Here is a 144,179-nt window from a genome sequence, read left to right on the forward strand (position 1 = left end):
TATAAAATTGTATAACTATTGTTGAAATTTTGAGATGATTTAAAACTGCTGCTATATATCATATACGATTAGTTGCATTGTATTCGGAAAATGATGTGATAAAGGATCATCGTGACAATCTTCAGAATAAAATGTCCAGAAAAAAGTGACGGGAAGGAAATAATGAAAAGAAAACCCCCACTTCTTTCTATATTTAGAAACCAGTGAAGAACAAGATATATATGCTGCAATGTCAGATTATCATCAAAAGACATGCATTCGCTTTGTACCGAGAACAAATGAAGATGACTTCATTCGACTGACGAAGATCGACGGGTGAATACACAAACCATGTATTTGTAAAGAGGGAAACTGTATGATTAATATATCTATAATTTTGCTTGTAATGCATGTAGAAGCAAAAGTATGCTCAACGACGTTATCATTGTAATTTTGCCTCATATGTTTCCATTACATTTTACAATTAAGAGGATAATATGCACATCAATCTAAATACATCTGCTAACTGTTTCAGGAAATATACGATACTGTAGTCGGCGAATTCGATTTTCAAATTTTTTATTTCAAAAAAGGAAGATAAAAACATCTCTGTATTCTGTGTAAATGTTCTGTATATTTTTGAAAAAAAACCACAATCAAACAAAAACAAACAAACAGCCATGCATTTATTGATTCGAGCAATTTATTTTGATTTGCTTGTTACATTAAAACAATATATCACTGAACACGAGATAAGTACATCATACATGGAATCCATTGTTGAATGAACGTAACTTAAGTATAATTTGTCTGCTGGATTTTAAGTGAACACTGCAGTTGGTACAATAATGAACATTGGGTTTGTAATAGTATTTACATAAAAAAAATACAGCAATTAACACAAACATTGAGATTTGTACTAAAACAATCGTCTGTTCCAGGTGCTACTCCAAGATTGGCCGTGTCGGTGGTGAACAGATTGTGTCTATAGTTTCATCCTGCCTAAAGAAAGGAACTGTCATACACGAACTCATGCACGTGCTCGGCTTCTTCCACGAACAGACTAGACCGGACAGAGATGCTTGGGTGCAGATAATCACTGAAAACATTAGAGCCGGTACGATGTTCTACATTGCTGGCTGAAACATAAACCGAACAGATTAATTTATCATTCTATCTTAAAACCCATTAATGGGATAATGATTTGTATTCCCATGTTGAGCGTTACCGGGGTGATTTTCATACAGAAATGAACGCATAATCGACAAAGCCTTTTTAAATATCATTTTCCTTAACGAATGGATTATCAATCATCTGATTGAGAAGATACTCCGATAATTGCTATGCAGCATTTATTTGCATGCTTCGTTCAAAGTTATCTTTAAAGGAAAAGGGTTTAATCGATGTGTTTAGCTGCTTTATGGTGTCGTATTTACGTAGGAAAATTTTGATTTTTCACAAAGTGATTGCGTTGTATGCTGCAAATTGTAAACACGTATTAATATCTACAAAAATATTGTTATTGAATTCATACCGCTTTACAGAAGTGATTGAAGGTATATTGTATGCTATTTACATTTATTGTGGGGTCAAACGTTGGCATTTTCTTGTGTTTTAACCTACCTATACATTATAACTATAAGGAGAAAGAAACACTATGTAAAGTGAGTGTTCTAACACTCTTGAAAAAACTCTGGGTAATTTACTGCAGAAGTAACAATATCTGATCCTTTAGCACACTGGTGGCACCTTTTTATTAATCAACATAAAACATTCCTTGATTATTAAAATCATTAATTTAAGACATATTTTGTCTGTCAGCATCATAAAGAATACAAAACATTTCGCGGAGGAGGAAACTATCACAGAAGCTTGCGAAGAGGGAAAAGAAGACTGTTTGTATTTTTTGCTGGTTAGAATATCATAACCTGTGAAACATTGGGCCTATTGTATAACATGTTGGTTTGCTAATGTGATTCCCGATGTGCTTTGATTATAGGTTCTGAACATAACTTTGACAAGCTGGATAGCCGACTTGTAGACACACTGGGCGTGAGGTATGACTATGGCAGTGTCCTTCATTACAGCAAGTACGCCTTCACTTCGAATGGTAATCCCACTATCCTCCCGACACGTATGACGCTGGCTACACTCGGGCAGAGGGATGGCTTTAGCTACCTTGACCTCGAGCGGATAAATCTCTTATACAGATGTGGTATGTAACTATTTCCATGATTTGATGAGGTAATCCACGGTATTCATATTTACATATTTGTCAAACTAAGTAATGTTTCAACATTGAAAGAACTAAACGTTACCTGTCACCTCAGCAGATGATTTTATCTCGCCGAAAAATGGATTTAACAACCAAATAATGTTCTTTAATGGATCAGTCAATGGATGACAAAAATAGCATCTTTTGAAACAAATTTATATTATGAAATATAATGAGTTAGGTTGCATCATACAACAAGGTTTGTCAAGGCCAGTGATGCTGGTGGTCTGAAGAGTGAAGCGTTAAAACGGAAATCAAAGTAAGCCGAAACAAATACCATATGTCGTCTAGGAAGTCGATAGCCTCCTCAGGCAATAAATGTCGTTAAGTTGCATTATTTTATCATTGAAACTTTTTTTGATAGTAGCATTCATACCGGTTACTATATAAAACTTAACATTTATGGTGTTATACAAGAGATACACAAGTGAAATGCACACACCCTATATTGCAATAACTTTCATGATTTCTTTGACAATTTAAAGGAACGACATGTATATGATATGTGTATATTGTGAATCTTGCAATTAGTCGAATGAATAAATAAAACGTAGCATGCAAGCTGCAGCAAACTTCGGGGACTTAAAGTATGCAAAAGTGGATTCTGATATCTGCAATCTCAAAGAATGTACAAAATACACACAGGTGAGCACCATTCACAGCAAACCACCAGCAGAGTTAACGCCTTGAAGCCGTCATTGATTTAACAAGTAAAATATAACACTTCTCCTTACAGCAGTGTATCTTGCATAAACTCAACACTTGCCTCATTTAGAATGATACTGGACTCCCTTTGTGTATTTATGTCCGTTTCGTCCCTTTCTTTCTGTAGATATCACTGGACCACTTCCGGTATCTTATAATTCGACATCTGCTACACCGACTTCAACGATACACCCTACTCCAGCTCTCACACCTGCTTACCCTAACACTCCACCGACAATGTATCCGGTTCCAACCACCATGATCCATCCGACACTGCCACCGAAGACTGATAAGCCTTCAACGTCTTCTACGGGACTTACTGTGTATCCGACACCATCTTTACTGGCTACCACACAGGATAGTCATAGTGGCGCTCAGGCAATGATGACGTCATCTGGTTGGTCCCAGTGGTCAGTGTGGTCATTTTGTAACCTGCAGTGCCAGAGAACTAGGTACCGGTTTTGCTTTAGTAATCATCGTTCACAGTGTCCTGGAGCATTTGAAGAGAAGCGGCAGTGCAGTACGGGATGCAGAGGTAAGCTGCACCTATTACCACAGCACGGTTCATTTGGTCTTTCCGCAATGCCCTGAATTATCTATGCATTGACATGCTCTTTGTTTGCAAAGATAATTGATCAATGCTTTGTTAGAAGGTGTCGCCTGATTGTGATTTTTTTATTAGCATGCGACTAAGGAATTGAAAGTCCATTTTTCAATCAATGACTCACACTTGTCATAACTAGAAATCTTGTATGAATTTTCATTCCTTATGAGCTTTTTTGAAACATATTGTTGAAGTTGTTTATCATTTTATAAGATTATATTGGTGAATTAACTGGACAACTCACCGATTTGTGATGATTGATATTATTCAACGATGGTGTGTATATTTTATTACAATATAGTGGCCTGGACGTTAGGGTGTTGGCAAAATAATCTGACCAGTTCCGTTTTGCCGTCTATGGAAGGTCAGTATCCGACCCTGACTGACCAATACGATTCCCGCAGAGGGTCGGTGAGAAAATGTGCGGACGTCGCGTCGGATTCAGGCCATATGGTGTTCGCCGTTTTTAACAGCGGCATGTGCTTGTCCGGACCAGACGCCCAGAAAACATTTTACAAATATGGCCCATCCACAGACTGTAGTTTCACCGGGGATGGAAGCAAAACCTCAATGAATGTTTATACATTCCAACAAGGTACTTTAAGAATGGTGATTTGTATATGACAGTACAAGAGGTGTAAATTTTAAAAATTGACGCGTGTGTGTTACTTTCCAAAGTTTCATCCATTGGACTAGGTCATTATGATAATGATGCGATGTAGAAAATCGTTCAATGATATAGGGTGTCAGTACCTGATATCTCACCTTTAGATTTACATGAATGTTATCGATGGTCTCCATTTGATACTTTAGATATCGATGGTGCATGGGGACCGTGGACAGAGTGGACACAGTGTACGCAGATGTGTAATAGAGGGAAAAAATACCGCTATCGGCACTGTAACAGCCCGCCACCTGTAGGTAATGGTGGCGCGTGTCTGGGACCAAGTCACGAAATGCAGGAGTGTAACACGCAGCCCTGTCCAGGTTGGTTTAAACATTGTTTAAAAATTACTTCAGAACCGACAAATATGTTGCTTTGCTTTCCATTCAGAATTGATATCCATCCACAGGTTAATCATCAACTGAAACATTAAACCGACACAGTCTAGTAATCACTCGGTCTAGGTCAGTATTTCTGTATTTTGCAGCGGATACAAAATGTGGTGTGAAGTACCATACCGGACTTCCGGGTACATCTGGGATTATCAACGTCGGAGACTATGACAATTTTATGAAGTGTGAATACGAAATCGTAACGGCCGCAACGGATCTTACAATATCCGTCTCCATTACTAGGATAGACCTGGAATACACAATCAGCTGTATGAGCGACGCGCTTTTGGTAAGCATTGATTCCTTTTTACAGTGTCGTGCTCGGTAAAGAATATACAGACATGTACTTACATACTCTAACCCCCCTCCCCCAATTCCTTGGCTTTTATCATATCTAACTTAAATTTGATTAAGAAGGTGTTATTCACTTATGTGTCTTTTGTACGCTTATTAAGCTTCCATAACGGACCAAACCTACGTGATCCACATTTGTTCATAAAATAAATCTTATACAAACCATTTTATATATTTCAGATTTTTGATGGTCCAAACGACAACGCGACGTTCCTAGGTGCACACTGTGGTACTGTGCCGCCAGCATCAGTTCTATCCTCATCCAACAAGATGTACCTCAAGTTTCTAACAGACGAAACCACAACCGGGACTGGTTTCACAGTCATTTATACCATCAACCAAAATATCCGTACGTTTATTTTGACATACAATTATTTCTGGCCGTCAGATTTTTTATTGTCCTACTAATCTAAATTTTCTTTTTTTTTTCGAACTCGATCGTTGAATGATGCTATGTATTATGTACTAACCAGAACATACACATTGCTGATGAAATACTGTAATATTACAGGTAAGAGTTGCATCCAGCCGAGAAGACCTGGACACGGTCGAATGATTGGCAATTCACATTTCGCGGGTGATTCGATATCCTTCGAGTGTGACCAGAGCTATAATTTAATTGGTTCTTCTTCTGTGGTGTGTGTTGACCAGCCGACGTTTGCAGTGTGGTCCGATGATTTCCCAAGCTGTGTTCAATCCATCAGACGGAAAGCCAGTAAGCATACACTATTAACTAACTGGAATTATATTTCTAAACATTTAGGATGATATCAAAATGCAGCTTCATTGCTGCCAGACGAAAGATAGCGATACGATGCAAAAGCAGTTGCCATCTTAACTCTAACCGATACCGAATTTGCATTTTGCGATTATTTCCCTTTAGCGTGCTCTTTTGTAAGTTAGGCCTTGACTCTCATTTGGTTTTATCTTGGAGTCTGTCGTTATTTTGAATCAAACATAAAACAAATGTTTCAATACCTGATTCTTAGTTATATTTTGATTTTCCAACGTCGCCATCTATGCTACGTCACTGAAGGCCCCTAGCATCGTGAAGAACGAAACAGCCGTTACACGTATTTTAGTGTAACATTTAACTATATTGTTAATTGTTATATCTGTTAATACAACACACGTATTGAAAGATTTCATTGGTGTCCAATTGTCTTCAACTGATTATACTTCCATAGCGAATGCTACATTGTTAATAATGTGCAGTTGGAATTCTTACTTATATGAATCGATATCAATTAAAGTAAATAAAACTAAATTAAAATCTTCTTGTACCAGATGACAATTACAGTCTAGATAATCAATGATACCAAAGAATTGGGGAAAAACACTCATTATCACAAGTTGAATTATGTATTGATTTCTTCTGCTTTTCAGTCGAACAGCACCGTACACTGTGTTCATTTGAGGGGCATCTATGTGGGTTTAAGCAACAAAAAGATAAGAGTAACATCTGGACTTTGGCGAAAGGCGATGTAGGTCGATTTCCACAATGGCCTCTGAGCGATCATTCGTATGGTAAAACGGGTAAGTTTGGATACAACTTCTACTTTCTCCCTTAGCTGAACATGATTATATATTAAACTATATTAGACAACAGCAATCAAGAAAGAATTACAAAACCTTCCCGTCAAAATAAATATGTATTACATATATGACATATAAATATAAACTTTAAGTCTTTCAGCTACGGCACAAATAAATACTCTTCTCCTTATATATATATATATTAATGTGTAAGAAATATTTAAAGATGAATCGCCTTGTTCTTGTTTTATTCAGGAAAAGGACATTTCCTGATAGCAGAGACGACACGATTGAACCAGCCTGGTGACAGAGCGATAATTAAGTCTAAACCATTATACCCCGCTACAGGCAACCAGTGTCTTATATTCTGGGTAAGAGTTATCGGTCGTGATAATTCATATCTTGACGTCATCCTCCAATCTCGGGGTCACTCTAAAAACCTCTTCACAGTTCCCGTGGATACCGGCTATAGCGAGGGCATGGGCTGGTTGCAGTACAGTGCCACATTCCAGACATTCGAGCCTTACCAGGTAGACACAACCATACCGTTAATTTAGCACATCGTATATATGTTTCTGCAGTAATAATAGTTGTTCTTATGATTGTAACTATTTGAACTCTTCAACAGAACGAGTCATACATCTTTCCACAGTGTAACCATACAATCTATAAAGTGTTTACAATATTATCAAATACACTGTATTGCATAAACATCTAAATATTTTATCATTAATACCAAAAATCTCTTAAAGATTCAGATAACTCATTGTTTTTGATTTAATGTTTTGTACACCAAGCATCTGTCTTATTTGTAGATTGTATTTGAATATGTGGTCGGCGAGGGATTCGGAAGCTCTGTTTCCTTGGATGACGTGCTTGTTCAGCCCGGACCTTGTCCTGTGTAATTGTTATCATCTGCTTTGGAAGAATCTCATATTCGCAATAGACGCAGCAATATATTTATACCCATTTTAAGAAATTAGGTTTTAGACTTTTTCAGTCATAGAATACGCCTGTGCCACACTTTTGATGTGTTCGTCGCTTTTCCCAAACTCTATACAAGCTCTAGTTGAAGAATGTGTTGCCAACGTTGATTAAAATTTTCATAAATGAGCTCAAACTGTATGAAACTACTGACCTTCCATTCTGGTGTTGATACACAACATTTGTTTATGATGGAAACATATTTATGCATTGACTATATGTAGCATCCGAATGAATGATATGTACAATTAGATTTCTATTTTATTACAAAGTCTATAAAAATTCTATAATATTTGTGTAATCTTTCTGATATATATATGTAGGAAAATAACAAATCTGTGTCGCATTTTTAACCAATCCCTGTTCTTTGTATTCGAATTCGAAAATATATTTGTGTTTACTTCTGTTTATAACAAATTTGTGTATTTTTTAAATCATAGGTCTGTTAGCTGTGCGCCCTTTACGATATATCATATATAGCCAGTTGTTTTCAGGGGGAGAATATTTTCTTTTGTTCGCTTGGAATTGACGTGATTGCGAAAAGTAGCTGCGTGAAATAAATTAGGAAAGTGTAAATTTTGCATGAGGTAAAAAGTGCCTTTAAAGAAGCCGGCGTAGTCATCTTCAATATTCGTAGGGTATTTGGACAGTTATAATAGTTTGAAGCTGATGAAGTAGTAAGTTGACAAGAGTTTTTGTAACATGATACAGAATACTTAAATTTATAAGCATATATCGTCATCAGTTCTCGCTCAGTCATTCTAGCGTTTGACAGACAAATCAAGGATCCTGAAAATGAAGCCTGCTATCGAAGAAGTATTCGCAAACAATATATATCCTTTCATATTCAGAATTCTAATTCGTTGAAATTTTATTTTCCTATTGTAAAAGATTTTTACGATGCTTTTGACTCACGGCAATAATCTGTTATACAGTATTTCTATAATTTCTTAAAATTTCTCTCTTCATTTTCTAATATTTCAGCCAATATTAGACCCATGAGGTATATATACTGTTTACAGAAAGTCCTAACACAGCACTATACTTAACAAATCTCTGCAATACTGATGATAACTCCGGGTATTATCCATAACCAATATTCCCTACTATTGACACCAGACCTGGTTGTTAGTGAAAGCAGATGAGTTTGATATGTCTAAAATGTTTGGTAAATGAAAACAACAGAACACAAACGTAAACAATATTATGCATGATTTATTGAAATTATATAACTTTTTCGATGTATCATAGTGAACGAAATGATACGAAATAACTAACCATACAAATTTTAGTTTAATAAGTTAGTCCTATCGTGGTTTAACCCATAATTACAACTAATATTTCTTATTGATTTTTAATAGGAACTACAAGATAAATATAACTTGTGGGAACAACCATCTTCGTTCCCATAGAATAAATCATAAATAACTTCTAAAATCGTTGAAATACTACGTCATTAAAAAAAAAATTAAAAATGACAATTTTATTGTCAACGAAATCCATTTCTTCAGAACGTTAAAAACTTGCTGAATCATTAAAAAAAATAAAATAAACAAACATCAAAGATGACAAATTAATACAATAACAATATATAAACTTATAATCGGCGATCTATATCTTTCATCTGTTTTACAAGAGGTCATGTTATACTGTTCAAAGAGTTATGATATAAAGGGAAATATATCTAAAGTGTGTATGGTTGGGACACAAAAGGTAGAGTATAATATACAGGGGACTGTCTTTGTGAAAATGGCTAGCATTCTACTTCTTTTGTTTTCAGGCGTTGAACTGACCAACACACTAACACACCACAAAATAATTTTCATTAAAATATAACATTATGAGAAAGGTAAACAACATCGAGGTAATATAATTAAAAAGCGAACTTTACTGTAATTTTAATGATATATAAATATTTAATTTCACCTTGAAACATCTCGAATTTTCTTTCGACTTTCTGAAATATTTTAATTTTCACACAAAAATCTTGTTTTGTGTGTGAGTGTGCTGGTTAGTTTAACTTTCGAAAACGGAATTATTTGTATATTACTCATTTTCAATGTGTAAACCTCCCCATGGTACAATGTACCCAATAAATAATTCATGTATGACGTCAGATGTCTCTCAATAATAAATGCCCTGATAGAAATTTATTGCAGGTATATGTCGCAACCTTTGAGTAGTACGAGTTCAACAGATCTAGCAGTTATCTCTCTTTACCTTTTGAAGCGCTTACAGAGTAATCAACGTGTCAACCACACCAAAACGCTGACTAAATCTTTCACTACGTAAAATACTATCGAGGTTAATGAAATGGAAACTGCTTGGATTTTACCATAACCTGCTGTATAGTCATATAGTTTGTGTTAAATAAAAAATGATGAGTTACAAACTGCATTTTTAAATAAGAAGTATCATTCTCCTTCCATTAATGTTGATTGTAATTATCAAGAAGTACAATTCTTCCAGGCTATGGACGAATAAATGCTTACACTGTCGTAGTGATAATTTGCAAATGACGACATATCAAAGATGGGTTGTCTCGAATTTCTCCGAGAGTGACTGCCAATCACCCTTTTCGATGAGAGCATTGATTTCCGATTTGATGAGTGAATCATCAGGGGCGATAACCTCCGCCATAAAGTTGACCCGCTTTCCCTTTGTCCAGCTGAAGCTATTGTCAAAGCACAGCGAGTCTGGATCATAAGAAATACATAAATACGATTTAATAAGAGCTGATGGCTATCAGTTATATGGTAAAGAGCTATGACTTCCTCAGAAAGAACATACGTCAATCGCAATTAAAGGAAAAACACCACAATGTCAACAGCCCTACACGTGACGTGAGTTCCTTTAATGACGTTAGAACCAATTAATTCTTTCGACATACGTATTGGACAAAAATATGTTGCAATGAGATCAATAAGCGTCTGTCATATAGATTACTACTATGTATATATAGACATTTAATTTGATAAACAGATTTTCAAGGCATTTTGAAAACCTAATTGGACGGATTCGCTTTTTTCACATTTTTACTAGACGTTCAGAGATAACATACACATGCCTTGTTAATGACTGTATTTTTTCACAGTAACTGTTTGCGATCTTAAACAGTAATTTATTATGGTATTTATTAGTGTTGCTCTTTTTGCACTTAAAAATGAATTCAATTATCAAATAACTAAAGAGATTTAAAGGGTACAAAAACATATTTACAGTTATGGCTGTCATTTTGCTTACAGCAATACAATACTATTTGTTTATAGTGAAATGTGACATGGATACACTGTAAAATTGCTGAAGTTTGCAATTGTTTCATAGCAATATATTATATACGATATATATATACCGCACGTCCGTTAATTTTCGGGGGTTAAAATTTTCGAATTATCTTTTAACAAATTAAAATTCGGCGAAGCTTAGGTGAAAGGGCATTTAATACACAAGCATTTCATTGTTTCAGGGATTAAATTTTCGTGATCACATTAATCTACAGACACAGCGAAAATAGCATTCCCTCAAAAATGACCGGCCATACGGTATATGATATTTATATACCAACGAGATAAAAGATCACAAAAAATTGACAAACACAGTAAAAACATATGAAATTGTATCCGAATTCACATAACTTAACGGATATAAGGGATGTTACTTTTAAACATTATTTACCAGCGCAAATAATTTATTTACAAACAAGTCGCAACAGACACCGAAACAAGATACAATTATCAAAACTAAAGAGGTCTAGAGGTTACGTCTGAGACATGCACTATTACAACAGTTAAATGGTAAAGCTGATTATATCAATATCGCACAAGTTTTCAAAAACAAGTACAGTACTGAGAATAAAGAATATATCAATGAATGTAAAGAAATGTGGTAAAAACAAAGCAGGAAGCACATTAGTTCATTACAGAGTAAGGACTTATCTCTCACTGATGATTAAAAAACTAAGACCATATAAAATTAAATGATGAGACAGAAGTATTGGTGCCAAGCGTTCTTACGTATGAAACAACCAAACGTGTTATTTGATAACTTTTGTACTGGACAGCTAACATACATTTGAGTCCATTATGATATCTAGACTGATTAGATATTGATCACTACGTTTGAGGATGTGTATTCTCTAATTTGGCTAGGATATCACGATTACAATACTACAATGTAAACTTCATTAACGGGATTAAGGCAATATCTATATATCAGAAATTGATGTTTATTTCATAACATATACTATGAACCAGACCCTGTTACATACCTGTGTCTATTTGTGGTGTGACAGACTATACATATCGTACAACATTACATGCACTTCGATACTATACTGTACCAACATTTACGTTTCTGCACCATTAATACTTGTACTTGTTGACAGAAAGAAGACTTCGGCAGAATAGTGAATTTTCTTTGACTTAAACCAACTGAATTTATTGTTGAATATTACTACATCTGAAATTAGAAATGCACATTTGCCGAGGAAAAAATATCTTTAATAAGTATGATGTTCTTGTTCTGTTCCTTTTGTACTCCTACGAGGTAGAAATATCTGATATTATCCCGGCAAAGTGAATAATAATGATTGATTGCAATATTTAATAGTTATATTGCTGAAAGGTTAGTTACAGATGATATACAAAATTTTGTTAAAATATAGTCGTGTTATAGAATTGTTAGTTTATTGTTAAACAAGCGATAGAAAGATAAAGAAATGTAGCTATACACTATTATTGAGATTCAGAGTTAAAAGCTATACACAGATCTAGCACAAAGTTCTGGTGACTTACGCCACATTGTATGAAGTACTTACAAATCCCCGGTTTATCACATGTGATGCTGCCGTCCTCTGTAACCACGTGACTGTTTACACGTGTCACAGGCACAATAGGTGTAAGATGACCATTTTCCTTAAAGCTAACGCCAAACCCAATATCGTAATCGTCTGTTTGGAACTCCCATCTGCACAGAAGAAAGATATTGTTCCTTGATAACTTAATTAGATTACTTTTTGCCTAGCTTATAATATTTGATAACATTTTAACCCCCCCCACTCCAAAAAGAAAACAAAAAAAACAAAAAACAAAAAAAACCCGCAAAATTTAACCATATCGTGAAATATTAACACTCCCACGAACTTGAAGCGGTATTGAGTTGTCGTTCTTGACTACAACGCTAAGCATGATAGGAGCCCGCTCAAGCCGAATTCGTCGCCCGGACGGTTTCATGTTATTCGTAAGTTCTTTCTCGTTTATTGTGAAGTAAGTGTACTGTTTATATAGCAAGAAATTATTCAAAACTCATATGCGCTCATATTTTAGCATGCGAAGCTCTGGATTTGTCGTGACAAATACCGGGGTAAGAAATTCCTTGTTGGAATTTTCCGACTCTAAATTAGACCGAAATGACGACATTTGCTTTATTCAAGCGATTTCATTGGTTGGTATAATAAGATGATGGATAATCGTCCTACGTCATTTTAAAAGTAATATGCGACTGGCTGTGAAAAAGAAAAAATTATAAACGCGAAACCAGGAGAACCCCTGCAAGGCGTACTCTCGGTATACAGTCACGGACTATCTCCTGACTTCACGATAACCTTTTTTGACGGTGAAATTCCGTTTGCTTTTAAATTAGAAATTAATTGTACATTTTCACGAATACTTCAACTATAATTCGCCGAAAGTAATAGAGTTAATTTTTCATCGATAGCGAACAACGGACGGAAAACTCAACAAACTCGGGCTTTCATGCACAAGAAACTGTTCACTCGCCAAGAACAGTAACTCTGTATATATCTCAAAGGACAAGTATTTCCCGCTATGCCCACCCCACCGCACTCTATCCCGCCTACAAAATAAAATAAAACCCGTCCAATTCTATGATAATCGTCATACTACCTGTTGATTTCAATTTCAAACGTAATGATTTACAAATAATAGGCATTGAGCCCAATGTGTCCTACAGTAATGTAGAATTATCGATATTTGTAAAAACGCTATGAATTCTCATACACACTTCACATACTCTTATTTCAGTTTTACGGATGAACTCGCAATTGTCTAATATATTGTCGAAGTCAATAAATCTAGATCAGATATGACAGGGAAAATATTGACTTATTTCATGCCACCACCTCCAGTAAACATCTTTCATAAATTTACCTGAGGATCGACCCCTTTTTTTCAACGGTATATTCCAGGTGCAGTTTGTCTCCCTTTGGTATGGTGACCGATTTCATGTGTTCAAGCAGTTGAGTGTTTTGTAAGTAATACGACTCGGGTACGTCCCCACCTTGACATATCTGTAATAAATATAAATTGGAATATGTTTAAAGCTTTGAATCAGTTTATATCAAATGTGCAAAAATCAAAATTCTTATTGACCTACGTTTTTGCCCTACTCAGTCTCATTTCGTCCCAGCATCGATTATACACTTATACTTACACACTTGTAGTGAACTTTGGATGTATAAAGCGATATCACAATAAAAACATTAGACGGAACCTTCCAGATTCAGATATCGTCATTTTGTTTTGCTCCAATCTGGATTAGGATTTTAAAAGATGTCCCGGTCACCTTATCCGGATTTATGTACAAACTAATGACAAAACAAACCAAAATCTGGAATGGAGTAATTTCCTCTTATGCTGTAAAATATGATATATCTGGTAATTACATATCTCACAGACCAGTATAACATACACATAACACATATGTTAGATCTTTTGTTGTCATCAAACAATCAGATCACTTTGTATTAATTTTTGTATCCAGTAATTATATCAGTTAACCGTACAAATTACAATCAATATTTACATTTTCGACACATCTAGGATTGCCATCCGGATCTGTGAGTTTCCCACCGTAGCAAGCAGGCATGTTACTGGGATCGATGTACTTAAACAGCAACTCTCTATAGTCTCCTGTAACAAAACACAATATGATATTCTGGAAGAAAGGCATATTCGGCTGCAGAGTGGCGTTGTTTTCACATCAAATTTGAACTTAACTGGACTTCTCAAAATATTGGTTTAATTTTAGTTGCTACACATGCAAAACAAGGTTGAAACTTATAGTTAAAATAGATTATACAATCTGAATATATTGAAAATAAACATTTAAACTAAAACAATATCCAATGTTTATATCTTTTTTGTTTTCATTGATCTCGCAATAAATACGAATATTTAGTAGTGCAGTAAATTTGCACTCGCCTTTCACCTAGACGTTCGGGGTTCGATTCTTCGAGCGGAGGTGTTAATGTATGGGGTCACCTGATCGATCACATGCATTTTCCTTAGGTAATCCACTTTCTTCCCACATTTAGCTGATAGCATATTTTCACAATGAATATAAATATAACATATTCTTTATTCCCTAGCGTTACTGACAGGTTCTCTAGAACAGCATAACAACTGAATGCTGTAGTGAAATTTATAGTATGGCTCTACTGTGTCTAACTCTCAATTTATTTGCATTAAAAGGTGCTATTCATTTTTGTGTTTTTCGTACAATCTTCAAACTCAGAGTTCTTGACAAGAGGTATCTCATTTGAATAATCTGACCAAAGGGCAGATAACCATTCTTACAAATGTATCAAATAAGTAGCTTTTTATGCCAAATTTCTATTTCTCTTCGAAAATCCGACATACTAGTTAGCAATCTCGGTTGGTTAACATATGACAATTCCGAAAATAATTGTACGCAAAATTCCATTAAAAGAGACCTTTCATTTTTATTGACCTTCATTGAAAACAATTCTTGAATTGAATTTTTAATCAAAATGTTTACCAGAAGGATTCTAGTTACGTTGATTAAGATAGATAGATATACCTGCAATATCCTGTAATATGATTAGTTTCAAGTTTGGATTGGTGCACAGAAAAAATCCCACATATATTCAGTTACGTTATTGACTCATTTTGGATTAAACAGGCAATGACTTAATTGTCCGTGAAAGAATTCAAGATTACAATTGTAAGCCCAAAACTCTCTCCTATCAGTAGTTGCCATGTAACTGACAAATACAAGAAAACCAAGATGCAGACGGAACCGCAGACTTTAAATCACTTAAGTTTTGACATTTGCGGAAAGGATATTAATATTATGGCATTACTTGTCGATTATTTTGAGAAAATGAAACGTATATTCTCTTTGGTTGAATGAAAAGTCGAACTATACAAAATTGAAAAATTAGCCAATTTCAGTTTTTTTCCAGATATCTTTGTTTAGACAAGGACCTCAGTCTAAATGACTTTACATGTACTAGATTGCAAGTTGTATATGAAACAGTGACAAGTAGAGGTTCCGCTTACTTTCGTTTTTATGGAAAGTTCCTTTTGTAGTTAGGTTATATTAGTTATCGTTTACCTGTAATCTAACTCCATGCTTCCCTCCTTTGTGTGAAATTGAGATGGAAATGTTTGATATTCAGAAGTACCTCATGTTGTTTTGTTGTTATTTACCTTGCTCTAATTTGGGAACGGACATAACTGACCTGAGTGGTCAAAATTGACATGGCAGGTGTCGTGAAAACAACAGAGGACGCTTACCCTTCTGACCTTACAGATCTTTTAATTGTTGTTTCCATTGTTACACTTACCTCCTGCAACGTGGATCTTATCCTTCATATCATCACTGATCAAAGGTCTGGCCAATTTGTACAACAGAGGAAATATCTTAGGCGCTGTAAATATAAAACAGTCGGAAAGGTGAGCCTTTACTAAGAATGTGATATATATGTATGAATGTGTGTATGTATGAATATATATGGATGCATGTAATATAAACGCTCACGAGTTATTTATACGTGTCATATATGTATGTTGCGCAACTAGAAGGGACAATTATATAATCATTGACATCAAATGAAGTCAAATAAGGTCAGAAGAGCTAGTTTTAGAAATAGACATGACAAGACAGCATATAAAAGGAAGGTTACTGCAAGTCTACATAATTTTATGGTGGGTATGCACCAGAATTACGCCAAAATGTAAAAAACAAAAAAAATGAACATCCAACATTTCGACATGCTTTTCTTCCGCATTGTCATAAATAGGATAGAATATACTGAGAATGGATTATCTTGTATCATCATCAGGTCCTTTCTGCCACCTGTACTGCTTCTCCTGCTCATCAGCAGATCAAAGATACCAGCTTCAAACTTTATCTCGGTGAGAGAATATGTATTACTTTCATTACTATAGAGAACAGAGGCATTGAGATCGGAAAAGAAGAGTGCATGATTTAGAATGTCCGGAGAAGAATCATAATCCAAATGTTCAACAAATGCAGAAAATGTGGTAGATTGTTTTATACATACAAGAAAATGTGTTTGCTTTTTCCTCTCTAAAACACCATATTTAATAAAGATTAGAAATGCATATTTTTTCAAGAATAGAATGGATTTGCCGAAAAAAAAAAAAAAAAAAATACACTGTCATTATTTTGAAATGCGTGTGTCTACTTACTGTACTTGTTATCATGCAAAATGTATAACTCACCATTGATAACCAATAATCTCCTCATCATTTCCGGGTAGTTGTCTTCAAGCAGCTTTACCAGGTACAAGTACATCTGCATACCTGTAAATATAGTTATTGGATATAAAAGAAGTTAAACATTGACAGCAGCCTAAATCCAAAAGTCTGTTTATGGTTTGAAACAAAAACGACATTTTACTTTTTTTTTTTTAACTGCAAACAGATAAATAATTGTTGACCGCGGTTTTTGCAATGTTATAGGGAATAACGACGTGTCCGCCAAATTATAATTCAAACTCAGACTTGCTTAAACATGTGATAGTATGAACAAAAGTATGCTTTACATAAACTCCCTGGGGACTTTTATACGACCAGTTCTTCCGAAACATATACTTCATTTTACATACTGCCTGTCCGGCCATAGAGAAAGGGTGTGTCAGATTGACTAGGATTTACATGGCTGTGTCTTCGATGAAGCAGAAAACGCTTACTCCTTCGTAACATCTGGTCTCATTTTCCTTATTCTCTTTCAAGGGTCACCATGTAAATCTAACCTTTTATTTATATTTGCTCTCGTTTCATTAATTTTGAAATTGAATCAAGATTCCGTGGACATGTTGGCATTTCTTCAATTTTAAGGAGGTCATTTTATCAAATTTATTAAGCATTTACTCATGTCGAGGAAACCACCGATTCAGTTTACCTGGCCTCCACAGCATCTTAGTACTGACACCCTCCATGTCAAATATGACCGTCAGTCCATCAACTCTTGTCCCTGTCTATAAACAATTCAATTATCGGTGACTGGTAGTTTAATAATCGATGATTTTTCTGATACAAAAATCATTATTACAAACATTAGATTCACTGTATTTTGATTAATGTTGCTTTACAAAAAATACATAAACTAAACAATGGTGAAAAACGAGTGAAGATGTTATTTTTCAAATTGCATTAACTTGAATTATGAAACTTCTAAACAGCAGGTTTAAGTGATGTAAGATCATATAAAGATATAAATATTAATGTTTTAAGTTCGCACAAACTAAATGTGTTTTCTGCGTAATAAGTATCCGGTTTTAAAAACGAAATTGAACACAATTGTCAAAAGCTGATAAGTAGGTCACGGTCGCATTATTTTACGACAGATCTAATTTCATAAGAATGATTGCCACCACAAAGGAATCATAAACTAAACGTATATCAAAATCAATATAAAGGAATATCTATCTACCAGGATTGATCTCTCCTTCAGGTCCTTCACTGTCATCTCACATTGCAAAATTTTCGTCTTTTCCAGATCTGATTTACGAACGGAACACATGATCCCTTTTATGTCCAATTTTCCGAACAGTTCCACTCGGACCTGTGAACCATCCAGCGCGTGCCCAATGAATCCTCCGGTTAGGTATTTCTTCAGCACCTAAATAAGGTAAAATAAAAGTCACATTAAGTTTAATTAATGTGATACATTTGTTAAACTGTGATATTTAAACTAGTAACTTTCTACCTCAGACAACACGTTCTTAAATTGTGATAACTTCTACCTCAAATATCACGTCGTTAACCTGTGACTTTTTACCTCAGACAGCACATGGTTAAGCTTTGTATAAAGGAAAACCTACTTGGGGATGTACACCTCGTAGAAAAGAGATCCCAAACGTGTTTTGACGTCACCATTGATAGTGTGATGACGTCATCACTTCATGAATAGTGGTCATGTAAAATATCATCATTACTTACACACTGATGATTCCCTGTACACTCAATTTGTGATATATCCGTCCACAACACACAGCTGGGAAAGACCTACATGACGTACGTGAATGAGTTGTATGCGAACCAGTGACGTTCATAACGCAAGTGAATGAAGTGTACATGAATCAGTGACGTTTATGATGTATGTGAATGCGTTGTGCACGAATCAGTGACGTTCATAACATATGTGAATGCGTTGTGCACGAATCAGTGACGTTCATGATGTATGTGAATGAGTTGTACGCGAATCAGTGACGTTCATAACGCATATGAATGAGTTGTACGCGAATCAGTGACGCTCATAACTTAAGTGAACTAGTTGTACATGAATCAGTGATGTTCAAAACGTATGTAAATTAGTTGTACACAAATCAGAGACGTTCATAACGTATGTGAATGAGTTGTACATGAATTACTGACGTTAATGACGTGTGTTAAGATGACACAATGATATCGTGACATTAAGGGTGTGGATACAAGTGAATTAAGTATTAGATCATGCCTACAGTACTTGCCAAGACGGAATTATGATTCAATCATGTTTCACTTTATTTCTTGCAATTTCGTTCTAGACGACTCTGGTCTGCCACAGCCACGAGGATATATGTAACTGTAACACCTGCGTATTCTTGAGACTGGCTGAGAAATCGGAAACCTTCCTGGTGTTTACGAACCATCACCCAGTGTTTGTCAAGGTACCAACACATCAAAATGTCAAGTCGGCCAAAGGGAATACGGATTAATGAGGCTAAAACACTTAAAGATGGTCCCTCGATATGAAGCCGAGGTTGTGTAGGAATTCAATCTATACAGAACCTGTAAAATGCTCTCATCCCCATGAGAAATAGCCTGTATCGTCTTACATGCAATGTTGAAAAATTATATTTGACAGGTGTGGAAATACAAAACATATAAACATAGTCATGATTGCCTGATACGGAAAACGTAATAATGAAGACTTGAGCTTTAATTAAATCGTTTCCAATCGTTTGTTGATAAGATATGATTTATTTGTCATTTTGAACGGTCCGTTTCAATGCATTACCAAAGTAAATAATAATGATATAAAAAAAATCACAAACAATCGTTTTATCTTACATGCATACAATATGTTTTTTGACAATTCTGGATCCTTCGGCACTTAACAAAAGTCGGTACATTTTCTCGTTTACGGAACGTGACGGAGATTCACGAACCTTAAACCGTTTAAATGAAAAAGAAATCACATGTGTTATAATCTTGATTGCTTAATTGGTTTGCCTTTCAAACAATTAACATATATATTTCTTCAGTTCATCTACATTATTATATAAAATTAAGTATGCTTTGTCACCACGTGTAAGTTTGAAAGTGTATTTTGTCAGTCAAAAAACAAATAAATAACTTGGTACGTTCTGTGATAACACCAACAACCCAGCTGCTTAAAGCAATTACGTAAAAAAGGTTTGTTGTTTTTTCAACCACTTTGAATTTCCATATCATAAAGCGCTCGTTTTCACTAAAAGATTATGTCGTTAATCATCAATGCAGCAGTTCAAATAGAATCATCAGGATTATACTAGCTATTTCAATAGTTATTTTTATTTTCTGTTTACAGATCCGTAGAGAAAAACGTGACACCTGTACAAAGAAGACAACTTGTCTTGGCTTGTCATATCTCACTATCTTCTATAGCGAGGTTGACGACCTATCATAGTATAGCTTATCTCTGTTATTTATAATGAAGGAAGAATCACGCACAACAATCTTCCGATAAAAAAAATTATAAGAATATCCTAAGCCGAAGTCGTGTTTTATAGTCATGTAACAAGACCTTTGGAAGGATTGATGAACAATCTCATTCGTCGGCAGTCATTTTGATTTGACGAGTGAGTTAAATAGCTGAATACAAAATTGTATGAGGTTTAATTATGATAATGGAGGGTTAAACATACCGGAGGCGGGTCGTAGTCCTGGAGGATACGATCAACATTCAGCTTTTCACGGAACGCCATGCTCTGAAACCGTAAAAGTCATTACATAGCATATACTTCAGTTTAAACAAATTGTGAAATAATTAGTATTACGTTTAATTATCTTCATCTAAAACATACGGAACTGATGTTACAAAATAAAAATAACTAATGAAACCGAAGTCAATGACAACAAAATACACAGACAAAAAGTTAAGCAACGTTTTTCGGACGAAAAAATGTATTGCCTTCAATATGTAGGTCAAATTAATTAATTACTTTTTTCAATCACGTTTAGAAATGATTTACGATTACAGTTAAGAATAGGTTCCATAGACTGGCTATGTGTTTATTTCAGTTTGAATTGAACAGCATAGCAAAATCGTGAGAATTGATAAGCTAAACATTATCAAGAAGGATTGTTCTTGCTGTGTTGAACAAATAGCTGTCAATAATGAAACAGCACAAAACTGATAACAGGTTGTCGGGCGGTGTTTTGTATAAAGAATATCATCTGAATATATGGATCTTTTGTTTGTTTGTTGTCGTTGATGTTGATGCTGTTGTTTTTGTTGTTGCTGTTGATGTTGTTGTTGATGTTGTTGTTTTTGTTGCTGCTGTTGATGTTGTTGTTGTTGTTTTTGTTAATGCTGTTGTTTTTGTTGTTGCTGTTGATGTTGTTGCTGTTTTTGTCGATGCTGTTGTTGTTGTTTTTTGTTGTTGTTGTTAGCTGTTAGCGGTGGTGGTGAAGGTGTGAGGGGGGTTACTTGCGTTTAATTTGTTTTGCTTTTTGTTTGAGGCTTTTTTTACTGACACAAAAGAAGAAGTCAGAAATGGTACAGAAATAGAAGACAGTTGTAATATGACGGGGTAAGGAAGTTGACTGATAGGGCTGGAGATGAAAATTCAAATGCTTACTATGTCTTCCTTGTGTTATGAAAAAGACCGTATAATATTCGTTAATCAACCTTCATTAGATAAATATTGTAAACTTATTTATTTTGGTGGGAATATTGTTCGTATTTTTTTTCATGGATGCTTATTTTCATGGATGAATATATCCCAATAAATCTACTTATACTAATTCAACAATTCGTGGACTATGAAATCGTATATAAAGAGTATTCACAAAATCAATAAAAAAAAATCCGACACGAAAAATATTTTACAGTTGTTCAACGCTGATGTACGATATTTTTTTAAGCAAGTAAAGGGCTTTGTCCCTAAGAAGGCATCATATCATCAGTAGATAAAAATAAGCAACGATAAAAAATATATATTCAAGTCTAATCATGATTTAATTGACTAGGCGTCCGGACAGGTAATGTAATTAATGAATGAATGGCTATGCCAGATACATGATTGATTGGACAGGTGTTTTATCCACCAGAAATTGTCAGAGATGATGTCCATTAGCAATTGATAAAACACAACCCAAAGTCAAAAATCGATCAAAGCTTCTTCTCGAAGACGATTAGAATTTACATGGCGTATTGTTTATGGGTGGTTTCATAGTCAGTATCAGTGTATATATCAGAATGACAATAATTTTCATCAATGGATAATTTTATAATTGTATTTTTTTTTAAAATAACAATATTTAACATTAAAACCATGTGATACTGTGAGTTGGTACACGTGTACCGAGACTTGTGATCAGAGGATTTTCCATCACGCTATACCATCCCTCAGAAAGGTGATTAGTGTAAGTCACGTGCTAATTAATATCACACCTTTCCGTGACTATGAGTAGAGGGAGTTGTAGCACTGCTGAATATAAGATCTGTTAACGGAAAGCCGGCATCAAAATTATCTAGCACATAATACCATTCCGATTTCATATGCAACGTGTCGTTTCTTGTAAAATCGCAATGATAAACGCTGAAATGTCAGTTACGAAACGAGTATAAAACGAGACAAAAGTTGGAAAAAGTCATAACATACCGTTCGGTACATCGCTTCTGCCTTGTCGATGTCGTAACAGCGAGCTGCCAATATCAAATTATTTTAACCAGTGACACAATAGAACAAACAATAGCATAGGTACGTCCAACAGTTTAAATATTCAATGAAATATGTATTGATAAAGCACAAATCAAAATGCTGTCATCAACATGCTTCAATGACCAAGTCTTGGTACAATCACAATACAGATTTAAACATTATCTATTATGTTCTAGTAATATGAATAACACAATTCTTATGAGCATGAAAGAACGGATGGAACGACAGACTAAGTAGAGACGGACTAGAAAAATATGTTACTGAGCAAGATCGGGGTATCTCAGTCGAGGGCTAAGATCCTCAACATAATCCCAAACGAGGCGTTAGCCAAGGTTAGGATATTACAGGATCTTAGCCCGAGACATGTCGGCCCAAGGACATAGAAACATTCAAATAAGCAACAATACTGACGCATTATGAAACAGAATGTTTTTAAGTGCAAATCATATTCAGGTAACCAATCAGCTGCGTTGGGTTTATGATTTGCGTGTGATATTATTCAAAGAAGTGGCTCTATTGAGCAATGAAATGTTATCAATCTGCCTGTTATAGTTAATACTTTGCGTGCTGCACAACGTTATACTAAGTATAGCAGATTTACCATAAATACATGTTACGCAAACATAGAACACGTGGTTAAAATGAAAACAAAATCATGAAATTGATAATCGAAACGAAATAACGATTATATAAGTACTATTAGGAGGACATGAATCAAAGGTGGCATCGTATCTTACAGATAGTATAAATCTCTTCGGAATTGTAACTGATAGGAACGTTTTTCCTTCATCACGTGCGGATGCACGTTTTCTCTTACGTGCAGTAACTGATACAGCTATAAGTAATAATGTAATAGATATAGAATCCAAACATTAAATCCGTTCCTAATGACGTCAGTTGTTAGTGGAACAATTTTTTGCCTAGTCTTTTCAATATCTTGAATATATAACCAGGTGATATTGTCGTGTGCTGTTACCTTTAAGCCATTTCCGGAGGTAGAAATCATCATGGTCTGGTTTTGCAATGTCTGTTATTCTGGATTTCAACTAGAATTTTAAAAAAAGAAACATTAAAACTATGAAACATACTTAAATAGAAGCAGTCTCCAATGCGGGATAATATTGTAAAATGTCAAATGAGATTCTGTTGAATATATTCGGTTTTGCCTCGTGATCAAAAACAGCACTACTTAGTTGATCTCCTCGTATTAAAGGCAGTAATTTCAAGAATTTTTGTTCCCACAAAATAAAATAAAAATCAGATTGTTGTTGTCAACAGGCTGAAATGCTTTACAAGGAAACTTTGAGCACTTGTTATCTTAATTCATCATTTTCAGTGTACTTGATGGTTGAAATGGTGAGTACCTGTGGTTCTTGAATGCACTTTTAACTTGATACGTACTTTTAAACGGTGTGAGATAAATTACTTGATAGATGTATATACAGGGCGTAAAATACCCATTGTGACCAAAACCTCAAAGGCATAATCAAATCAAATCCAATGAGTGTAACTTTTTTAACACGCGTATGACTATACACAAGACACTAGCTTTGTTCAGTACGCCGTGAAACATTATTGAAAGTATCCTTTTTGACCGGTACAGAAATAAAAGGATATGTTATTAGCACATCACAAAAATTTCTGTCTTGTTGTCAATTTCATAAATCAGAACATAACAGCAATGTAGTAATTATCTTCATATCAAAGATGTGTACACTAAGTGATTCTATTGCAGATTTTTTCAATTAGTTTTTTTCAAACTGATTTCAAAGTCGTTTCTTGTATAACAGCCTCTGAGAACCTGTTCCATATCGCAATAACCCTGAATCCGAAAGAATGTGAACGGATATTCAAGCGGCAATATTCTTTTCCAGGTTCACTAAATAACGTCTCGTTCTCGTATATTAATGTTCATAAAAATCTCATTTCTTACAGAATTCAATTGAAAACTGTTAATCATTTTCTGGACAAACCATTACGTCTTTTTCTTAATGGTCTATATGTGAGTGCTGGAATATTAAGTGCCTTCAAGGTTAACTGTAAATTACGACCTTTATTGATTGGAGGACTACAAGCACCAATCCATCTAGTTCTTGACATTTCATTCAATAAATTTGATTATCCTTAGTCGCCTCTTATGTCCTTAGCTACAATGATTATTCTGTACGATGCAGTCTTAATAATTATTTGTCTCTGCTGCATTTACATTGAAATCCGCTTGTGTGTCTTTCGTACATTATTTAAGGAAGGAATTGCTTTCTCCATGGTCTTCGTATCTTTTACATTATATGAGATTTTAAAATAAAAAGAGGTAAGACGATTTCCGAAATACGTATGCAAGCATGATATTTTCCATGGTTAAGTTACCCAACAGAAGGATGCTGATAAAATCATTTTTATTGTTTTGTCTGTTGGACTTCCTCTCTTGTTCGCAATACGGAAACATCAATTTTCTTGTATTTAATGACTGACTTGAAAAACTTAAAACATATTCGCTTGTTAACTTAACCTTTGTTCATTAAAGTAGTCATTCGGGTATCTCTTAACATACAAAATACATTTATTTGTTAGGGACAAATTCTCGTCCAATTCAGTGATCATAAATATATCACTATTCTCCTGACATTTAAGGGCAAACATTCATGGCTAAAATGCAACGTAACTTCATTTTCGATATTCAAAATGCACATATTTTCTAACAACCATTTCACTGTACAATTGCATCTACCTGTGGGTGTGACACTATTTCTTTCAAAAGCATAAACTCCAGCTACGTAACATATTCATTGTAATGTATTGAATATCACTTAAAGATTTTTGTTACAAAATCTGCGACTACATGATAACTCGTAGATTTGATATCTAAGTACAGTACTAGATGAACTGTAGTATACTCACCACTTGTATGGCAATATCCTCCTTACTTTCGGACACACCTGGTATACCGGATGTGCCATTCGATACACTCTTATTGGTGCTGTTGTCTGCCATAGCGGCGAGGTTGTACTGTGAACAAATGAAGAGAAATATCATGCGCACGTGTGTACTACATGCTGTTTATACTATGTAAGCTGCCATTCACAACGCGCATGCCTAACCCTTGTAATCCCCTGACATGCAACAGAGTTCGTTGACTGTCGCTGGAGATCTTATTTTCCGACGTCACACGGATAGACGCATGACTGAGAAACTGATAACTGCTTCAATTACACCATTATTGACATATCTCTAGCCTTTCTGAATTTCATTGTTTATAGCTCTAACATCTACTACGAATTCATTCATTTTTTTTCTTTATTTCTATTCTTCAAGACAAATCTTAGAATTAATAAAAAAAAAAGCTATTTACATCAATCAATATATTTCTATAGTTGCCAAGACCTTCAACGTATATTACATTAAAAATATGCCGTTCTTTAACACATAGAAACTTGTTTGTTGTGTGTAAATCTGTTAGATATAAGTTTATAATTATGTTTTACAGAACTTTTCATATTTCATCATTTCGTTGGCATCGACTGCCATGGTTTCCAATTCGAACACTTAACGCTATCATCGTCGACGTTATTAAATTTTAAGGAAGAAATAATTGAAGACCCAGATATTTCATACCAATTTATTTTTTGTCGCCGGTATATGTACTTGTAACGATCGCATTTTCTTTAGGCTACAGAAGTACCAAGGTTCTTTAATGTCCTTGCTAGAATTGCTACATGAACATTAATGATTCTGCGGCTTTCTAAACTATCATCAACACTTATTTGATGATATCAGATACTTCAACATGACCATGAACAATCAAGAATTATTACAGATTTTTGGTAGATAAGCACTGATGTGAAGCAGAACGATCCTGCAAGTTTCACATGCTTCTATGCTTACAATCGGAGTTTTTCATTACAATGTGATACAGTATGGTATATTCCATTCCGCATCAGGAGATATTTCTGTGCGCCCAAGACCAATTATCTGAACTTCAATATCGTCAGTGTTACCATACAATCGTGGGACATACCATTTTTGTTTTGATATATGCATAATATATATTACATGCAATGGGAAACCATTCAAAATTCTCCGTATGTGTTAACTGTACAAATTGATATATAGTGTTACTAATTGCCAATGATAAAAAAATTGCTAGACCTATGTTTTACTTTGTGAATTCTTCATTGGCCAAAATGTTTTCATACCTAAAAATACAATTCCAATTCTGGTATTCAAATAAATGAAAAATATGATCATTGCGTTTTAGAATAGTTTAATGAATCCCATATCTGTGATGCAATCAGTTGACGTGAATGGTTACTGCAATTAAATACCTCTTCATCCGCTTATACGCGTGTATGCTTGCGTTTTCTTACCTTCTTTTTGCTCATGGTTGATTTGTGATATAAAACTGTCACTTGTGTTTGAACATGTCGTCTTTCTTGTCACATCCTCGTTAATCGCCCTACGTAGTTTCTGTGAAAATAGAACATAACTACCTCTTATTGATTGCATTACGTTCATAATCACGTTTATAATATTTGAGACGAAGACGGAGTCGTAGATCCATTTATTCGCTGTCAATTCCGGTACCTTAAGATATGTAATTGTCAGGTTACTACAAAACACATCTGTAAGTCGTAACGACACTAGAAAAGACATCGAGAGTTCATGATGCAGTTCTATTGTTTTCCGAGCACACAAATAACTAGGCGAGGCTATTGCTATAATGACATAATTTGATTTCAGCTGAGTGAAGATATTGGCATTCTGATGCTATTTTTAGCATCTTTTAACAATCATTTTCATCAGAGCTAGGATCGAATACCGTCATTGGAATCTATGAAATCCCCACACCAATACTTAAATCAAGGTGTGGTAAAAAAGACAGATGTCCTCATTTTTAAAATGATAATAAACTCCAGTCATAAACCAGCAGAACTCTTATTCTAGTTTGTGTTTTACAGCTCCCCTGGGCATGGTTTTCACAAACCATTTCCAAATATACGGCAATCCCTTTTACCGTTGATGGCCATTAGAAAAAAATATATATGCTACATCTGGTTTTTTTAAAATTAGATATGTGTTATATTACCGAAATATTATTTCACACAAAAGAAACAAATATTGCGAAAATACGTTGCAGTTTTTCAATCTCAAAGCATTTTGTGTCATAAACATGTACTTCACACCAGTTACTTCAACAGTTGCCTAAAAACCGTTTTCTTAATTTAGGATAATCCGTCTATCGATATGGCTCCTGGGTTCGGGAGTTGTGGGTGGCATTTTCCCTATAAATGGTTTACATCGCTAAATTATTTACACCGATAAGTTCTGAGCATCGTCACATAGTCTTCTGCAATAGATAATGAGCATCGTCACATGATCTCCGATAGATATTGAGCATCAACACATGATCTCCGATAAATGGTGAACATCGTCACATGATCTCCGATAGATGGTGAACATCGTCACATGATCTCCGATAGATAATGAGCATCGTCACATGATCTACGCTGAATGGTGAACATCGTCACATAGTCTTCTGCAATAGATAATGAGCATCGTCACATGATCTACGATAAATGGTGAACATCGTCACATGATCTCCAATAGATATTGAGCATCAACACATGATCTCCGATAAATGGTGAACATCGTCACATGATCTCCAATAGATATTGAGCATCAACACATGATCTCCGATAAATGGTGAACATCGTCACATGATCTCCAATAGATATTGAGCATCGTCACATGATCTACGCTGAATGGTGAACATCGTCACATAGTCTTCTGCAATAGATAATGAGCATCGTCACATGATCTCCGATAAATGGTGAACATCGTCACATGATCTCCAATAGATATTGAGCATCAACACATGATCTCCGATAAATGGTGAACATCGTCACATGATCTCCGATAGATGGTGAACATCGTCACATGATCTCCGATAGATGGTGAACATCGTCACATGATCTCCAATAGATAATGAGCATCGTCACATGATCTACGCTGAATGGTGAACATCGTCACATAGTCTTCTCCAGTGAAGAGTGAGCATCGTCACATGATCTCCGATAAATGGTGAACATCGTCACATGATCTCCGATAAATGGTGAGCATCGTCACATGATCTCCAATAGATAATGAGCATCGTCACATGATCTACGCTGAATGGTGAACATCGTCACATAGTCTTCTCCAGTGAAGAGTGAGCATCGTCACATGATCTCCGATAAATGGTGAACATCGTCACATAGTCTTCTCCAGTGAAGAGTGAGCATCGTCACATGATCTCCGATAGATGGTGAACATCGTCACATAGTTTTCTCAAATAAATAATGAGCATTGTCACATGATCTCCGATAAAGTTTGAGTATCGTCACATGATCTCCAATAGATATTGAGCATCAACACATGATCTCCGATAAATGGTGAACATCGTCACATGAACTCCAATAAAGTTTGAGTATCGTCACATGATCTCCAATAGATATTGAGCATCAACACATGATCTCCGATAAATGGTGAACATCGTCACATGAACTCCAATAAAGTTTGAGTATCGTCACATGATCTCCAATAGATATTGAGCATCAACACATGATCTCCGATAAATGGTGAACATCGTCACATGAACTCCAATAAAGTTTGAGTATCGTCACACGATCTCCGATAAATGGTGAACATCGTCACATAGTTTTCTCAAATAAATAATGAGCATCGTCACATGATCTCTAATAAAGAGTGAGCATTGTCATATGATCTTTTCAATGAAGAGTGAGCATCGTCACATGATCTCCGATAAATGGTGAGCATCGTCATATCATCTTGTCCAATGGAGAGTGAGCATCGTCACATGATCTTCGATAAAAAGCGAACATTGCCACATAGTGTTCTGCGATAAATATTGAGCATCGTCACATGATCTCCGATAAATGGTGAGCATCGTAACATGATCTCCGATAAATGGTGAGCATCGTCACATAATCTCCGATAAATGGTGAACATGTCACATAGTATTCTATGACAATTAGAGAATATCGTCATGTCGTCTTTTCATTTCTTTTTGCGTTTATTTCTATTTTCCCAACATGCTAACTATACTTACAGTGAGTACATTTAAGTATTCACTCTTCTCTCCAGCATAACTATAGTGTTTCTGGCTCTTTTCATTATCTTCTTCGGTGGAGGTTGTTTTAATCAATAAAGTTACAATTAAACTTAACATTAATTGTTTCACAATAGGAAAATAAAAAATATTAATTTCTCTATAATTGAAGATATAAATCAATTATAATTGAATTTTTACCTTGTGAATATTTCGTTTTTTTCAGTACCTAATCATGTATGTCTCAGAATTCATGTATATTCTATGACGTCACAACTCTTCACGGGGTATTCATTGTCTTCCTTTATCAAAACAGTCTTTAACATGTTTATACAATGGAACATCTTTACATGGTGTAGGCCGTTTTGGTGTTCAATCATGCATATATTTGTATTTTCTGTTTCTTTGTTAATTAAAAAGTAGCCATTTTTCGTCAGATTCGCTGGCGATGTGGTTGGTTGATGAAGGAAAGGTTCTTCCGTATACTGGTTTCCGTCTTGCGTTTGGTTAGATTCTTCGCATGCTGTGTCAACTTGTTGGTCAGTAAACAATTCAAATGATTCTTTTTCTAAATCAGCCGCGGAATGCGGCGAAGAATACGAGGTTAAAGAACTCTATAATTGGGGACTGAAATAGGAAAGTTGTAAAAAATATTTTGTTTTTGAATTAGGTTCCTTGGCAAATACTTGAGCTACAAACAAAATGATCCAGTATAGGTAAATAAATCCTCAATTTGATTTATCTTATTGTCAACGTGTATTAATAAAACAAGTTTAGTTGTGAGAAAATGTCTTCCTACATATTTATCACGTGGTACACATGAGTGTAACGATAGTGCGAGAATAAATAAACACGAGAATCAACGATGTCAGTGTGTTGATAAACGAGGACAAAATGAGGCCAATAGCCACATAAATGAAAGCAAATAAAGACAGCTTTGGGAAAATGAGGACAAAATGGGGGACATTGGAACAAATATAAGGACAGAATAAGGGGACAAACAGGGACAAAATCTGGACAATATTGACACCAATGAGAGCAAATAATGACAGTATAAAGGCAATAATGAGGACAAAATGGAGACAAACGTGGCAACAAATGGCGACAAATGGCGACATAAGGCGACAGAATGCAAATCAGAACCAGCTTTGTCAGATGTAATAAACGAAATTTAGTTTCGAAATATACCTTCTTTAAAAATTGGTTTAATTGCAATGAGGCAAGATTACGGAAATGCATGGAAATACGAGATATTTTGTTAATTAATAGTTTTAATTATTCAGGCCCCACTTGTACAAAACATCTCAACTTGAGATTTCCTCAAGTCGAGATTTTCCTCAGCTGATATCTCCTCAAAAACGACTTGTATAAAATTTTCTAAAGGAATAGGAGGAAGGCATCGGCTAGGATGTCCTGAAATTCCTTGAGGAATTTTCATACAAGATATTTTCAAGGAGATATTATCTGAGGAAAATCTCGACTTGAGGAAATCTCAAGTTGAGATGTTTTATACAAGTGGGGCCTGGTGTACACAAAAAATCATATTGTGGGATTATTCGGTCTACACAATTACACCATTGCTACAAGGTTGCTCTTTTCAAAGTTCGATGTCGACGTAATATTACACAATATGAATGGAACTCTTATGTGGTCGTCTACGACAACGACCGTAGCAACACTTACGTACAAAAGACACACAAGTGTATAACACATTTTAATAAAAACTTCGTTAAGATAGAGTGGCGCCAAATAATAAATCAAAGTACATCATACAGCTGTTTCGTCCTTTTAGGACTTATAGTGATAATAGGGACCGAAATTGTGAACCTAGGAGGCGACTGAAAGAAATCAAAGAAATATCAAAATCCATAGGGGGAGGTCACTAGCTCCATAATTAAGTATATTTCGTAAAAAAATTCATGTTTGATGATTTTAGAAGAACACCAAGTGAACGTTTATGAAGTAAAACGTGGCATACGGCAACTTTCGGGACTATTATTCCACAAGCAGTGTCTACTACTTGCAATCTTTAAGATATTTTTGCCATAATTCAATTACATGACAACTAACTGATACACAACATCGATCACGAGAACCACCCATTAACATAACGTACACTGAATGAACTAAACAGAGACGTACACTACATGAACTAAACACAGATGTACACTGCATGAACTAAACACAGATGTACACTGCATGAACTAAACACAGATGTACACTGCATGAACTGTACACTGCATGAACTAAACGGAGATGAACAAAGCATGAACTAAACACAGATGTACACTGCATAAACTAAACAGGGATGTACACTGCATGAACTAAACACAGATGTACACTGCATGAACTAAACACAGATGTACACTGCATGAACTAAACACAGATGTACACTGCATGAACTAAACACAGATGTACACTGCATGAACTAAACACAGATGTACACTGCATGAACTAAACACAGATGTACACTGCATCAACTAAACACAGATGTACACTGCATGAACTAAACACAGATGTACACTGCATGAACTAAGCAGGGATGTACACTGTATGAACTAAACACAGATGTACACTGCATGAACTAAACACAGATGTACACTGCATGAACTAAACACAGATGTACACTGCATGAACTAAACACAGATGAGTCGTTGGTCTGATAGGGTATCGTATAAATTAAGTTGTCACCAGTACATATATATACGTAACAGTAGTATACACTTCCAACTCTAAAAAGAAGAGTTCTGGTATGGATGTCATCCATTTGTGTAAGTTAAGTTTCACAAAGCAACATTAGCATACTATACACGAAGATTTAGTCGATCGTTTGAGCCCACCGAGGCGTTTTCCGATGCACTACATGTCGCCATATTGACTGATCACGCAACCATCACGCTTAATGACGTCACCGACGGAAAGAGGTAATCTAAATTTAGACACTAATTCACACTATATATCCCCCTCCCAAATCCACTTCGTTACTTTTAAAACCCTATATTTACGCAACAGAAAATAGAGCTAATCTATGTGTATAGAGATCTATACATGTCAAAAACCCTAACCAATACGCCACCAAATTACAGCTGAATTCGACTGGTCCTATTTCTAAAGTCCCATTAAAAGTTCGGCAGACCCGAGTTCGGCAATTCCGAGTTAGATTTCCTATATATATATATATATCATTTATCGGATACATACTGCGGATAAAGCGTTCATCGTATTAATATATAGATCAGATAATTTGTCAAACAAACCAAACAAATTATTTACATATGTTAGAGTGCAGCATGGAGTGCACAGTTCAAAACAAGTGCTTCCTATCTAAGTACACATGCACTAGATATTGTAAATTCTATTATATTACGTAATATGGCATAGATTACTGAAAATCTACCTGATCCGTAGACATTTGTAAGTATAATAATTGTCGGTATACAAAAGGTAAAAAACATCAAAGGTAATTCTTAACAGCATTAAACGTGATATCAAGGACTTGTTTCAACTAGTCCTGTCAAAAATTGTCAGATTATACTGAACGTAACCGAAGAGACTGTGAGTTACAATGTAAAGTTTACGTAATTAAATGTATGTAAATCTAGGTACCAGCTTACATATAAATATATATCAGTCTTAATGTACCTACCTCTGTTTGAATTTAAAATATTTCTGTATATCATCCATCCACGGTGAAAAATATCCCACGCGACACAGGATAATATTCCTTATACTTGAGATTCGTGTAAATAAATCGTGTACAACGAAACACAGAGACACGTTCAATAAAAATATTGTGTTTGAGTTATGTAAATCTGACCGCTATCGCTACCAATCATCACACACTTTGTATATAACTTGTACTGAAATTCCTTGATTTGGACGTCTAGCCCATGTACCGGACAATACCTGTACAAGGTCAGTGACAAATAGGAATTGTCCATCGACCGCCGTTACGCTCCAGTTACATAAATAACAGCCGGTGTCAACAGTAAGCTGTCTGGGCCCTGTCGCTAGATAGCCAGCGTGACGTCATCAATTGTCCTGTTCTATTGCGTCCATAATAGCACAATAGACGTATGACAAATGTTTCTTTAAATATCGAAATCCGCGATCACGTGCATAGCAAAGATACAGACTATCTAAAATAATCGTGATAAAATATCAAAAAGGAAAGAAAACAAACAAACAAAACATGGATATCACGTGTTTATCAAGAAATGTAGTAGTTTGTTTTCTGGTATATAGTTATTACAAAGTTTTTGTAAGCTACAATTGAAAGTCTCTTTCTTATGTGTTAATTACAACAGAATTTGTGGGTACTGATTCCTAGTCGTGAGCTTTGTTAAGTCACTCTGAGGTACATATATGTGTGCTACTGTCTGTACTTACGACACCGATCGGTGACAATCGCCTACATGTAGATAGACGGTTTAATAACTTCTTTACAGCTACTACTAGACCGATACAACCTCGACGACATGACCTACTTTTGCTGTCAGTCGTCTCAGAAAAGTCTCTCGAAGAACTCGTGCATTGACCACATATGAAATTAAAGTTCTTCATTGTCTTGTGCATAACAACAAAATCAACTAGGTTTTTTCAAAGATAACTTTGTTCAACGACTAACCTGGAGTCTGACCCCGGCATATAGGCCCCGGGGCCTTTTTCTTTTCTTTCCATGATACGTACCACAATACAATTTATGTGACGAAATACGATAGAATGAATAGTCTCTTAAACTAGTCTCAATCCACGAGAAATAAAAAGTGTCATTACCATTAGTCGTGATAGCCCAGTCTGCTGAAAGCATTAAAATTCATTGGACCCCGCATGCTCGGGGGAAGATCCGAGATATGTATGGTCTGATCCTTACTCGGGGCAGACTGCGTTTCACAAGTAGCCGCTTTCATTGTTGTGACTTTACACTAATTGATCTATTGATAGCACGCGCATGGCCTTCCGCGTGTTGTTCGATGAGGTATTAACCAGCAACTACACACGGATAATCCGCCTCAGAATGTCCTTGTCTGTTCATGTAGCGATAAGCCCAGTAAACAAACAAAGAAACGAAACCGAGCATTAGTACATAACGTTTCTGTTATCTAACACACTACTTTAATAACCTAGTAATACATGAAATATACCCAACCTATAAATGTCAATATCATAACTCGGACTTTTAAAAAGCTTTAGACTTTAGTTTATCTGTCATCATAATGGCCATCATGTATCCGAATAAAGAAAAACAAAGACCCCTTCATATAGGGATGCTTCATACCAAATTAAAAAAAAAACATCCCGTAATTTTTATCGAAGATAAAGGATTTCAACGATTTTGCTTTATATATTTCACAAATTCCCTTCCCCCAAAAGAGATACCAAAATACATTCATCCTTACAGAAGAATAACAATTTAAACCAATTCCTTTATTTCACGTATAGGTTCAATTTTCCTGACTCCCAAATGCCTGACATTTTCCATTTATATAAACTGAGTCCTCTTCACCCATGGATGTGCCGGACCAAATTTGTCCTTATCATAAAAACGTGTTGGCGGATGGACGACCATGACATAAGCTCACCGATCCTTCGGACCAGGTGAGGTAAATAAAAGTTGTTGATGTAAATGTATATTATTTTCTGACCCAGAAATAAACAAATAAATAAATAAATAAATAAATAAATAAATAAATACACCAATAAATCCGTAAGAGTATATAACTCATTAACACTAGTAATACGAGGATGCTGCGAAACAATGGATTGATTAAGATTTGGGCGTCAATACAATTTAGCATGATGTGAAGGAAGGATATTTGGTTTTCACATGAACAGTTTGGGTATAAGTGTCTGTCACTTACCTATTAATCCATACACATGCAAGTCATCGTAACGAAATTTTCATTACAACAACATGTCCATTTACCGGAGAGACAGACATTTGAACTTCTCAACTTTCGTTTATAACATTTCATATTTCTCTGTTCGACATTGTGGAGTGTAAATAGTTGTTTCTGGCATAAACCCATGACCTTTCACGACCTTTGGATAACACAACTTTTAACAGGTTAATATTCCCGCAATAAAAATTCGCTTGGTTTTTAAACATCCGGAAAACACACAGTAAATAAGATCAAATTCATGTAAAGATCAGCCAGGTGCTTAATGTTACTTTCATACAATTGGCCAGTGTTCGAATCATGACAGCATACATTACTGACAACATCCACACTGTTGTAAGCCAAGCCTTCAGGATGCGTTATTTGTATGTTTGACACACAATATGTAGAAAAGAAGTGGAACAAAACATATGTAAACGTTATGAGTTGAAATGTATGATGATCAGAACATTTGGGAATAGACAATGATACTAATTATTCTTTGTGTATTACAAATAGAAATGAAATTATATTCAAGATATCACCTAATATGAGTTTCATGGTAAATGTTATTTCTTCATATCTGCGGGACAATACATTTGTACGAGTCCTGTTCGTAGTAGATTTTCCTGTTATGACTGGATACTCCGTTAGAGCTAAATTGTTATATAATGTATTTAAATCTAGAATCTATTTATAAGTCTGTGTCATTATCAAAATATGTATCGATGTTAATAAAATCCTCAAACAAATCATTCATGTTATATGATCATTATACGCCTCCGTAGAAATGCACAGCGTTTGTGACAGTGAACCTGTGTGTGCTGGGAAGTGATCTGTTTACTGGTGTAATAGAATTACATAATTAATGCAGGCGCTTTAACTGAAAACATTATGACTTGATTGTCAACACGTAAAAGGTTTTATTAGTTACATAATGAGTAGTGTACTGAAATGGTAGCTTTTCTGGTCACTCATATTTCAGATTTGCACCAAATATAATAGTCACGAAGTTTCTGTCCATATAAAACATTTTGCGGTCAACTTTATCACATAATTATAACTGCCACCTAATATTCAATTGCACTATCAACAGACTGTACGATTTAAATATTCTCCAATAGAAAATAATATAGTCATTACAAATAATGATTACTTCCTGAATGAAGTAGTAATGATGATCACTCCGTAACCGGATATATATTTCGTGATGTAGTGACGTTACCAAGAGTCATCCTAACACATTGTCAGATCTTAAATTTACTTTTTCTTATCTAGGTCTCAAGGTCAGATTTATATTCTGCCTCTTTATTACAAATTCTAACCACGCTTAATGACTAAGATGTAAACTGAAATAGCATGTCAGTCTGATGTAGACAGAGGAAATTGACTTTGTAGGGAAATGAATATAGATATAGCAGTCTTAATAATAGAACGTCAATTTCCTTGTTGAAAAGAAGAGAGCGACAGATGTCTACTTGGAGCTTTAACCAAAAGATCTTGTGGAGAGTAATATCTCTTGTAGCAATTCCAAGATTTTTCTTTAGTACGTGAACACGTTCCATAATCACGAAATTTCTTCATAAATTAATCCTTTAAAAAACTATTGAAAATACAAACGAATCTATATCGATTTTACATCGTAGACGGAGATACTGCATTCGACCCTTGGAACCAGTAAGAATTGATGTTGCCAGATCGGATACATTTGTCCATGATAAGGATGCCGGATGTCTGGTGTGGAAGAATAAAAAGAAATTCATGGTAGAGAAAACAGATTATTATGGTTATATCATCATTTAATCTTTCCAAAGAAAATATTGTCTAATCACACTCCAGAATTACATTGATTGCCAGTTAATGATACTGGATTCCTCAGCTATTGTGAAAGCTATGTCAAATTCAAAGAAGAGACATACCGACAAAGGAATTGTTGAAAAGATTGAATTTCTGGTTGACAATGTTTTCTCGGAGGTAAGAGCACCACACAGACTATTGATCTACCTTTGAGAAAAAAACTGTGTCCCTCTGTTGGCTGACTTGTTTTTGTTTCATACCAGGCTGAATTTATTGTAGAGGTCACGAAGACTTTGCGAAACCCTCTTATTTCACTTTCAAATATATTGATGATGTCTTGAAGTAAATAACACGATATCTATGACCACTTTTATCGTACATACCCACCAGAATTGGAAAGTAAGGGCCCAACAGACTCATCTGCATCAGTGGATTGCCTCGAATTTTTTCCTGTGACGAAATCAACAAGAACAGCCTTCTCTTACCAAGCGGCATAAGCCTGATGATTTCAATTTCCCTATTGTAAATTTCCCCTTTTTGGAGAGTAACATCCCTGCATCTCAAACCTATGCTGTTAACTGGTCTCTGTTGATTCCATATTCAAGGACTCTATATCTATGTCGATTTTCGTGCAAGATGCAAGAAGTCAACTGACAGAAAACTCATCACACAAGGTATCGAGAGATGCAAGTTGATATAAATGATAGGGAAGTTTAACGTTAATTATAATTATCTCATAGAGAAATATTACCCAGGTCCCAATGCGATATGAAGTTTGATGTGTTTGATGCTCGTTCGTATACCTGTTTGTTCCATTTTATAGTTGTTTACCGTATTCTCATTTGGGAGCAGGATAATGTTTACTTAAATTGATCAAAATTTATATGACAGGTGCCGTCGACGAAGCAGAAGACGCTCATTCTTTCGGAACGTTTTTCTCTTTGTGATTTTTTTTCAGAAGTCTTCGTATTCAATAATATTTGCTCCCTAATTCGTCACAATAATAATATACATTTAGCACTGTGTTTTTACTTTACTTTTCTCTATTGTTTTGTTTCATTGTATAAAAATATCACATAGTTTTGATGTTATATATGATCAGAAAGGGTGATATTTGTCCAAGATATGTAGCTCAATATTTGTCTCCATTCATAGATATGTTGAATTTTTAACATATGCCGGGTTCAAATGGCCACCAGGTATAAATATTTCCTTGAATGAATAGTAACATTTGAACCACTTAAATCAATTTAATCAGACCACAAAGCAACACTTTCTGAAACATTCAGTCGGTCGTAAGCTATAAACCGTAAAATGTTTATGAGAAGTAAGACTTTAAAGGTCGTTGCCAAGTAAGTTCGTCGACAGGGCAAGTTATCAAAAGAGGAAGCTTTATAATGAACTTTCCCATCCATTTCCATAAAAACAACGGGCAACTTACTGTTGAACAGCTGAAATGAAAACACTTTATGTTATTAATTATAAGAGCTCCTGTTAGATTGAAATCTATAAAAACTACTGGTATTTCTTTACATTAGTAGTAAATTAATGTATAAGGATCCTACAGCGATAACGAGAAACGCCAGTCGGTCGGCGAGCTGTCTCTAAATTCGTGCTGATATGGGATTACTTAGGGCTAAACGTATCTATCACGTACTAAGCATATCATATTGGTTTACACCAAAAACATTGTATGGTGCTTACTAACCTAATCACATTGTGTCTGTGACGCGTCTAAAGAATTTAACCCGTGCATGTACCTAAAATTTATCTTCCAGGGAAACGCTGACGTCTATTTGATCGAGTAACTGGTGGTTAACGGGGTTAGTATAGTGAAACTAATGTTAACGTAGTTTATATGATGGAACAATAATTGTAGTGTATGTTTGAACGAGTCTTAACCTGGTTTGTATGACAGAAAGAGACTTGCCTGGTTTGTATGGCAGAGGAGTAACCTGCGTCTTCGTGACTGACAAAGAGTTAACTTGATTTGTATAACTGCCAGAGGATTAATCCGAATTTTATTACTAATAGAGGGTTGACCTGGTTTTAATGACAGAGAGAATGTTAACTTGATTTTTATGACTGACAGGGTTAACCTGGTTTATATGCCTGACAGAGGATTAACCTGGTTTGTATGATTGATTGGGGGTTAACCTGGTTTGCATTACTGATAGAGGGTTACCCTGGTTTGAATGACTGAGAAAATATTAACTTGCTTTGTATGACTGACAGGGTTAACCTGGTTTGTATTACTGATAGAGGGTTAACCTGGTTTGGATGACTGACAGGGTTAACCTGGTTTATATGCCTGACAGAGAGTTAACTCTATTTGTATAACTGACAGAGGATTAACCTGGTTGGTATGACTAACTTGGTTAGTATGAATTGGGGCCCTTTGCTGATGTCTGTAAATCAACCAGTTAATTTTAGTGCATGTTTGCTTATTTTTTGTAACCAGTACACAACCCTAATCGCCCACCAAGTCCTATTTTGACACCAACTTTTATTATGATTGAGGTTTCATACTGGCCCTAAGGTATATAGTCCGTCTGAAATAGCCGTACGTTCACATTCAGGTTTTTTTATTGTATTTTAATTTGATCTTCATTAAACAATTGTAAGTTGTATCTAGCGACTACTTATAATAACAGTGGGCTTAGTACCGGCAAAGCAACAACAATGAAGCAGTATGAATTCATCGATGATGTTTGAATTTCATTCAATCAATAGATGTATAAAGACCAATATTGACCATAAGGCTAAAAACTCTATTTCAAGAAAGTTCATTCAGTTAAAACCGAAGGGTTACACGAGACTTGAGAGTGTACAATAACATTGATTTTTTTGTTGTCGTAACAGTCACCTCATTTGAATATCGGACCTAAGCACCTCATGGTTTCCAGAGATGTTTCCTGGACATCGTATCATCTGTAATCTAGTGCCTTTTTATGTTTCCTGTGTTCAGCAGATTACATGGTTGCTATATTGTTATTAATTTAATTCTTTCTTTCGAGAACGTGCTGTTTTCAACTTTTAAATGTTTTAGGTAACGAAAATTGTGACGTTTACCTTTTGGAACCCATGGTCTTATCAACCGCGATACTCCAGGGGTTTTGAATACTTCCGCTATCTGCACCCATGGAACATGTCGTAGCAAAATTGAAGACACAAATGAAGTAATTTGATTGGTTCCATGAGAAAATAACTGATCACTCATAGGATGATACACTCCTTTTGAAGATTACAAAGTAGCGAACCCAACTTCAAAGTCATTACAATATACCGTAAACTCGAGATTCGTTTGATGTACATCAAATGATCAAACCAATGTTTTCGACTGGACCACATGGTGTCGCACATTGAAACTTCAAATTTAACATGACGTGTCCTAGGAGTGCAGAGAGAGAAAGTGATCGTAACCGCTGGGGTACCGAGGATTTGGTCTTACTCTCCTTGTACATTTTCAACCGTCTCTGTGTTAATATTCCTTGCCCTAGTTGTACGGAGTTTGAATAATGATTTTCAAACAGATATTTAATATATATGTCAGTATTCTCATTTTTCTGTTAATATTGGTTTCTTAATGAGGCCTTTTTCAGATAGCATGTAAAGCACAAATTAACCGTAGTTGTTTTCTTTAGTTATTTCTCGGGGGATATTAAGATTTAATTAGGGAACACATAAGATATACTACTTAGGTGATGTGTTTCGGCGTGTGACCTTGAAGTGTCAATTTTACAAAAGTAATGAGAAAACCAATTTATAGTGAGAATGTTTTTTTCATTACCATTGTCATATATCTTATTGTATGTAGTTTTTTTACTATGTATAGTACCAATATATATGTATACATATATAGATTTACCAGTATATATTCGTAACTTCATTAAACTTTTTTTTTATCGGAAACGTTTTTTTTTTCGTGTCACACAGTCAATAACACTTCCGAATGTGTCATTGTTTTCTCCTGTATTTAAATATATATACGTGTATGACACTACATCTATGTGATTCATATATACAGTACACGGAGAATGAAATAAAGGCTCTCTGAATTCTTTAACTCACGGAAAGAATATTCCATTCCCGAATCTCTTCAATTAAGGAATTCTGAAATACCAATTCTCTTCAAACACAGATGCTTCTTGTATAGCTTCAGCATTTGAGAGCGCACACATACCCCACTCCTTCAAAAAGGAGCGTTAATGTGTAATTTTAGCACAACGTGCTGGATCTGTGTTCTATATTAACATACAATTATACATGAAGTCATGTCATTTCAATAAAAAAACTGTTTAACATTGACAGTATCCGAACAGAGTCACGTGTAAAAGCGCCAGTTATTTTACAATGAATTTAAGAAAAAGAGACCTACCTATATATGTAGCACAGCATCTGTAACAGGTAAAATCCATCACGTGAGTAAACATACTCTTAAGAGGTCAAATAAAGAACAGGAATGTGAACGACCATACACCAAGTACTTAAAGTCCGCATCTGAATTGTAGAAGTGATCGCTCTATAAAGAACCAAAAACTTTTAATGTGGGGGATCTAGGCGAACAAAGCAATAACTGGGGATAGCAGGGACCACTTAGTAGTAGAGGGGCACCTGAGGTCAGGTCGGTCCGAGAGGGTCAATTTTGGGGTCGAATGGGGGTCAGGTTAGGATAGTGATGGCATGTCACGGGTGAAGTAGAGTAATAACGTACACAAGTTATAGCTGACTTTGACCATTTATCATAAACAAATAAAAACATCATTCGGTCTGGCACGCCTTCAGTAAGTGACAACAGCCTTTGAAATTCGTTGACATTCTGTTTGTCCGTGTCTGACATTCTTTGAATTGATCAAACTCGTGCATTGTACTCTCTTGAAATAGTTGAATTATATGTGAATATCCCCACGGCTAGTTACGACCAACAAGTGGTGTTGGTCAGTGTCCGGTATGGTATTGGACACCCCGGTGGATCACGCACCGTCCTCTCTCCTGACTGGCGCTAATGATATGTATACTGGGCTATCTTAACAAAATACGCATTATTTTAGGTTCTGTAATTCCGCCATTGTCCTTGATACAATTGTGCTGGATTAATTGTAGTGGACATTTAAAACAGGATCCACTGACCAATATTCGAAGGGCCTCCCTTCACGTGATCTTATATTCAAAACGTAGTTTATGTAAGCTATCAACTACACATGATCGCTTATGTCAGCAACTGTACAAACCAAATATGATTTTCGAAAATTCGGAAAATTTTCACAATGCATTTTATCCCTTTGATACACAATTATCTTAGATCCGTGTGATTTATGAGACAAATGTTTGACTGATGAGAAAAACATGTCTTTCCAAATGCAGGCGATTACTCTTGGCTTTAGGGTTCATTAGCAGAAATCATTTTGAGGATGTTACAGGTGCAACACATTGGGCTCCTATCATCCAGGGAAGTACAAAAGGCTACTGAATTTCTGAGGATATGTTTTAACAATTTTTGTCCGGGTGATCTGAATAAACTTGATACCGTTGTTTACTGTTTTCTTTTGTATTACCAGTAATTTACGAGTTATGTAACACTTATTTTGGCATCACGATAAATTCAAATACTTCCGAGAAATGACAAAAACAGCAAACTAAATCTTGATTATATTAATTCATTTGAACAGATCTTTTAATGGGTTTTAATAACACAGCAAGGTGAAGCTGGATTCAAAATATATTTCGTGACAATTTGTCATAAACAACGTGACTTCATGTTGTGAATACGTTAAAAGTATGACAATATAGATGTATTACTTGGCTTCTTTCAAAACGAAGTTGCCGTTTAATCTTTATGCCTTTGGCAGTTTCTTGCTTAATGAGATAGTGTGATCATAAATGCCACGTGATATTGAGAATTATTGTAACCCAAACATCTTTGTACAAATAACAATCGGACGGTTGCAAACCTTTCCAGCAACTGTGAAAAAAAAAATAGAAACGTTATCACCGATGTGTAAACAACAAATACGAAACACTCATTTTTTAGCAAATCGTTTTTCAGATTCAAAATAGTTTAAGCAAGAGGACATTCTCGGAGTAACAATGCGATCAAAGGTTTCAGAAGGGCCTGCGTCCTACACATCACTGGCACCTAGAATGGGGAGACAGCTGTATGTTGCGGTTTAATTCATTATTTGGCTCCACTTGCATATCAATCTAAATCAACATTGAAAGGTTTTGTTATCTTGTGTTTCTTTTGTTCAATAAAAATTAAAACCATCATGGTTATGATACATCAAAGTGAGAACCTGACCTCATTGGTTGTTGTAAGATCGAGTGAAGTGGCTGATGCAGAGGCGTTATGTCACAATGCTGGAGAGTTAATTTAAAATTTCAAATGTAACTAGTTACGAAAAAGAATAGTAGAAAATTGAAAGATATCAGTGTATTGATAGGTTAATGCATTGAAGTTGATAAAATCCTTTTAGTCAGAAACAACTTTCTTCATCACCTTTCTGGCTCGGATATTGTAAAGTTGGTGTGATAACGTGATGTTGGCGCTGTCATAGCATTGCTCGGAAGATAAAAATACTTTTCGCCAACCCGTGCCAAAAGCTAGCTTTCAGGTCTGACTAATATCATTTCATCCGGGTTTCGGTCCGCAACTTTAATAGACACTTAGCTGTTTTTCAGTACAGTGCACAATATATCTGGCCCATCGACTGCTTACGAATGGAAAGTTAAGACATGAATACAATGACAAATCACCTTTTCATGTTTCATATTGAAAAAAGTAGGTCATAAAAATTATGATTTTGATTTTAACACCATAATATTTATTGAAATATGCATTATATTTAAATATACCAACACTTCATCAACCCTTGACAAGATTTTAGGCCCTTTATGTCACAGGTGTGATATCTAGAATTGTCATATGCTAGCCCATAGAGATACACTATCGGGAAAGATAAGCTTATGATATACCGCTGTTAATAGAACAGACAATGGTGTGTTCCATTTTGTTTAGAATCATACAATGCAGACTTTTTCAAAATTTGTACAATACCATAACCTTAGTCAGCTGATGTGAATAAAATTCAATAATATATAATGGAGTAGACCTAGATGCGTATGTGCTTATCAGGTAAACACACCTTAAAGTTAAATATGGAGACAATCTGACCTTGTAATACATAAGTGTTTGGGTATGTCGTAAACACTCACGAGTAAATATTAAATATTCTACTGATAACTTTGTAGACATGTGTACTTACCGTTTCCTCGTTCTTTGTATTCTCCTATTTCTTCCCTATATCTGTGAACTGGTTACATACCCTACACCTTCCTCTCCCCATATTAACTGTGTATGTGCACTCCCCTAGCGTACGGTTAAAATTCAAACAAGTCCTTACTATCTTAAACACAGTATGCTTGGCTACACTTCGTAAACTGCACGTAGTTACGTATCATACACAAACGCAAACAGCTATAGACGTGTTAGCTTTAAAATGTTTTATTATGTGATATGAAGCTACACTTTTAGATTGTTTTGCAAATTTTGTAAATTGTTTAATGTTTTCCCTACATTCATGTATTCGTACTCATAAAATTTAATACTACTTTGACTTAAATCAAAGTACACATCTTGATATGAAATTCTTTAGTGGCGTTCAGGAACAGGAACCGTCACCGATATTCTGACTGTTATATACAACCATACAATATGGGTTGTTTATTTCTGTTGTTTATCAGTCCCCATGCTCTAGTGGCTTCATTCCTTGATGGATTTTTATAAAACTCCACTAACTTATGAAACATCAAATAACTTGAAGAAGTCAAATGTTTGTGCAGTTGCGTCAAAATCAATATTACTGATACTATTTCTTTTAAAACCAAGAGTCAGCGCCCTCAAGCTACTTCATCTCTCGAAAAACACTGTTTAAAACTCCAGTTTCGGGGGTTTTAGGCAAGGTCAAGGTCACAATTGTTTGGGTCAAACCTCACACATTTACAAATGACCATAACACATGATTACACTGATGAAAATATACTTAATCCATTGTATTGTCCTTTCAAAATCAATAACAAACGAATTGTATACATTTCTTTCCAAGTCAACACCAAACAATATCTTGTTTATAAACTACGACCTTGTATTAGTTTTCAGGGGTCAGTAGAGGACATTACTTTTCAGCAAAGGTCAGTATTCTACATGTAGTTTTACAGCTAATTGTTCAATAAGGGACACTCGATAACGGCATTTTGGGGCCTTGTCTCACTTGATAGTATTTTGTAAATATCTAATTCCTTAATCATCATAACAGGTAATATCAACGACAACAGTCCTGTTATATCTTTTACAGAAACTTGGTTTACCGAAACCTGTCTTTTTTGCCATTCAACTTCGCACTTAAAAACTACGATGGCCATTTATACAGATATCAAACAGTTGTTGCACACATGTTTAAACGTGAAGCTCGACTCTTCATTATCATTTATTAACCTAGTATATAGATTAAGCGTTTAGTTATCGCTAATACAATGCCATTCAACATTATTTATCAAAACAGAAATGAAAATAAAACAAGGTAAACTGACAAATAAAAAAGCTAAATACAAAACATTAAAAAGCTGCGTCTCAATACACAGCTAATGATAATCCTATTTGGTGTGACGTTCTCCAAACACTAATACATCTGAAAAAGCATACCGTTTCAACATGCACGAAGGAACGGCTTTATAATGTATTCAAAGCTTTCTTTTCGCTAAAGAGCCTCCTTTCCTGCAATTTGATGTCGGTAACAATCAATTGTTGCTGGTGTACCTCTTCAGCAGCTGAAGTGATCGATGAAACATGGCTGTTATAAACTCTTAGAAAGAAATATTCATAATCTGTTGTGTTGTCACCGACATCACTTTAACAGTAATCACATATAACAAAGTGACAGGGTGATGGCGTACCAGCCGAGTTGTCATGGTTTCATTAAAGTTTGTACATCCTAATATGTGACATTTTTAATACTGAATCACTCCGGCGACAATTATTTATATGATGCAGTTCTGAACGTCTGAAGAGTCTCCCTATTGCTTCCAACACAGCAGTATGGAGTAGATTTATTTCTGTTTCCGTACAGAAAGGCTGCGCTTTCACTAAGTTCCAGTACGTAAAACCCTTGTTTATCTGATCTGTAATGTCGTGCAGAAATGACTATAAATTGTCTAAATCGCAAGCGGATGTAAGTGCACTTTGCAATCAGTAGTAATTATCAGTTATGTTATATACTGTTTACTGTTAACAAGGTCATATACGTACGCTATGTACAGTCTGCCACTGAGTACATAACTCCAGTGACTTCATATGTGCAGCAGGGATCTAATACACGGGGCGTTTCTACAATTATAAACTTTCCCGGGAACACTGTACTGGTCGCAATAATCAAGGATAAGTTTGCATCTAGTTATTGTAAAGTTGGTTTGGTTTTTCGATGGTAGAAAAAGGTGTGTTTTTACGGAAATGATGAATTGATTATTGTTTTACCTATCTATTTTACTTTCAAAGTATACACTTCTACGGTATTTTTAATGGAAAATAACATTTTTTAATGTGTTGTGGTATTACTGGTATTCTGTCAGTCACTAGGACTGTACAAGTTATCTCCCTTATCTCATAGACCGGACTTTTTAACAGGGCCGGCAAATTGGCCCTCTACACCGCTTTGACGTACCTAATGTGTGAAGGAGTTTTGAAGGATGATAACTCATGTGATTATCGAGATAAAACCTTCCTGACTTGGAGATGACGTCTGTCGGGCTTTGGAAGGTCATATGACAGGTAGGTTTTCACAATATCTCCTAAATAGAGGTTACATATCACAGTATAATCAGTGTCCGGGCTCGTTTCCGTTTTTATAAGTTCACTTGCACGCAGGCTAAGAGAACACATAGTCGTTATTTATGAACGTAGATGTACCTCAACAAGAATTTTAAGAAAATTGTATATGTACAATATCAAAGTTTTTGTTTAGGTTGGTGTTGATAAGATACTACAAATTTTGTTACGTAGTCGGTGTCACATGAAAAACGTTACCACATAATTATCCAGAGTACATGTATGTATATTGTATACAATATATTAATGTGGTGTTTACATACTAGGTTTTTTTGCCATGGTATGCTTCATGTTGTACTCATATCATCATTATATGAGTCGAAATTATGCAATAGATATAAAGCTGTTTCTACACCCGGATGCATTTTTCAGAACAGCAGGCTCGTTGTTCGTTCATGCGTGTAATTACTGATTCTCAGCTTCGTTCACCGATTTAAAACGCCCGTATATAGTTCTATCATCTGTTGCTTAATCTATGGTATGTTTCATAACGTGATTTTCTTCAGGTGATAAGTTTAAATGCGAGTCCTGAGACATGTTCTCCTTAAATATTGAGCCTACTCATAGAATTATTAAAACTCTTAATTTTTAACTGGAGGTAACCATTGTTTTCAGTATCAAAGTTGAAAGGAGCTCGTGAAAATAAATTTAAGATTGATCACTACTTCTCAAATATTTTCATGATGATACACTACATTCGACCTGAGAACATTCATTTGGCGGTAAATATTTCTGCCATTGAACGATCAAGATTCTGAAATCTGTTATCTAAACACATACCCTTCACATTCATATAGTTTAACAAGTTTAAAAGTTCACGTATATTTACAGACAATTATGTAGGAGTCAGTTTATAACAAGATCTGAAGGAAATCAAATAAAGTGTTAAGACTCCGTGTTCCTGGATGGAACTTTAGAATTATGTTCTTGTAGCTTCATTATAGAGAACGTGTCACCTGTCTGGGACCCCCAACATCAGTAGGACATTAAAAAAATTGTAAGGGCTGTGCGTCATCAGTCATTGATTACCAAGCCATTTCTTATCAGCTGAAGTGTTGCAGAAATGATAAAAAAGAACCTTGACTGGTGCAACCTTTGGTCTCCAAACTGAGATTGCTAATGTGACATTTCATTCCAAAACTACTTTTAGACAATAATACACCTTAAATTATCACTTACAGGTATAAACTGGCCCCTTGTAAAATTGTAAAACGATGGACTTGCTCACAGCTTAAAAAAATAAAAGATTAGAACCGCACTTGTACCTATTACCACCCCATTTCTCGTGTAAATATCTGACATAATCCAAAATTAGATGGAGTAGATTGGTAGACTGTAGTAGAAAAGGGACGGGGCATATGTATTATCAATGCGTTCCGAAATGCCTATAGATATCAAATTTTTAGTCAGGCATTTCACCATATATTTAGGTTATCTCCCCTTACGTAGAGTTGATCGCAGCGGTGCAACTCTTTACGACAACTTTGATTGCATACAAATAGGTTGTACTTCATTAGCCATTATAGTGTTGTTATATAGAACTATTCACGGTATAATAGTATATTTGATAATAACGGTTTCCAAGACATTTATAGAACATCTAAATGATTCTGGTAACGGTTCCATTGTCAGTCCTGACAAACTTACAGGTGACTATTCAGTGTATTCATGTAATGATTTCCAGTTTCTCAAAACAGACATGAATCGAGGGAATTCGTAAAGGTTAAATATGCTGGATGTACATGTTAAAGTTATGTGTACGAACAGAGTACAACGCAAAGTATTCAGAATTTAATAACTACCTGCCTAAGGTGGACACGATTAGAATTGGAAAATTTCCGATAAACCAGGAAATTGGTGAATGTTGGTATTACAACACTAGCCTAACCTGTAACATACCTTTTCGTATGCAATCATACATGTATCCTACCTTATTGTACACAGTAACCATACTTACATGTATCATACCTTAATGTACACAGTAACCATACTTACATGTATCATACCTTAAAGTACACAGTAACCATACTTACATGTATCCTACCTTATTGTACACAGTAACCATACTTACATGTATCCTACCTTATTGTACACAGTAACCATACTTACATGTATCCTACCTTATTGTACACAGTAACCATACTTACATGTATCCTACCTTATTGTACAGTGACCATACTTACATGTATCACACCTTATTGTACAGTGACCATACTTACATGTATCATACCCTATTGTACACAGTGACCATACTTACATGTATCATACCTTATTGTACAGTGACCATACCTACATGTATCATACCCTATTGTACACAGTGACCATACTTACATGTATCATACCTTATTGTGTACAGTGACCATATTTACATGTATCATACCTTATTGTACAGTGACCATACCTACATGTATCTCACCTTATTGTACAGTGACCATACTTACATGTATCCTATCTTATTGTACACAGTGACCATACTTACATGTATCATACCTTATTGTACACAGTGACCATACTTACATGTATCATACCTTATTGTACAGTGACCATACTTACATGTATCATACCTTATTGTACACAGTGACCATACTTACATGTATCATACCTTATTGTGTACAGTGACCATACTTACATGTATCATCCATTATTGTGTACAGCGGCCATACTTTCATGTACCATCCATTATTGTGTACAGCGGCCATACTTTCATGTACACAGTGACCATACTTACATGTATCATACCTTATTGTGTACAGCGGCCATACTTTCATGTATCATCCATCATTGTGTACAGCGGCCATACTTTCATGCACACAGTGACCATACTCTATATTTCGTACTCTGTTACCCAATTTATCAACTCTATAGATATCGCGCGCTGTGACACTACATATTCACGCCATAATACTGCATATTGTATGCTGTAACCACGTAACACGCTTTAACCCTATTTATACAATCTAGTCTTTAGTGCGACAGCTTTTCGCTTACGGTTGTTTTACATGTACATCGGAGAATAGTCCTCGCTGCAGGCTGATGTATAGCGGAGTACCAGTTCTAGAAAAGGGATCCAAGTTAAAGGAGTTTGTCGAGACTTCAGGACACATTGATACGGCTGTTTTCCTAATCTTTTCCAACACTTCGCTCTGTTTCAATATCTAGCCGCAGGCTTGTAACACTTTTCGTTAATTGCATAACAGTTTTGATAAAGATGACATGTGTTGTTGGATCTTCTGGCCTGATGTAAGATTTAACGTGTGATACACTAACGTACCTTTTTTAATGTTCACATTTGAAGTCGAGCGACTTTTTTTTTTGCTGATTCCAGAGATCACACAATTAGCTGTGCACTGTAAGAAGACAACCTTTTATAATCTTCATCTGGACATGACATGAGATTTTTCCTTGGCTTCGTCAAAACTAGGAACATCACTAAGGCTGTATGCCGGTATACTGCATTTCCCGTCGTATTTCGGCCATTATATGCACGCGGAATGAGTATCCGTTTGTTTGAAGGAGCAAACCACGCCCAACTCTATGCCAAATACCGGCCAACATACACGAGTGAGGTTTATGACGAAATCAAGACATATTGTCAACTTCCGGAAGCAAGTGGGTGTGACACAGCCGTAGACATCGGCTGTGGAAATGGTCAAAGTACTGTTCCTCTTACAAACATTTTCAAAGCTGTTATCGGTAGAGACATTAGCGAAAAGCAAATAACAGAAGCCAAAAAGCATGCGCCCAGCATTGATTTCAGTGTTGGTCCAGCGGAAGACTTAAGTTTCTTAGACAACGAAACGGTAGACCTCGTGACCACTGCTCAAGCTCTTCATTGGATGGATAGGCCGCGGTTTTTCAAGGAGGTTGAACGAGTTCTTCGACCTGGAGGTGCTTTAGTGGTTTACGGATACGGAAACTGTACGATAGATAGGACGGAAGCACAACGAATCGTGTGGCAGGTATGGGTTCATATATGTTGACCACCTGTTTAGTTTCTGTTGATATAATAATTGCTTTTCCGTATTATAGCGTCCGCCTTCCACCAGACGTTTTTTAAATGGACCTCTTGCTAGTTATGTTAACTACATGGTTGCATGAAGTTTGTTGTATTTGCAGTCCTTCAAGTTTACAAGGTCAAGTACGTAAACATTTTTCAAAACACTTTTACCCAATAACCAAAGGCCCTAGATTCTCGATATCTTGTATATGCGTAGACGACCGACTTTCAAGTTTGTTCAAGGCATTTAGTTTTTGTCTTCTTTAACTCCTGCAATATAGTAATCTAATTATTATCTTCAGAACAGATGAACGATGTTTTTAGTTCTGTTATCATTACTAGTATATAACGGTGAGCACATTCTGTGACTTTATGTAAGTGTAAAAATACCGACATGTCAACATAATCATGAATCAAAAATCAAAGTCAGTAAACTAGGGCAAAAACCGAACAAAAGAAACTTTTTACATACATTTTTACTCATAACAAAGTCCAAGGGGAATAAGAACAGGTATTCCGGAAGAGTAAGCGTTCTCCGCTTCATCGACGACACTCGTCATGTTAATATTGGTCAATCCAAGTAAGTAGTGTAAGGTTATCCAATGAGAAAAGGTATACAACAACGGAACCAACAGGCAAACTGACGTGCATCAAACACGTCAGGTTCATATCGCACAGAGAAATAATTCTTAATAAAATTTTTATGACGATCGTAAAATGTTCCCATTATTTTCATCAATATGCATCCATTAGAAACGAGTCTGTCTGTCAGTTGACGACGTCTTGCACGAAAATAGTAATAATGGTAAGAGGTCTTTGAATATCGAATCAACTTTTGAATGAACTTGTCACCACTGGACAAAGCTATTCTCAAACAGGGACTCGATCTTTTTCTCAATATATTTAGTCTCTGATTTTGACGTATTTTTTTTTTAGTGAAATACGCCTTAGTATATTTCACAACCAGATGTACTGCCGTTCACATTACTGGAAACTATAACTCAAGTAACAAGAGAACGAAGTGCTGTTAGTGTCTGTCAGAGTTTTTTGGGTAACTTGTGTATGTATATTATGACTTTCCCTTGTATGTTTAACAAGTGAAATCTCAATCACGTTACCATATAAAAATATCTGTAGTATTTGTTTTATCAGACGTGCGTTTAAAAGCCATTGCTAACCTGCGATGTTAATACTTGCTTTATAAAGTTATTTCATTGCTTTTTCTCCTCAGTTTTACAAGGAAACGTTGGACGGCTATTGGGATAAACAACGCGGCCATATTGACAATCACCTAGCAACAATCGAACTGCCATTCAAAGGATGGTCGAGGTAAGCAGGGTAAACTTATGTACCTTTTATCTAGTGCTCATCATCAGTGTTCAGTAGGCGTCTATATGATTCAAGATGTTCGGGAAAAAGTTTCATAACCAACAACAAAAAACACCCTGTAGACAGACAATAAGCGGTATTATTCCTGCTGCCTAAATGTCAAACTGATGAAGTAAGACAGCTTATTTGGTCCTAATTCAGGTTATTTAATTATCCCTACCGTAAAAATGATACATTAAAGAATAAAATTGTAAATGAGGTTTGGATGTTGATTGATAACGAGTATGTGGTAAGTGCCAATGACTTGGCATTTTGTGTAGTATGGCGTCATAACCTATTTCTGTACCTGTTTATTTGTGGTGTTGTACGAGTAAGCACACGCTGTGATATGTGAGCTAATTGGTGACATGCTCTTGTAGCTACCAGGTACAAAAATGAAAACCGGATGTAGAACAAACACAGGCTACAGTGTTACAATACGTTATTAAATATTGTCCTCGTCCTTTACGCCAACGTGTACTGCAGAACTACAAATGTTTCTTTGGTTGAACAACAAGATGTCGGTGTCTGTTAGTGGTTTTGAGATTTAGTTTCTCCTAAGACATTTTTGTGGTAAAAAACACACGAAGATTATTATTTATATCATGTAAAATAAAACCTCTAACATAACATAAAAAAATAAAATGAAATAAAATCCAAAATAAAAGGAAAAAACTCACGTATAAAGAGAATAGAAGCAGACATTGTGGGAGATAAAGCATTTACGGTGTCAGGAAAGCATAAACTAGTCATCCTGATGAGTAACGTCATGTGCCAATATGAGATCAAGATTTACGACAACAAAATATCAAGCATACTAACAAGCATCGAACACACATATGTAACATACAAAGCCTTTCTGATATGATAAACATATTGCGATCACTTTGTAGAGCTCTGTTAATTCCTTACAGGTCTAACATGGCATTTGCTTAATCAATGAAAATCATTTCTGTCAGTGTTACCACAATATCCTCCTCCCAGCAACCCCGCAACCCCTCCAACCCCCGCCTCAAAAATAAATAAATAAATAAATAAATAGATAAATAAAAATAAAAAATAAAATAAAATAAGAGACATTTGGGTATAAGAAAATCAAACAAAACCTCGATTTTTCATGATAATACCATTGACCTTTTAAAATTCATTCATTGCATCCTGAAGAACCCAAAATATTACCAGATAGTTAACGGCTTATATATGGTGTACAGCGATTGGTTGGTAATGTTCCCCAGTATTGACAACACTTGCTATATTCCATGTCATTCTGTTTGGTATAAAAGGGGATTGAGTATGCTAATAGTATTTGAAACTAAATGTAGTAAACATGTTTTTATTTTCCCTTTGGTTTCCGCATTGTTTGTTAAAACTATTGTCACGTTTGTATCCCTACTGAATTCATCTACCGTTGAATGGGTGGGTAGGTTGTAACTTTGCCAAATTATTGTGTATTAACAAGGGGTAAATTGCCAACGTCATTAAAATATTGTATAAAATGAGATTGTCTTCCGTGTTAAAAAGATGAAACTTGCAAATGACAAACATAATACTGAAATAATTTTAGTTAGCATTCTTGGAAATTTCTGAATGTCATCCTGATAGAGGCGAAGTCAACAAGAAACGCCTATACTGACTTATCCTGGCAGTAATATATATCAGGAATGACAACTGAAAGCAATTCAATAATTAAATAAGATATTTTAATTTTATTTGGCTACATACAGAAACAAACTTAACTGCATTGTACAGAACTTGCCTTACTTAGTTTTTAACAATTTCAAAGCACCGCGAGTTATGATGAAATGATCTTGTAATATGCGCCTTCGTGGTTCGCGATTATAGATCAAAGATTGATATGTGATTACATGTTACTAATATGAGTTTGGCTATGAGATGAACTGTTGATTAACTGAAGAATTAATCTTGCGGTGAAATGTTATAAAATGAGGACTTTGCCTTCCCTACCCTTGTTCGAGACCTCTTACACATCGAACCGTTTCAATCGTGACTTTTTATGAGTTTATGAAATTGTTCTGTAAAACCGTGTGTTTTGTTCATGCACTCAAAATTCACTTCCGTCATTCATAAATTGACAAATAGGTGATCAGAAGGCGACATTAACAACACAATGATGTACACTGTCCTTTAAAATAGACGAATTTTTTTTTTATATTTATAATGATTAATCTTCAGAGGATATCCTACAAGACGCTCCCAGTATCTAGTGAGTGTAGTTGACGAGTTTCGGAGTTTCCTGATGTCAGATCGATGCACATTTTTTAACAGATACCGTCTCCGCGGATGGTAATATGACATGTTAAATACTGTATATTAATTACATATTACATGCCAATTTTCAAAGTTTAAACTACCACGTGACACTATCATATATGCATTACACGAGGGTCGCGATGATCGATTGGTCAAGACGTCTTACCATTTTATCCCTTGCTCTCCACCTTTGGGTCTCGGGTTCGCGGTCTACGTGCGACAGTCGCCAGGTACAGGCCACAGGTCGGTGATTTTTTCTCCGGAAACTCCGGCTTCCCTCTACCACCCAAACCTGGCACGTCCTTAAATGATCCTGGCTGGTAACAGGACGTAAAGCAATCAATAATCTCAACAAAAACAAACACATCAATTCATCACATATTATTGCTATCAGAAATAATCTAATCTTAACTTTTCTATGTTATTCCAAAGCGTGATTTGCTACATATCCATAACAGATAAGCAATGTGGCTTTGCGATTGCTTTCAATAGTATAAGCGATAGACTTGTGCTATTGACATCTGAAAAGAGTGCATCTAGAGAACACCACGAATAAGGTTATCGAGAATACCAACGACACAAATGATATATGCATATAATTTGAGGGCGGGATATATTGTGATTATACTGTTGTAAATATCACTTTTACTGACACCATTACGTTTCGACATTTCGTGATGTCATTAGTACAGATAATATAATTGTTGACTATGAAGCATGTATCGCCTCAATTAAATTAGCCGTTGACAACAAACCTGTCAGCTGACTTCAATAACGTTAATAATTCAATATTTTAGTTGGATTGGGGAAATACGTTTGCAACCTGTGCTACTGTAGATAAAGCTTGTGATTTTTGTACTTTGATCTTTTTAAGAATTCACCGAACAGTGTATGCCTTCAAAAGGAGATACAATTCTGCCAAATGTTAAACCCTGGATGTCATCTGAATTTAGAAAGAATGTGAGACATAATTTATAAAGATCCAATGGTAAACTTTGTGATATTGACAAATTCAAGTCACAACGCAATGAAGTTAATGATATGAAGAAACATGCTCGTCTAAAGTTTTATGAAAATGTCATATGCTACGTCATATCCCAAGTTTTACAGTAGACTTATCAAAAGACATTTTAAATCCAATATCTTATGAAATTGTTAGAGACGAATTGGTAAAGGAAAATTTGTTAAACGACTTCTTGTGTTCCATATCTAACATTGATGATGCTTCTGTTTAGTTACCTGTAATTCAGAACTGGATTAAACAATATAAATTCCTTAAGCGTTAGCTCCTAAGTAATTACTGACAACCTTCAAGTTTTGAAATTAGGTAAATCATCTGGTGTCGATGGTACTAGCAATCAATTGTTAAAAGCCAGTGATGTTTGCTATCCTTTAATGATTATTAAGGCTTTTCACCAAAAGCTGAAAAGACCCTATTGTTTTTGTTATGGTTCTTTCCCCGAATTTGTGAGTTCGTAATCTTTTAAACGGCAATGGATATGCACGCAACCTATATACTAAACAAAAAAAGAAAGGTAACACTACATTATTCTGTGATTAATTAATTAACCCCTTCATAAATCCTTACCAATCATGTGCGAATAAAGTAATTGATCAATTCTGATAAAACTTCAGTCATGGTGCATTATAAAACTTTGCGTTCAGTTGATTTTATTCGACTGTAAAGGACGTTGGGGTCAATTTCAAAGGTAACACCATTAGTAACGGGCATGGCTACCGTTTGCGAAGTAAACAGCATTGCAGCGTCGTCGCATTGAACTCGTAAACCGGCGGATAATTCGAGGAGAGATGTTGTTCCATTCAACGATCAAAGCATGGGCCAGCTCCTGCAAGTTTGACGGCTGATTTTGACGTTCTCTCACGCGTCGCCCAAGAACGTCCCAGAGATGCTCAATCGGTGACAAACCAGGTGATTTAGATGGCCAATCTAACACCTGTACGTTATTCTGCTGCAAGAAAGTTCTGCTGCCGCGACTGGTGTGCGCTGGTGCGTTATCCTGTTGAAAAATGGCGCAAACGCCATGGCGTCTTAAGAATGGCAGAACCACTGGTCTTAAAATTTCGTCCCGATATCGAATGCCGGTTAAATTGCCATTTAACACAACAAGCCTGGTACGAGTCCCCCCACAAATACCACCCCAAACCATTACACTTCCGCCGCCAAAGCGGTCCCGCTCCCCTCGTCGCCTCCACACACTGCGCCTTCCGTCACCGTGTTGCAGACAAAACCTGGACTCATCTGAAAACAGAACATTGTTCCATTGTCGTAAGGCCCAACGACGGTGAACACGTGTCCAGTTACGCCGATTATTACGGTGACGTCGCAACAAATTGGGTCCAGTGTAGGGACGCCGCGCTTTCAATTGGTAGGCTCTCAACCTGTTGCGGACTGTTTGGGGAGACACACGACGCCCAAACAATGTTCTTGTAGTCTCTACTGCAGTTACGAATCGATTGCGCAAGTGTATCAATCATATACGACGGTCATCCCTGGCGGTCGTTTTACGGGGTCGGCCGCTTCGGGGACGATCGGATGTTGAACCAGTTTGGTTTAAACGACTTACCAACTGGCAAATTGTCTCAACACTGCAACCAAAATGCCGCGCAACTCGACGGCGAGACTCCCCAGCCTGGATCATGCCTACAGCCGTTACTCTCTGTACTTGTGACAGCCGGAGCATAATGATAAAGTTGATAGATAGCAAGATTCGGTGTTTTCTAAGTCCTAAGGATCTAAGGAACAGTTTGAATGTTTATGAAATTCAAGCGAAGATACAAGTTAGTCGCAGAAAACCTCGTGCAGCTCTTTCGCTAATACAGACTTTCACGCTTGAATGATTTTGGTAACCCCCTTGGATTTTGTAATGTAAAACATTACCATTTTCTAATATTGCACAAACGTCATTTTGTTTTCACTCATTTTCAGGTATTCGCCAAGGAAACATGTTAACCTTTCTTTTTTTGTTGAGTATATGCCCCTTTCACAGATATGTATCCAGCGTGTATGCAATGGCTGTCTCAAATTTGTTACCTGCGAACATGTCTCAAGTGGTTTCTTAAGCCTACGCTACCGATTGCAGGCTTCGGTTTGTCTTATCAGTCTAAATATGTGACGGTGAATATATGTGTTGAGTGCGTGGGTTACTGGAAGACGTAAGAATGTTGGTCTCCTTGTGATAGTGCGGAAATGAATCCCACGATGAATGATATTACGATGAAGTATATCAACCGAAGGTTGTCTCTCATTCTCAACTCCGTTTAATTTTTTTCACGCACACGACTTTAGATCCACTCTTGATAACATGATGATTCTCTATGTGCTTTCACAGCGTGTATAGAACCATTTAGAGGAATAAGATTACATGATTGTTCCTCTAACTTTGTATAGAGAAACGGAAAAGGAAGTATGCCATCAAAACAGCATACGAAACAGAAGTAGTCTTGTCGATTTTATCTATTGTCAATGTTGAGTTGATGTAGAGATGGTAAATTTAGAAGAGACATACTTATTTATCTAACATCAACACTGCATTCATATTGACAATTTCTCTTAGAAATCTTGATTTGAACCGGGCAATAGTCTCATTTCCGGACAGTAACATCATAAACAAAACAAAAATAGATTCGAGTTGATAACCTGTTCGGCCTAGACATACAATTAGATACAAATAATACAAATAAAAATAGCACCACTGAAGTTCTCATCAGGTCAGAAATTATACAAAGTGAAGATTTTATAAAGTGTTCAATACTTACTGTTGGCGATTGTTGTGTAACCGGCATTTCTCTCGTACTCTTTCACACAGTCACAGTACGAAAGTCTCGTAAGCATTCCACTCTCTCAATTAGGCAAAACTTTCTACAGACTTAGTGATCTTCCATAACTGTCTTTTTTATTTGAAGAATCTGTTATCATTCCTATGATTAATTATTCCGATATATACCTCGCATGATCAGCGTCTCGAAATGCATGCAGATTATAACGATTGGTAGCATGTCACATTTATCGTAGGATTCAAACTATGGACATGTCGACACAAAGATTGTACAATTGATGCGAATTTAGAATTAGATACAATTGAGCAAAAAATGAATTTAAGTAATTACGATCACGATCGCACAAGAAATTCTCCGCAAATGTCACGTCTATTACAATATATCATACTGTTATCGTTTCTTTTAAATATTTATAATCTGGCAAAAAGGAAGATCACCTGCCATATTTTTTATGGAACAAACGAGAACAACAAATACGTGAACTATAATGTAGTTTGTATGCATGTACATATTAATTAATGGATAAAAACGAAAGTATTACACACGATGAAAGACAATTAGGGAAGAAATAGCGGAACGCCAAAAAGATTGACTTTAAACTTCTTCCTTATTTGATCACAACAAATTTGGTCGGTGTAGATTGACTTAACAATCATATTTTAGCGATAATTACACAAACAAGATGTTCTTCAAGCTAATTTGGAAATATAAATCATAAAAACCAGACAGTAAGTCCATACCTGATTTCAGTGAGAGACATTCCTTTTTTTGTAGACTTGACACGTTGAGTATCAACCGTACATGGGACATGGACTCTTTCATCGGTTATATGTCTTCTTGGTCTGCCTGGCAAACATACCTGGAGAGTCATCCGAGTTCTTCTGTGTTAGAGGATATCCGACAAAGGTAAGGCATCAAACTGCAAGAGGAAGGGAAATCGAGGTGGAAACGCTGAAAAATCTGAGCAGAAATAAGTAGGGTATCGGTATCGGTAAGGAATCAGAACAGAAAGAAGAAGGCAGTTCGAGGTGGAAAAAAGTAGAAAATCCGAGCAGAAAAAGTAGGCAATCCGAGCAGGAAAAAAATAGGATATTGGTTTAAAAGATATCTGAAAAAAGGTAAGAAATCAGAACAGAAAGAGGAATGGAATGCGAGGTGGAAAAGCTAGAAAATCGGAGCCAAAAAATAGGGAATCCGAGCAGACAAATGTAGGGTATCAGCGTTAAAGGATATCTGAAAAAGGTAAGGAATGAAAACATAACAAGGCAGTGAATTCGAATAAGGAGAGGTATAAAATCTGCACTGATAGAGGTCGGGTAACCGAAGTTAAGAAATCCAAATAGGAAGAGGTATGGAATACGAACCGAAAGAAGTAGGTAATCCCATAGGAATTTGTAACATTGTTTGGAATTCTTTGGGGAGTTCAGAAAAGGGCAGAACAATGACAGGAAAAGAAAAAAAACAAAATCTGATAAAGGATTAAATGACCACAGAATCCGGGGCATAAAGAATATTCTGCGAGGCTGGTTAACGTGTAGGAAATCTAATATATTATTTCATTTCGGTGAGATCTAAAGGAAATGAGTGGATGAATCAGATATTTAAGAAGTTAATATTATGTGTAACGTTAGGTAATTGAAGTCAGAGAAATGAGGGAACGTTCTACAGATCTCGAGGTAGGCAAAGATTTGTGTTTAAATGCAATCTGCAATCGTACACCAAGGAATTCGATATCGCTGATAATTAAACTCACAAAAGCAGAACTCGTGTATTATGGGTGTTTCTGCATATATTTAAGTAAATGTTTTAAAACCTACAGTCACATGTTGTTACGATGATAATTAAACAACTGGGTGCTTTCGAATGCGTGGTACGGTACTAAAGTAAGAAAACGATTGAGTGCTTTCGGAGACGTAAGTATGAGAAAGTGAAGGAAAAAAGGAATGGAGTATGCGAAATATACTTGCTTACCTATCTCGCACATAATTGCACAACATCTAAGTTAATTTCTCTAGGATGATTTTTTGCGCCATGCGTAAGCGTTTCGTATTTTGTAAATGTTTTCGTTTGGCAATTTGATAACTATATTTTTATAACTTAAGGTAGCACAAAGGTGTTGTTAGTGTCGTCATATCTTGTTGTATATTTAGAAATTATATAAACAGAGATTTCACCGCCGATGTTCATACAAATAAAATATTTTCTCTGCATTGACTGAATAGATATAATTAATGAAGAATTTCTGTGGTATTTACATCATGGACAACCTAGACATATCTCACATAGTGTTACAGCGGATTTCAATTCGTCTCGAGTGTGATGATACATAATCATGAAGGTTGTACAAAAAGTACAAATTTATTAAAGTGTATGCAGTGATTGCCAACGAATGAACTGAACTGTATCGTATAGATGTTTTTCCCGATTAGGATTTGTCAGAGGTTTACTTTAATATCCTAATGTTCAATCATCAATATTTGATTATTATAACAGAATGTTAAACACATGTGTAGATTCTAAACTCTGCCACTATTAAACGTCATTTAGACGTAGCTTATGCATTTCGGTAGTGTCTTCCACTGAACAATCTCGGAGTGCTGTACAAATACACTCTACTGAGTGAATGTTATAGCACCTATCAACAGATATTTACTAATATATACATATATGGTATATAATTGTATTAACCTTGTTTATTTGCAGATTGAACATGATATATACAGATGAGGATACACAGGAAGTAACGAAAGTGGAAGTCACGTGGCCTATTTACATGTTGATGGGTAGAAAACCAAACGATTGAGCTCTAGAAACGGATAAATCATTTATCTTAACGGAACGGAAAGGAAGCCCAAAGTTAAGGGATAAATCTATGAATACAGTTAGACTATTGAATCGATGTAGAACCAACGGTCATGGGAGGCCTTCTTTCCTCTAATTGATGGAAAAGGAAATAAACAAATTCTGTTTCCTTGCATGTGCGCAAGAGGTTAGAATTGCTTGTAAGTCCCAATGAGAGCGGAAGTCAGTTATATAAAATGGGATATTCTCTTGTTTCTTTCTAATTAAGTTTTTGGATAGCGAGAACAACAGGTTAGGGGAACAGATTGCGCCATGTGATATAAATGCTTGTCACCTAGCCTTGAGCTAAGTCTCTACGAAAGCTACCCAGCTATACTTCATGTGCACAGATACATGTTATGTTGTGATGTTTAAAAGTCTTTGTTGGTGTGTAAATAAAAGATAATAATGAGATCGTTATGAATAATTGGTACGGTTTTCTGTTATATAAAAGTTAACTCCACCATTTTCAGATTGTGTGTGTGTTTTTTTTCTAAATCACCACTTTGTCCATGGTCCGTTGTCCGTCCGTCTGTTTTTAAACTTTAAACGGTTCTTGGTATTACTATTTCTTAAGAAGTACTGTGTGGATCACATTCATATTTCATATGTAGGTTTGTCTTGATACCAAGTTATGCATTACAAAAAAATGCCGATTTGCAGTCATCTTAATTTTTGACAGTTATACAATGTAGATTGGTATTGCTATTTCATGAGAATTACACGATGGATGATTCTCAAATTTCATATGTAGGTTCCTTTTTGTCCCGAGAGTCAAATTTGATCAGAAATACGAACTTGTCGAAAGGCCGCCGTCTTGGTCTATGAGATTTTTTTTTTTTTTTTGTAAATTTAAGATCATTATAGCTTTATCATAAAGAATTTTCAAAGTCCATATTATTAAGAACAAGAACGGAGAAAATAATAGAAAGGAAAGAAAAGTAAAAGATTAATTTTGTAAAGAACAAATGAATACCATACAATGGTATGCGCCAAGATCCCTTTGGTCTTTTGGTCATATATAGAACCGTGATATTCAAACATTATATTTTGTTCTATTGTACATATATATGTTCCTACAGTATTCTGTTATTAATCATGACCATACTTGAAAGGGAAAATGATAACACATGTCAATTTCTTATATGCATGCATTATACACGTGTCTGTCATGGACGTTGATAGTATATATATTTAGGATTTTCTACAATTTAATCCGCCGTGTCTACAATAATGACATTGTAATGGTCCAGAAAATCATTCTTTTTAGCTGGTATGTTAGTGCATGTATCGTAGCATTGTCACGAGAAATGTAAATACATTGTTATGATATGTTAAACAATACACAGTGCCTGACCCAGATTTCAACAGAAAAGGGGATTTCAATGGGAAAACCCAAAGGAATCTTTATTCTGATAAAAAAAACCTGAGATGTTTCCGTGCATAACCACAATAAAGAAAATCTAATATGTGCGATAAAGCACTACACAACCTGCGCATTTTATTGCAATTAGGTTTTTTCGCCCGAGGACATTCTATGACGTGTACTCTGTATAAGCGCCTAGGGAACGGTATATCTTACCTGCGGGCAGGATTACAATGTAACATACCTTTTGACCCAAGTAAACATACCGGAAGTAATTATTATATATGTAGCTATTTATTTCATCTTTTTGGCTTCTTTTTCTTTAGAGATACGTTTTTAGAAGTGACAAACTTCTCTATCCTATTCTGACGGAGATTCGTACCGAGATTATTCCATTAACTTTATCTTTAACGTAACCTAGTATTGACTAATTTGAACCTTTGTCATAACTTCGGCAAAAATCTTATTGAAACAACAAGATGTCGAAAGTTTGGAAAAGTATAAGCCATCGACTGTTAAAATTATTTTAATTAGTTTGCTGAAAGAGAATGGGATGGCAACAGCTTTTTCTCTTAGAGCGAGGACCAACGTAGCATTAGACGCCTACCCATTGCGGTTTGTATATCTCAGGAAGCTACGAAACGACCCTGTTTGTTCTGAAATGATTGAATCCTCGCTCGGGGAAAACATTACACCCTAATCGATCGGGCCTCATTATGCTGTTCGATGTGGTAGTTATAAGTTACTATAAGGGGACCCTACCTTAAAATGACGCTTGGTATCCAAGAGGCGATAAACTTACCAAACTGAACAAACCCTGAAATTTCAGCATTATACGGTATGTCTCAAACTGAAAATATCCAGGTGAAAGAAATATGCACTTTGTCTGCTACTATCAAATACTTGTTGTTCTCTTACTTAAGATGTCTCGTGTTCTTGGTAAGCGAAGGCAGTCGTACACCCGATAAAAAATAGTTGTTGATCGGCCTAAATAAGAACTGTGCATATGGAATGATGTGTCATATAGATAAGAGGGATGTTGTGAAATAACAGTGGCAGATTTAGTCGGGTGATAAGCGGAACCTTGACAGCAGGTGAACATACCTGTAAAACGTAAGTATGGCCAGTCTATTATGTACAGTGTAATATTGGGCATGTAAAAATCGACACAGCTTAATTCTATATACAAGGATTAGGCCTCGTTTCACAGTATTAATCAAAGAGTTTAATGTACTTTATAAATATGTAAAATGTGAAAAATGGAGATAAGGAATTTCTTATGTGTTGTTGAAAACAATGTTACAGCATTACGGATAACAGCACGCGACCCTATGTTCATATCCCGTCTCTCTGGCCATTAAGTAAACTATCGTGAGGTTAAACTTCGGCACTTAAGTCTCATTTGTATTGCTGATTACTTTTCAGGAAAGGTTCTAAATTACCTCGACATCTACAGACAATTTTTTTTTTTAATTTATAATTTTATTCAGGTTTTTTCACAAGACACAAGCACATGACAAAGATACAATATAAATATCTAGTGAGACATCTCGCAGAAAACACTCGTGATCATTCTATTGTTCAAAAATGCCAAATGTATACTCTCTGACAGAAACATACATACATACATACATACATACATACATACACACACACACACACACACACACCCACACACACACCCTCACACACACACACACACACACACACACACACACACACACACACACACACACACACACACACACACACACACACACACACACACACACACACACACACACACACACACACACACACACACACACACACACACACATGCGCGCACAAACCCTATCACCCATACATGTACACATTCACACACACACACACACACATACATTACATACCGGTACATACAAAAAATAAGTTAGACTCATGTGATGTGCTTCAAAAAAAGCCGAAAGAAAGAAGAAGTATGGACAGACAGGCAATACATAAGCAGACAGACGGACACAGACAGACAGACAGACAGACACAGAGAGACAGACACAGACAGACAGACAGACAGACACAGACAGACAGACACTAAGACACTAAGACAGACAGACAATAAGACAGACAGACAATAAGACAGACGGACAGACAATAAGACTACAGACAAATTTCTTATTGATTCAAAACAAACACAAATGCATCAAGTTTTCTGTGTAAAAACGTTTTAATTTTACATCATTATATATCCTGTAGAAGTACTTTTGTAATCAATATTTACAGTTGGCAAGTTTTAAATTCACGTCTCAGTTTGGCTGGTAATGACGCGGCTAGTTTGATGTATAAAGACGAGACAATCTGAACCTCTGAACAGCTTGCAAACCTGGAGTAATCAGGAAAATCTGTTGACACTGTACAAAGTGTACACAGGTATTGTAAATATTGAATCATTTAAACGAACCACAAAGGAGACTTCGTGATATAAATGCCTCAGTTGCCGGTAAACTGACTGAAACTTCAATGGACTTTATTACCACATCCAACACTTCGTTACGTGAATTTTGGTATGTTTAAATTTGTACGACCATTTCATTGTGTAAGTACTGCTATCAGACCTTGCTTTTATTGGTTCAAGTCGCTTTTACTCGTCTGTTTATTACAATTTACTACGAACTGTAATGGACGCTAGCATTAAGCTTTGTATCCATATCAGTCCCAATAGTATTACACAGCACAACTTACATCATCATTAAGATATTCAACATTATGAATGGCTTCCTGAAATATGGTTATTATAAATTAAATGTATTGTTTAAACGAAAGAAATATTTTTTCTAAAAACGTTCTTATTAATTACTGTTGTCAACTTTAACCGACTTGTATATATCTATAATGATTTATATACAGTATTTATATCCTCATTCTTTTGTGCAGTAATGTTGTGATATTCCTGTGTCACGTACAGTATAATCAAGACCTTTCTATCCAGTAGAAGCTTTGTTTCTCTATCATGGAATTATCGAAAATCTCTCTAATCTTTATTCTCTGTTGATATATTTTCCAATGCTATCTTTTCTCTACAAATTTTTGAAACATATTTTCTTTTTTTACAATTTTTGAACCATTTCTCTGACCACATTTAAAGTCGTTTTTAATCAAAATCATTAATTACCATTGATACTTTGTAAGTGGCGGTTTACCTTCGTGTCATCCGTAGATAAAAGGTCTGGGATACTGTTACAATTAATTCTCGTTATTGTATAAATGACTATGTGCCACTCAAGGGCACTTTTTAGTGGGATACTACTCACCAACGGATATGTTTTAAATGAATGATCGTTGACTAGAACACACTAGCATCTAATTTTGAGTCTGTCCATTTCATTGTTTGCTGATCCAATAACCCTTTATTTTGTAAGTTTCTTCGCCTAGTTCGACCTCAAAAAAAGCAAAGATCTTCTTCAGACAATCACATTTATGTAATATCACAGGCATGGTGATTATCTAGCGATACAGAAACTTTTAAACCATTAAGAGATATTTTCAGATAGAATAACTGACAAGAAATAATCTATATTTATGATATTAGGAATCAATCAGTTTTTTATTAATAATGTCTTTGGTTTAAGCTTTTTATCGAACACATAGTCTTCGATAAATCCATATATTACGGCTGTAATCATTTGCTCACACCGACTTAAAACAATGAGTAAAAACTTGGATTTCCATTGTAATAAAAATACTTGAGCAAGAAAAACGCCTTTTTGAATCCTTGCATTTTCGGGGAAAATAATTTCTTAGATAACTAATACTGCACCGTTTGAACTTGCTAGAACGGATTTTAATTTTGTTGTTTGAATACACGAAATCGCACCAGAGAAAACGATACTACAAGTTTCTCCTGGGTACTCTGAACCACTAGAGGTGCATTGACTACCTGGATAACAAACGTGTTACTGTAATGTCTATGAAATATATTGAAACGTGGGTGTAGAGAGGTTTTAATGGTCCACTTACTGGCGTATTTACAAAGGGAAAACACTAAAACGTCTATCTAAAAGCTGTAAGCTTATAAATGCGGCGATATGAGCGAGCAATTCATGGAAGTAGACTAAGTCGGATGTACTGACTCGTAGGGAATATCTGTGGTACAGGATTGTCCTAAAACCGGTGTACACTAGGCGTACCCGACTTTGTGACTCTGGGACAACTCGGTGACGTCAGACCAATGACAACAACCTATCAAGGCAGTACTTATGTCGATATCCGGTATAGAAATGGCGGATATATTTTCTTTGTGGTTGATCAAAATTATAATAAAGCAAGTAAACAAACAAACAAACGTACTAAATTTCGGTCGTTATTTATTTGATCGGAATTGTGTCTTAAATATCTCTTCGAATGACTTACTTTGGCTTTCTTAATTTCATAATATTCATGAAATATACACATACTTTTGCACCCCATTTAAGCTCGAAAAATGACAATGAAACGGAACATGGTAACTTGCATTGCATTCCACAATCAAAATTATTCGTATAACGTTAACTGGGCCAAACAAACACATTCATTTTAATGTAAATGTGGCCTTAGTGTGAACTGATGGAACATCACAAGTGTGTAACATCTGTCTTAATGATGACAATAAAAACTGGAACTCAACAAAATTGGATGTTAATTGTATGTAAATTATAGTCCAATGATGTTATCATTAATAGAATGTGAAACGTGACTTCATATTTGATATGAATAATAAGCATATAAATTGAGATATTTCATGTTGAGTTCCTCATTCTCTGTATACTTCAAGGCTCTACAGAGAATAAAATAATTTAATAGTTTTGACGTGTCCGATGCTGCCAAATTCATGCATTGTGTTTCGGAGGTTATACTTCGTTTCATTGTCAGAAGTCATACCTTACGAATCAAAAGTCATACCATATATAGGTCAGAGGTCATACCTTACAAGTCAAAAGTCATACCATAAATATGTCATAAGTCATACCTTACAAGTCAAAAGTCATACCATATATAGGTCATAGGTCATACCTTACAAGTCAAAAGTCAAACCATATATAGGTCATAGGTCATACCTTACAAGTCAAAAGTCAAACCATATATAGGTCAGAGGTCATACCTCACGAATCAGTCATACCATAAATATGTCAGAGGTCATACCTTACAAATCAAAAGTCATACCATATAAATGTCAGGTGATACCTTACAAGTCAAAAGTCATACCATATATAGGTCAGCGGTCATACCTTACGAGTCAAAAGTCATACCACATATATGTCAGAGGTCATACCTTGCGAGTCAAAAGTCATTCCACATATATGTCAGAGGTCATACCTTACAAGTCAAAAGTCATACCAAATATAGGTCAGAGGTCATACCTTACAAGTCTAAAGCCATACCATATATAGGTCAGAGATCATACCTTGTTCTATGTATAGAACGTTTTCCTTTGTTAATCATTTCACTTTTTGTATCGAGTATGTTATCTTATATGTCAGTCAAAAGTCATTTTATATGACGAATGTAATACAAGTACAATTTACATCGACGAACATGTTATTACATTTTGGCTTATTCTTAAGGGATTCACTGGAAATGTCGATGTCGAAATACACATACGCTATTGAATTAAAAGACTAATGTCAGTTTTAACTTTAAAAGCGCGAATTGGAAATAGTTTGTATATATCAAAATTCGATCTGCTATTTAAAAAATTCAAATCATTCTTTGTAATTAGCTGTGTACAGTTGTACTATATATATGAATACCGACAACTTGATAGACTTTCTTGTTCAACGTACAGTATATAATATATGTAAAAGATGTGCGGATTGGTGTAGTGGGGGCGGGATTACGTGACAAAAACAACAGAAGTATTTGCCGATCTTTGGGTCATGAGAATATGTTTAAGTACACTGTAGAGTTGGTAAGTCTCTATATTGTATAAATATATATATATATATATATATACAGTATACAGCCCGCCCTGTAAATATATACAAATATATCAACGTGAACAGGGGGCTTATAATAAGTAATTACCCATCAGGCGTATAAGACATGACGTTTGCCGCATCAGGTTGTAGGTCAAGTTTGTAGTGTTATATTGGTTGTAAAGGGTCATTACATCCAGCGAAGAGAGAAGACAAGTGCAGGCATTGATGACTAGATCGAGCCTGTTCAATCACAAGTGCAAATCAAACGGAACATCCTGGTCGTCACATGATCACATCACTTTACGTCATTGAATGAAGGTGCGCGTATATATGTTCTGGTTAGGAATTACCTGTCTTACGAGGTATATATAGATGTACTGTATAACTTCGACTGTTTACATATATAATGTACCTGTGATACTGTACACGACAGGTGATCTACGACAGGTAGGTAAATAACGTTATGTATTATATTCAGGTATTTACAGGATGTACTACAACGTAGTATAGGTCACGTCACTAACGTGTGGTGTAAGGTAGGATATGCTGTTTTTATATCTACTTAACTGGTCGTAATTTATATATGTTTTGTATATATCCCATTCATTTGCATTGTGACGTCACAATGATAATATATTATTATGTTTATTGACGAATTCTCAGCATCCATTTGACAAGTTACATACAGATAAGAAAAATTCACGTGTTTACCTTTATTTTAATTATGTTTTTATTATTATAATTTCCAGATACAACGCTTCATCAACGTCCCAAGCTTTAAAACATGAGTATTCTACTTTTTGAGGGCGAAACACATGCAGAACTGTATGCTAAATACCGACCAAAGTATCCAGATGCGTTGTACGAGGTGATTGGCGACTTCTGCAAGGCCCCAGGGGCCACTGGAATGGACGTTGCTGTAGATGTAGGGTGCGGAAGTGGGCAGGGAACTTTTCCTCTGTGTGAGATGTTCAACAACGTTATAGGCGTGGATGTTAGCCAAAGTCAGATCGCACAGGCTAAACGTCTACAGGTAACTGTATTCAGATCAAACTGGTTATACGTCTCTAAGTAACCGTAGACTTATCGAACTGGCAGTAAGTGATTGTAGTCTGAGCTGAAAATATATCCATGTGTAAATGCTGATTTCGATTTAATGCTTAATTTGGATTGCGAAAATATGTAAAGAATATTTTTCAAATTTTATCAGAATTAATTTTAGGGTTATGAACTCTAAAGGATATGTTGCACTTAAATACAACGTCGATAGAAAGTTTGTCTCGAATAAAACACTGCATATAGTCCTTAACACAACGATTTAAAATCAGCTGCATGTAGTAGGTTATATAGCAAATATCGAAGTTTCGATTCCTAACCAAGATTTACATAACGGGTGCCGTCGATGAAGCATAAGACGTTTAGGTTTATTGAATCTGAGATTTTGATAATGTTTACATGTTGTTCTTGTTATTATTGTAATAGTACATTGTCGAAAACGTTTGTTAGTAGTACAGATTATAATATTGTGCCGTTAAATCATCTATAGAATACTGAAGGGCAAGAGATGTGATTTAAACTTGTACGTTGTTCTTATATTGTATCATGCTTCCTCATCAGCCTAGTGAATGATAATCATTATCCGGATTTGTTTTCTTTACACTGTTTAACTCACCAACAAGACTAGAGTGAACACTAGGATTTTTGTACAAAAATGAACCACAAGTATTTCAGAAATATAGAACGCAGGCTAAGCTCTGATGAACTTCTGATTGCCAAAACATGAGGGGAAATCATGCTTCCGGTAGTTCGTAGATTCATTGTCAAACATATTTTGAATTGCAGAGCCTCGACAACAAATATGACACCAACAGACTGGATTTTCGCGTCGGACCTGCAGAGGATTTGAGTTTTCAGAAAGACAAGTCAGTCGACCTTGTATCGGTAGCCGCCGCTATACATTGGCTGGACACAGACAAGTTTTATAAAGAGGTAGATAGGATACTTAAGCCTGGAGGGTCATTCATCGTGTACACTTATGTACTACCTAAACCCGACAAGGAAGAGGCAAGGCAGATGGAAGCACAAGTATGTGGACTGTATTGTAACATACTTTTTCACTTATGTTTCTTTTGTATGTTATCGTGTGTGTTTGACCTGGCATTTTCTTGCAGGAAACACTTTTTTATTAGAATGATAGACTATTCAAATTTCTTAACAACTACTGCATAGTTCTTTCTGAAATTACGTAGGTAGGTTCCCCTTGGTCACTAGTTGTGTCGGGCTTTTTTGGTATTGATCAGAATAACAAAATTGCAGACAGGCGGTTATCTTGGGTTGCGCCCAGTAAAGTTGGTTATTGCTATTTCTGATAAAGTACTGAATGGATCACTCTCAAATTCATTGTGTATATTCCCCGTGGTCTCTAGATAAACCCAATTGATTTTTGGACTTATCAGAAAAAGACCATCTTTGATTTGGGTTAAAGATTATTATCGCTATTTTCGCAAAGGATTAGTGTTCAAATTTCTTATCATTCAGAGCAAAAAGCGAGAAGAGAAGAGAAACGAAGGGAAAATATCCAACTTTCAAAGAACAAATAAAGATCAAACAATGATTAGCGCCCAAATCACTCTGGGATCTCTTTTATGAATGACATTTTAAAATATAGATAAGCAACTTTCTCCTTTAAAAAAGACAAATAAATGAATACAAAATTAATCAGATTCTTTTGATTACAACGAGGCCGAGAATGTCCCTGGTGGTTTACCTTTTTCTCTTTCTGAAACGTGCCATTACTTACATTGATTGACCAAGACTAACACTGTAGGTTTAGAAGGTAATCAGAAGTCGCTTACCCTTTCGGAACACCACGTCTTTTTCTTGTGTTTTTTAGAGCCTCCATGTAAATCCTTTTTTTTTTATCTTATTTCTCCCTACTTTTTTTTTAGAAAAGCACACAGAAGACAACCACCTCCTACCATGTAATATATATCTATTATTTATGATAAACAAATACTGGCAGCAGGGTTGGCGAGGCAATGAAAGAGAAACCGGATTAATGATACTGTTGATGTTTTTTATTCATAGTTCTATAAAGAACATCTAAGTGAATACGCAAGCAGTCGAATATTTCCAAACTTGGAGGATTATGAAATCCCATTTGAAGACAACCACGGGTAAGTTGGCTGTTGTAATTATATGTCCTTTTGCTTTACTTAATCTGCATCTACATGGTTAAATCCATATTGTCCCACACTTTCCTCCTAAATGCTTCATTCCTATCTCCACGAGATACTCCCCTTCATTCTGATGTTTTTGCTTAGTCTTTGATCTTAAACAAGTGCATCGCTAGTTTGTTATGAGTAATAAAAGTATGTATTCTGATCTCCAAGAGTTATCCCCCTTCATTCTGATGTTTTTTGCTTAGTTTTTTATCTTTAACAAGTGTATCACTATTTTGTTTATAAGCAATAAAAGTATGTATTTAAGATCTCCAAGAGTTATCCCCCTTCATTCTGATGTTTTTGCTTAGTCTTTGATCTTTAACAAGCGCAGCACTATTTTGTTTATAAGCAATAAAAGTTTGTATTTAAGATCTCCTAGAGTTATCCCCCTTCATTCTGATGTTTTTGCTTAGCCTTGGATCTTAAACAGGCGCATCGTTTGTTTGTTTATAAGCAATAAAAGTATGTATTCTGATTTCCAAGAGTCACCCCACTTCATTCTGATGTTATAGTAATAAGCCCTGAAAACGCTTTTAAATTGACATAAAAATCCTTGGTGAATGTTTTTTAGTTTATGTTTTCTAATTAGAAATATCATTACGGTTTGTATCAGAAAAAATAAATTACTGGGCGAGTTTAAGGGTTTGTGCAAATTTGGGTGTTCCTTCAGGAAATAATCATGGTTTCCGGAAACAAATCAGACACTTTCCTTATCCCTTTAATTAACAATGTTGAGATTGATTATATTTCGTATCAAGTGTAAGATTTATGTAGTCCCGCAGAGAATACGTGTAAGTCTTGTTTCCTGTGTGATCTACATAGAATACTACTCAAATTACACATATGAAACAAATATCCAGACAAAGATGAATGGGCAACCAGACATGAAAACAAATCAATATACATCAACATTACTTAAAATTTACCAACTTGTCACACCTATTCCTTTATACCATAAAATACCACATTTGAAGATTTTTATAGTCAATACTTATCACTTCATTATATATATAATTTTCTAAGCCTATATGCGTCGGAGATAAATTGACTTACGAGACAGCACAAAGCATCGTTAGACTTTAAATTCACCAAAATATAAAACTTACTCATCTTTACCTGTTGCATAAAGTACAATATTTGAAAATTTGTATAGTCAGCACTTACCATCTCACTATATAAATATATATATACAAATCACGCTTATAAATATGTACAGGGTACACGAATTTAGACAACCTTTCTATACAATAGTAAATGCGTCTGTTGGAATCCTACAAATAAAGAAATTACCCAAATACTTTGTAAAAATCTTTGAAATGAACAACTTGATTTTATTCATATATTTATTTTGTAATATCACAATATACATTTTGTAGTGGTTTCATAAAGTTCTGAACTTGTAATTGAAGCAATTGAAGATGTAATAAACGTATACTTTTAACCAAATATAGTATATAGGTATTATACTTTTTTTTTTTTTTTACATAATACACAATATTAAATAACATGTACTGGACACTATTTGTAGCGGTAGAATGTAAGAACTACTTACCTAATCTACTGAAAGGTTAAGTTGTAACACTTTTGCAAGACACTTATTCCATTACCGTAAAAAAGCTAAGACATAGATAATTTCATAAATTGATATCTGTTTTCCTAAATGAATGTTTTCCTATATCATTACTTGCTAAACAAAGCAGTATAAGGCGTAGATCATACTCAACATCCTTTTATCACAAATTGTACATATTTTCTAGCATCTGTGAATGTAAAAATGTCAACGTTTGAAGATAATAAGGCGCCCTTTCATGTGAAATTGACTCAATATTACTTTAATGTGTAACGTTGTTGTTTTCACAGGATACGAACGGTACCGATGAACCACACCTTGGCTGTTCATGAATACGTGGGCTTCATAACTACTCTCTCTGTTAGTCAAACCTACCTCCAACATAATCCTTCGTCAGCCATATTCGATGACCTCACCAAAAGGTATATCGCACCTTATGTATCAAAAGAAAATTGTCCTTCACCGGATCTGAAGAATAGTGAGATAACCCTATAGTGAGAAAAATCTATTGTACACAGTCGTGTAATAACTAATATCTTAATCGAGAATTCAGACCAAGTTTGGACATTCTTGAATGATAAATTCCACTTAGCTTAGATTAGCAGCGTTTAGCCTTGAAATTGTCCATGTAAAAGTTATATCTGAGGTGTTATTATGCAATGTGGTTGAACTAATTACCTTTCCTGGCTAATTTGTAGAAGTAGAATATGTGAGTGAAAGTAATTCAGTAGTATCTTGCGAAAATAAATATTGGCAGCAAAGCGGACCACCGCCCCCAACCCTCTTCCTCCGCCGGCCCCGCTTTGCCTCTGCCTCGCTCTGCCTCTGCCCTACCTTTTGGATCAGATAATTATCCATTTTGTGACATTACTGTGTACGTCTACACTATCTATTTCCAATCCTACTTTTATCACATACCACAATTCTTTTCAAGATGATGACATATTTTGGTTGAACAATGAAGGAGTAAACATCCATCAAAACGTGATATTATCAAGTAATTGCCGACGTAGTTTTAACTTTAAAAAATAGAATAAGCTCATACATCACAGTGTGTTTTAGATATGTTTATATGCGTTTCAGATTTCACGAATAATCATTCAATGAAGTTGTGTTGGTTGTTAATTCGTTCAGAATTCTCTCGAAGATGAGTAATCATCTTGTAAAGGATTGTGGTATACGGTAGAAGCAAGATTGGATAATCATGACTTTGACTCGAACAGTCATGTCACAAAGGATGATAATTATAAGATAATTTAAACGATATGTTTGATACTTTGATAGTTTAAGAATATTACCTGATGTACTCGGTCAACTATAAAGCTTTAATCCCTTTGCTAATGAAAAAAATAACATGATAGGTTTGGAACATGAAGATAAATGAAATGAATCTTTTCATATTAGACATATGTTTACAGCTGTAGGCACCTGGACGATATGTCGATCAATTTGTCCTTTCAAATATTACATTATGTATTAGTATACATATACATGTAAATGTAATGTAAATATAAATGTTTGCTGTCATACCTTTTTTATGATTACCTCTTCACCTTCAGGATATTAACGGTTGTAAACATTGTTGGCCTTTACGATATATCTACAGCTCTGACGCAAATTTCTAAATATTAAAAAAGACAATAGGGGAGAGCAAGGTTGAATGGGAGCTGCGTAATAACGTCCGCTATTAAAGATATATCAATAATTATGACATCAATATCTAAATATATAAAAGTTAGCAAGGAGGAGCAAGAGGGACGAGCGGTGTTGGCGGGGAGGAGGGGAAAGGGGGTTGACGGTGGTTCCATAATTTCTTACTACTCTCTTACTGATCTGTTAGGTAGGTACATAGTACGCCCTTGGATATCTACACATAGCTCTGACGCCAATCTGGCAGGACAGTATGGCAGTACTATATAAGTGACCCAGGTGATCCAGTAGGAGAAAGCGGGAAGAGGGAGATTGGGGAAGTGCCTCTTTAGATTCCTACTACCCTTGCAATCCCACAATAACTTGATAGGATTGTCCAAAGTTGATATTTCAGCAATGAAAGCATTGAAGGGGTCAAGGGACCATGACCCCTCAAAGCTGATATTGACTCATTCATATATCCATTTCCTTGTAATGTTTCAGAGTTAGCCTACATCATGTTTATAAATGACTAAAAAGCCGCAAATATTTTCCTTAAACTTTAGTTACATTTTCATACTCATACCAAATCCTTATATTCATCATTGAGCCAACTTTTGAGAAAGAGTAATAAAACTAGTTGAGCTAAATATGTACGTTTATTGTATCTTGCATCATATAGTCAATATCAAGACTCTCTTTACATTAGCTCATCACAGCGTGAATTACGGACTATGATCAACTAAAATGTATGATGAAAAATGATGAAAAAGTTCTGATTAGAAAGTTAGTCACTTTTCTGTCTAATTTACTATTGATGTTTTGATAAAATAATTTATTTTCTCGCTCAGGTTGCTGGAGTTGTACACAGACCCTGTCACCAAGGAAGAAATCCCTATGTACACGACATCAACAGTGTCTTTACGAACTGGTCGTAAACCTCTCTAATTTGTTGGGTCAAACTGGTGACGATATGGAAATGTCGCTAGCTCCTGGAATCAGCAAAGTTGACATAGACATCGCAATCGTCTTGACGACGAATAAACAATGGTGTCTATTGACAGACGATCTCATTATGACACAGGTTGCCAAAATTAGGAGAAATGGAGCAAATTCTCAACCCCCCCCCCCTTCCTCTGTTGTAATTGTTGAATTATGTCCCATATTTGTCTGAAGCATCATTGGGTAAAGTTAAATCGATTTTTGTCAAGGCCTTTTGTGCTGTAAGGGCATTGCATAATAGAGGAGATAGAGCAACTCCTTTTAAATGGTTCTTGTTCTGTAAAAAATATCAGGATTATCTTGCGATTTGGTCTGTAACCAAGAGTGACGGGTCTGATACCCTGGGGCTTGAGGGACAGGGCCAAATGGGGGAACCGATCTAATTTTTTGAAAATTTTCTTTTCTGAGGGAATGACAAGATTCTCTCCGAATTTGATATGTTGCATCCAAGTTTGGTATTTAGCATCCAAGGGTGAAGGGAATTCGATTCTGTATAAAGAATTGATATCAGCCCTTTAGACGAAACAGTTGTATACTGCTGAAAAATTCATTGCTTGGCTCTACTTTATCTAACTCCAAATTTCTTTGTTTTGAAATATGCTTCTTAGAGTTCCTTCTTTTGTTGGAATTATGTGACTCAATGCAAACTGAAGCAGGAATAGATGAAGGACACTTTTGCATAAATGGTTTGGCTAACTCCCTGGGAGGGCCGAATGTGGTCTATAGCATCCTTGAGAGAAGAGAAATCCATTTTATATAAACGGTGGTTCCTATCTTCTTGTGGCAAAAAGGTTATTGCCAAATTTTGGGAAATCGAGCGAATTCTCCCCTGATGCGGTTTGCTGCATCCGTGGGTGGTCTATAGCATCCAAGCATGAAGACGGATCTTAGTTTAGAATATGTTGTAGGAATTGTGGGATTCTTACCCAATTTGCCCTAAAGCAGGCTTATATTTCTTGACCTTTAGTTTGGATGAAGCAGTTTCAGCAGTCAGATAAGCGATACAGGCCCTACAGGCATCTCGTTGCCTTATCCAGAACTATAGTAAATATGCAAATACGTGTAGTTTGATGTAAACTAAAAATAGATTATTAATTATCCATAGTCTTATTATTTAGATAGACCAGACATTTTGAAGGAGAACATTTAATGTATTATGTCCACAATATTGACGTCATAATGGCATATGCATGATGGTATGTATTATATTTTAAATTACACGTCTTTCTTTCTAGTTTGTTTACATAGTGGCTTTGTCATGTTTATTTTAAATACATCTTAATCTATCTCAAGTGACAATCGACACCTTATAGTTCTACAGGAATTCTATGTGAGTCATCGATACCACCAGTACGATGGATGATGATTAGGCGCATAGTCTTCAAACTGTAGAAAGTATTTCCCCTCCGTAATATATCATTCAATACTAATAACTTTTACACAGATTTTGTTTCAAATTTCTAGCTTGTAATATCTAGATGTTTTAAGTGACATACAGTGAACATGGCAAATAGAATCATTATTGTCCCTTGGTAACTGCTTCAGATACAAGTCGCTCCTTGGTTTTTTTCTGAGTCCCTAATTGATTATGAGCCTTCCCTTCAGTGTAATTTTATTTGATTGAAATAGATACATATGCAGCATTAGTTTATTGACTGTGAATATTGTTTGGGTAAAAAGATACATATTTATATGTGTTTTTATTTATTTACTTTAGGTTATAAATCAGTTCAATTAATACTTATGTACCAGTCAGACGCTCATTCATTACGTTTTTTTTTTTATTAAAAAAGATACATGCTATGTTAAAGGACTGTCAATATCGATTGGATAAAAAGATAAAAAATACATATTTCTTTTGAATGTTGATACATATTACTATAGATACTTAATCAGTGACCTTCCCAATGAGGAACAGCGTTTTAGCTGTTTTATAACCAGATTTAATATATTAATTACTTCTACCCAAATACCTCGCAAGACATGCAGAGTGTACCCCTTACGAAGCGTAAACTATACCTCAAAATTTTGCATCATACATGGATCCCAAACCTTTACACTAGCTATTGGTTAAGTTGTTTTTGTTATTGTACGATTTGTTATCAAATAAAACTAATTTCAATAATGTGGAATTTGAGTTGGTGTCTTGTCATTTTCAGTATTGTACAAATAGATCTGCTTAGAAAATTAGTATGAAAAACTAGATTACCTATAGATATATGACACGGAGATATATATCCAAGCATAATATACAAACATATATCTAAAACAAATGCCGACAAAGAGGTCCAATGACGCAGGTTATCTTACATTAAAATCAGGCACTGCCTACACTAATCATTTTACGATGACGAGCCTTGAATTAACGTAACTAGTCTGAAAAAATGGCTGCTTGTCGTAGTTACATCATTTATTGACTTTTAATCTCTTCGAAGATGATAGATAGCTAGGATGCAGACCTCTGTTTGATATCGAGGGATTAACACGTGTTATATACAATGTCAGTAGTACGTAATATTAAGCTAGCTGTGAGCCATTGTTTACAAGAGAAACTACACCATTCTTTTTCGCATTTTTTTCTATATACACTCGATCTGCTTGTACGGATGCACAAACCGCAATCGTAGGATGTTGATCCACGTGACCACGAGTTCAGATTTGTGGTTCGAAGTTTCTTATTCTTGACTATTTGTATTTCTGTGCTGTGTCGTTTATCCTTAGGCGAATGGCATTCGATGCTACATAATCTGTTTCATGGTTGACACAAGTTGGTCTAAATCGATCCATGTGATGTCAAGTTCTTAGAATATTTGTATTTACAAAGAAATCTTCAGATATAAACCACATTCGAAGACATTTAATTTCAAATAACACGCGGAAACATGGATTCCCCTATCGTATTATGATAGCAACCATAAAACGTTATTATAGTTTTCCTAACCTTTATCTTCGGAAACGTTTAATAGTTGTCGATATCTATCATTGAATAAATGACATTTGCAACAAACCTATAATTGGAAAATTCACAATAGCGCATTTCATGTACCTTAGTGATAAGCGGCTGATGTCGAAACGCTGTCTTTGATTTCAAAGTATGAAGGGTATATCTGCTGAATAGAAGAACATCAGTAAGAAGCTTGATTAGATATACAGAATTATCAGCTTTCTCCCAAAATAGTCGATTTCGTGATTCCGGATATCTGATATATCCTTCTGAGGAGAGATCAAGTTTACTGTTGATTAGAATGGATTTGTTTTGTTTTCATCATCATAAACTCCAGCTGGGTTAGAGTTATTAGCATGGATAGCATTTCATTCGGCGGTATTCACATATTGACCTGGGGTTAAATGGGTTTGGACAACAAGGGCTCAAATTAACTGGATGTCAAAAACCATATGCCCAAAACCCTATTATGGGATACTGTATTATCAAATATAATCAAAGAGGTTCTTACAATGCCTTACCATACTGTGAATATCAAATTCCCATAACCATGGCGAAGTGATGAAATTACAGTTTTAGGTACAGTTTCTGTAAGTTAAGTGATATTGGAAATAAGACTGTGGTTAGATTTTTTCAGTGCTGATTTTTTCAGACCCCCCCCCCCCCTTACGTTAAATGTCGTGACATGTAATGGACTCTGAAACATAAATATCGGATAACATTCCTACATTCCTGGTATACTCACTAAAATGACATTATAGAACCAGATACCACTTGAGTCACATCGTCAGACTTTTATGTCAATATCACAATGGTGACACTGCGAGAGTTTCCGCCTATACAAGATATCACGTTCTATATTCACTATGATTAACTTCATATTCAATGCGGCTATTTCCGGGACTGCCAATGCCTCTATACCTAAGAGCTGTTATAAGCATATCAAAAGTAATTATCTCTCACAAATATCAAATAAAAATCATAACACACTTCTATTTCTTATCAGGTTGTTTATAAGCTCGTGTTACACACTAAGATGACTGGAGGAAATCTCGATTTGAAGGAACATATTCTTCATTCAACAAATACGTCATTTCATTTTAATATTCAGGCTTAAAGGAACAAAGAAAACGTTCATCTCATTTAGGTAACGCTTCATCGTAGAAAATGTTTTCGTCGAGAGACAGTAATCCTCTTTGCCATCATGGACGACGACCGTGATGTGTATCATTGTTCATTAAGGTAGCAAAATCATTACATCTGTCAAACATAATTTATTTGTAATCTAACTTGAAAAAGCGACATCAGATAGAACATTACAGATAGTGGATAATCAAAGACGATTGATAGTTAATTCACTGAGAAGAGATATTGTACAAAGTACTTTACCTTTTTCTATGTGTGCCATTTTCCTTCATATGTGACTTACCTGGTAAGTTTAGGTCAACATTCATTTGATAGTAAAACTCTAATCTTCATTCTCCATTGTTATCAACAGAGACATTGGAGATTGCACAAAATACACACAAATGAGGAACACATCTAAATATACTAAAAGGATAAAGAAACGCAGGGTGAACTTTAAACCAGAAATTAAGTATGATATCGGGCTTCATTTAAAACGCAATTTTGTATACTTACAGATAAATTAAAGCTTAAAAATTTCCAAAGTCTGTATTTTGCATCTGACAATGGGTTTAGAGGTACTAACGATTAAACTGAATGGACCCATAGGATTTTGAAATTGAAATTGAACTGAGTCATCAATATTTTGTGTGTCCGCCGTTTGCTGTGGTCACGGCCCTTATCTTCTGGTCATAGAGTTCATGAGAGCGTTAATCCGTCTTATGTGGATGTTGTCCCACTCTTCAATCAGAGCTCTGGTCAACTGCTCTCGAGTAGGAGGGGGTGGCTGGCGCTTTCGTACCTGTCTATCCAACTGGTCCCAAAGATGCTCTATCGGGGACAAATCAGGGCTATAAGGCGGCCAATCTAGTGGTTGAATGTTGTTGTTGGCCAGAAAGACTTGGCAAATCCTTGCTACGTGGGGTCTAGCATTATCCTGCTGGAGGGTTAGATTATGCTGCTGTAAGAAAGGGATAACATGGGGTCGGAGGATGTCATCTCTATACTTAGCTGCTGTTAAATTGACATCAATAAAAACCAATTGTGATTTTAACCCGTGTGAGATTCCTCCCCACACCATTACTGAACCGCCCCAAACCTATCCCTCTCTACAACGCAAGCGTCCGTAAAACGTTCGCCACGACGTCGGTAGACCCAGGCCATACGACGCTGACGTCGAGCAGGGGTAAGGTGTGGACCTACGTAGGGGCGTCGTGCTTTTACGCCAACTTCTCGTAATCGATTCCTTATAGTTTTTGAACTTATAGGACGCCCATGATTTCCATGAACATTAAGTGCACTCTCAACGGCAGTGAGGCGCCGATTACGCAAATAAGAGACGACGATATAGCGGTCCTCACGTCGTGACGTTACGCGCGGACGTCCTGACCTAGGTCGATCGGCCAATCGCCCAGTTTCCCGAAGACGTCTTACAAGACGTTGTATGGTGGAAACATTAACACCAAAGTGCCTAGCAACCTGGTTTTGCAGCTGTCCTTGCATCAGCATCTGAATGTCCTGACCCCTCTGAACTTCTGTGAGTCGTGCCATTCTTAAAACGAATCAAATTCTCAATTAATTTTAGGGAAGCAGTTGGTCTGTATAAAGACTAACGAAGAGTGACTTGACCAACGCTGCATGAGACAAGAACAACACGGTGCACGAGATTCTTGTTTTTTCTTTCCTCCATATACCAGAGCTGCGCACTGTACCGTGACTAAATTTTCGATACATGGCAAGGTGTAATATGACCTAATTACTCAATCCACAAAGATTCACTTTATTTGGAGAACGCGTTTTCAAAATATCGGAATAAATATTACCCTGCGTTTCTTTATCCTTTCAGTATAGATACAGTAGATCCAAGAACTAAATAAAAGGCTTCATAGAGCAGTTTAATTCTTTACAAACTCATCGGTGATGCTAAGGGCCTAAATTCTGAATTAAGACGGCGGCTGAAAAATATATAAATTGATCGATAGAAATCTGATAATTTCGGTGTATGTCATGTACATCTGCCAAAATGAGCCACACCACTATTCGATTAAATCAAAACGTGAACTTTGTCACCATAACGATGATTTTTGTATCTAATTATCTACATTAATTTCGTTATTTATATCCATAGTTTGCCTGTTTTCTTGATTTGATTTATTGTATTTGATGTACGACATGTTTGTTTTTTAAAGGTTTTTTGAGCTTAACATTTCCAGATGCAAAATTATCAAGACCTTGTTTTTTGTTGATAATTTGAATAAAATGTACAGATGCACGAGTTTTAATTTCAAAATTTGAACACTCATATCTGAACATGACCCTCAATATTCTATATAACAATTCACAGAAAAAAAAACAAAAAACAAAAAAACATAAAACATCAAACAAAATATGTAGATGTAATCTTACCGTTATGTTTCTTTCATTTGAAAACAACGTCGATCATAAAAAATAATGATACATCATAAAAGAATAAATGCAAACCCTGTGAGTATCATTAGAAGGCAATCTATGTTATGTTAATCGTTTTGAAATATATTATTGATATCCTTATTACAGACTGTTTTGTATATATTTATTAGAACCTTATGAGACGAAATATCGCTTTGTGTTGCCAGATTCATTTATAACAGATATCATATATTTGACCTTATAACTCTATATGGTACATCCAACTGATATAATTTCAGATTTTATTGTCACAATTTTGTAAACAAATGAAATTGGACAACGGGAAGGTCTTTCGTAGCCTTTTATCTTGAACAAATATACACATCAATCAAATATCAAATGAATAAATAGACATACAGTATCTAAATTATAGTAAACAATATTAAATTGGTTGTAGTTGACATATTGCTACCATAACTATGATGTCTCGCAGTGACTTTGAATGAGGAAAGCATGTATACACACTCATAAGCCTTTGTTTAATCCTTACCGGTGACAAATAGTGACAATGTTTGTATCAATAAAACGTCGTATTGTATATATGATCTCTAAATCAGCTATGTTTGTCAAGCCTCAAGAAACATCCGGAAATATTTCAGGAAAAGGAAAGTATATTGCATAGAGAGAGTTTCCTTGTTTGATGAAAAGTAATGCTCAAGTGAATACAATTCCAAACAGGATTCCCATGAATACAAGCATGGTTATCAAGTAAATGGGAATCGGATTCACTTGATCAGTAGTTGTAATGTGACTACGAATCAATGTTAACACGCGCATAGTTTATGTGGCATTGTAAATAACACTTGATTCTCATGAAATCATTATAAATGCCTTCAAATGATTAGTTCGCTCGTGAAAAAAATCCATCCAGGCCAAGAAAATTACGTATAGAAGATTAAGCCATGAGACGAAGTTATCAGTACTGGTTATGTAACGTGTCACTGTTGTTGTAACGTTGTTTCCTTTCGCTAGTTAAAATATTTTTTTGCAAAAATCATTGAATGAAATAATGTTTTCTTTTTATCTATCTTTTTAAAAATATATTAAAATTTTTGTGGACTTATATGATAAAAAAAAATAGGTCCCCCTTGCAAATGACGACACAGTATTGAATACAAACTCCTAAAAAATAATGTAAAATAAGTTTTTTCCATCGTTCAAATTTTCGCAGATTTATAAGAAATGCTCAAAGCAACATGAGTGTACATACCGCGGAAGTCATAAAAACGAACACTGCTTTCCTTAGATATCGCATTGCCAAGGAATCTGTTTTTTTCGCGATGTTATTTAACCCCCAATTTTAAACTAAGTATAGGGCCCTTGAAAAGAAAATTTATACTATATTTAAATTATATATATATATATATATGTATATCAAATTGACACTTTTAGCACACATGACTAAACATTACATTACAGTATGGAAAAAGTATTCTAAGTGCAAATCGACAATACAGATTATGAAATCACGCAAAAGTGCTACCAGTCCGTTTACTTGAGACGTCCAGAAAACTTACTAGTATGCGTTTCCTCTTTTCGTTTTCCGCATTTTGTAGATTTTTATTGAAGAAAAATAAAATTTTCTTCATTTCTAAACGACACTCAGGGAATCTCCAAACATACACAAATGGATTAACACATCCATTCAAAAGGCCGATGGATGACGATATCACCAGGAATGTTTCTGTCTTAATGGTCATGTTGGGGTAAATAACTAAGTATATGTTATAACATAAAAATGGCAAGTACATGACATGAAATATCACCCCAATTAGTACCACTTTATATGTAGTTTGAAAAGTGTTTCTGGTTTTCATTCCTCTGCTGAAGTCCGTTCTCAACATTTGTTTTATTCTGATATAGATACAGATGTAAGCTATCAACGCCAGAATACGAAATGTGATCCCCACAGTCAGCTGTAGACTTCGACCGAATGGTCCTATATACGGATTGAAACAGCGAGGATCAGTATAGTCTGGTACATGATCAACTAGAATGATCAGAGAATAAAACAGCGCCAACACCCAAGTGACCGATTGACAGAATATAACCTTCTTCACGGTGCCTTTTGTGATGTAAGCATTCTCGAAATAGAGACAGATACAACGATCAATGGCTATAGTAGACACAATCAGCATTGACCCGAATCCTGTGGTAAGTGTCCATGACGACTGGATAAAACAGGAAGCGTGTGGTGGAAGTTCCACTACCCAGATACGAAGTATGATGCGGAACATTATAGATACCCCACTCAATATGTCACAGATAATTAGATTCATTGTAGGTATCTTGATGTTATATGGAATTCCACGTGTCCGACCCATGGAAACAAGCGCAACGGTATTTGGTATAATAACACTAAACGCAATCAACGAATAAATGGACATCCTTGATATATATATATCTGGTTCTACGAACGCTGTCCTCATTGTCGAAATGTTATTCGAAAGTCCGTCGATAGATGTACTAGTCATATTTCGTGATCAAACTTCACAATGGAATTTTTGTGCTAGTTATTTTCTGTGATGAACCATGCTCCAAATACTTGTTATCTGTTTCTCAGCATGAATCGTTTTTCATTCTACGTTTGAAATAGTATCCTTCTTCGAAGTAGCAGTAGCTGTTCTTTTGCGACGAATCGCTGCCGCTGTCTTAATCAGTCATCGAATGTTTAATGGTGATTGTCCACGTTTACTTGTATCCAATCATTTGCTACATGTAGCAATACCTACAACTGAAAAAGCTTATGTTTCTCCACGTTTATGGTATCGATAAGCTACAAATAAGTGGATATCAACATGTAGCCTGGTGATGAATACAGATGGTTTGTCCACACGTATTCTGAAATAGAACATATGTAGAAACAATTTTTTTGTTTATATTCACATAAAATCAGTTATCACTTTATGATAGCCTAGATATATGTTAGAGTATGCACCCATTTCTCGATGCAAAGTCCGTTCCAAACGTGTAATCCTCTTTTATTTTAATGTTTTAGATCCGTAGAATGTTGAATCCGGACACCACTATGTTGCGAAATTCGGTCTCCAGAGAATGCTAGCTGCAAAACATGAAAGGTGATAATTATTAGAAATTTTTCGTAATTATACAGATAAAATATCACAGAAAGTATCAGACGAAAACTCTTACCTTACAAAATATCTTCCAGTTTATAACTAGTTTTTAATCAAATCCGTGTCTTAATTTTATTGAATGAGTATAATAATGGATCAAGTATTTGCTGAAGAATTACTGACATGTACCTTAACTATATCAGTGTTTCCCTTTAGCCAAAACCCTACTTCGATACAATAGGCATAGTTTTAAAATCAATCACACATATCAAGTTAGAACTGACAGGAACCGACAAATGAGTGATTCGCCACAGCAAAGACGAAAGAAGTGATGAAATATGATAACGTTATAAAAGTTTATCTGAAATAGAATCAGAAAATAGAACGTCAGCCGTTCAAAAAAATCTACTGTAGTTAAGTGTTGTCAGTCTGGAGAGTATACCTGATCATCAAACCGTATTGGTATATCATAGCAATGACAAATTTTGTTGATCAAGACGTATCATAACATACACGTTAAAATATGTCGATTCCTAATATATCTTCTTATGTGTTAATGATGAAATTGGTTGAATGCTCTCAACACAAATGTTTTTGTGGTTTCCTCCAGTACGGTTAACATAACAACACATAGTTTAATGAATGCTAATAGCAGCATATACATAATGATGGAACAGAAAAAAACAACGAATTAATGGTTATAACGTAGTGTTTTTCTTTCCCCGTCAATCGCCCTATCATTTATATGTTAAAATCAAAATATATAACGAATTTCACATAACGAATTAATGTCTATAACGTAGCAGCTTTTGGGTTCGCTCAGGTGAATATCTGTGCTAATTAATAACCATATAACGTAGTGGCCTCGGGCAGTCATCACACCTGAGTGAAGTCAGCCGTGTGTCCTGTATCGACACCCGTATCCAGGTATGTTTCAATTACATACAGGTAAGTCTGACGAATAAAGTGAGTTGTTGTTATACGTACCTGCGTTCTATTGTTTTTTGAGTTTTGAGTTACTGATCTGATCTTATCGATACAAAACCTTTGCGTTCTGTTCTTTTCGTCATTTTGGAAATGGCTTCGTCGTCGCCGTCTCGTAAGCGGAAGGTTTTAAAAATTGAAACCAAATACCAAATTATTGTTTATTTGGACATACTATACATGTAATAAAATATAATCATGAAATAAGACCCCTTTATTTTTTGTATGTACAGTTCCTATAACGAATTATGCGTGACTGTTTGCCAAAATTCGTTATATGTGTATAACGAACTATGTTTATAACGATCTAAATTCCTTGATCCATAGAGGTTCGTTATAAACGTGTTTTACTGTAAACGTTTATAAAACTAAACTATTCAAGACTCTCGATATTCAATAACAACTATTATAGTTCTTGTGCTTATTTGTCACACTCTTGAAGAGTTTCCTCAAAATTCACAGTGATTTTAAAAGTACAACTCTAATATATGCATTTGTTAACTGAGTACATAAATCCCGTCCTCGTTTAAGTCCTTTGGCAAGACAATTTATCTCTATTACTTTGGATAACATGATTCGGACTTCTGCATGATATTTATTGAAGTAGTCGCTAGCCACTGCAAGGAAATATATCCGCAAAACGGTACTGTGTGTCCGTAGTCGATAAAATCGACGAAATATATCAAATACTAAGCGGTTGATCACATGTGATAATGAGAATGTTCAGAGGAAATTGACATAGCAATATTGGCCCGAGACATAATCGATTACAAATTATTCCCAGCGTTCTGACATCTTGGGCTTGAATTTTGGTCGGTGATTTCCCTCGGAACTTCCTACGGTTTATCTACAATGAAGTTTTTACTTACTAATTAATATGTGTTGTGGTTAATGTATGTTTATTTAAAACATGGAACCTCCTTTTCACATTTTCCAAAACACAACACCGGATGGCTCACATGCAAACCCTACATTTCCTTGACCGACATATATATTTTACGAGATTTTAATAATGTCTCGTTATTTGCTCTGTTGTTACAATGTCTACATAACAGCATATTATGAAAATGTTGTTATGATCGCCACTGTTTTCCTGTTTCATAAAAACATGATTACCTGCCTTGATAGGTGGTCGATTAGTGTCACTAGGAGTCTTTATTGTTGTCCTATATAAAATTAGACTATTCAAGTATTATGACGCACATTGTGTATTTATGTGCATTACCTAGTAATGATATATGGGAGAAGGCTGTTAGTGTCCGTTCGTCGCATGATATGGAGGAAGTAACCTCAGGCAAACCCTTGATTTCTAGGAGTGACTTCCACTTGACTGTCTTATCAGACAATGTGAGATAGAGATGAACGAAAGACAAAGGATGTACGTGTCTCTTACTGTATATTTCAGTACAGTTGTAAATTATCTAATTTCTAGAAGTAGTAACTTAGTAGGAACATTAATTTCAAAGAAGGAATGTATAAATAATGGTGAACTAGCTACAAGTTACGGTCTTAATAAAACTTAAATATGTGATGCTAGTCTGACCCAGTGACAATCTAGTATCAGTATTGTACTTACATGATATTTATCTATTCCCAAGTGATGTATATTTCTGCTTATTACTTATTGAAACCCCAATATACACTACTCCTTGATGTTGTACATTGCAGAAATTAAAACCAACCCTAACTAAACTTTAAGCATTATCACAAATACCTTTCGCACATAGCTGAAACAGTGGTGAATCAAATTGACACAATCTTTATAGTAGATGGTGCCTATGGAGCGTCAAGCCCAAGACGATAAAAGCAAGAAAATATCACCATGTCAACATAATCATAATCCAAACTCAATAAAACTCGGGTAAAATATGAAAAAAAAACTTTACATAGAGACTCATGAAAAGGTACAATGAGAATAAGACCTGATTTTCCGGAAGTATAAGCGTCTTCTGCTTCATCGACGACAGTCGGCATGTACACCTTGGTCAGAGGCTCCTAGAATAAATAATATTATTGATGTTTTGGTTGACGTTCTGCATTTAAATATTTGCAACTTGCCAAATAGATCCTTACACGTCTCTTCATGTTTGAAATATATAAATATACATGTTCCACATGTTTATGTAAAAAGATCCCGTATTATATGTAACACAGAATAAAAGAAAACAAGACCACGTTCTTTTGCGCGAGCCTAATTGTCATCCGCAATATAAATACAGGCGAATATTCCGTTTGCTGGGTTCAATTAGAGACGATGAAACGCATGCGTAAATTTTAAGTATTCGAAATTCATAATGAAATTTCATAAGTCCCAGTGCCTGCATGAATTGATCCGAACAAAACAAAACTGAAGACCTATAAAGGCAGAAAAAATGTGATAAAAAGATAGATAAATTTATTAAATAAGATGTTAATAAAAACAGATATCATTTCGTGAGCAGACACTTAATCCAAACTATCATTCAATAAAACAAGACAAAATATCAACAGAAGAAAGATTTACACGGAGCGGCCTGAAAAAAGTATAAGGAGAATAAGACCATGTGCTCCTAAAGGGTAAGCGCCTTCTGCTTCATCGACGACACCTGTCATGTTTATTTTGTCGATCCATGTAAGTAATATAATGCATATTCACTTATGAGAATAAAGTATTCATCAACGAAACCAACAGGCAAACTAACGCTCATGAATTACGTCAAGCTTCATATCGCGCAAAGAAATAGATTATTTTCATTGACGCCCAATGGAAACCGTATATAAATAATGTCAATGAGGAAGTAATTTGGGCATCTCCGTTCGAAATACTGTAAACCAGCAACTAACTTTGGGGATTTCGGTAATGATAAATAAACAGCGATTTACTTTTCCCGAATTATGACCCAGCGTTGTAGAATTGGAAAAGCGTCATCGCGTGAGGAACCACATATCCGTTGGCTAATTTGGCCACGAAAGATACATTTACAGCAGATCGTTTAAGGACACGGGTTATTCAGAACGACTTTTGAACCTTATTAACAGCATTTGGCAGAATATCCAGTGGAATAAAGAGTAAAACTAACTTTTAAACCCATAAGGTGTATCGTGTTTTTGTTTTGATAGCAATGTGAGGGTCAATCATAGTAATTAAAAAAATGTATGGCTATGTATAACGTTGACTCGGTCATTGAGTTCAAACACGCAACAGATCACTAGAGTGCATTATTTACAAAACAAGACCTCCAAAGAATCGAACATGCAAGGAAATAAATTGTCCACAATACTGAATTTGATAATATATTTACGAAACGCGTTATAACTGTTTCAATACACGTAGCTTTGTAATAAACTGGAGTTATAGTACATACCGTGTAACTGGTAAATTTTAGTGTTAAAATTATCGAATAATATTTTACCAGAATGTAATTTTGCACTCTGGATATGCACGCGTGTCTCATAATTTTATGGACTAAATTTTCGCGATGGTTTTAAAGTACCACGAAAAAGCAAAAATATCTACAAAAACAATGTTTAAATTCGCAGCGATTTATTTTCGCGATTTTATATTGAACGGGATATTCTCGAAAGCAAATCGCAAGTGAAAATCAGTAGGTTTACAATAATGGTAAGACATATATCAGATGGGAAACAACATCCCTAGCTGGGTGTAGCCTTCAGCAACCAAGGCTAATTTTATCACCACCACCTGCATGTCCTTTTAACAATATTTGTAAGAGAGTGTGGACACGTACGAGAGAATAATATCAGACTCGTCCCTACACGATATTTAGTTAAAATAATGTTAAGTAATTTCCTTGTCGCTAAATGTACCAAATGTGTGTTATTACAAAGATAACAAGGTAGTAGTGTGATAAATAACAACAAGTCAGTTATCTGTAGAATTTAAATATAGCCGATTTAGATAATTTCGTTGCGAACATTATTCGAAATGTTTGCCTACTCCCATCTAGTTGTAATTATCTTCTGTCGCCTAAAGTTTAGAACAAAAATTTGAAAAATTAATTAATGTGTTGTGTAAAACATGTCATCTTTCATGCAAAAGTAATATATCTGTTTCGTCTGTGCATCTTAATATGTCTCTCTACATGTAAAACACAAATCTTAAAAACATAAATAAGAGAAAAAAAGAAGCAAACCTTTGACAAATTCGAATAATTTTCATCTTTTTGTCATTTTCGTTTTATGAGTTAAAAGACAATAATAAAATACATTTGAAAAAGGAAGAAAACATATCAACATTGATGATATAAATCATTTGAAATTTTTACTTGATCATTATTTTAGGAATAAAAGTATGTCATACGGCTAAGGAAATCTATATGCATAATCCATGTACATCTGTACATGTGCATAGTTGATTTAAAAACTTTTCTGTTGGATTTATTTATTTGGAAATATAACAAAATGGTATATTTATTTCTGATCATTTTTTTCATATGGATCTGAATATATATATATATATATCTGATCACAACATATAAAACAAAATACTCACTTTTATAACTCCGAAACATCACTGGAAACTGTTGCGACCGATTAGAAGAGGCTTTATCGTAACTACGAACAGAATCTTATGTAAAGGAATGTAAAATGTACATCAATGAATCTCCATGGTAATGAGAAAATAGACCTATGACGTACAAGATCGTATTGTATAGTCGCAGCAGCAAATAAGGTTGGCGATAATTACCATTTCCGTAGGAGTGTTGTAGTTCGCGTTACATACAGCAATAGGTGGTCAAATCACTCTTTCTGCTCTACATGTAGAAAATCCACCTTTGTTTTGGTATATGTATTGTTATACGAGATCTGATAATTAACATGACATAATTTACATCAGGTGTTACATGTAGCCACAGCTGCTTTACTGACCTTTCCGCACAATGACGAGTTTTTCATTCAATCATTTTGGCGTCTAACTTTACATTGAGGTCAATGTATTCAAGGCTGGCTTAACTACGTCTGCATGACAAGTATTGGTTACTCATTATTATTAATTCATATATATATCTATATATAATAATGTTTCTATGGGCTCAGCTAGAGTAGCATACTAATTCATGCAGGATGGAATTCAGTGTGACGAAATATATAAACAAAGTTACTTTGTTACCTTTTCATTGTTCATTTTTGTAACATGATTTGTTTTCTAACAATTTTACATCAGCTTCTTCCATATGACTCCATGTTTAAAGTCTTACTTCCAAGCATTCCTTACAACTCACCTCAGTTGATATACTCATTTTAATCTACGTTATCCAGTAAGGACGTTGGCTGTTTTTGATGATTTATGTCCTGATTTGAACTATTTGACCTTTTAATGTTATTCAAGAAGAATGCTACCAAATTCTGTTGCACATGTGTCCAGCATGACAAAGGCAAGCTTTAAGACAATTCTGGGGGTTATTTTATAATAAAAGTTGAGAAAACATGTTGATTTCAAATCAAGAATTCGCCTATATATGTCAAGTAAATATATAGAGATTACACAACGTGTGGTTGTTGGATACGGCGTTTATTTCTCTCGAGTTAGTTATTTTTTAAAAGTTACAAAAGACACGAGCTTTAGCGAGTGTCTTTTTTAATTTTTAAAAAATAACTAACGAGAGGGAAATAAACACCGTATTCAACAACCCCACGTTGTGTAATCTGTTTCTACCATTCTTATATCGAGACCACAGGTGGTAGGCGAAGACCAACACATATATACATGAGTAAACAATTTGCTGACATATGCAAATGTGGCGTAGAGATATCACTCGGAGTGAAAAGGCTCCAATTAATATTCAAAAATATATATGATGATAAATAATTTATTTCTTTATTATTTTCACAATTTTAAAGTTTACACATAATAACTCAATGACGATTAGTTGTCTTATAAACTTTAACTGTCTATATAATCGTAGAAAAATCGCGGACTATATTAGGCGCGCTTTTATACAGACACATATAGCAGTGTCATCTGGTTCCCGCCGGAAACTTCAAACTCCATCACAGTCGGAATCAGAGTACAGCACCTTTGGTCTGGGACGTTTATAGACGTTTGTATTGGTAATGTTTTTTGTGAATGAACCACCGTGAATAGGACCTGCAAATACTGAAGTAAGGGCACCGGTGGTATTTGCAGACACAGTTGATTCGGGATTTGGAGGTCTGACAATGACTTCGCTTGCAGTAGATGTGCTATTAGCTCTAGCGAAATGCCTGTCACCAACATCATCCAAGCATGACGATATCGCTCTTGAAATCGTCCGGTGCTGCTTTGTGTTTAAAGTTGAGTAACTGTTGATACTCTGGATATTCTTGTGCCCGGAAATCTGGAGGATGCAGAGAATTACATAATTAGGCAACGTTTTATAGGAGCAATGGAAGTAGAGATCTAGTTATTGTCTACTCTAAGCATGACAGTGATGCATTGCCCTGTATTATGAAAGCAGGAGATTTTTTATAAATTTATATTAGTGTTAAACTGTTTGGGATATAATTTCTTTAAACAAGGTAAGTGTTCATTTACTCGTAACGATTATAGGCCCTAATGATCATCATCAAGTTAAGATATTTCAATGTGAAAATACTTTCTGATTTGGGGGTAATCCTTTGTCATTGAGTTTTTGTACAAGGTACTTCTTGGCACTATGGTTTGTCAGTCTTTTTCCGTTATTGTTACTCCCAGACTTGTTCATCAGACCTGGTCATATAAAAAAACAGGCATAAATCTAAACTCTGAATATGAACTGAATAAATAACAAGCAATTTAATCAAAGCCAATGTATGCACCATTCTGACCTAATTAAAGAAATTTATTACTTTGGGCTGGAATTATGCCCAAAAGATTATTTTTGGCTTTAACCGACTAAAATTATGAAAAGGCTACAATGTTAGGCCTAGGTGTAAGCAAGTGCAACATTACAAATACATTGTACTTAAATGTATCAATGACGTAAGCTGATGTAAAAGGGGCGGAGTATAGGATTTGTAAACATACACTGGGTTTTGTTTACATTCCAGTCTCATTTACCTGCATTCTCTGCCATAGTCTTCACAAAAGTCCCTAGTTTGTTAACGCCAACTGGTTGAGACTTGTACCACTTGCTTGATTTGTCACAGTTTGAATTAGTTGCGATATAGTAGGGGGCTTCAGGGTTACAGTACGCAAGCGGGCGATGTACTTGGTAGGTTTTATAAGTGGCGACGGGGCATCGTGATGGGTTGTCGGGGGTAGCCCAGGCACGCGGAGGAACTTCCCTAACATTTTTGAGGTTGGAACCCGGTCTAGTTTTGGTCTGATGCTCTCGGAACTCAAGATATTCATTACTTTCAGAATCTTTACATAATTCACATCACCCCATTGCATGTCTCGGTGTTCGGTAACGCCGCGCATTCCAAAATATACCGTATTATTCAACCAAATTGTTCTAAGCAAACTTTCGGCATTACTACAGCCTAGCTGTCCAGATTCGTATAATTTGTCAATCTCGTCATCAGATATAGCATCAGCCCTGTTTTCACTATTTCCTTTGCCCTCACGTTTCAGTTTTTTTTGTTTAGACCGGATAACATCCATAACTTTAGAAAACTCAGGGCTTGTTGAAATTTGTTTCCCGTAATCTTTCGACTTCAGGTATCGATCTAAACTACAGGCTATACTTCTGATAGAAGCTGGTTCATATTCCTGGCCATTTAGATTCCGCACATTCATGAAAAATATACACAGCAATTTGTTTAAATGTGCAGGGGGTATAATTTCAATTGGCCGCACTTCTCTAAGGACGTTTTTAAGGTATTCATGGACTTTCTTGACGTCACCGTCAGTTTTTTTCTTCGTGTTCTTGTTTACCTCTGACGCAATAAATCCATCTATATCAAAATCGTCAAGAGAATCATCAGACAAACCGTTCTGAGTATCGATATTTTGGCAAATAGTAACGGTTTCAGACAATGTATGAGCCAAAGTCATGTCGCGGTCCGGACAAGCCGGTATCACGTCAAAACGATACTTGGCTTCTGTAACCGTCTTTCCCGAATTAAGCTCTATTTGGAAACGATCAAACCCAAAATTAGTATCTGCTTTTGAAATTGCCCGGATTACACCTTTTCCCCCATCACACAGCCTTACTCTATCACCTACATTCACCTCAAGCCTGTCCAGTTCAGCCATGTTGACAGCAGACGATAAACAAATTGCACGTGGAACAAATCACGCGAGTGAAAAAAGTAGTTCGGGTCAAAGTTTACCAATCATGTATCCGGAAGGCCATATACCACTAGTGGAATATCACTTATGTTTATCCAACACCCGCCATATTTACACAATGGCCTGAGAGTGGAATAAATTAAAGTAGAATGGTAGAAAAATTGATATGTTTAAAAGTATAGGTTATCAAATGATTTCGAGTAACAAGGGATTGGTTCCCTAAAATGTCCCGAATGACAAAGAATCATGCAGTATCTGACTTAATGCATACTTTTCACATAAAAAGGGGAAAATATCAATGCCTTATCCTCACTCTTCACTGTTATGACTACCTCGGGCTGTCACTATCGGCTGCCTATGAAAGTAACTTGAAGAGGTTTTGCTTAAAATTGTTCAGATATAGTAAAATTTGATGTCATGGACATTTCAGCACATTTCTTCTAGAAAGGACCAGGAACATTTGAAATTATGATGAACTGGATTGATTCACGTCCAGCATCAGTGAAGAACAAACTATTGGGTATAAGATAGGTGCTGCAGAAAACTTTGTGAAAAAGATTCTGGATATTAAACCAGATATGTTTGTTATGGATGATTAATGTATCTTTTAAGGAATGGTATCATTTGATGAACAAGGAAATAGTTCATGTAGATTACATTCATTTTTCGAAAAAGAGGAGTATGATGTTTTACATTCTGATGATAAGAGAACAAATACCTGTGTGAAATATGATAGAATCAAGAAACCACAATGACATTGTTATGAATGTGTAGGGATAGATACTTTAATTAATTATCGACTTAATCATTTTATTATATGGATTGTCTCCCCTTTTCGGGTCTCTCTCAGGTCACAGTTAACTACACATAATTCCTTTCATGGGCATGTAATCATGATTCCCCATAAAAAGGAGTTAGGTTTGCAAATGACTGCGGTAACAAGTGATTTATTACCAATATTTTTCAATTGTGAGAGATGGGAAGTCACAATGTAATAAATGGTATATGTTAGTTTTAGCCACAGGTAATCAACCACCAATATGCAATAAGGTGAGTTGTCACTCTCTCGTCCCGTTTGTTCGAGGTGATAAGTATGATTGGTATCTCGCGAAGACCTTGGAGTAGTCCATGCTACTCGGAAACCATGCAATAACCCATGATTGTCTTAACATATCCTATCTCCATTGTCTTTGGTATAATTTACCATTATAAGTAAGTATATCACCGTTTTAGGTAACGCATAGCTCAGCATTACTGTAAGTCGGGCATTACCCATTATATTAGACACACTCACTGTTTTGCTCTAGAGATGACAGTTTGTTATTTTATAAGTAATTTATGAACTTAATGGAACATATATGTGAATTTTAAAGGACTGCAAAGAACTGTCGTCCTGTTTTAAAAAACCTTTTCTTCTGTAGAATTTGTTTCCGTTCCTTTATACTAACATTCCGTACCTTATTCCGAACTGAATGAACGCCTACATTCTCTTGTAATGAAAGCCTTCTTTGCAAAAAAAGGTACGCGGCAGTACAAATGTATGGATGTGAACTACTCTGACTTGCATTCCGTGAAAAATTCATTCAAATCAAAACGGAAACACATACGGAAGACGAACTCGTAAAAACGATCGAATCTCTGGCTGACAATATATTCGTCGAGATCACTTGTAAAATCTTCCAAAAAGGCAATGGACATATACACTTGTATCTATAGAACAAACTTTGCACCTCTCTTGGCGGACTTGTTTTTGTATCATATGAGGCTGAATATATCCACGAATTTACCAAAACAGACCACAAGAGCTTAAGAAGATATTCAATTTCACTTTCAATTTTAGTAAAGATGTCATTAAATGACAAGAAATCAATTCACCATGTATCCAAGGACATGGTCGATTTTGTCGCTTACCCCGACCTTTTCCTTCTTCGAAAACGACAAGGAGAGCCACCAACTTACTAACTGTACGAAAAGCGTGCCCATTTCAATTTCCCTTTAGTGAAGTTTCCTTTTCTGAATAGCAATTTGCCTGAATCATCATCCGTTGGTATTCACACGTCGCAGTTGATTTAATATTCAAGTGTTTGATCCCAGTAAAACTCAAATCACAGAGGTTGATGAAGACTATAGGGAAGCTTAACGATCGTCAAAATGATTTCATTGAAAGATATTGATATGAAGCTGGGCGTGTTTGATGCTCGTTAGTTTGTCTTATGGTTCCGTTGTCCATTACCTTGTTAGCATTTGGGAACGTTCACTACTCGTACTTATGAACCATTATAAGCTTTTTTAGCAAATAATTTTAAAAGGTAATTTAGTTTGAAATACGAATTAATATGCAGAAATATACATGTACACTATTCCTAAGGTATGATAAGGTAGGCGGTCGGACATTAATGTACACATGGTCAGCCATCTTTGTTGATCTACGGCTAGTGTTACATGTAGTTAATTATCCAAATACTAGTGCACAGGAAAGCATAAGTAAAGCCGTATGAATTATGTGTAATCAGTGTAGAAATACTCATCTACGTGCCAGTACCTTATGTTACTTATGTCACACTTGTTTATTCCATCATTTCTAATATCTACCTAGATATAGTCTACCCATCTGACATCTCTCTGTTATTAATCAAATCTGAGGCTCTCCAAAGAGTTGACCATTAAAGAATTTCACCTTCTGGAAAGAAATTGGTTTGCTACATACTTCAGACTGATTATCTATCTTCGTCATTCTAGATCTCATTTACTTTTCAACAATTTAAACAATTGAATAATTAAATGTCCAATATGAAAAATAAACAATGATAAATATAAAGCAAAAACAAAACAAATCAGTGAATCGTAATTTCGATTGTAATACTCCACATACCGTCAAATATATTCCTCTCTCATTTTTGTTAGGCATCACTTACATTTTGATAAAGAGATTCAAGTTTTCCTTTCGCTCTGTTTAGGGCGAATACATCAGACTTCCAAATCGTCCAGATGGATGTGTTTACTCAAGAATTAAAGTACATGTTATTTTATTTAAAATATTTTTTTGTTTTGTCTTTTTGTCTTTTGATGCTGCATAGAAAACGGCTAAATGACGCTGAAACTAATATGGAAATCGTAATGCTACATGTTGCCTTGTTCCATGAGGTTGCACCAGACCTTTTAGTGTGCCTCAAATTGTGTTGTCAAAGGTATATGGTTGTTTCCAAACCAACACATACACATGCACATCCACAGCGTAACATGTTGCAGGCTTCCACAGGTACATAAAGTAAATTTCTAAATGATTATAGTACATGGGAAGAAACTCACACGTTGGAAGATGATGCTGGTTAATGTACAAAACTGAACGAGTTTCCTTTACTACCCGCCATGTCACAGAAAGACTACATTGGGTCAAAGTTAAGAACATTTGGACTCTTCCGGAATGAGAACTTATGTCTCTATTTCATCAACATGCATCAACCTCGATGTGAAAACTGACTACCATGTCTTCCAGAAAAGTACCCTGACCGGCTTATGCCGGACGCTACTAGGACTTTCGGCCATGACTAATTCTTGTGCTAGTCCACATAGAGCATGTGTGACTGAAAAGCATCTAAAGCAAGGGACTGTTAAAATAATGGATTTGTCAATCCGGTCGCCGCAGAGTTTCAATCAAATATGAGTTTAGTTTGTTATTTCTAAAGCAAATTTGTCGTTGTTACCGTTTATAAAGGTAACCCGTTTCCCCTGACACAGTGTATATCTATTATAATGATTTATTGTACTAGTGAATTAAATAACAATTACTTTTTAAAACATTAACTGTAGTCTTAACCAAATAAAATATCCATGTTCATGTCTGCCCAAAAATCCATTAAAGTGATCCTTAGTGAAATATGAATAGCAAATCATCCATTGAAACTAAATCCGTAATTTTAGAGAGATAGAAACAGAGGAAGGAAAATGATATTTGTTGAGTGTGATGATTTATTTAATGACGACGATACTATTCGTGTCTTATCAGCAATAAACTCACAGACTATGTCAGAATTTAAAAAAAATATTAGAGAAGGTCATACGGGTGTTAAATGGGACAGTTAATGGGGTTCCTGATTATGCATTTTCGCTAGGTATATTCCAGGCCGAATAGGATGATTTTGGACTTTCTTAAACACTACCTACTCTCTCTGTCGAATCCTCATTGTTGTATTATATAGTTATATTTCGTCTGAATATACAGTCTCTAAAATAGCATTTTATTTCTTTTATTTGATATTTTTTATTTTATTTCATTTTGTTTTTTCTTTTACTTTTTCCATTTTTGTTTATTTAGTACAGTAATTATCATTCCACGTGCTATTTTCTAACTTAATAAAGGGATCGTTATATAGATTTTATGATAGTTGTGTATGTGCGGTTGTCGTGTTGGGTATTTCAAGTTTACGTGCGTTTCTCGATATTATATTCATTACGGACACAGGCCAATAAGAGTTATCTCGCCTACACGTGATTAAAAAACATTTCTTACTAGTAAATATGTAAGAAACTAGTATTCTAACCCTTGTTCTTACCAATGTTCTACCACTTAAAAAGGTGTGATTAATTTTCAATTCTTTAACGTTGCGTTCTTTTTCTGTTATAAAAGACTAATTTGAAAACCCATACAACCTTTGATTTTTGCCAGTTTTAACGATGAATGTCATGCAAAACAGAGACTGACATGAGAAATGTATTTTACATACACTACATGTAACATTTGTTACCAAAGTTGGTTTGGTGATTTTCGTCGCCCGTGTAACAAACACAACACTTAAGATTTACGTGAGCATATCTTTTTAATTACAAAATGAAGTAGTGAAAATAAAAATTGCTTTCCGATGGTGTGAGGTTTTAAATGCTGTGAATTAGAGACGTTTATTGTTTGCATATATAATGTATATATAATGTGTGTCCGTACCTTAAGGCTGGGCACGTGTGGCTGTTTGTAAACTAAACACTTAAAATTACGAGTGTATCTAGCTATTCAGTGTGTATCTGATATATCTACCAGCGTCCAAACTATATATTAATGTTTTAATTTGGAAGTTTACCTAGCTGTATTTTCGTATTTTTAGAAAATAAACAAACCCTGTCCCACACTTATTTATAAGTCATTTCTAAATTTACATCAACCACGATAGAATCGCACGTTTGAATGAGAGAAACGCACAACGTGTGCACAAATGTGCGATAGCTTATTTCGTCCATTTTTCCTATCGTGCGCACATCGTTCAGACATCGTGCGTACATCGCATATCGTGTAACGTTGTGCGATCACACAACTGTACAATCAACAACTATTAGGATAGACCCTACAACCAGTGGAAAAAATGGTGTTTTTTTATGTTTCATTTGTGTGACGATCCGTAAAAACTGAATAAAAAAATATAAATGTTTACTGTCTTTTATCACATGGCATAGTAATTAGGTCACCTAGCATGATTGCTGAAATTTGTTCAAATGCTGGTAATTGCCAAGCATGTTTTAGGTATCATCCTATTCTGTCTTAAAAACTGGTATAAAAATGAAACGATTTTATTGGTGACACGAAAGACAGGGGTTATCCCCCATTAGGTTCATACCACAGTGATAGAGTTGTGGTCAACCACTTTAATTTCCCTTTTCATACCCAAACAACATCCTGCAGTCGTCAGTCCACGTATAGGGGCTCTTACAGCAGTGTCATCACACTGCAATGACATAACCTGGACACAGCAGTTTGGCATCCTTCTCGTACCACGTATAGGGGTCAATACGGGTCAATTCCAAATAGTCCATCACCCATAACTTGACGATTATTCAAAAGTATTATGTTTTTTTATATCCATTGGTTTTACTTTCGAACATTTCAATTTTAAACGCTTTCCAATTTCATCTATACTTTTCTTTTCTGACAAAACGAAGTGTCGAATTCTATATTTGTTGAACTTGTTAAAGTCATGAAAATTTGATGAAGTAACCGCAACCGGAAGTGCAATCAGCAATATCCCAACCAATGCACACGCCGCCCCGACCACGAAGCCAGTTCCAGTGGAAGGGAAATGGTCGCCATACCCCACCGTTGTCATGGTGATTACAGACCACCACATAGAAATGAACATGTCGGTAAATGTGTCCGCTTGTAATTCGGCAACATATATAAAACCCGCGAATATGATTACGAAACACGCAAATGCAGACGCGAGGAGACAGAGTTCCTTGGAACTGGACTTGATGCTAAGATAGAGTATCTGCATTCCACAGTTATGACGGAACAGTCGGAGGACACGTAGTATCCGGAAACAATACAGAAATCCAAACACGCACGAGATGATCCAGATTGGACCGAAATCTAAATGGGTATGCACGCTCTCGAAAGACAGGGTTACCCATATACCCACACACGACACCAAATCTATTACGTTTAAAACGCTCTTCCAAAACTCCTTCAAGTTCGGACATGTCAGCACGCGCAAGATAAGCTCTAATGTCAAAATTGCATTGCAAACGAAATCTAACCCGATCAGCCATGGATGTGGCGAGGTGTTCCAAAGCAGACGTAGTTTAACGGAACTTGTGTTAGTGTCCAGTCGCTTATGGTCATTTCTCTCCACCCGGAACTCCTCGAGTGTCTGAAGGGTGTACACCAATATCGAAATAATCAACACCAGGGCAAACAGGCTATGCCAGACCTACAAGACAAACAATGACAGTACACTATTAACATCGAACAGTTTCCTCAGGCACTTTGATAACGTTTATACCTGTCAAATAATCATCAAGTCTGCAAATATCTCATTCTATTAATCTCATTTTGGGGTATGCTTTAGATCTGATTCTTTATGTCGAGTTTGAACAATTTTAATTTTCCTCCATCACCAGACACTTTTTGTAGGTATCCACAATTTTGGTCTTCAGCATCACGGACTGGTCCAGAACGAATGTTTATGCTTCATCATTAAGGATTCTTTGACTCTACTGTATCTGATTGTATTTGTTCAGACGTGGCTATTCCCTTGTGCATCTTTATATCTATATTTGTATCCTTAACCATTTCACTGTCAAGATCGTTATTTTCAATTTTTCCCCATATTTTCAAGGAGAGACTAAAATCTCGAACAAGGTAAAAATACATCTTAAGCGAAACCACGAAAATTGGAACCATCGAAAATATCGACCTTTGCAGTATTGACTTAACATCTCCATTACTGATACACTGTAAAAGTTGTAATTACTGAGTGGTTCTATTTTGTGAGGTGGAGCGATTATTTTCAAGGATGGGCGAGAAAATCTTAAAAGTTAAATACCGCACATTACTGTATGCCGTTTCATTACTTTCAATACAATCATTTTATTTTCTAACGTTACACAATTAAATCATGAATATTATATGAATAATATTTGATGTTTCTCTTATAATTGCAGATAACTTGCTTTTAGATATAATCATTTAATTTCCTATCATAGCACATTTAATTCATAACATATTCAACGTGTTAATGTCAAGTCGTAGGCTTGCATAACTCGATACAGATGATGGAGCGAGTTGTATCATTACGACCCAGACGACAAATAATCCATCAGAATGTACCGATGTCATCAACGTGTTACTGCCTAGAGTTTGTAAATCAATAGAATTTACATACTGGTATATCAAATCGACATAGTAATATTAGCATCGGGTTTCGTTTACTGTAAAGATTTTTATTTCCGAGAGTTCAAATTTTAGCGATATAACCATTTTGTAAATAGAAACGATGGAATTGTTTTACAAAATGTAGCGACAATCTGACATCTATTGAAAAAATCACCATTAACAGAATCCACCTTGTCAATTTATTTTGCATTATCAGTATGTTACCACTAAGTATATGAATATACACCCCTCGTCATTAGATAATCTGGAAACTGACTAGAACAATGTATTGAAGATATCTTAAAATATCATTAACTAGCGTTACACACTTTCATTTGTCCGAAAAAGACAGGTCAGTGAACACATCATACGTAGTTAGAGCTACGTCTACAATGTAAAGAAAGCTCGCTTTGTCTCTCGAAAATAATGATTACATTAAGCGTAACGACTGGTTCGCTTATTGTAATAAAATCGAAATCATTACATAAAGCGTAGCAGTTGCGGAGCTTACATTTGTAATACAATATCATTACATTAAGCGTTGTTATCACGATAAGGGTTACAGTGTCTTCTTTAACAAAGATGGATAAACATGTATTGTTTTTGTTTTTAAGCCCGCTAGCATTTTCTGTTTGTTTAGAGTATATATCGTTACAGATATCAACCTTATATGCAAGTGTTTGGTTAGAGTTACAAAATACAAGCATTTGCTTTCCTAATGTAACCGTGATGTTTTTGAAGCAATCATTAGCAACATTTTTTTGTAAACAATGACGGCATATCCCAAGTGATCGGCAGGTGTTCTCGGATGTCATTGGAAAACAAATCTACAATCTTTCAACACATTGTATATTAACAGTTCTTGAGCGCAATGACGTCTGTGAGATTAAAATTTTCCAATCGTTATATTAACACATTTTTTTTTACATTACTGTATATCACTCGTTCAATTTCATAAATGAAGTAGCAATATATCGGTGTTTGAATTCGTTTCATTAACGCATTACTATAAACACCTTCCCGGGATTGTTGGACACGCACAGTTACTAACCTTTGCTAGTGTCGATGACTGAACTTCGGTCAGTAGCCTCCACACTTTAGACCGGAGTCGATGACATGTGGAACTACTGCTATCTTCTTCAACATTAGATTCACGTAGGCCGCACTTGAGTCGAACCAAGATCTTCTCTAAGACATCCATATCCTCGTCCAGTTGATAGAATGCCTTCCAGCAGCATTTACTGATAAACTTCGTAGGGATTCCCCAAAAATGGAGCTCCTGCCTAAAACTGTCAGCACAGACCGTGCACGAGATATGCAATTTACCAGTTACATAAAAATCCAAGATGTTATGGAAACCAGAGGGATTTCTGTCGAAGAAATACTCGTCCCTTTCTGTGTTGTAATTTTCAGATTGGTCGGTTAGGGAAGCTAGTTTCGTGTCCGGGTAGTTTTGTAGAACCTTGCATGATGTCGTAAAGACGGTCCCTCGAAGGTTGATCTTTATTGTCTCCATAGTTCCTGTGTATGTTGCTTGTATCACGACCTTCAATTCACTGGAACTATATTATAACCACAAAACAGACAACACTACAAACCATGTTTGCCAATAGTAATGCTGCCAAAAGTGGAGGTCTGTATCACCTGAGACAACATCGCTGGCGGGTATACAGGTATCCCGGACTCGCTGTATAGGTAATATTGATGTATGTTATGTACAGTCGATATATCTGTAGCATTGCACTGCTGTTTTGCATGCTAGTTTTTCCTGTTGATGGCAAGGCATCCAATATATGATAAAAAATATTCTATTAAAATATGCATAACTGATTGATTAATTATGCATGTTACATATCTATATATTTTTAACAAGGTGTGAAGTAGTCATGGCAACACGACCTATGACATTAACATATCCGGGTTTAATTACTACCACGTGATCAATCAAGGAAAAGGTTTTGTTTGTATACTATCGCTGACTTCATAAACCATACATATTTGATGTGACAAGCCATTCCTCAACATGTTACGTTTTGTTAACAAACTCTGTCAAAATGAGCCCATCCTCATTTGAGAGATAGGTTTTAGAGTAGATTATTAAATTTGTCAGTTTTTGGGATTAAGCATACTGAGCAATATTGCTGTCAAGCAGATGCTGTATTCTGTGTAAAATCAATACTATAGGAAAACTGATATGTCATCGGCATTTGTGTACACAGTGAAAAGTAGCTGTGCTATTTATCGTCTGTTACATCCCTGATTTAAGTAAATACGTGTATGTTTTGCCATTAGCAACGTGAACTGGCTGTTCATTCATCCACGAGAAAGTACAATCGATTTCGATGTTGGGTTTGCATACCATGGCATCGAAAAGCGCTTTATGAAATGTTAAGTGTTGTTGATAAGGCTTGTTAGGTCGTGATAGGTAAAGTGAACAGCTATTTAAGGTTCACTAGGTATCAAAGATGTCACAAAATTTATTTGTTTGAAGTCTGATAAACGGTAAATCGTGCACTAAACTGGCAAACAACGAGGATCTGAAACTACGTCTGCTATTCAAAAGTTGAACAATATTTAATTTCATTGTATACTTTTAAGCGACATTTCCTTGACGGTCATTATGCCCAATCAGGAAACGTAAGCCACAGTTGCGTTCAAATTGTCATGAATAAACCACCAAAATTTCAATCAGCGGGAAGACTGCATATAGTTTACATGGTAATCGATCGAAAAATAGGAAAGGCGCACTTGAACACATCACTGCAGTCGCACACACTCGTGCGCAATTTCATAGAATTCCGATGTTTATTTCTGTAAAAGACGCAGAAATCTTGCATGCATTTGCGTAGTTACATGTAGCCTCAGAGATAATGAATTGGACGATCAAGTTAGTTGTCTGATCAATGTATCGCATGTCTATCTACCCCAACCAATTAAAATGTTTAAATGTTCACTGTACTCACAACCCACACTCTGGAAATAAGTAAATTTATCTCATCGCCACGTGCTAGGGAGCAACATATATGTACTCAGTTGCCCTTTATGGTACCTATCCTTATATTTCTTTGCGCGATACCCTTTTAAAGCAAAGATTAAATTCTTGTTCTTTTTCACATGCTTAGCTGAAGTCAAACTATTTCGTTTTGAGGCTGAAATTATCATCATGCCACACCATACGTAAATATATATCCAAACATAACAATGGATAATTCATTTCATATACAGTATGAAGTTGTGTATCTATTTAGTTTGATATCTTTATTCAGCATTAATCATAACCACAGTCTTTAATAACATGCGTGTACATGTACCCAATTATTTCAACAAACAATGTATATGGTGTCAAAGTTCGAATTTCATCAAATTCTTTTCTACACCTTTAAGTAATCATTAAAAAAAACTTTATATATGTATAAGCCTGCTACATCACATGGCGACATCATTGGCATCGTCAGAACGAGGCTGTCTTTCCCGGAGAGGCTTGTAGACAGCAACAGCCACCACAACGTACAGGACAAACAGACAAAGAGACACGGAAACTGTTAGACCTGTTGAGAGAACGAATATAGCATAATGTCATTTGAAAAATAAAGAAGTGATGATTAGACGAAAAAAAAAGTTTTACAATCCCTCTCCCGGCATGGTAGTTATCACAGTGGCCAAGTTATAGTATTTCATACAAGCCCTCAGCCTCCCAGAAACGTTGCAACAGGCCCGTGTGGTAGTGAATGTTAGACACACTAAGGGAGGGAGGGAGGAAGGAAGGGAGGAAGGGAAGGAGCGATCGTTATCTCCTGTACATACCGCTGTATCAAAAGCAAATAAACAAAAACATCACATAACACACAATCTATACAAAACATGTATTACATAGTTAGCGCGTACAATAATAGATATTATTATACAGCTGTTTCACGTTCGGTTAGAGTGAAACAGTTTTTAGTGAAATAATTAATTTGTCACTCGAGGACTTTCAAAACAAAACTGGCACTGAAATTCACCAATCCGACTTGTCTCCGCAATTCTGCAGGTGTGAAATCATATGAAATAAATAGTCCCAATATCGTTCAATTCACATCTAAAACAAATTCACTTACTTAGTACTACAGGTTAACCATGACCATGTCCAAACTGGGTCCCGATTTCATGTGGTCGGTCTGATATTGACAATCACCCGTCCAAATAGTAAATAACATTGCAAATTCTGAGGATAATTTAAAACATCTTGATATCTTTTTTGTAAGTTAAAAAAAATAATAATAAATACGATATCATCAATTTACATACAAATGTAACATTTTTCAAATGAAATATATTTTATTGTAAATATATTTTCAACTATTTAAATTCAACTTAAATAGCACAATCATAGTTATATGTGCAATTTGGTGGCTAACAAGAACAACATACATATAACGAATTAGTGTTTATAAATATTACAAATATTTGTAGCCAAATAATACTAAATCAGACTGGTGGCAGGTCTGTCTTACTTAGTTCTTATGGTTGTTTATTAAATAAACGGATCTCATATGTGATTTTAATATTACGTGAGGACATAGCATTTTTAAAGTTGGTGTGATCCCTTCAAGTAGTGTTAAAAATTTTCCGCAACTAGGAGACAGAACTTGAAGCTTGCCAAATTATTATCTGATCAATGGAGAATGAAATGCAAATCTACATGTTGTACATAATCATAGCATTCTGGGAGTGTTTTTTCAATCTACACATACGTGTGTCATTACCTATTTCAATACCATGGTCATACACTCTAAAATTGATGAAAACTTTCTTGACTTAAATCAGTAAGATTAAAGCAATTAGATTGTGCCCAATTATTACAAGTGTGCCCTTTCCTAAAACATTAATAATTACAATACTTGGTGAATCAATGCATTTCTACGTGTAAGGACGGAGTCAGTGTTCTACGACATGAACATCCATTCTCTCTATACTGCAGGGGTTACGATCGCTTTTGCTCTCTACACCCCTGGAACATTTCGTGACAAATTTGAAGGCACAAGTGAATAATTAATTTGATTGACCTAGAGCGGGATTTAGGAGAAAAAATCTGAGCAATCACGGACTAATTCGCCCCTTTGGATAGCAACACCCAACTTCACAGCCAGTAAACCATACCGTTATGCAACCGCTCGACTCGTTTGATGTACAACAGATTCACAAGGTGTCACACATGGAAACATTGATTTTTTTCATGGAATGTTCCGGGGTGCATAGAGCGATAGGGAGGTAACCCCAGGAGTACCCAGGTTGTAAAACTGGTATTTACTGATATTTACCCAAAGTAGTATACAGGTATTCTATCCAGTGTATGTAAATGAAACGTAATGAACTTCTGAGCTGAAAAATTTCCGTCTTTCGACAAATATCTCCAAAATTGTTGCAGTCGTCAATGGCTAACCTACATGTACACATTTAGCTATGGCAAGAGGACAGCTCCTCTACATTGAGTCATAAATGAGTTTTGTAACGGAATACAAAGTGACTTTTACCGACAATTTACTGTACCTGTCGATTCTGATATGTTGTAATCGAAAGCAAGCATTATGATACCAGGGGCGGATTTAGAGGGGGGCGCACGCCCCCCCTAAAATTGGCAGAGTAAGGGTGAGTTACGAAGTATACTGGATGGTCTTGGTCGTATGTTATGACTATCACTGTTCTAAACAGCTATAGATGACTTAAGTTGGGCTAATTTTCAAGTATACAGTAACTTTATTATAGCTGATCACATAACGACAGAAAGAGTTAAGTAAGTTAATTATAACGCCCCCCTAACTTAAATTCCTGTATCCGCCCCTGGATACATGCACCGTCTGGGTTTCCGGCCAATTTGACCGGCTACTTTGGTCATTTGGCCGCCTACACCAATCCAGTTCCGTAATAATGTTCCATACACGACTACACGTACATGGCAGGCCACCCCCACCTAGCCAGCCTCCTACTTTCACTACACAGCCTACTATTAACAAAATTATGAAAACCCTGCTGCACCATATGTTTGACCACTGCACATACACTGACGTGTACCCGTTATGGAATGGTCTTTCCAAGATGGCGGACGTAGACGGCCACAAAGTGCACGTGCTCATTTTAAGCTAAACATTCACTGGGCTATGGATACAATCTGACCTGGACAAGTTCCACGCGAAACTCAGAAATACTCAAAACTTGTGTTACACTATTTGTAAGGTGTTGTTTTGGTCTTAGATAATTATGAGCACTTCGCAAAATTGAGCGAACTGTTGAATTCTGCATGGAGGTGGAATTTGCTGCGAGGCTTTGTGCATATCGAAATATTTAAGAAGCCTAGGGATGAATTATTTTCATTGTCAGTGAGATCAGAAAAAAAGTGATGTACACCCGGAATTTTTTATGTATTAAAACTTGACTTCATAATAGTTTTTTGTTATTTCTTTTAAGTAAAAATGATACAAAATAAAGATGAATGTTTTCAGTCCACATTCCTTTGATTCTATGTCGAAGGGTAAAGTGTGTGTGATGAGGGTAAGTTCATGAAATTTAAACACAGGTGGCTTTACTTTCCTGAACAATTTAATATTGAAAAAAAAAAAAAAAAAAGCAACAACAAAACACTCATTACTGACGTCCTACCAGATAAGATTGTATAGTATACAACGACAAACCACTGAGGTTTAATGAATAATTTTGATTTTCACAACCAACATGTTGTATAATATAAAACTTTTTTTAAAATTTTTAATTTACATTATGTTAGTAAGATGTACATTAACACAGACTTGCATTGCAGATACACTGATAATTGATCCAAGTACGTGGTAGATATGTAACTCTGTCGGTGGGTATAGTGACTAACGTGATCTTTGATGGGATTTTGACAAACAAACTCGTATAATACAAGTACAGGGCCCACAATGTATTATATATATCATACGATATTACCTTATCCTAATTCATGTATTAACAAGTACCACGGACTTTGTTTCTACGTCAGCCTGTGATGGTGTACATACAAAATATAATTATCGGCAATATCAATTATGATACATGTCTGCAGGTAGGATCGAGACATTTCTAAAAGCCGCGACTGAGTGACTTGTTATCCGTGTGATGTGATATTGTTTACTTATCGAATATTTGTAGAAACATAGATGCCATAAATAACTGTTGTATTACATACATACAGAGACGTATACAACATATCATTTATGTCTCGGAAATGAAACCTTACCAATCTTCTGATGCTTGAGAACATCATACGAATCCCCAAGTTCCATCTCAACGACTTAGAATCCAGTATCAGATTGTACCGTCACGCCCACCTTTCCAAGCATAATAATAACGACCAATCAAATTTCATATCGCTCTTTGCTGCAAAACAGAAACATGGCGGCTCCAAACAAAAAGTAAGAATATCTGCGGCTCTGTTAGTAACTGTGTTGTTCATATGTTTACGTGTTTTAATTATGAATGACATTTTGTCAAACATTATGTATGGAGTTAAATGTTTTCTAAGGAAAATATCGTGTTTGACGTATAGTTAACAATGCATTCGTGTTATCTTATATACGACTGCAGTACGTGCAGTTGTCGAATCGTACATAAAACGTTGTTCCATGGACATATGGACAATTCGACCTGTTATATACGTCCCTGGTTGTGTACAGTTATGCGAACGAATGTTAGATTTTCAAATTTGCTTTTCGGTCCCTCTGAAATTATGCGAATGAAGTGATATCTCTCTTGATATTTTGGAACTGGCCATGGTCATAACCAATGATTATTACGTGTACAATATATCAAACAAGAAAATAACAAACTTCAAAATTTAGACCAACCAGTACCTGCAGCCCCAATAACAAATATTCAAACCAGTCATATTCTCCATTACTATGACTTTTATAAATATATGCCAGATGATTAAAAAAAACTGTGTTAGGCTCCAAAATACCATGCAAAACCACAAACTCACATGTTAAGATCAGTCATACATTTAAATAGCATTTACTTTGTAACCCACGAGTAAAAAAAAAATTAACACATCTTCTCTGATTAGTAGTGAGCTATTGTTTTGAGCTGCAAATTGGAATTTCAGACCCAGTAGGGTACAAATTTGTTTATGAATTACATGTGAGCTGATAGTGAATATATATATTGCAGCATTGTTTTTAATTGGATAAGAATTTTATAATGTTAAGGAGATGTAATGTTTTATGGCGGTTCATTTCAGATATGGTTTGTTCCTACCAAAGAACAAGAAGTCAACAGTGAAGACCACAAATGTTTTTGATGATGATAGTGATGATGTGAGCAAAACTTACACAAATTGCATTTGACAAGATTTCATTCTGATCATATTAAGACAATAAACTAAAATTTATGGTATCAATTAAAAACCTGTGTTACATATCAATTTATAATATCGTTGCCAACTGAAGATTTTTAAAGATGTATGTCAAACTTATATATCTATTTAATGCATATATAACATGTGGTAATGAGTGATGCTGCATTGAATAGTGCAATTAAAGTTTTTGGTCAATTTTGAATGAACTGATCAACAATTTCTCCTCTATAGGGATAATTTTGTAGAGAATATTTAACAGTGCTTGTGTGCATATCGAAGATATTGTTGTAAGCAGAAAAAATTCTGAAACATCAGGTGTAGTTTAGTGCTGATCTTTTCTTGACATACATATTTATTTAATGTGCATGCTAACTGACCTTTAAATTATAACAAACGGTCATTTAATCAACCTATGTTAGGTGTATATTGAATTATGAAGTATGGTCTTAAATAACCTAAATACGTTTTTGTTAAAACAAAACTATGAATTTTAACTTTAATTCTTATATATTATGTTAACACTTATTTTGATTCCTTCCTTTACAAAACATGCTTTTTATACATGGGCTATTAGTTTTTCAGAAATCAGTGTCTATTTATTTGAAAGATGCATCAATACTCAACAAGCACTTTAAATTGTAAAACTGAATATAGACATATTCCAAAGCTTACTCAAAACAATAAAAGTGATCAATTCAGATGTCCGTTGGTTCTTGTGTTATATTTTTGGATTCATATTTTAATAGACACTGATAACTGACTTTGAAATATTGATGTAAATATGACAGTACTTGACTGGCCATTGGTCACTGTATTACAGGATTTACCAGGAATGGCTCTGGTCAATGCCACAATCAATAAAGAGGCCAACAAGTCGAAGGTCAAGAGACAGGTAAGGTGATTCAGTTAAAAGAACAGTTTACATCATTGACAATTTAGAAGAGTTCATATCAATACAATACTTCCCTCTGTCTTAATAATTTGATTAACTTTCAAGCTTTGTAACTAAATTTCTTCTGGACCCAGAATCAGAGTTGTTTTTGAGTAGTGTGATATTATATCTTTTGGATCCAGAACTTGAGTTACTTATAAGCACTATGATTTAATTTTTTTGGACTCAGAGCTTGAGTTACTTATGAGCACTATGATTGAATTTATTTTGGACTCAGAACTTGAGTTACTTTTGAGCACTATGATTGAATTTGTTTGGACTCAGAGCTTGAGTTACTTATGAGCACTATGATTGAATTTATTTTGGACTCAGAACTTGAGTTACTTTTGAACACTATGATTGAATTTATTTTGGACTCAGAACTTGAGCTACTTATAAGTATTATGATTTAATTTCTTTTGGATTCAAAACTTGAGTTACTTGTTAGCACTACAATTAAATATTTTTCAGACTCAGATAGCTATAGATCAGGCTCTGGAGCAAGACCCTAATATCTACGAGTATGACAAAATCTATGACGTCATGACGAACACTAGATCTGAAGCTGAAGAAAGAGCCAAGGCCAAAAAGGATAACAAGGTCAGACCTGATCAAAATCTCAATTTATGTGTAGTGTGTTTTTTAAAGTCCACTATTTTCTTAATCCTGATGATAACGAGAAATTGGAATCTTTGAGAATTGACAGTGGTTCATGCTATTCTGAAGTCATGGTAACTGTTTATTGTTTATGATCATATTTCTACACTGATCTACAGTTCAGCCACATTTGATATTATCCTGACTCCTTTAGTGACCAACCACTGTACAGATGTCTTTACATCAGATGTTTAACATGATATTCTTTATTGTTTGTCTTCACAGTTTAGTAATGTGTTTCTCTGGATCATTTTGATATATCAAATTTCTGTATTAGATCGAAGTTTTATGAGTCATATTTATTTATTTATTGGTTTTAGCCAAAGTATATTGCTGGTTTACTGAAGGCAGCAGAGAAACGCAAACTTGAGCAAGAAAAGGTTCAGGAAAAGAAGATACAGAAGGAACGAGAGACAGAAGGAGGAGAGTTTGCAGACAAGGAGGTATTTGTAACTGGGAAATACAAAGAGAAACTACAAGAAATGGAAAGAGAGGCTGAAAGGGAGAGGAGAGAAGCTGCCATGGAGGGTAAGTATAAATGTAAATGTTTGTTGAATGTCTTCTCGTGTGTGACTTGAACTCAACTTTGAAAAAGCCTACAGTGATGGCTCTGTGTTGTTGGGCTACAATAAAATGTAAATGGGGACTGAGATGAATAGGAATACTGATCAGTCATGCAAACAAGGGCTTAGAAAAATCAAGGCCATTGGGAATAACTATGAACAGGGACTTTGATAAATTGCGATTATGTGACATGCAGATAATTATGAATAGGGGTTATGATTAGTGTTGTTGGCTATGATAATTAGGGATTATAATAAATTGAGATTATGATAACTGGGGACAATAACAAATGTGGACTAGATGTGTTTTTGGGCTCGGATAAATAGTGACTGTAAATTTGATATATTTTTGTTGGGTTTTGATAAATAGTGACTGATAAATGGGAGATATATATTTTGTTAGAATACATCTATTGATAATGAATAGTGACTACTTTGGGAGATATACAAGTTATTGGACTGTGATAAATAGTGACTGATAAATGGGAGATATACATGTTGTTAGGCTATGATAAATAGTGACTGATAAATGGGAGATTTACATGTTTTAGGCTATGATAAATAGTGCCTGATAAATGGGAGATATACATGTTTTAGGCTATGATAAATAGTGCCTGATAAATGGGAGATATACATATTATTATATGTTTTTGGGCTGCGATACATAGCAATTGATAAACAGACGATAAAGCTGTTGTGCATTGTATTTATCTATTTCTCTGCTCAGAACTTCTTGATGTGAAGAAACAGAAAGACATGAGTGGATTTTACCGATATTTACTGAATGAAAAAACAGGACAAAGTATTCACAATGGAGATCCATCTGCTACAATGTAAGGAGGGTTTATAGATCTCAAATATAAGTGAAAAATTATATAACTAGAGTCTGTCAATAAATTAAAAATCAAATTTATTTTCATATTCTTTACTCAGATTATAGTATTTTCTTTTGTGATGGTTATAATTGAAAAGAAATTAAATTTTTTTGTGAATTTAATAGATGATTGCTTTATACATGTCTTTGATCTGTCATAAAGTAGATGTAAATTGATAATATTGGGGCTGTTATTAATGCTTAGTAATTTTCATCCTATGTATCGCTGTGTGATTTAGGGTGAAAACAGAGCCTGAGACTGAAGCAGATATAAGTCGGGTGAAAACAGAGCCAGTTGACAAAGGGTAAGACCATAAGGTGGATTCTGTGTTCGGATGGTTGATATTCCATGTGATTATGCCCCAACCAGTTTATGTGGGGGAGTTAGAGTGTTACCCATATCCTTCAGTCCCATCCCAGTCCCTTTCTTCATCCACATCCTGATTTGAATCATTCTCATATCTTTAGAACCAATCAGCAGACTTTGTTCATATTTACCCAACAGTATCTTAGCATCAAGTTCTACACCATGTTTATGAAGGTGTCATCAGTCAAAATCAGGTCATATTTGACAATGTCTGCAAATTCATCAAACAGTGATACTTATTTACGTAAGAGCATGAGGTAACCATGTCTTACAGTCATGTACTAACTACCAAATACACTAGAAGGCCAATCCACCTTTTTATTTGAATTGTTATTGTTAGAGATAGCAAGGCTGAGATGTATGTCTATTGACAGGTTTTTATTATTCTTAATGGATGTTTATCTGACACTTAGTGGTAGGAAAGTCAGGTTATATTAAGTATCAGATTAAATTGGAGATACTATTTTGATAATTAGATTGAAATTGATTAATTGGTAATGCAAGAAATATTAATATGATTACAAATGTTAAATACTTTCCCAATGTTTCAATTCATGTAATAATTTAGTAGTATTTAGATATACAAGAGTGATCTCCCTTATACTGTTCTATATTGTGTTGGCTTCACTACTTACGTGTACTATTGGCCTCACAGAAGCTCTGTATAAGAGATATGCATGTTTCTTAATAAGCTATGGTCTGAAAAGAATGAACTTGAATTACTTTGTATTTAAACAGTCAATATGAAATCAACAGCAACGTTGTTTGGAAGAAGTGTTGCTATAAACAAAGTGGTACCTATCTGTTAATTTCATTGGTGACATCAGTGTTAAGGATTTGCCTTGAAATCAGATTCATGATAAGTCTGAGTAACCGTAGCAACCATGTGTGGGTTCCCCATAGGTAGCATTTATGGTGACCACTTTAAAACAGAACAAAACTTATAATTTAGATTTGCTTACCAGATGCTTTTTTTTGCCTTGAATTGTGTTTTTTTTTCCTGTTTTTGTTATGTTATGGGAATGAAAAACATTTTGCTGTATTTTGGGATTAGCAGGAATGCCTTCAAATTTTTTCCAGTTGATGTCAAATTTTGTAAAAACTATGTATGTAATAACATATAAAGCATTTTGTACTTATAATTCTGGAATATAAACATATGAGTTCTAATACTAGCAAACTCGTTGTGATGCTAGATTATAGGACATGTTTACATACAAATGTTTATTAGACAAAGCACATTCTTTATACAGATTTGGAAAAATATTCAGTTAGAAAAAAATGATTTTGTTGATTTTGATAACTTGCTTTAATGCCTACAATGATATTGCAATGGATTTGAGAATTTGTACATATCTTTAACAGTGAAATTTGATATTGGGTATTGAAAGAAAAAAATATTTTGAACTAAATCGTTTTCAGACTGTAAAGGAAATGTCAGATGAAGTCATCTGATTGCCGTCAATTTTTGTAATAACTTTCGGGTTTTTTTTTTTCAGTGCAATATCAAACAGAACCAAACACAGCTCATCATCCAGTTCATCTAGTGACTCATCTGACTCGGAAGAAACAGATACAAGACATACTAAGTTATCTAAAGGAAGGAATCAGAAATCAAGGTCACCAAAAAGGAGAGATAGATCAAGGTCACCAATGAGGAGACAAAGGTCAAGGTCAAGAGACAGAAGAAGGTCAAGGTCACCATATTTATCCCATAGAGACAGAGAAAATAAAAGAAGTTATGATAGTGCCAGTCAGCACAGACGCTCACGAAGGTCAAGGTCAAATGACCGTCATTCTGATAAATATTTGCAAAGGGACAGGAAAAAGCGTTCATCGTCCAAAGATAGGATAAGTAAATCATCAGAACAGTCAGTTTCTAATGATATAAAGACTAAAGACAAAAGGCCAAGATCAAAGGAGAGATATACAGAAAGACAGGAAGAAAGAGACATTAAAAACACTGAACAATCAAAGGAGTCTGGCAAATCAGAAAAAGTGAATAGTGAATCAGAAATGAAGTCAAAGTACGCCAAACATACCACCGATAAAAGTTATAGTGATGCTAAAGCACGGTACCTGGCCAGACAAATAGCGAAGTCAAAGGCGAGACCACAGACAGATACATCAGGAGCTAGTTAACTAAATGTACACCTTAGGAGTTAACTGGTTATAGATATCCCAGGAGTTAACTGGTTATAGATATCCCAGGAGTTAACTGGTTATAGATATCCCAAGAGTTAACTGGTTATAGATTTCCCAGGAGCTAACTGGTTATAGATTTGCCAGGAGTTAACTGGTTATATATATCCCAGGAGTTAACTGGTTATATATATCCCAGGAGTTAACTGGTTATAGATTTCCCAGGAGCTAACTGGTTATAGATATCCCAGGAGCTATCTGGTTATATATATCCCAGGAGTGAACTGGCTATAGATATCCCAGGAGCTAACTGGTTATATATCCCAGGAGTTAACTGGCTATATATCCCAGGAGCTAACTGGCTGGACAACTGGTTATATACAGTCACCAGGAGTTAACTAACTGGCTATATATCCCAGGAGCTAACTGGTTATATATCCCAGGAGCTAACTGGCTATGGGCATCACATGAGTTAACCAGTTACAGTCACATCAGGAGTTAACTAACAATACAGACACTACAGGAGTTAACTTACAATACAGACACTACAGGAGTTAACTTACAATACAGACACTACAGGAGTTAACTTACAATACAGACACTACAGGAGTTAACTTACAATACAGACACTACAGGAGTTAACTTACAATACAGACACTACAGGAGTTAACTGGTTTTAAATTCCAACTGTGATAATAACTTATCACGAGAGGTAATAAGTTGATGGCAATGTTATAATTAACTGTTATAAGAACTACTTTTGATGAATATTCCATTCCTTGTACCTCAAAAAAGTGCCCTGCAAATGACTATGTGAAAGAAAGATCTGAGGACTGTTTCAATAGCTTAACATTGTATAATAAAGTACGTTTTGATGTGAGTTTCAGTGTCTTTTGAGTATTTTTGTACTGCAGGTGTAATACTATACATGTAATGGTATAACAGCAATATGATCCACCTTTTTGCGCCAACCTCATTAGTTGAATGGTTGTTCAAATCTTACTGCCTCTGTTTTCAGCCTATAATCAGTTTTTTCTTAAACAGTACTTGCTATTGCTAAATCTTGAGAAGTACTGGATGGTTTAATCTCAAATTTCATATATAGGTTCCTCTTGGGCCCTTAAGTTGTGCAAGGTCAATTTTGGGACTGATTTCAAAAACAACATGGCTGAAACATAGCCATCTTTAATTTCAAGAGTCCTACATGTAGCATGTGACTGCTATTTACCGAGAACGTATGATGGATAATTGTTAAATTCTATTGTACATGCATGTTTCATTAGATCCCTAAATTGTGTGTTATACATTTTCAGTCTGATTGAATTTTAGCAATCAAAATTTTTTACTGCCATTTCCAGAGAAGATGTATTGTAATCAATTTTTTGTATGTAGGTTCCTGTGATGAAATCTCTCACGATTAGAAATGACCTTGACTGATATTCAAGGTTACCCCCCTTTTTTTTTTTTTTTAGAAAAGGATAATTTTATACATCAGTTGTAGCTGAATCATTTCTAAACCACAAGTGTTATAAGCTTGCTTGTTTTATAGCTAGTTAGAATTAATAAGATTTGGATCCACTTTGAATGTCAACAGTATCAGATATTAATGTACAGTCAAAGGCCAAATTCATAACCCAAAGTGGCTGTTATTTCTGAAAAATGAAAAGAAAAAAATGGGTTGTACATGTAACACTGATATATATCCCAAATATATCAAATTTCCCCAGACTCATTTTTGCATTTTTCTTGTTAAGTTTCTATAAACAACAAAACTAAACCTGAACCATAGTTGTCTGCAAAAAATGAAGGGACCAAGAGACAAAACAAATGACACCTATGAAAAAAGAAAATTAAGTGAGGATAGTCAAATCAGTGTTACTATAAATTAATCATTCTACAATATTCAAGAAGTTTATAATGTGAAACGAGCTGGAATGGCAGGTCAAAAATATCAGTACAAGAGAAGTTGCTATGTTTTATGAAAACTGTCTGATAAGTAAAAATCTACAAGAATTATACTCCTTTATGTGGTACAATGCTTCACCATAGATTCTGATGTTTTATTGATAACACTTGCTCAAATTAGATTATAAGGACTATTTCTATAGTAACTATTATATATTCATATTGCTAGAACGTCAGGAGGTTACGATAGCTCGCTCTGTTAGAGCATTATCCTACCTAGGTCTGAGTTGCTGGGTTTGACACTCCACGCCAACATCAGGAGCCTGAGAACAGGAACAGTCTTTACTTATGTGGTTTGTGTAATTGCGAAAGGGAATTTACCCTAATAACTCTGATGAATGTAATGGGCCTCCAGTATGTTTTTCAATACCGTGGTAACCACAGATTTGTTCAAGGATACCCTGCCTTTTAATTTCTCAATCTGTTCATGTGGAGATAAAATCCCATCACCAAAAGCCAGGAACATATGAGGACAGGTGTCAAAAAAGACTCCAACAGCCAGGGTCATATGACAACAGGTGTCAGGAGGGTACCAGTAGCCAGGGTCATATGAGGACAGGAGTCGAGAGGGACACCAACAGCCAGGTTCATATGAGGACAGGAGTCGAGAGGGACACCAACAGCCAGGTTCATATGAGGACAGGAGTCGAGAGGGACACCAACAGCCAGGTTCATATGAGGACAGGAGTCGAGAGGAACAGCAACAGCCATGGTCATATGAGGACAGGAGTCGAGAGGGACATCAAAAGCCAAGAACATATAAGGACAGGTGCCATGAAAGACTCCTATAGCCGGGGTCATACAATGTATGACAACAGTTGTCAGGTGGGCACAGTAACCAGGATCATGAGAACAGACCTGTGTCAATGAGGTCACCACAAGTAAATTCACGCGAGATTGGCGGCACGAGAGATTCCGGATAGTGGCAGCCATTTCATGTATGCTGGAAAGTAAAATTGGGTAGGGAGATATTTGGTTTGCTACAATTTTAAACTTATGCAAGTTAGCAGGAAAGAATTTTATCTTTCCATCAATGTAGGATATAACTATTGCGCTGTTGTAAATTATATAAAACATTACATACTTGCCGACAATTGCAGGGGTCGCTAGTAGGGAGGAATTCTGACTATCGACAAGACCAAGTCAAAATAGGACATTGATTGTCAGAACCCTTCGGACTAGATAAGATCGTGAAACACTGCTTATGTGTTCTCACTATTTTCCCAAACATATGCTTTCCTTTTTTTTTTTAATCTATGCTTCGACTAATTATAAAGAAGTTTACATTAAAATTTAGGTGTGCCGGTACGTATGTCGAGCATTTCTTTTAAGTGAATGTGTGTCCTTGTTACAATATATAAAACATTGAAATATTCAACCTTACATTGGATAAATGGGCGGTAGCCTGTTTAGGTAGAAACGTGTTTATCAGCTGGTACAGTGAATCAAAAAGAATTTTAAATTAAAATTTAATTTTTCTAATTGACAAATTCCCATGCGTTGAATTGTAACATGACTCTAGCACACCAACCGAGCATTATTACAACTTTCTTATCAGATGTTCTGCAGAAAATCCTATATCACAAAACGATATCTGTGCGTAGCTCTGCATGCAAAGTGATGTAATATTCAACGGTATGACCTCTACTAGATAATGTCTGGTGTCCGACCGAACCCGCTATCATTACGGATTATTATAATGCATTTTTACAGCGTATTAAAGCGTTCGTTAGAGTTGGATTAATTTGATTTTATCTGTTTGGTGATATCAGTTCATCGAGCATTGAACTATCACGTGCCGGCGCACGCGTTTGAGGAATTGGACTGGATAACTTCTGATATTATTCTATAGGGCCTTAAACATCATTTAAACACACGACGTAGAACGTGTGAAATCTAACAACATAACGTACATGTTTTACATAACCTGTTTTCGGTTTGGATTATACAAAATCACGTTTTCTTCCATTAGACGACTAAGACGCCGTGTTTAGGAAGCATGTTAGGTTAACATCCCTTCAGCGCCTCAACCTACATGTGTTTATAGGATAGCCAGGTTTGTTTGGGTTTTGATCGACATTTTGTGGTCTGTTTATTTATAAATTTTTGTTAAGGCAGTACAATAGGTAGATTAATTTTGCAGAATGTACATAGAAACGAATGTACATTAAAGCATATTGTTACACGGCGGGGGCTATTTTACTTGTCACCATTGCCATAGTGTTTTTTTTCCATATTTTCACGGCTTGTTAAACTCCAAAACCCTCTCGTATCTAAAGGCAACAAGAATTGAGAGATGTCCACATAATACTCGTAATTCTTGGTCCCGATGTTAGTTATACACTTCACGATCTACATGATTTGTTACTGTGCCTGCAGAGAAGACACCCAATAACTTAATTGCTGTTTGTACACATTATTATATCTTTTTTTCTAAAAGAACTGGGCTTGTTAGATAACCAAAGAATCTATCCTTAAACATTATCCAATTATTCCAAAGAAGAAAGACAGGCTGATCAGGCTTCATTATTACAATCATTTAGATTGCCTACTTATGATAAGAATGCTAACCTCCCTCGTTTGTACTGGATTCCTGAAGAATCCATTCTAGCAGCAACATTTATCTTCTTACTACCGTTCTTGGTACTATCAAATCAGTGTTACAGTCTTATTGTGATACTGTTGACTCAAGAAATGGAATTAAATTCAAATTTGAACACTTGTTTCTAAGATTTTGTTTTTAAAGTCTAAAAGGAGGGTAGATTTTGAAACTCTGTAAATTACCATATCCGATTCCAAACTGTAGGTAGGTCTCCGTTTTCCCGCTTAGAGAGCGTTTAAAGAAAGGTGAACTACAACACAAATATATAGCTGTGAACTGTACTGAAGCGTACTTCTTGTAAAATACATCTTCGTCGAGTTCGGTGGTAAATATATAACATATTGTTCCTTTGGGAGCGAATTGTGTCCCTCGCTTGGGTGAAGCATTTTTATTTTTAGATGAGGTCGAATTTATTGAAGAGCTTATCATATATATATATTACTAATCCCTTGCGCATTCTCCTGTATCGATGCTTTTCTTTAAATAACAACATTTTTCTTGACAACCTATCATATGTTCCCATCAGAACTGGAAATTAGAGATACGACAGACTCTTCTTCATAAACCGCTTATCTCGATCTTTTCCTACAACAAAACCAACATGGACAGCTTTCCATTAAGCTATATGTTAAGCGTGATTATTTCAATTTCCCTATCGATAATTTTATAATTTTGGATGTCCGCATTCCCAACATATGGTATATACATGTTGCAGTGAATTGATATGTAAGGACTTGGTTTTCATATCATTATTATAATGCAATATGTTGGCGACCGAAGGACAAACTCACAATACAGGATTTCGAGAAATGTAGAGAAAATTCCATGGGGGTCTTAATGAACACGTCGAAAAATATTCCGTTTCCTAATATGATATGAATTTGACATGTTTGATGTTCGTTAGTATGACTGATGGTTCCGGCGTTGATGATATTGACGTTACTTGGATTGACTAAGATTTACATGGGGTGGCGTCGATGAAGCAGAAGACTCTTACCCTTCCAGAACACGTAGCCTTAGTCTCCTTGTATTTCAAATTCGTTTAATTCCCTATGATCTTATTTTCAAAACGATCCGGAACAACGGTCAAGATATGAACCTTGTCAGGAACCGAATGTGAAATGTTGTGAGCTCCGATAGATATGCTTTTATGTTAGTGAATTACAAACTGCTTTAGTGTAAAATTCTCTGTTTGGAAGCATAAGTGATCCAATAGTCAGGATAAATAATATTTTAAGTATAATTTATGAGTTTTCTAGAAATTCCTATGTGTTGTAACCGATGTTCAAACAAGCAGATAATGCATCCTGCGAGGTGAAAGAAGACGAAGATGACGATGAGATATTATTCACAGCTTCATAAAAACAAACGAACACTTATGTTTATACTGAATTGAGAGAGAAAGTGAAATTTAATAATGAAAAAAAAAAAAAAAAAAACCAGTAGTATCTACAAAGGAACAGATGATAGTGAATGCATATCAGACAGTCGCTATCTGAGTTCCTGGTTTCCGAATATGATCTTACACTGAAGGGTGTTCTTATCAAATGAACAAACAGTGGTAGTAATACTATATTACTAGAAGACATTTTCATCATTTTACTAACAGTGAAAGTAATTTGCACGAACGGACATGCTTAAGTCTAGCGCCGTCGAAAAACAGATCTTCGTTGAAAGCGGCAATGTTGCCCGATCGTATGCTGACGCGACTTGAAACTCGACGGTGGCGACGTCATTTGTTCCTAACAGTCGTAACGACGGCGATGTCAATGATCCACAGGAACCAGATCAGTCATATATAACATCAAAACTCTAAGTACAGGGTACCAGTTCATAGGCGCTAACCATAGGCCTAGGACGAAAAAAACTGTCATGTCTGGAGTGAGTGGGGATACAACGGGCGCAGATGCTATTGAGATTGTGCGAAATTGACATTTGAACGTGTTCTGAAGAAATGAGATTCTCTGAATGGGACTTTCCGACTTTTATACTGAGGGAGAACGTCATAAACGAACATATGACAAAGTAGTTATTGAGGGATTTTGGCAGAGGAATGTTTCTTATAAGACCATGGTCCTAGACTGCGGGAGAGAACACCGCAGTGAATATATAAATATCAATAGATTCTTCCAAGCTGTTGATTAAGATGACTGTGTTTGCTCTTACATATATCTTTCTAATGACAGTTCTTTGTATAGACACGTGGAATGCCAGAGGTATCATACACTATACTACTTAACTTTGTCAAAGGATGGAAAATCTTGACGTGATGTTCCTTTGTGAAACTTGGTTATTACGAGGCTACTGCACCTCCCCGTCTAGACTTTGACTTTTCTTTTGATCACTTTGGGTTTTCTTTAGTCGCCTCCTAGGCTTCAAATTTTAGGCTCTTAGCGTCACTGACGAGTCCTAGAAGGGCAAAACAGCTGTATGATGCTGTTTAATTCATTGTTTGGTTCAACTGTATCTCACTCTAGATTGTGATAAAGGTGCTATTCACTAACTTGTGTGTCTTTTGTATAATTTTATTACCAAAACAATGCGTACTGACACAAGTATATAAATCATATTCTCGACAGACGGATTCCAGTAGATATGTCGGATAGAGTCAGTTCGCGGGGATAAGGAGGGGCAGCTCTTACATTAAGACGTAGTAATGATGATATACCACTAAAGGAGGAAGGGGATGATCGAGTATTGGCGATAAGTGTACCCGCTATAAACCAACTTGACAGTTAGATAACTGGAGTACTAATGTCGTCTACAAAGGAAAGTCTTGCCGACTATCGAAGTACACCGGAAATAGTGGAACGAAGTAACGATAAATACGAACAAGAAAGAACAATCTTCAATGTGGGCGATATGAATGGAACATTATCACTTGACGAGAACGACGTCGAGGCTAACATACCAGGCGGTATTCTTGGAAAGTCACCTAATATCAATCAACAATCAATCCTGGCCCAAAGCATCATACTTTACTTTATATAATAGTAATCTGATAGTGCTCATTGACCATGGTTTTGTACCGTATTATGAGGTTGATCTTGTAAAACGTTGTTCGGTTATAGACGACGAGCTAAATGATATGTCCGACCATTTCCCGTGTTCTCTGGATACCGCTATTTCATATGAGCATGAAACTCCTCTTGCTACCTTCAGATATTCTATATGCAGGTGACGCACTTGTTACTGATGTTTTCAACACTTTGGTTATGATTGAAAAATATCCAACGCATTTCAGGAAAGGAATTGTTTATTTAAGAGCGTCAAGAAAAAACAAAATGGACGTCAATAATTACCGCGACATCACACTTTCTTCCGTGTTGTCGAAGATTTTCGAAAAAGATCTATAGCATAGCATATTGTAAAGATCGGACGACATCGGGTTTGCTGCACCCCTACAACTAGGTTTCCAACCAGAGTGTGTTAGTATTACGGGTGGAGATATCATAAAGGAAAATATCCTACACTTTACAAATTAGGGTCTACAGTTCTTGGAAAACAAAAGGCTTTCAACTCGGTTTGATTTAACCGATTGTTCTACAAATTATCTAAACTAGGGTTTAACGGCAAGATATGGCGATTGAATCGAGACTCCTTTAGTTCAGAAACATCGCGTGTGCTGTTGTGAGGACGTCTATTGGAACCATACGACGTCATGCAGGGCGTCGGTCAAGGCTGGGTGTTATCTGCATGGTTATTTTTAATGGTGGTCCTCGTGGGTGATATTGCGATAAACTTGTTATCGCAGCATGTGGTACAACGTGGATTGGATATAGTATATAGAAACTCTACAAATGCATAGCGTATGAAGTGCAATAGCGAAACAAAGTGGTGTTATGGCTTTCCGAAAACACACAAAACGGCTGCAGAGTCTATGGCAACTAGCATTGCTTATTGGACCAAACCATATCTATTATTAGGAAGGTATTAGGATCTATGCGGGTTTGCTTATGACACTGAACCTGACAAGCGACGAATTGAGGTTACAACAGATGGAAAAAGTGACATAAAATACTGAATTCGCTCATCGGTTTTGGAATTCACACTAACGAAATGTCACGAGCGCGAAATGTGACGCTCTGGAAAGATATCCATTTTCCGTCACTGAAATATGGATGTGAACTATGGAAGAATGTTCGTCGGATATCTCCTTTGACTGACCTAGGAGAACTGCAACGAAAAGTCACAAGCAAATGTCTAGAATTCGAATATGACTCACCTTCATGTGAATGTCAAATCCTCTTAGTCCATAGGGAATTAATGCCCATTTTAATAATTGTAAGCTTTGTTTTTGAATTAGCGAAGTAGTGGAGAACTGAAAAACCTTTGAAAATGATTCTTGATACTCGTTTACGAGATTTCTGGGTTAATGAAACTGTGGCATCAATTTTTATTCCTGTTGGACTACAAAAAGAAGTATAAATGTAGTCGCTTATTCGACGAATACTTCCTTTTTGGTGACACTGTTGGGAAAAATCGTTGCGAATGTGATGTGTTTCAACCAGGATTAACAACGGAAAAATAAACAGAGTGAGCGAGAAGAATTTTGCGTTTACTCGGAAATTCAAAAGAATATATTGTTTAATACCCTGTGGCAAGAAGATCAAAAAGTAAAAAAGAAACTGGCAGAAATTGTTGTTTATGTAAGCTAATGATATAGTTATATGTAAACTAGGCGGACGTCAGGGTGGTAATGTGTTTGTATCACTTTCTGATACATTGCAATAAGCTATATGAAACAAGGGATCTTTTATTAGCCAATATTATCAACATTCTTGGCACCACAAGCTATATACCTTTCATATAAATGCTGATATGATGACGATGTATTGGAACAGTTTATGCTGATGAACATTTTGAGATCTTCCTGGTTATGAAGGAAAAAGATATATATCATGAGAAGAAACCCATATCGTATTCACAATCATAATAATTATTTGGAATATCACCAGTTACTTACACGGTTTGTTCATTTATTGTTCCCAGTTTTGTAACTCATCCTATTGTATATTGCTTTCCTAGGATTTATGATGATGAAAGGTTCTTACTAATGCATAAAACACAGGTTGATATGATTTTGGAATGATTTTCAATTACTATTCTTTTAGGTGCTACATGAACATTTAAATACTTTCATGTACCACAAATGATACGTTTTTTGTGGGTCTTGATCCAGGCCTCGCCTATGTCAATTAACAGCTGTTAGAATCCTTTGAATAAAATATGGTGGATATTATCGAATTTTTCGATGGTGGTGAATGACATTTTATTATTTAGTACGTGTATATGGAAGATGTGACCTTATTCGAGAAGAATCGTGTTTAGTATATTAATGTAAATAAATCAAGAAATTTGTTTTAACAGCTTCTGTAATTTTGTGATAGGGCCTCTTTGTACTACCTGGTGACTACCTCAATGACCAATGTATTGAAGGCATGTTCTCAGTTTCCTGAGTACGCAAATCTCTGCTGTTACGGATTATCCACCCCCAAATCTCGAATCTATACTTCGGATTACATGGATCAACATCCTTCCGACTGAGCCTGTGATCACAGTTCAGGGGTAAGGAAATTAATAAGGATTCTGGTAATGATCCATTTTTTGTGGATATTACATGGATCGGAAAGAAATAAATGAATCAAATACCGTCTCTTAGATGCCCTATCAGTTGAACATGCAGTACTATGTGATGTCAGTTTGTAGCATTTTCCCTGTTATTTAACATCTGCACATATAAGTAACAGCTACCAGCTTGGTTCCTTCGTCGCCAGGCAATACAAAAATAGTTAGGAAACGCGATTTAATCATTATTATAGTGATATGCTTTTTAGATTCTACATTAAGTTGTCGGACTTTCTTTTTGGGATTGAAAACAATTTATGTATCCCATAGACATAAAGAAGATGTCGAGAATACTGACATGAAAACTTACGGAGTTAATGTTCCTGAAGTTTTAAGTAACATGAGTTGCCTTTTTATAAGAAGCAGTAGTAACAAGGGTTTGAAGAGAGCAAGCTTCAAGGTTGGCATGCATGGCAGCCAAGGCCTGGCTCAGCACTTGATGATCGTTTACTAACAGCTGCTGGCGTTTAAACAGTAAAACCCGACTTATATAGCTTTGAAGGTCGCACAGGAAATCTGGTAGGAAATTATCGAGTATTATCGAATATTAGATTTGTTGACGTGATAATATTTCGGTCATTGTTTTATCATATCATATTTCTTTAATTGTAAGTATTAAACAACTGTTTCACGTTGACTTTCAGTACAGTAAATATACATACCAATGTTTCGCACCAAAAAAAGCACGTGGCTAAATTATTTCGTCAGGATTGGTTCTTACTATTTTTTAACGAGACAAAGCGAACAAGAAACGTATTATCGAATGTGTCGGACAACCTGATACGGGCCACAATGTTAGTCCTATCCCACTAGATGTAAGTGGTTAGTAGGGTGTTAAAGATATAATATGTTTGGTGCCCATATGTACTTTTGACGTTTGTAGAAGAAAACATTATGAAGTGTGAGGCTTGTTTTCACTCAAAGCCGTTTGAGCGTTCCTAAATGGCATGAACGAAATGGAGGATGAACGAATAATAGAGGTAAGGTAAGACAAACAACCGCTACCGATTAGTCCAGAGTTCTTGTCAGCTAAAAAAAAGAAAAACAAAAAACAAAACAAAACAAAAACAACGGAAAACTAGGTTAAATATACCGTATGTTAACTCCAATATCATTAATTTTAGTTTCCCGTAAAATTACCCAAACATAACATGAATGATATGTTTCTTTACAAAATCTGTCAATTGGCTGCCTTTTTCAATTACTTCTTGAAAGTGCCAACGAATTGTCAGGCTGAGGTGAGATTCAAAATTGAATATTACAAAGCTATTACATTTCCTAACGTCCAACTATTATAGGCGTTTGTCTAACGCCTTCAATTTAGCATCACTTCTGACAATCCGAAGATGTTTTTCTCGACGTTTTCTGTTAACTTCCATTTATCAGTATATTGTAGCAACGAACCTAACATTGTCTGCATTTCCTCCGCTGATTCATACATCAGCAGAAACGGGTTTTTTATTCTGTTTTCTATAGAAGGACACTCATCTGTGAAAAATGAATCTCACAATCATTAACATAAAGTGATGATAAAATCAGCGGCAGAATTTAAACCTGAAATAAACCGTTCTTGATTTAGAAGAAATCGGACATTGAATTAAACGCAACATTTGACATCCATCACCGAACAAATAACGTGTAGTATTCAGCATTTTAATTTCCATTCCATCTTCATTGCGTCTTAACCACAAAGTTTGCCTATCAACAAAATTAAACGTCTTCTTGTACTATGAAAATTATGAAAATGAAAACCATTTTTAAAAGAATTCTTTTGGGTTTTTACACGTGAGAAATTGTCTTGGGAACATCTGTGCCAAGTATCCTGTAGTGGCAATATGGTGTTCAGTATACTCTAGTGTGGAATTATATTGGACATCCTAAAACTTTGATTATTTCTCCTTGCTCCAAGGACTTTTTGTATGAAGTATGGCTTGACTGCTGTCAATTTTATGTTTAATGACTGCTATTTCAATTTCGAAAGGCGATATGAAGTGAACTTCACATACATCTATCTACAATGTTGTTTCTTTCACCGGAATTATCGTTACAGTCTGTCACTCCGCCGAGCACAGCACTACACTGTATTTTGTGTCTTTTTATCTATTTAGTAAAATGATCGTATTCGTTCAAAAATAATTTCTTCCCTTTTCATAAATTAACCTTTATTTCAGATAAAACTTTTAAAAATATCGTCAAGTAGAAGTGGAAAATATACACGCATATTTCGGCAAGTTCCGAGATAGACTTGCAAAGGTTTTGTAAAGGACGCACGAGAATAGTTTCCAAAACACATTAAGTATTGAATAATATCATATGGTGTACCTCAAAAGGGCATGGGGCCAAATCTTATATGTACTGTTCGCAGTTCATAAAAGTCCCATCCGCTTATTTTAGTTTGTGGGCGTGCAGGTTATCAGGTTCTATGCCCTAGTTTTATGGCATTTGAGTTTGACTTATGATTATGTTGCCATGTTGGTATTTTCTTGATGTTATTTAAGATCCTCCGTTGTTACTATTAAGGCAGGTTCAGGATCAGGCACAAACTTTACTACCTCGAATAGAACATTGGCGCTGATACTGTCATTGCTAATCTAATCGCTTTGATTACCAGTTCTGTTATTAAAAGCACTTTAAGTTTTGTACTGACTCAATATTTATTCCAGGCAAGAGAATGTGTCATTCTCACACTGTTCATAGACAGCAAAACATGTGTTTAAAGGTGCGAAATAACAAATATATTCATATGAAGATTTTCATGAGCTAAAAGTATGAAAAATTTTAGTAATACAACATAATTATTTATATTTTCAATAACATTACAATACAAAGCAGTCGACGACCTAATGTACAGGAGAATGCTATCGTCACGTGCAGTTTTCAGTGTGAGTAAGTAAACGTGATGATCAGTTGTTACGCCCTGATCCAATCTCACTAGGTATCCCACGGACCCCATTGTGAGTATCGTGTTGCCGTGTTTGTTTGTAAAGCAGTCATTGTCATATCTATATCACTGTGATCAAAGGGAGTGGAGTTCAAACTACGCAAATCAGCGCATGTTACACTAAAGCGGATTACACTAAATTCTACATCTACATATGTTTTCCATGACGTTTGTGATTCATTGCCCTTGTTTTATTAACGAATTACAAAAATGGAATAGAGATAAATCAATTTTAAGAAGTAAACTTGACGAGATGACATAGTTGGTTGTAACAGGGGTCTGGAATAAAGCAGAGGAGTCTCACTGTGTAACGAACAATGTTCTAAGTATGCGTTCCCTGTGAGGTGTAACGTTGTTTTGACTTTATAATGTTTTTTAACATTTAGGTATATATATATATACAGTAAGATTATCACATATGTGTTAGAAGTGCAGAGAACCGAATAACGAAACTGAATGGCACTGAATGCATTGTCTTTGTTTATCAGTTTCAAGGCTTACGAATTATAATGTTCTAGACAAATATTCCAGATATATGAATTATATAGAATACAAAATGTACAAGTGCATTTTGATAAATAACTTACATAATATTGAACAAGACTTATAAATAGATTGATTGGAAGACAGTTCAGTAGTTATATTGGGTGCCAGGTATATCATTATTTATTGGAAATACACATTAATTCTATACACGTATAAAGTATTGTAAACTTGGCTGGTTCCTTAACTTACTCGAAAGTTTAAAAATAAAAATATTGATAGAAGCTACTATATACACACTGATGGCACCTTGTACATGAAAATAGGAAACACATTTCTAACATGAGTAAGAAATTTGTACTTCTATGGTTGTCATCGCAATTTGAGAACATAGACTAAAAATAGTAAAAGGTTATTTCCATGTCGCTAGGCTACCACCAAGGCTAAAGATAATAAATTTTAGTTAAGATAAACAAGGTTTTAAAACAAAACAATTGTCAACTGTTTAAGGTTGATAAGAGGATTTATCAACCTTCGAAACATGACATTTCCCTTGGCTTATATCCTCGGGAGATCTCACATTTGAAGTCCTTGTATCAACTTTCGAAATCAATGGTTGTATGAAAACCACTAGTTCTCAACTCTGCATTGTCCTATACGTGAAGAACACATGATTCCAAAAAACCACTATGATTTTTTTTTAGGGGGGGGGGGGAGGGGGTGCGGGGAGGGGGGCAAATGTCGGCGATATTAGTGTATGGTAGATATCAACTGATAGGAAATGTTCAACAATGCGAACTTTTTAGTTATGACAATAATGGTAATACTTACAAATATTTATAAAAAATAAACCCCACAAACTCGGAGAGACCCTACTAAAGAACAACGAGGGACTCGATTCTTCACAATCGTCCATTTTCGGCCCCATTTTGACTTGCTTCTTCCTGTCATTCAGGTAGTTGCTAATGGTGTTCGTAGCTGATTTGCAACATAATAAATGGTAGTCAAATGCCTCGGACAGGTCTATCGAAAAAGCTCAAAAACATAGTGATTGTTAACGACGCGTCATCAGTTCTCACGGGTTCGTCCCATTGCAGACTGACATTCAAAACTAATAACTAATAATGACTTAAATGATGCTAATAAGTGCCCTTAAAATGGTTAAAATACTCATACATTGCCGGCAAATATAAGATAAAATAAATCTAAAATGTTACAAAGTTGGATGTAAAACCAAGTTTCCAAGAATCTGAATTTTAACACTTAAATCATAAAAAAAATCGAGAAATGGAAAAGCAGAAACACAATTCTTAAATTCTATTAAAATAAACTGGTCCAAATAAAATATAGATATATTTCTTCATGTCTATTTAGTCTTTATGATGGAAAATTAAAAAGAAAACAATCTCTAGAGTATCTGTACATAAGACACACCAATTAACCATAACCTAAAGTTAATTACAAATTGCATCATACAGCTATTTCGTCCTTCTTTGACTCGTTAGTGATACTAAGGGTGTAAGCTTGGAAGCCGAGGAGGCGGCTGAGGTAGCCTAAATAACGCAATAAGTTTCTAAAGGGCCTGTTTCCAGTAATGTTAATTCTCCATAGGAGCCTGCCCCCGTATAATTTCTTATCTAGCTCAACTACTGTTTTTTTCTTTTCCGAAAAATAATTTTACACCTTTCCGACACCCAGATTTCATAATTTCAGTGAAAATGTATTTTTATAAAGTTGTCAATTTCAGCATCAAAGACATAAGTTCGAAAATAAAAGAAGGTTATCTCGAAATTGTAATTCGCAACATAATATAAATTTCTTTTGATAAATATTTCCAAAACATCGTGTTTATTCATAAAACATAAAAAAAATATTCTCGGATGAAAATGCACGTGCAGAGACACAATTATGAAGAAGAATGCCATGAATTTGCAATTTTCTCCCGTTATATAGTTTTGGATGCAAATTTCCATCAGAAAATCGAATAGAGCTTTACTTGTTTCATATGTGTACCAAAAATCAGCTAATTCCATGTGGTGGAACGTTCTCATATCGCCCGCCTGAATGTGGTTGTAAATTGAAAGAAAAGGGGAAATTAGTAACAACCTTGTCTGAAACCCTATTATATAGCTTATTATATACAAACTTTTATATTGAATATCAGAGCGGATATTTTCATGATAGTTTTATGATGTGTAAAAAAAAAAATAATAATAATAAAGTACTGTTTCCCCGTCTCGATCTTGATTACTTGAGAACCATTACGTGTGGAACGTATCAGATATATCAAGCTACTGGTTACATCGCCGAACATTTAAGTGATGACGGCGACTATGAGGTGTGGCTTTACCAGCACTCCCCAGACCTTCTCCGATGTCAAATACATTCTCGACACAAAAGCCAAACGAAATATAACGTTTGGATACGGTTCACCGTTTCACCCGATGTTGAGGCCCCAATAAAGGACTACTACTGCCAGTGCCCAGTTGGAGAGAGAACGATGGGAATGTGTGCGCACATCTCCAGTATCTTGTACTACCTTGGGTATTACAGGACGCTGGAAAACCCTCGACCATTACAACCACAGGTAAAGAAATTCCGACAAAACTTGAAATAGTTTTCCATGCGGCAACAGAGTGCATATGTCGAAAGTATGTTTGGGGCTCGATATGAAAGATCCCCGTTACCATGTGACTAACCAAACTTATAAATATAGGTATTATACAATCGCCGGTAGCTATGAACAATCCCGTAAATGCGAAAACAAACCAAAATCATAAGGAACACGTTTTGTTTGTTGTTCTGTCTATTTGTCAGCCAATGTCTTCAACCACGGGGACTTGCGAAGTAGCCATCTTGGATTTTTTTATGAAAAAGTGTTTCTCTCACTTTTTTTCATATCTGTGTACATATTCTCAACATACCGAGCAAATACTCTCGTTTTTTGTTAATTATCTAAAGAAAGTCGAAAATCGGCAATTCAACCATAGGCTAATTCAACCCAACATTTGAAAATGTTCCACCACTTACATTTTGATGATTTTTCCTCTCATCAATAGCATATTACGTACTATTTAATAGGATAAAAATTGGTTTGCATCCAACGCCCATAAAAGGGTGTATTCTCTAAAAAACACAGTTTTTGTGTCTAAATGTTATCATCGAAAATGGCATTTTTGAGATTGTTTCTTCCATAAAACAGCCAAATGGCGCGATGGAAACATGATTTTTTGTCACAATCATGCCATGAATGTATTCGTTACGGTGACTATCATTTGATTAGATTTTCATTAATATTTTACATAACATGCACATTTTATCAACACTTAGACAGCTTCTGAAAGGTACAACTTTGAGGAGCCATAAAAAACAAACCAAGTGACCTAAATCTTTATACTTTATAGATTTGTGACCACAACGGCATGGGCAATGCACCAACAACAGGAAATTTGAATCAGAGAAGGGGCCGTTTTGGAAACCGGCCCTTTGATAGATCTGTTAATTTAGAACAACATCAAGTCTGGTGTATGAATAAAACAATATGATATAAGCATTATCAGAGTGATATGTTATCACGACACACGCTCTAGGTCAATACCGATATAATCATCACCAGTAGAGAGGAAATAGACATAAGCATTATCCTGTTTAGATGTTCTTGTTTTCTGATATAGTAATGGTCTGGTCATGTAAGCATTTATTATTATAAAAGGTCTAAACGGTTGGCCAATAGTGTTGGACCGTCGTCGAATCTACGCCTGGAAATAAAGCAGAACTTTTTTTCTTTTCGTAGTGGTAACGGTGGCTTATAATGCGGTCATATAACAGACGAATAACCAACCTGGCTTTGACGCAACGACTTGTGACCCAATAAATTCTTCACACACCAAACTTCCTGCGTTTGATTGAATCCAAAACTAAGGAAACGCGCTCAGATTTACCACATGTGAACGAGCTCCATTCCTATGTCTAAGTACTCTGAAGATGTGCAAGGTTCGACTGATTGATGAGCTCCGATAGGAATTAAGGTTATGAAAAATGGTCTGGAAATGTTTCATACTTAGTGTAGCTCTTACCTTCGACTACTAGAAAAGCATCTAACAGGTGTTAAATATTTTAAATGTTGTAAGGAAGCGAACTACTTGAACAAACACAAGTCTAGTGAAAAAGTAAAACTTATTCTACACAATATAATGAATAGGTCACAATCATAATTCTGGTTGGACTTGCAACAAGTTAATGCGTCTGTGATGTCAGTTTTTAACTTGGAATGTACAGCATCAGCAATAGTGACCGAATGATCTTGTCATTCATAAAGTCAGACGTGTACTAAGGGGGCTATATCTGAGAGCAAACTCAAATCTTCTTGGAATGTAAGCTGTGTCCAATATAAAGTCAGGTGTACTGGGGGCAGGAGCGGATGTTTGGTGCGGTGAGGAAGCTAATTGTAGCTGCCGCCAGCGAAGTTTGTTGCTCACGAACAGATAGTGCATCTGTGGTTTCTCCGACTGTTTAAGTTAATCGTTTCTCTTATTTTCAGTAGCTTTGCTGTAGCGTAGCCATACTGTCACACAAGCTGGATGCTATACCAACCATGTGATTACTCTGTCTGTCGTGGGCGCAGCCAGCTTGATTGCAACCATCTTGTTACGGTGCATCATTGGATCGCGCACTGGTACTTTGCACACCATGGATTCGTAGATATCTTAGACCGACCGTCGCTCAATTTTCGAACAAGAATCAAGCATTTTCAATCAATCTGAGTGGAATTCCTTTCGATTTCAGTTCATCCATCAGTCTAGAAATAGTCTAGTTCTCTAGTAATTCTTGGTCATATGGAACAGATCAGATAGCATTACGTTAAGGTCCCCGTAATTCCACAAGCAATTCAGATAAATAAACGTCATGGTCTGTAGACTTATATGTTCTAAGCACACACAGACACGTTTCGTAGTAGTAAAAACAAGTCACACAGGAAGAAGTTACGTGGTTGAATACGAAATAATGCGATAAAGTAAATCACATCTCTATACTCACAAAGTCTCGTGTTAAATGAGAAGTTAGTCCTTGTTGTTAACATACCGTCATTGGCCTTAGAGAATGAATCCCAAATAATTCCTGTAAGGTAAAGTGAAAGTTCGACAGGACTGTGAACTCAATTAATCTTAATTTTACGGTATACTGCGAGGGTAGTTTGCTTCTTCGCATGAAGCAGTGTCCAAAACCACGACCCTTGTTTCTGAGACGTCCCGAGAATAAAGCCGATAATCCTTCCATAGCAAAGCATGAATCCCTTAAAACGTTTCACTTCCATTGGATAAGGTGATTGTCATTCGTAGATTTTGTCCCGTTGTGAAAGTTTGTCTAATTATATTCTAAACGGAGATAGATATAAGCGACAAACAAACACCTGCCAAAAGTTAATGCACTTAGTTGCATTAGCTATAAAGCATACCCCCTCTAGGGGCTATTGCTGGTTGGTCAGCGCTTCCGTTATTGATATAAAAACCCAAATATCAATCATTTATATGCAAGCGTTACGAATGTACAGATTCAAAAAAAAAAAAAAAAATTATAAGATTTAGACGTTCCACCTCAATACACAAAAGCAATAAGGCAATCAAACAGTTGTATTTCAGCTATGATTTAAGTATCAATATACAGCTTTAATGACCTTTTTGAACTCGTCCTATTATGTGGAAACCTAGGAGGCGACCGAGGGAAATAAACAAACGGTCGAATTTAATGTGAAAAGCAGTTTGGGGCGAGGGGATCACTTACCCCAACATTTAATACGTTTCATCAATTGTAATAGTAGACAGTAGAACGACAAATATATTGTACATTCTGAGCCGTGCTGCTACAATAGAATAGACATATGTTTAATGAAAGAATGACCTACTTAATCTTACAAGTAATAAATGATGAACGAAATATCATTAATATCTAGTATAACTATCCAATATCGACCAGATTTGACATTCCGGTGCTTAACTATTCCGAGGAAATTTCATCTCAGCGACTCCTACTTCCGGTATCAGCTTCGGAAGTACAACCAGTGGGTGTTTCTTTGATCTTCAGTGATGCGCCCTTCATAGAAAACTGGTGGTGTCACAAGGCATTTAGAAAAGTTCCGTGATACCTTTACTAAAAGATTGATCATACGTCATCCGTCGGAAGCTATCTTAATTAGGATGGTGGTTATCAAACATCGTACAAGGCAAAAAGGTTAGTATAAATTCCTTAAAAACAACAAGATCGTTCATTTCGTATCGAATTCTGTTGTCAGACGCTCTAGATTTCCGAACTTATTTCTAGTATAAGATGCGTCCAACAACTGAAATTTGTCCCGTAGAAAAGATGGCGGACGATATGGACGAACGGAAGAATGAGCGGTATTTGGACTCCATCGTTAGAGGTATGTAATGAAAATAATCGGCAGCTTTACAGCCATTATCATTTACAATTAAAACTCCTCTCTTAACCGCCAATTTTAAATGTACCTGTAGCAGGTCTCTCAACCCTGATATTATGTTCTTAACATACCTATTAAACAACGATCGAAACAACAGTGGTTTGTTAAACACCAATATACATCATTTTAAGATGATCTGAAATTAAGTTCTTTTAAAACAGTTTTGCGTTTTCTGGGGGAAAATTCTGAACAGCAGCTGAAACTTTATATCATGTTGATATGGACATCTTGACTGCATGTAACTATTTGAAAAACTCCAACGTTGATACCCTGACAGAAAATAATTTAGGAGTGGAAAACTTACATTACAACTATACTAAACAAAATTACGACATTTGAAAGTTTGAAAACAAACAGGCAGCCATTTATCGTGTCATGTTCTGTATGTACAATATAAAGTGTAAGTATTTCCTTGCTATAAAGCTATGGTACATTTATTAACCGAGAAGGAAATGATATTGCAAGTGCATCCGTCCACATTTCTCCTTAACTTCCCGGACATGTAGAAAATAAGTATCGTAATAGTTTCTTAATCCTGGTGATTCTTTTTACCGAGAGTATACAAATCAAGAATCAATATGATTTCCTCATACAATAAAGGAATATTTGGGCAATTATTTCACTTTCTGATGTAAAGGATTTAGATAACGATAGAGTAATATCGTTTATTTAAATACGAGAATATTTCTGATTCTAGAACTCAAAATGAGACATTTTAAAGCGACTACAATGTTAAAAAACACTACGAGAAAACGATATAAAACGTTTTATTTTCCAATAGTATGTTACGAAACTAAGACTTTTTGTTAATTACTGAAATTAAAAGTCACTGCAACCATTTCTAATTGATATCTAATTAATAAAGAATGTTAACATTGCGGTCTTGATCTAATTCATATATTACCGCTCGTAATCCTGATGCTGCGCATACGTATAAGCCTAGAAAGAAGCAATATGGCGGACGCAAATACGAAAAGGCGACGAGGACCTAAAAGTTACCTTACAGAAAGTACCAGAAATCGTAAGAGGAAGGAGTCAGACCAGAAAAGAGCAAGTATCATACATAAGACATGTGGGTTTGTTTACCTCGTAATCCATTTTTTCTTTGCGATGGATGTAAATGACTTCGTCACGTGACAAGCCATGTGACCCACTCGCCTTTCTTCGTAATAAACCGACTGTGAACATGTTTATAACATTTATATAGGCAAGATAAACAATGTTCCGACGCCGAAAATATGAACAAAAATAACAAATTTGACGTTATAGGCGCATGTATCGCTTTATTATGGATATATTTTATTATTCTTAAGCCGAATTCTCCATTTCCTGATGTTGAAATCTAAGATAATAGCCGCTTTAAAAAGATATACACGAAATCCGTCAAAAAGATTTCTAAGATCATGTTACTGGTTTTATTGCCTTTTATTTATCTTAAATAGTGATGAATGGACAAACGTGAACTCTTACATACAAAATATATATCAAATACGGGTACTAAAAGTCATACACAGGACACTTATAATCAACGGGGAGTATTTCAGGCAGCATCACTAACACATTTCAGTCTGTTAGGATTTGGCTAACTTGGCGGGAAAAATCAGGCACGAAAAACGCTAAAAACGAATTAAAAGCCTGTAAACTTCCACGACAGTAGTCCACTAACTGTTAGATAACTAACTAGCCAATTAGTGATAACGATTTGTGGTGCGGGAATTTAACAATTTTAGCTGCAGTATCAAACGAGTTACAGAGGTTAATACAGTTAACAGTTAAATTCTTCGTTAAGCATTTATAATAATTCGAAAATTGGTTTGAACTTAGATTTGCATATAACCTTTCAAATTTTGATTTGATTTATGTTATTTGAAATTGCATTCTGTGGGTAGATCACCTTTTAAAATACAGAGTTAATAAAGAAAACCATCTTGAGCAGTAATGTGTGATAATGTCGAAACAACGTTCTGGCAAAACCGTTTAAAGGTGAAAAACGTCAAGCGAAGCCACCTTGGGTCGGACGAATGAACATTTTTTTCTTAACTTAGCAAGATAGCTATCACCTGGTGTAAACGTTTCGTTTGTACTTCAATAACGAAACGTAGGATACAGATAACAGTGGGGAACGTTAGCGCAGGAATGAAGGGCTAATTCATACTGGACCATATGCAGATTTAAAAAACAAAATAGGAAAAAAATGATCGTTGTAGTATTGGTACGATTAAAAGGTTTTGCTTCAATTGTTACGAAAATATCCGCAGAACGTAGCTCACGGAAACACTACATAAAATTCATGTTTCGACCATCGAAAGCCATAATTTTCATCGGTTTCCATCGACTAGTATGATCGCATGTTTCGTCGATTTATATGTCTGTGGATAAATCTGGTTTCCGTGTTATATATAAACATTAAAAAGTATATATATATATATATATATTTGACATTTTCCAACGCAATCAGCATAAACAGCAGCTGCAGTAGCAGCAACAACAACAATTAAACACCAAAAGCTATAAAAAAAATCAACAGGGAAAAAAACAGCATTTGAACCTGATCATAACAAAAATATTCAAACTTCGTTGAGGACATGCACCATGTAAATTCTAGTCTATAGTGAAGAAAGAAAGTTGGTTTACAAATGTGTATTTTAATAACTGATTTTGAATAATTGATGATTTTCCAACAAGGTATATCTCAGCTCCCATTTAAAGCTTAATGCTTTTCAGTAGGTGTGCCGCTTACATGAGATGCGTGTTGATTGCGTCCTTCCAGACGACATCATGGCATTATGAAACTTGAGGATTGCGGTTTCGCCTACGATTTCACCACAAACTGCGAGAATTTTACAGCATAATGTGAAATTCTAGATCTAAACAATTGGACATGAACGCATCTATTTGGTCTAGTCTAAATTACTCTGAAGTTCTATCGACTTTCAGATAGTGTTCTGGGGTCAGCACCACAACCCTAATTCAGTTGAGGAAAACAACCGACCAGCACTTGCGTCAGTATTCAAACGGTGGGTGTGGCATGGTTGCGTCGTTTTCCCGTGCATGCTGCATACTGATCGAAAAGTCTGTTCTTCATCCAAAAGCCAACAGCAATGCTCTGAAGGAGGAAGATTACAGGCATGTCACTGGAGGAGGCGTGGCTAACACGAAGTAGAGTACATTCATGAGTGCATTTAATTTCTTACACGGAAGTTGGAATAAACCTTTGGTACTTGACATGCATGCTGTATGTATCGATTGCACAGAAAGTATTAACAAAAAATACATCCCATCCTAGGATTACCAGATCCCCTATATCAACAGGTCTGGATCTTTCATCTTTAAAGATCAGACTTATTTTTAATTAGTTGAGCTGACATACGTTCAGTAGTTATGGGGAAGAAAAAAAGCAGGACGAGATTAACTTACATGATGAAGAAGCCGAATGGTCTTAAATATTCTTAGACATCGAATAAAACCCGTGTCCAAAGTCATAAACTTCAAATTCGTTGAATGATTTCAACAAAATGTTGAGTGTAATAATAATACATAAAGACATATTAAAGAAATTAAAACTGAAATAAAATACATCCTTTTATGAGGAAAACAAGCCGAAATACTGAGCAAGATGACAGTGTTACCTCATCAAAGTCAGCGCCCACACTCGTGGAGCAGTGTCACTGTCATTTCATATACCAGCTGAAAGAAGGGCATACATGACGTTAAATCTGAAAACATTTTGTTACATGTGTTCTCCTTATAATGTACAGGCAAGGTATTCTTAAAATAAAATAAATAATTAAAAAAAGAAATATAAACTAATTATGACGAAACACGAAGTCAAAAATATCCTAGTTTCAAAATATGAAAAAAAATATTACTTACAACCAAAAAACAAAGTTAATCGGCTCACTAAGTCATTTCAGAAGGAACACTTCTTCATTTTGATGCCGTCTGATATTCGTTTGCAAATTATCGAATTACGGACTAATCCATATCCCCATTTATATTCTGAAATTTCTATCGAACACTTTTGATTTCAGGTTTAACATCTAAAGATCCTTTTCACCGCTGTAAAGTTCTTAATGCATAACGACGAAACAACTTTGGTATAAAATTAAATGCATTTGAGTCTGTTGGACCTAATTTTAAACTTATAAGTCAAAAATACTATTCACTTGAATGTCTTCTGAAAATCTTCTTTGTCCTCTGGCGAGTCCTGGAAGGACAAACGACTGTATGATGCAGTATCATTTGGCTATACTATATTTGTTTTTAAATCTTAATTCAAAATGTTGTTCACGCGCGAGTCTTTGTTAACAGGACGTTGAACTTCTTGTAAATAGCAATTGTAAATTGTAAAAAAAAACAACATGTTTTGAATTATTTGTTGCGACAGCTTTGCGTTGGTCTTTTGTATTTAACAGAAAACATTTATCTAGTATATTTAATGGTATTGTCGTGAATGATTTTGTACCGTCTGCTGTGAATCGGATGTTTGTCATTAACATTTCACTATCGACGTTTCTTTGCTAACCAATGGTGTATACGATATTCAAGACATTAAATTAGTTTTGATTAACATGTTCCAACATGTGACGTCCGTCTGTTGGTAAAAGCAGGTAGATGTAATCTTTCATTACCCACGGAAACCACAGCATTGTTCGTTGTTTAAAATCTTCTCCTTATAACTGCAATACACTTTGAAATTCTCTTGTAATTTTGAAATTATCAGATACATGGAAATTATCAAATGTATTGAATCACAGGGTAAGTGAACCATCTAGATTTTCACACTTGTTGGGATCTCTATGGATTTGTTTTCAGTAGCCTCAGAACTTTTGATATTTAGGTCCTTTGCATCACAGCCTAGTCCTAGAAGGACGAAACAGCTGTATGGTGTAGCATCACAGCCTAGTCCTAGAAGGACGAAACAGCTGTGTGGTGTAGCACAACAGCCTAGTCCTAGAAGGACGAAACAGCTGTGTGGTGTAGCATCACAGCCTAGTCCTAGAAGGACGAAACAGCTGTGTGGTGTAGCATCACAGCCTTGTCCTAGAAGGACGAAACAGCTGTATGGTGTAGCATCACAGCCTAGTCCTAGAAGGACGAAACAGCTGTGTGGTGTAGCATCACAGCCTTGTCCTAAAAGGACGAAACAGCTGTGTGGTGTAGCATCACAGCCTAGTCCTAGAAGGACGAAACAGCTGAGTGGTGCAGTGTAAGCCATCATTTGGCTCTAATCTATTTGATCTGGTCTGTTTACTAAGTGTTGAAAAGACCCGGTGAAAAGACCTGCTGTTATTTCTTCTTTCAAACTTCGTGGACTCGAAATCATTTGATCGTTAAGAGATAGGCTTAACATATAATTAGTACTTTGTAGGTAGGTATCTGAAAGTGAACATGTAACTTTTGTAAGTTGGAAAAAATCCAACATGGCCGCTATGACCTCATATATATCAAAAAATTCAAAGCAAGGACATCTCTCATATAGTCAATTGTACAGAGTTCCTGCAATAATATCATTTTTAGATAAACCCATATCGACTTTCCCCTCTTATATGTTAATACGAAATATATCATACACAAAAAGGTCGCTGTTTGGTCGAAGGTTACAATTTTCTTTGTTCCTTTCTCGATTTGAAAATATAAATATATCTTTTTCTATGCCGCATGTCAGTCTAATGATTTTGATTTCTTCAGTTTGTTTTAAGCATTTACCGTAACTAATGGACGCCATTTTGACAATTTCCTTTGATCTGTTAAAAAGCCGTAAATTTCAGAAAATTCCTTTAGACCATCAACTTATATTACTTATATTTGTTAAGGTTTCTCCAGATGTCTTCTACTATATAGTGACATTTTCAACTTAATCAGAATAGCAAACTGGCCGCTATGACGTCATATTTTATTCCTAATTGCAATATCTCAATAACGGCTAAATTCATTAAATTAATCTTTTTGAAAATATTGCGTAGAACAACAAATGAAGAACACATCTCAGGAAATATTTGGGAAAGTGTCAACTTCCTGTGTTCGGTAGGGGTCAAAGTTCAAATTGGATATTTCGTGAGACAAACCTTGATATATTCTTTTCAAATTCTATATGACCTCAAGGCTAGATATTTTACATTTGCTAATTAGGTCCTTGGTCATCAAATTTGATAAAATAAAAGTCCTTGTCTCATTTTCAAGGTCGCAGGGGTCAATTATGTCAAAACATTGAAATTCCATTTTCTTAATAACGATGCCTACACGATGATAAAATTTTGTCTGTAGCATACTGTAATCAATTGCTGTCACGTGTATATTAACAGGATAAAGAAAAGCAACTTTAACTTTACGGTTTAATTAAATGATATCCATAAAATTTCTGATATTTTTAACAGATTAGAACCCCCATTAGGCCGCCATGAATTAGAACACCCTAATGTACACCTGGCTGAAATAACGATAGTTGTCAGACCAAACCCTAATGTCGTTTGTAGAATGATGCATTATAATGAAAGGCACAACACGAGGGTTCGGGATCTCATTTCGATTGCGCACAACTGTTAAATCCCCATTAATGATCACTTAAGGTATTTTAAACCACAGAAAATTCCTTCCCAAACCATAACTGATCAAGTCCCAAAACTGTCGTGCTCCAAAACACAAGAGTCTACAAAATGGCTTCCTCGGCGCCGGTACAAACGTTGACGACCATCTGATCGAAATATCATGAATCAAGATTCACTCGTGAAGAGCATGGATCCCAAACTTCTCATCGGGAAAGGTCTGGGCACATATGTCATCAACCACTGCATACGACGTACCAAACCGACGTACAGGCGACGTGGACGTAAATGCGCCTCTCGTAGTCTATTTCTCATATCTTTTGATGGATTCGACGGTTTCAATTACCAATAGTATTTCGAGCCGTTTCGGCTGCGGTTAATCTCTCCTGTCATGCACGTGGACAAGACTAATGAACCGATCTTGACGTCGCTACATTACACGTACATGTCCGGATCTCGGTCTGTCATCAACTCTTCCCGTGGCGTTGAGACGAAAACCTAATCGACTTGTGAACTCCGAAGTAAGTAGCGGCTTGCTGTTGAATGCTACCACCCACGAGCATTACGAGAACCCATTCCTTGTCAAGTTGGGCTAACCGTGTCATTCTTTTAAAAATGATTATTGATTACAAATGTATTGGCAATTACACGTCTTGGTTATAGTCAGAAATCGACACCAGTTTGAATGCATTTGTGTACAGTCACCGTATAATGGTAATTTAGAAGTGGATTGTCTTTTCTCGAGGATGACGGACTTTTGTTGGTGGATTAGGAAAGGTACCCTATTATTTCTCTTACATTTTATACGGCTATGTAAATTCGATACAAACTATTTTGCAATTAACGAAGTTGCGTTTCTTTATCCTTTAAGTACAGCAATAAAAGCTTGTCAGAAAAATCACCTT

General features: G+C 35.5%; 4 protein-coding genes across 5 annotated transcripts; 2 read left to right on the forward strand and 2 right to left on the reverse strand.

Annotated features, from left to right (window-relative positions):
- Positions 1–10,019: 10,019 nt before the first annotated feature.
- LOC132547611 (retinal-binding protein-like) lies at positions 10,020–27,128 on the reverse strand. The gene is made up of 13 exons (XM_060211394.1): positions 27,060–27,128; positions 25,594–25,701; positions 23,672–23,741; positions 22,636–22,679; positions 20,674–20,736; positions 18,216–18,404; positions 17,685–17,760; positions 17,003–17,083; positions 16,102–16,185; positions 14,316–14,422; positions 13,661–13,800; positions 12,310–12,458; positions 10,020–10,189 (listed from the first exon to the last, which is right to left on the reverse strand). The coding sequence occupies exons 1-13, from the start codon at positions 27,072–27,074 to the stop codon at positions 10,020–10,022; spliced, it is 1,296 nt and encodes a 431-aa protein (XP_060067377.1). The 5' UTR covers positions 27,075–27,128.
- A 20,071-nt stretch (positions 27,129–47,199) lies between these two features.
- On the forward strand, positions 47,200–78,478 carry LOC132547592 (putative methyltransferase DDB_G0268948). 2 transcript variants are annotated; one of them, XM_060211373.1, is made up of 6 exons: positions 47,200–47,296; positions 69,671–69,954; positions 70,764–71,006; positions 72,009–72,097; positions 74,006–74,137; positions 76,196–78,478. In XM_060211373.1, the coding sequence occupies exons 2-6, from the start codon at positions 69,706–69,708 to the stop codon at positions 76,290–76,292; spliced, it is 810 nt and encodes a 269-aa protein (XP_060067356.1). In that variant the 5' UTR covers positions 47,200–47,296; positions 69,671–69,705; the 3' UTR covers positions 76,293–78,478. The 2 variants fall into 2 exon arrangements, with proteins under 2 accessions (XP_060067356.1, XP_060067355.1); XM_060211372.1 differs by lacking the exons at positions 69,671–69,954; positions 70,764–71,006; positions 72,009–72,097; positions 74,006–74,137; positions 76,196–78,478 and adding exons at positions 50,679–51,312; positions 52,582–52,679; positions 59,562–59,693; positions 61,491–62,053.
- Positions 78,479–100,931: 22,453 nt separating this feature from the next.
- On the reverse strand, positions 100,932–104,267 carry LOC132547623 (potassium voltage-gated channel protein Shaw-like). Its single transcript, XM_060211405.1, has 2 exons — positions 103,803–104,267; positions 100,932–101,807 (listed from the first exon to the last, which is right to left on the reverse strand). The coding sequence occupies exons 1-2, from the start codon at positions 104,265–104,267 to the stop codon at positions 100,932–100,934; spliced, it is 1,341 nt and encodes a 446-aa protein (XP_060067388.1).
- Positions 104,268–110,140: 5,873 nt separating this feature from the next.
- On the forward strand, positions 110,141–116,968 carry LOC132547607 (nuclear speckle splicing regulatory protein 1-like). Its single transcript, XM_060211391.1, has 8 exons — positions 110,141–110,160; positions 110,985–111,060; positions 111,922–111,993; positions 112,504–112,632; positions 113,010–113,217; positions 113,980–114,085; positions 114,366–114,431; positions 115,993–116,968. Exons 1-8 carry the CDS (start codon positions 110,141–110,143, stop codon positions 116,633–116,635), a joined length of 1,320 nt encoding a protein of 439 aa, XP_060067374.1. The 3' UTR covers positions 116,636–116,968.
- Positions 116,969–144,179: the final 27,211 nt, after the last annotated feature.

Source organism: Ylistrum balloti, unplaced genomic scaffold (assembly GCF_031769215.1).
Source record: "Ylistrum balloti isolate Yb309-2 unplaced genomic scaffold, AGI_CSIRO_Ybal_v1 Utg369964, whole genome shotgun sequence".
Classification (NCBI taxonomy): domain Eukaryota; kingdom Metazoa; phylum Mollusca; class Bivalvia; order Pectinida; family Pectinidae; genus Ylistrum; species Ylistrum balloti.

Bases quoted from the DNA above. Each gene is read 5' to 3' on its own strand.
- LOC132547592 (XM_060211372.1), top strand. From the start codon at position 50,743: ATGAGATTTTTCCTTGGCTTCGTCAAAACTAGGAACATCACTAAGGCT. The intron at 52,680-59,561 runs GTAAGCAGGGTA...CTTTTTTTGTAG, and splicing joins CCATTCAAAGGATGGTCGAG to ACTTGACACGTTGAGTATCA. The intron at 59,694-61,490 runs GTAAGGCATCAA...GTTTATTTGCAG, and splicing joins TTAGAGGATATCCGACAAAG to ATTGAACATGATATATACAG.
- LOC132547607 (XM_060211391.1), top strand. From the start codon at position 110,141: ATGGCGGCTCCAAACAAAAA. The intron at 111,061-111,921 runs GTGAGCAAAACT...ACTGTATTACAG, and splicing joins TTGATGATGATAGTGATGAT to GATTTACCAGGAATGGCTCT. The intron at 113,218-113,979 runs GTAAGTATAAAT...TTCTCTGCTCAG, and splicing joins GAGAGAAGCTGCCATGGAGG to AACTTCTTGATGTGAAGAAA.
- LOC132547611 (XM_060211394.1), bottom strand. The intron at 20,737-22,635 runs GTATGTTATGAC...TTACGGTTTCAG, and splicing joins CAGAAGCGATGTACCGAACG to AGCATGGCGTTCCGTGAAAA. The intron at 16,186-17,002 runs GTGAGTTATACA...TTATATTTACAG, and splicing joins GAGATTATTGGTTATCAATG to CGCCTAAGATATTTCCTCTG.
- LOC132547623 (XM_060211405.1), bottom strand. From the start codon at position 104,267: ATGGAGACAATAAAGATCAACCTTCGAGGGACCGTCTTTACGACATCA. The intron at 101,808-103,802 runs GTTAGTAACTGT...TTTGTCTTGTAG, and splicing joins AGTCATCGACACTAGCAAAG to GTCTGGCATAGCCTGTTTGC.